Source organism: Carettochelys insculpta, chromosome 4 (genome assembly GCF_033958435.1).
Source record: "Carettochelys insculpta isolate YL-2023 chromosome 4, ASM3395843v1, whole genome shotgun sequence".
Classification (NCBI taxonomy): domain Eukaryota; kingdom Metazoa; phylum Chordata; order Testudines; family Carettochelyidae; genus Carettochelys; species Carettochelys insculpta.
The window spans coordinates 130,290,947-130,435,125 of NC_134140.1; the positions used below are offsets into that span (position 1 = coordinate 130,290,947).

At 44.4% G+C, this 144,179-nt stretch overlaps 3 protein-coding genes across 3 annotated transcripts in view; all 3 read left to right on the forward strand.

Annotated features, from left to right (window-relative positions):
- The first annotated feature begins 27,535 nt into the window (after positions 1 to 27,535).
- Positions 27,536 to 79,364, forward strand: MTHFD2L (methylenetetrahydrofolate dehydrogenase (NADP+ dependent) 2 like). The gene is made up of 8 exons (XM_074992050.1): positions 27,536 to 27,660; positions 39,017 to 39,201; positions 42,842 to 42,964; positions 49,489 to 49,641; positions 50,937 to 51,044; positions 64,525 to 64,617; positions 70,021 to 70,146; positions 79,252 to 79,364. The coding sequence occupies exons 1-8, from the start codon at positions 27,536 to 27,538 to the stop codon at positions 79,362 to 79,364; spliced, it is 1,026 nt and encodes a 341-aa protein (XP_074848151.1).
- Positions 79,365 to 83,564: 4,200 nt separating this feature from the next.
- On the forward strand, positions 83,565 to 97,624 carry EPGN (epithelial mitogen). Its single transcript, XM_074992052.1, has 5 exons — positions 83,565 to 83,601; positions 84,124 to 84,213; positions 95,797 to 95,914; positions 96,984 to 97,136; positions 97,556 to 97,624. Exons 1-5 carry the CDS (start codon positions 83,565 to 83,567, stop codon positions 97,587 to 97,589), a joined length of 432 nt encoding a protein of 143 aa, XP_074848153.1. The 3' UTR covers positions 97,590 to 97,624.
- A 42,868-nt stretch (positions 97,625 to 140,492) lies between these two features.
- Positions 140,493 to 144,179, forward strand: part of EREG (epiregulin) — a 20,254-nt gene continuing 16,567 nt past the window's right edge. Inside the window, exon 1 of the mRNA XM_074992051.1 lies at positions 140,493 to 140,658. Coding sequence (XP_074848152.1) covers positions 140,613 to 140,658 — 46 coding nt within the window. The 5' untranslated portion in view covers positions 140,493 to 140,612. The remainder of the gene's footprint in view (positions 140,659 to 144,179) is intronic.

Sequence of the window (144,179 nt, forward strand, 5' to 3'; positions counted from 1 at the left end):
AGGGACTTGGCTTTCTGGAAATCTAAGTATACTACATCTACTGGATCCCCCTTGTCTGCATGTTTGCTAACCCTTCAAAGAATTTTAATAGATTAGTAAGACATGATTTGCCTTTACAGAAACCATGTTGACTTTTGCCCAACAAATTATGGTCCTCTAGGTGTTTGACAATTTTATTCTCTACTATTGTTTCAACTAAATTTCCTGGTACTGACATTAGACTTACCAGTCTGTAATTGCCAGGGTCACCTCTAGAGCCTTTTTTAAATATTGGCATTAAGTTAGCTGTCTTCCAGTCCTTGGGTACAGAAGCTGATATAAATGATAGGTTACAAATCACAGTTAATAATTCCGCAATTTCACATTTGAGTTCTTTCATAACCCTTGGGTAAATGCCATCTGGTCCCGGTGATTTGCTACTGTTAAGTTTATCTGTTTGTTCCAAAACCTCCTCTAATGACACTTCAGTCCAGGACAGCTCCTCAGATTCATCACCCACAAAGGATGGTGCAGGTTTGGGACTCTCCCTAACATCCTCAGGCATGAAGACGGCAGCAAAGAAATCATTTAGTCTCTCTGCAATGGCTTTATTGTCCTTTATTGCTTTTTTCATATCTTGATTGTGCAGGGACCCCACTAGTTTTTTAGCAGGCTTCCTACTTCTAATGTACTTAAAAAACATTTTGCTATTCCTCTTTGAGTTTTGGGCTAGCTGTTCCACAACATCTTTTTTGGCTTTTCTTATTACATTTTTATACTTAAATTGACAGTGTTTATGTTCCTTCCTATTTACCTCACTAGGATTGGACTTCCTCTTTTTGAAAGATGCCTTTTTATCGCTCACTGCTTCTTTTACATGACTGTTAAGCCATGGTGGCTCTTTTTTAGGTCTCTTACTATGTTTTTAATTTGGGGTACACATTTAAGTTGGGCCTCTATTATGGTGTCCTTGAAAAGTTTCCATGCAGCTTGCATGGATTTTACTCTAGTCACTGTACCTTTTAATTTCTGTTTAACTAACCTCCTCGTTTTTGTGTAATTCCCCTTTTTGAAATTAAATGCCAAAGTGTTGGACTGCTGAGGTGTTCTTCCCACGGGGGCAATGTTAAATGTTATTATATCATTGCCACTATCCCAAGAGGTCCTGTAATAGTTACGTCCTGGACCAGATCTTGTGCTCCACTCAGTACTAAAACAAGCACTGACTTTTCCCTGGTGGTTTCCTCTACCAGCTGCTCCAAGAAGTAGTCATCTAAGGCATCAAGAAATTTTATCTCTGCATCTCATCCTGAGGTGACATACACTCAGCTAATATAGGGTGTTGCAGGAAAGGAGGTGTTAGTACTATGTGAAAACAATTCTGCTGTGATATAAAATGGAGCAATACGCATCTTCTCTACTTTCTGCTGGAGCTGGCCAGCACTCACTCAGGGAACCATAATCAGATGCCTGTAGCCACCCTACTGTGACTCAACAGAGCTTGAGTGGGAATGGGACTCTAGCCTGTACTTTGTGTGGTGTTTCATAAAGAGTAAACGTGACTTTGCCTTTAGGTCTTCTCAGAACTTTGTTGTATCTGTCAAAATACCAAAGAAACTTATAGCGCAAGCTATTGTCTCCATTTGTATGCAAATAAGGGAAAGGGCTCTATCTCATGTCTAGACCAGTGCTTCCCAAATTTATTTGGCCATTGGAACCCTTTTAAACTTGAAATAATTTTGTGGAACCCCTAATAATGGTCTTACATATGGAACTAAAAAAGTAGACAACAACTAAGTAAGGATAATAATAAACAAAGTCATGAGATCAACATTCAGTTTAATTGCACGTTTAAAAATAAAAATCACAGTCAATGTGTACAAAAAATAAAGCTCAAAAACATATGGGTTATATGGATAAAGCTGAATATTCTTGACATAACCTGCCCCAAAATGATACACGCTCCTTGAGAGTATGGGGCTTTATGGTGGTAAATATCAGGCAACTGCATCACTGACAGTGTGCGCAGCTCTGAGTAGTGACATCATCAGCCCCACTCTCTGGCTAAGCTGGCATTACACAGGGACATTTGTCATGGCAAAGACAAATGAAAACTGGTTTTAATAAAATTCATAAATGCATAAATGTTATTACCATTTTAAATCATAAAATGTTATTGTAATGGAATGTTCTTGCAGGCCCCTTATTTTCACTCGGTGGAATCCCAGGGTTCCACAGAACACCATTTGAGAAACACCGGTCTAGACAAATGGTTAATTTTTTCCAAATAAAATATCAGAGAGGTAGCCGTGTGAGTCTGTAGCTTCAAGAACAACAAGAAGTCTTGTGGCACCTTACAGACTAACAGATATTTTGGAGCATAAGCTTTCGTGAGCAAAGACCCGCTCCATCACATGCATGAGTGGGGGCGTGGTTTCAGAGGGGTATTCAAAGAGTGGGATTCCATTAAGAGGGAGGGCCAGAGCTGACAAGGTCTATTCAGCAAGGTGGAAATGGCCCAGTAGTAGTAGGCATCCTTCAGTCTGCATAGACTATGGATCGCGCCCTTTAAAATTTCAGTTGAGGACTTCATTTACAGCATCTATTGTGACTATGAAGACCCACACAAGAGTGACAGTCCTTTCTGCATCTCTTGCAGATGTAGTGGGTGTCTGGCAAGTCCTTATTGTGCTTTCTGTGTGCTCGCTTCTCCTCTGCTAGCTGTCTGATCTTCATCTAGCCCTTCTGAAGGCCCTTGTGTAACCCCTGCCTCCATCTGCTGCGGTCGTCTGCTAGTTCTTCCCAGTTGTCCAGCTCGATGTCTACCTCTCTGAGGTCTCTCTTGCAGACATCTTTGTAGCGCAACTGGGGGCGTCCGGGAGGTCTTTTGCCAGAGGCTAGCTCACCACACAGGATGTCTTTTGGAATCCTTCCATCATTCATCCTGTGGACATGGCCAAGCCAGCGGAGCCGACACTGCCTGAGGAGGGTGTGCATGGTTGGGATTCCAGCTTGCTCGAGGATGGTGGTGTTGGTCACTCTGTCCTTCCATGATATTCCAAGGATGTGCCTGAGGCAGCGCAAGTGGAAGACATTCAGCCTCTTTTCCTGGCGGGCATACAGGGTCCAAGTCTCGCTGCCATAAAGGAGGGTGCTGAGGGTGCAGGCTCTGTAGACTTGCATTTTGGTGTGAGTGTACAGCTTGTTGTTATTCCACACTCTCTTGCTGAGTCTGGACAGAGTTGTGGCCGCTTTTCCGATCCTCCTATTTAGTTCAGTGTCCAATGACAGGGTGTCAGTGATGGTGGACCCCAGGTAAACGAACTCATGGACGACCTCTAATGTATAGTTGTCAATGCTGATTGATGGGGATTCAGCAACATCCTGACCAAGTACGTTTGTCTTCTTTAGGCTGATGGTAAGCCCAAAGTCATTGCACGCTTTGGAAAACTGATCCAGCAGTTTTTGAAGCTGGTCTTCTGTGTGAGACACTACAGCAGCATCATCTGCGAACAGCATGTCTCTGATGAGGACTTCTCGCACCTTAGACTTAGCTTTCAGCCTTGCAAGGTTAAACAGTTTCCCATCAGATCTTGTGCGCAGCAAGATACCCTCTGTTGAAGATCCAAAGGCATGCTTCAGGAGGAGTGCGAAGAAGATCCCGAACAATGTCGGAGCAAGCACGCATCCTTGTTTGACGCCGCTCCTGATTCTGAAAGCGTGCAATAATGCGCCATCATATTGGATGGTTCCTCTCATGTCTTCGTGGAATGACTGGATCATCTTGAGTAACCGTGGAGGACAGCCTATCTTGTGGAGCAGTTTGAACAGACCATCCCTGCTGACCAAGTCAAAGGCCTTGGTCAGGTCGATGAAGGCTATGTAGAGTGGCTTTCTCTGCTCCCTGCACTTCTCCTGCAGCTGCCTTAGAGAGAAGACCATGTCAACGGTAGACCTCTCTGCGCAGAATCCGCACTGCGATTCAGGGTACACCCTCTCAGCAATCTTCTGGAGTCTGCCAAGGATGACGCGAGCGAACAGTTTACCAGTGACGCTTAGGAGGGAGATTCCACGGTAGTTGTTGCAGTCGCTTCTGTCTCCTTTGTTCTTATACAACGTTACAATGTTAGCGTCGCGCATATCCTGTGGAACCTCACCCTCTTTCCAGCACAGGCACAGTAGCTCATGTAGGGGTTCCAGGAGAGTGTCCGTGGCACATTTGATTACCTCTGGTGGTATACCATCCTGACCAGGGGCCTTTCCTGCTGCAATGCTGTCGATGGCTCTCTTCAGTTCATCCACAGTTGGTTCTTGATCCAGTTTGTCCATTACTGGTAGGAGCTCGACGGCATTGAGGGCTGTGTCAACCACAACGTTCTCGTGTGAGTACAGCTCGGAGTAGTGCTCAACCCAGAGCTCCATCTGTTTGGATTTGTCAGCAATGACTTAACCAGATTTGGATTTCAGAGGTGCCATCTTGTTCTGGGTGGGTCCTAATGCCTTCCTCATACCCTCGTACATTCCTCAGATTACCAAAGTCAGCACAGGTCTGGATGCTGCTGCATAGCTGGAGCCAGTGGTTGTTGCCACAGCACCTGGCTGTCTGCTGTACTGTTCTTCTGGCCTCTCTAAGTGCTTGCTGGGTACTCTGGCTCGGTGAGCGTTTGTACTCCAGGAGTGCAGAGCGCTTCTTTTCAATGACTGGAATCATCTCATCGGAGTTAGCTTCGAACCAGTCATTTGTGTTTCTAGCTTCAAACAAAAAAAGTTTCAAACAAAAAAAAAAAAATGGCCCAGTATCAACAGTACTTATCAAAAGAGGAAAGAACAAGTTAGATCAGACAGGGAGATGTGTGCCTTTGTCAGAGTCTAATGGGGAGCTATTAGCACCCAGAGCAGAGAAACTGCCTTTGTAAGATGTGAGCTACTCCCAGTCTTGGTTTAATCCATGGTTAATGGAGTCAAATTTGCAAAATAAATTGCACTTCAGATCCCTCTTACTGGGACCCCACTCTTTAAATACCACTCTGAAACCACCCCCCTCCACTCATGCATTTGATGAAGTGGGCCTTTGCCTACGAAAGCTTATGCTCCAAAATATTTGTTAGTCTGTAAGGTGCCACAAGACTTCTTGTTCTCAAATAAAATATGTCATTCACAGAGCAACATTAAACATACTCTGAAATTAAGCCATTACATTTCACTATTTTTTCTTGATTTTTTTATAAATATGTTGAAAGTAGCTTTTTTTTTTTTTTTTTCAGATTTCTGTTTTTCACTGGATGCCTCAGGGCCTGTAACAGGCACTATGGCCAAACCAAAGGCCATAGAATCCTTTAACTTAATTAAATGGGACAAAAGAAGCTAGTTAAACTGATCCCAGGTGTGTAATTTCCATGACAAAGCAGGTAAGGATGTTCAGCTCAATTGGAATGATCACTTGGTTTAACATACCATGGCTTTCTGATTACATAATAAGTCTATTGAGGCTATGCATATCTACTTAATTACAGAAAGCCTAGGTGCTATGACATTCCGTGCAGGAGGCTAGAGGCAAAGTGACTTTAAGCTGAAAAATGCAATAGTTTACATTAAATGTTTTGCCAGGCATGCCTTAGTGTTGTGGTGAGCACACTTTTTATGCTGGGCCCCACTTTTTGGACCTCCAATTAACTTGTGACCTCCCCCCCAATCCATGGGAGGACCACAGGAAGGGATGGGGGTGTACTCAGGAAGGGGGTGGGATGCTCAGGAGGGTATATGGGGGACTCAAGGGGTGCTCCAAAGGGGGAGCAGTGCTTAGGGCAATGCCTCAAAGGGAGGACCCTGGGGGCTCAGCTGCATCACCACCACTACCTTGTAGGTGCTGCCCTTGTGGCGCTTCTGGCCACACATATTTGTGCTGCTGTAGAGCTGGGAGGTGGTGACCACAGGCTGCACTGTGTTGAGAAGTGGCAATGACACCAGGCTGAAAACAGCCCTGCACCCCCACAGCCAGCAGCACTCACTTCACACCAGCATTTGTGGGGTGGGGTCAGGGGGCCAGTGTGACACAGGCTCTGTGGACCAATGTGGCTACCTTACCATGCTGGCAACTCACCAGCTGCTCCCACTGCTTGGCTCAGGGCCTCCGAACATTCTGATTGGCCCAGTGGGCTGGGGAGTCAGTGGAAACCATGGGGGGTGGGGAGCCAATCGCACTGCACCCCTCTTACAAATGTCACAGCCCCCACTTTGCACACCCCTGCCTTAGTGTTATTATTGTAAACTTGGCATGATCAACCTTATTTGGGTGTTGAAGTTTAATGGAAACTGGCCATCTATCTTCATTAGACACTTTGGAAATATCCCAGACTTGATGGTTACATTAATTTCAGATTGTAGCTGCCTTAAGAATTTCAGGGGTGTTCTATGGGATGCTATGCAGCTATCAAAGATGGCGTGTCTTCCGGGGATATACTGCAAAAGCCATTTGCTCAGTCTTCCCTGTTGTGCGGCCCAGGATTCAGAGCTCTGATATGCCAGTTAGGAAAATAGGTGAAGGTTCAGGCTATGGTGCCATATATTTTTAAGCTTTTTATCACTGCAGATCTGTGCTCCTCACAAATGCTAATGACTGAAATTTAATCTCAGTCTTACAACAGGGAACATATACAGTATGAGACAAATATTCCAAACAACATAGGGCCAAATTTTTAAATGCTCTGTGCATACCATGGCAGCTGTATTTTCAAAAGAGCTCTATTTCTGTTTAGATATCTAAATGGCTGTGTCTACACTAGCCCCAAACTTCGAAATCGCCACGCAAATGGCCATTTCGAAGTTTACTAATGAAGCGCTGAAATGCATATTCAGCGCTTCATTAGCATGCGGGCAGCTGCGGCACTTTGAAATTGACGCGCCTCGCTGCTGCACGGCTTGTCCCGACGGGGCTCCTTTTCGAAAGGACCCCACCTACTTCGAAGTCTCCTTATTCCCATCAGCTCATAGGAATAAGGGGACTTCGAAGTAGGCGGCGTCCTTTCGAAAAGGAGCCCCATCGGGACGAGCCGCACGGCGGCGAGGCGCATCAATTTCGAAGTGCCGCAGCCGCCCGCATGCCAATGAAGCACTGAATATGCATTTCAGTGCTTCATTAGTAAACTTCGAAATGGCCATTTGCGTGGCCATTTCGAAGTTTGGGGCTAGTGTAGACGTAGCCAATAAGGGACAGGTTCTCAGTAGGACTCAGGACCCCTTGAGACATTAATGATAAGATTTTCCAAAGAACTCAACATGAACACTTCAGAAGAATTTGTTGCTTATTTTGGAACTTAATGTAGTAATACTAACCCCAAGATTTCCAAACTCAAGCCTCAAGTTTCCAAACAAGGGCTAGAAATGTAGTTTTTAAACGCGAATGCTGACATTTCCACATAATCACTTGACCCCAGGAGTTCAAGCTTTAGGACAAAAGGCTAATGATAAAGTAATCGAAGTTGGCAATTTTTTTTTGAAGTTCAGGTCTTCTGAGTTTTGTCCCACTGCTTTCACATAAGAATATCACTCATTAAATGATAATATTTAGAACTAAGGTCTGAATCATAGAGTGTAGTAGCCAAACCTTTCCACACATAGGTTCCAATCAAGGCTAGTTTAGGGCTTGTCTACACAGGGAAATTCACTGAAATAGCTATTGCAAAATAGATATTCCAATCAATTTCCCCATGTAGAAAAGCCACAGGGATGCATTCTGATTCCCCAGTGAATTCAAGTTATCTTCACGAAGCTCTCAGCCTGAAGCAGCTGAGCTCACATTCAATATCACTCAGCTCTGAAGTATGAGCTCCAAATACTATGACTTATCTAGCTCAAAGAGACACTTCTGGACTTATAGACAGCTTATATAAAGAATACCCTCCACTAGCAAACAGAAATATGTCATTGGTATGTAGGTTCAATGAAGTTGTTGAAATGCACTAAAATGGTTTCCTAAGGCAAGTCTTAACAAAAATCATATATAATTTTAAACAATCTTGGTGGCTGAGGCAGCAAAACTGGCAGCTTCTCCTGCATTGGTCCAGACAGCAGTAGTAACTACATGGTTTTCAGCACAACACATGTATATATAATCTCGGTACTTCGAAAAGATGCCTATATGTAAAACAAGAATACTCTTATGCAATACACTGATCACAGACATGCTGGAGGGGCTCTCAGATCAAAGGGACAGCTAGGCTGATTTTTCAGACTTTCGAGTCACCTTCTCTATGGATGTTGCAAAACCATTCCAGCTAGAGATGTCTGAGCTCTGGGTATAAAAAAATACTTCTGATCTTTAAAATCTGGCATGTGTTAGACTGCAAGAAATGCAACTAGTGTTTTTTGAAACATATTCTGTGAGAGGGTATGCACATTTCTTCAAAAGATCTTTCCTTTTTGTCCCATTCATATCGACCACTACATTGTAGTTAGCTTTTTAAAAACAGGGCTCCTTGAAAGCATTACTTTTGCTATTGTAGTTGCTGAAACATATTTTCTAAGTTTAATATGCACTACATTGGTCTTGGTGCACAGTGAAACTTAAATTTTGAAGCTACAAAACTGATTTTATTTTTTCACATAGATTTTTTCCCAACTGATGTTAGAGTAGTTTAGCATAAGATGTGAACCAAGTTCCCACATCCCTTGAAAGAACCTCAATATCCTTTGTATCATGGCTTGATTATATTGTAGTGTTCCTACAATGTTAGTGAATTGACATATGGACTTATTGGTATTGTAAGGTTGTTACATTGACTTGTTTTCCTTTGCAGCTGCCACTAAAATACCGTAAAGCCTTTGTAACTAATGGCAGTGTATTAAACTACTTCTTTTTGCATCATTTCCTATTTTCAATTAAAAGAAGTATTTGTAAATTAATTGCTACTACTTGCAGGCTAGACAATTTGTTTTCAAAGCTATAAACCTATGGCTAATTACAGAGAAGATCCAATACAGGAGGTTAATACAATATTACACCTGCAAATGCTCAGATTTGTTAAGCACATAGCACTCACTCCTTGGTGAAGGGCCTCACCCTGTTATGTAGCAAACTTTCTATGTGTTTCAAGACAGGAGTGGCACTGCTGGATTTCAGGGGGACCTATGGTTAGCCTTATTGCATCAGCGAAGGTATAAGTAGAAAATCTCAGGGCTATGAGTGTGAGTGGACATTAAAAAAGGATAGCATCTTTTTTATGATGTCATCTTCACATAATAAGTAGCAAAATACCAATGTTATTCCAAAATAAGGCCAAAAAAGAGCACAAATTTATTTTAAAATAAGCATCATAGAACATAAAACAAAGAGGACAAAACAGGAAGACACTGGAGCTACTGGAGGCGACCCAAACTGACACATCTTCAGCATAAGCCAGTATATACATGCCCATCTTTGCATAGGTACAATTTTGAGCATTTTCACTGGAGCGGATAGGTAACAGAATTGACATACGCAAACCTAACCTGTCCAAAGGACAGTCTTTCAAGTGCATGTACTGGTAACAGTTTGAGCCAAAATGTTGAAAAATAGCCCTTTTTTGGTTTTGGAACTGTCACTTTGCTTCTCTGAGGCTACTATACTTAAAAAATAGTGGCTCACCGATCATTCTTAGACATATTTCTTCCTTTTTGATCATATGTTCTTTATTTTAGCTTATTTAACAGATTAGTTTGCTGTCAGGCAGTAAATTGTTGTGCAACTCTGGATTTTCATCTCCTTTCCCATAGTAAAATATTGTTTCAGGAACAGATATTCACAACCCAAGAGAAAAAAGAGCTAATGGCACCAGAAACATAAATAAGTTCTCCCATTTAATAATTGCCTCTAATTAAAAAGTTCTTAGTTCCTAACAGTTTTAGTTTCTTTCTTAAAAGTTCATATCTATACAATATTTGGGGAAAGTGTTAGCAAAAATATATAAAACATACATTTGTCATACACAGAAAGCATGCACAGGTAGCTTGGGAACCCATTTGAATACATTGCTACATCTACGTGAGAAGGATCTGTAGACAGAAGTGACTGTCAGACAGGATTTCCCAGCTAAACTTCTGTCAACAGATTGCGTCTACACATAAACGCAGATTCAAAGAGCAATCTGCTCTGTCGACACAGAGCAGCCAGACTGCCCAGCCCTCTCTCAACAGAACAGCTGACTGGAAGCTCTGCAAACAGGGCTGCTCCGTGAACTGGAAGCCTTGTCTGTCAACAAGAGGGTCCCAGAGCATCTACACAGCTGTTTTGTTGACAGGAAACTGTCGAGAAAGGTTTTATACCTGAATGCAGAGAGGTATAATGCTGCCAGCAAATGTGCTGGGTTTTGTTGACAAACTGTCAACAAAGCACATTTTACATGTAGACGCTCTGAGGGTTTTCCTGACAAAAGCCCAGTTTTGCCAGAAAAGCCCTCTTGTATAGATGTAGTCCATGGAATTATGAGGCTTTTGACTAGAAATCAATTGCTGAATATCATTAATACCTGTAGTCACTTTTGTTGGTCTAAATTTGGTGTAATTGGCAAGTATTTCTGGTCATGGTTCTAACTAATGTAATAGAGGCCATTCTTGATTGGTCCTGAGGTAATATGATAATATAGATGGTCAATAACAACCCCCATTATCAAAAGAAAGTTTATAACATAAAAAGATGTGGATCAATAACTGAAAAGAAGACTGGATACTCCTTGGCTCCTTAGTTGCCAATACTGGAAGCTAAGGAAGTGTCTATAAATGACAAACTATAAATTACTAATTCTACAAGGGATGTTTTTGAGGCTGGATACTAATGATGCAGAATATATTTTTGTTGCAACTATCTGAGTGAATATTTATTTTAAAAAAACAGTTGAATCCTTGCACGACAAGGAAACGATAGAAACTGAGGCATACATGATGCTTATAAAAATCTTTCCAGGAAAAAAAATTGATTAATTTTAAATGAATTACCATTGCATGTTAATTTTTTCCACTATTTTAAATGAAGAAAAAGTTTAAAGTATCAGAGGGGTAGCCGTGTTAGTCTGTATCCACAAAAATAATGAGAAGTACCATGGCACCTTACATACTAACAGATTTTTTGGAGTATAAGCTTTCATGGGCAAAGACCTGCTTCTTCAGACGCAGTGTAAAAGTTCCCAGTAAAGCCCTAACAAGGGGTCAAGTTCTTGGTCCGGGTGAGTTAAGTAAGGAAGCATATCAGACTGATTCTCATTCTCTTCATTGCTGTGATCAATATGTATGGATTTTCACTGTAGAACAATTAGTGAGGGTGAAATTCATCTACTGCTTTCAAAGAAGCTATTCTGGGAATGGAACTTTATTACAGAGGAATTTGCCCCTATTTTTTCTGGCTCTGCATTCACATAGTAACCAGAGAGGGAGGCCTCACTATTTCAGCTCCTTCCTTCATATTCTCCTTTCTGCCAACAGCATGGCTCTCGGTTCTAGCCATGTCAGGCTTGCCTCCCTCTGATGCTCCAAGTGCAGAAAGTGGGGTCCCGCAAAAACCTTGAAAAATACTTTGTCTGTAACTTGAATTTATAACTTTACTAGACACTAAATCTACATTTTCAAAACTGACGTGTTTTATGGCTCATTACATTTTGTGACTTACTAATTCTCATTTGTCCTATGATTCGGAGGTGTTAATTTTCAATTTCTTTTTAATAATTTTTGCAACATGTGTTAACTGTGTATACTAAGCAACCTATCTCACCCTGTATTTAGCTGTGACGCTCTGGTTACATTTTTCAGACCTAAAGAAGAGTTCTGTGAAGCATTAAAACTTGTCCCTTTCCACAGCCAAAGTTGGTCCAATTAAAGGTATTACCTCATCCACTTTGTCAATCTCTTCATGAAGGCATTCCCCACATAAAAGAACTAAGCAAAGACTCAGCAGCCTTTGTATAAAAAGCTATCTGTGATGGCTATGAGAAATGGACAATTTTGATTCTGAATTGGACAGAAGTCACTGAGATTCTTGCTAAAGAACAATAGCAGTGTCTGTATGTTAAAGAGACGGACACTTTATTGTGATAGAGCAAGACAACAACTAAGGATGGGAACAAGATAGTTGCATATGGAATGAGAACTGTTTTGAAAAATGTATTGAATTTTCAGAGATGTTTGGAACAATAAACATAGTTTCATGTAAAAACATCTGGTGCCCAAAGATTAACATGACAATTTCTGAAACACAAACAGCTTTTGATGAGTGTCACACATAGAAGTTGTCCTCTTTCTGGAAAACAGACCTTTGTAATTGTTTTCAATATTGAATGTGTTAGAGCTGATCTCTTTACAAATGAGCTGGAGACAACCTTCTTTGTGAGATAATGCTGAGGTCTTCATTCCAAGTAACCACTTTTTAAGTGAATGTTTTGGCAAAAGATACAGGATTTCTGTGATTAGATTTATCACAGCCAAACAGTTTTAGGGGAAATCTACTGCATGCTTTGCAGGAAACAAAGTCTAATTGGATAAAAAGAAAAAGGGTCTGGCTGGAGAATATGACATGAGTTTGACTTCAGCAGTATTTTAACTGTGTAACATTTGTCACAACATCTTCCTTTCATGTTGTTAATAATGCTGGTGGCATTTGTGTATCAGTACAGTAGTATGTGGATTCATTGATGTCTACTAGTTTACACTATGCCTTTTCTCTGACATTTATAGTTGAGACAACAAACTCTGCTTGCATTGCGTAACTTGAGTCCTGATGAGAGTCTTGCTTATTTGCACAATTTTAGCCTATAATTCAATCAAGTATTTAAAATAATGACATGAATATTTGCATTCATTAAAGGAAAATGATGAAAAAATTACAAAATAAAACGTATAGTCATCCATGTGGAGATTGTTTTATGTTTTGCCTGAAGTCCTTACAGAATTTTGAGTGCATAGCATTTACTCTTCTACTAACATCAAAGAGCTAAAGCACCCAATAGCAATCTCATGTTCAATTTCCTATCAGTCTGCACAGTAAGAGTAAATGGATTTGAATGAGCAAAAAATTTGGAATACTTGAACCTATTTGACTATTATACATTTGACTAACCCAAAGGAGACCAAAATATTGTGGGTTTAAGCCATATTTTCAAAGGTATTAAGCATCTAAAAGGTGGATTACACAACTAGTGGGATTATAAAAATACCTAGTTGCTTAGCACCCACATTACATTGAAGTGCTATAATCTATTATCCCAGCCAATCTAATTTAAGAAACCATAAACAACCAACCAATACATAAAAAAATTATCAGACAACATGTATGATTAAAATTTATTATTTTATCATTCCACAATCTTTGCTCCTGAGCCCTGATCATCCCATTGGGATGTAGGGATACAAATCTCTCTGATGTGAAACAGCCTTCACTCTACTGGGTGAATAGTCAAATGATATTGTGCCTATCCCTGGAGATGGAGACTGTGTATGCCCAGAGTGTCCCTCAAGCTTTTTTATACCTTCATATCCAATTAAATATGAAATGTTTCATGTTTATATTGGCCCAGTGATGCCTGTCTCCCTGTATTGGTCCAGCATATTAGAATCATCTTCTTCCATTACACATTTCTAAGCATTCACTGTTAACTGTACTGTTATGTTACTTGGTTTGTTCTTGTAATAACCTCATGGCAAGGGAAATCACAGCTTTATATCGTGTCCATGTATTATGGTACTCAGGTCCTGCCACCTCTTATAACACCCAAACCATGATGTCACTTAACATTGATTTGAAGGAATATGTTTGCTGTTGCTTTTAACTGTTTATTCTAAGCATCCAATGATTCTTGTTAAGAACACTATAGAAACTTATGTTATGGATAGACTGCAATTTTTAAGCAATCTTCAACCCAACTCATTCTAAGGCTCTATCTGAATCCACAAAGTTAGGGCTAATGTTTTATATATCATACAGAATATTTTATTTTGTATTTTTAAAGGGAGTCCTATAACTCCCATGTTAAGAAAAGAGATGGGAAAAGAAGCAGCTTTAATTTAGCTGGCAGGATCACTTTAGGCAACTAGGAAACATTTGATTTTAATGTATAAGATTAAAAATGTATATAATTTCTTGGTTAACCAATGACTAAGGGTGCAGGGAGACAGGATACCTATAAATAGTGGAAGTATGCAAAAACTAAGCTGGAGAAAAACATTTATGGCGGTACAAAGGGTATAATGGGATGATGTTTTATAAAGAAAAAATTTGAATGAATATCAGAAAAAAAACTTTCTGACACTGCACTCTATTAGGCTGGCAATAAAAATGGAAGAAACACCACCACTTGAGACTTAAAAGTAAGAGAAAAATTAAGGAATTACATTATAGGCATCATTTTGTAATAGCAGTGAGACAGACTAAATGGCTGAATATATCTAACACCTCTAGTGTTCATAAATTTGTAAAATTTTTGGGAGTAAAGGCACTTCAAAATAGCGTGGGCACTTCAAAGTGCCTGCAGCTACATGGCATGCTGGTGCTTCGAAGTTTGACACTTCGAAATTGCGGGGAGAATTAGCCTAATAAAGTGTTGCATATTCATCACAGCACTTCATTAGTATTCTCCAATCGGGCTGATTACCATGCCCCTTTCAAAGAAGTGGGCTAGTGTAGACACAGCCTGACAGGAAGTTTTTCCTAACGTCTAATCTAAACCTCTACTGCTGCAGCTTACGCCCACTTCTCCTAGTCCTATCCTCAAAAGCCAAGGAGAACAACCTTTCTCCCTCCTCCTGGTAACCCTCTTTAAGGTGCTTGAAAACCGCTATAATGTCCCCTCTAAGTCTTCTCTTTTCTAAGCTAAAAAAGCCCAGTTCTTTCAGTCTTTCCTCATAGCTCATGTTCTCCAGACCTTTAATCATTCTTGTTGCTCTTCTCTGGACCTTCTCCAATTTCTCCACATCTTTCATGAAATGTGGTGCCCAGAACTGGACACACTACTCCAACTGAGGCCTAATCAGTGCAGAGTAGAGTGGAAGAATAACCTCTTATGTCTTGCCAACGATACTCCTGTTAATGCATCCCAGAATCTTGTTTGTTTTTATTGCAACAGCATCACACTTTTGACTCATATTTAGTAAGAAATAAAACTAAATGGGAAAACAGTTCATGTATTTCTTGGATCAACATACAGATGAGAACATAACATAGGCAGAGTTTGCTGTCATATAAGAACTTGATCTGCTTCATTCACGTCATCACTTCCAGTGCTCTAATCCCCTGAACGATACTGCTGTGCCAGACACTGCTAATTCAGTAATTGCTAGAACATCATTCCCAGAAACATTGGCTCCCTGAGGATAGTAGCTGATGTTTTAGCATTAGTAGTTCTGTGACTAAAGAAAGACATCTGTAAGTAGTCAACGTAGCAGGTCTGCCAGTCTCTAAAATGTGCAGATGATTCCAATCTATCCTGTAGCCCAAGAATTTTTTCATTTCCAATTCTTGGAAAAAAAAACATGCATTTTTCACAAGACAGTTTAAAACATGCATTTTTTACAAGAGAATTTAATTCCATGAGTAGGATTTCCACAAAATGGTCAAATGAATTCCTGTTAGTGTAAACTCTGATGACACCTAAGGAAGGTCTACAGTATCCCGGAAGATTAACCAGCTCAGGGTCGATCTTCTGGTGTTCGATTTCATGCATCTAGTAGAGACGTGCATAATTGACCTCTCAGGGGTTGTAGCTGACACCTTTGTACCTCACAAGACATGAGGAGTAAGGGAGGTCGATGGGAGAAACACTCCCATTGACCTTCCCCTGTATAGACACCCAAGTTATCCAAGTACAGATATCAAAACAAAAAGCAGTCAAGTAGCACTTTAAAGACTAGCAAAATAGTTTATTAGGTGAGCTTTTGTGGGACAGACCCACTTCTTCAGACCATAGCCAGACCAGAACAGACTCAATATTTAAGGCACAGAGAACCAAAAACAGTAAGCAAGGAGGACAAATCAGAAAAAGATAATCTGGTCTGGCTATGGTCTGAAGAAGTGGGTCTGTCCCACGAAAGCTCACCTAATAAACTATTTTGCTAGTCTTTAAAGTGCTACTTGACTGCTTTTTGTTTTGATAGTGTATAGACTAGCACAGCTTCCTCTCTGTTACTATTCAAGTACAGATATGTCGATTTTAGCTACTCAGTTGCTGTAGCTAGAACTGTGTACCTGCGGTCGACTTTCTTAGCCGAGTGTAGACATAGCCTTAGTGATTAGTGGTTACAGAGACCAAGATTTTTGAAAATATGTGCCCAAAGTTTGCCACCTACATCTTGATTTAAGCTCCTAAATAGGTGGTCTGATTATGAGCTCCCCACAACTCCAATTGAATATAGTTGTTATTTCACAAATGTAGGTCTTGCAGAGGAATTTAGCATGTGTTTGCACCATCAGAGGTCCATAAGCTATGTGCATGTTATGTGGTCTCTAGCTGTCCTCACATTTAGATATATTGCCATCATCTATTAGAAAAACCTTTGTGGAAAATATAATACTAATGTTAGCAGAAAGACTTGAGGATGTAATTTCTTGTGATTAAGTTTCTGTTCTATATCATAATTGTCTTAGCTAAATCCACTATTACTGTAGTACAGTGTTTCTTAAACTGCATTCCATGGAATGCTGTTGTTCTGTGAACAACTTGCAGGTGTGCCACAATCATTTGGAAAAATAAACTCATGGTATATATTTTCTGTTATTAAAATCAGACACAATGTTACGCCTTCATGGCTATGATACCTGATTAAATTACTTCATTCTGATTTTGCTGTACATGTTGTTGTCCACTATACAAATTAAAAAGATCTGGCAAAAAAACACAACCCTGTCTAACCCCGCTTTTTATTTTCCTATAGTCACTTAGTTCGCCACCCATTCTTACAGCTGCTGTTTGATCCCAGTATATATTCCCAATTATTCTTAAATCCCTTCCATCTATGTCCAGTTCCTCTAAGATTTTTATCATTTCATCACGCTCTACCCTACTGAATGCTTTCTCAAAGTCTATAAAGCATAAATATATGTCCTTTTGTATTTCTAATGCTCTTTCTACTGATGACTGTAAGATGTAAATAGCATTGGTAGTACCTTTATCTTCTACAAAGCCACACTGTTCTTCAGAGATAATTGATTTTATCCTGTTTTGTGCCCTATTCCTGAGGATTTTCAAGAGTAGTTTGGTAATGTGGCTCATGAGGCTTATTGTCCTATGTTGCTCACATTCAGTAGCCCCTGATTTCTTAGGAAAAGCAATGAAAACTGACTTTGATAAGTCCACTGGGATATGACCTGTATTGTATATTTCATTTAAAAGCTTTGTAACTACAGCAATACCAAAGTCTTCTAATGCCTCAATCATTTCACTTGTAAAAATAGAGGGTCTTCCTGGGTTAAATATTAGTGGATACAACTTAAATAATCTTCAATATGTTGACAATACAGTTTTAATTGCAGAAAATGAAAGGGATCTTCAAGAATTAGTCAATGTATTTAATAGGGAAAGTGAGCTGAAGGGACTTACGTTAAACCTTCCAAAAATGGAATCAATGGTAATAACTAAAAGCAAAGTTATGCCCAGGTGCCACATAAGTGCGAACAGGATAGCTATACGTCAGGTGACTAAATTTAAATACTTGGGTGTTATATCACATCAGATCGTAGGCGTACGATGGAAGTTAAATGCAGAATTGCACAAGCGAAGTCTGCATTCCAGAGAATGAGGAGTATGCTCACTAACAAGTTATTATCATTAGACGTTAGGAAAAGAGTTGCGAAGTTCTATTAAGCCAATATTATTATATGGGTCTGAAGCATGGACAATGAGCAAGCAAGTTGAGAAGTCCATTGAAGCCACAGAAATGTGTTTTTTAAGGAGGATGTTGCATATTCCATGGCCAGCTGAGAGGACAAATGACTTTGTTTTGATTGAAGCACTGTGTAGATCATTGCTCGTGAGAACAAGGACAAGACAAGCAAAATTTATAGGACATGTAATAAAGAAATTAGGACTTGAACATGGGGAAATTAGATGGTAAACGGGGTAGGGGTAGGCAGCAAGAGAAATTATGGGATAGTATTACTTCCTACTTATGGTGTGGAAGCACTGTAAAAATGCTAGAAAGCACTCGGAACAGACGGGGTGGAGGGCCATGATCGCCTACACCAGTTCGCATGGCACTTAAGGAAGGAAGGAAGGTTGTTTTTGTTTTGGTATGGCAACAATTTTTGACAAAAATTTTCACAGGTGTTCTGCATAAAAAATACTATTGTTTTGTGATCCATGGTCTCAAAAAGTTTAAGAAACACTGGTCTTTAAAAATGTCACACAAACTACAGCAATTTGTGCATTTCACATTTTTTCCCTAAATACTGATGCACAGGAAATTGCATAAGAACTGTAAATATGCAATAGTGTGCACCTATAACATTTAACCAACAAAGTCTTAGAGGGGTAGCTTTGTTAGTCTGTAGCTTCACAAATTACAAGGGATCCTGTGGCACCTTAGAGTCTAACACATACATTAGGTCACGAGCTTTCACGGGTAAGATCAATTTCTTCAGAAGAAGGGGGTCTTATCCACAAAAGCTCATGATCTAATACATTTGTTATTCTCTAAGGATACGGCTACACTGTTGCTGTAACTTGAAATAACTTATGCAATTTGTGCAACACAAGTTGTGTAATGTATTTTGAGTTAACTTATTTGGAACTCAGTGCCAAAATTCAAAATAAGGGGCTATTTTGAAGTTTCCGCTACCTGTCTCACAATGAGGGGTACCAGAAACAGAATACTGTGTTTGAAATAGCGTGGTATTTCGAGTGCAGCATTTATCCCTGGGGTTGCTATTTCGGGATACAATTGTAACAACAGTGCCATAGACTAAAGTGCCACAGGAGTGCCTGTTGTTTGTTAACCAACATAGCCTCTGAACTCATGTAGCTGCTGCCATCTAGTGTTTATTTTTACCCCATGCATTATCTTCTAAAATCTGACAAGTACTTTGATTTTTGTAATTATCCCCTAACAGAAGTTGGCTTAATGTGGGGGAAGAAGGGGGAAAGAAGGTGACAGGAGAGTTGCTGTTACACCATTATACAGGATCCTGCATACTGGTAAATAAGAGATCACAATGACTGTGCAGAATGGGAACCTTTAGACCTTGCTTTGACATAACTCTTAAGACTGAAGATTCAAAAATCTGGAGATTATTTTGAGTTATATGCATTTTGAATCCACAAGATTAGTGAGTCCTTGACCTTAGCTGTGTCTACACTAGCCCCTTCCTTTGGGCAGGGGCATGGTAATGAGTGAGGTTGAAAGATGCTAATGAGGTGCTACCATGAATATGCAGTGCCTCATTAGCATAATGGCAGCTGTGGCAATTCAAAAGTGCCACTTTGGAATTGCACGCTGCCTGTGTAGATGAGGGCCTTTTGAAAGGATCCAGTCTTCGAACGCCCCTTCTTCCTAATCTAAAGCCCCTTCTTCCCAACACCAGATAGAAAGAAAGGGCTTTTGAAGACTGGGGGGTTCCTTTCGAGAGGCCCCTGTCTACACTGGCAGTGCACAATTCAAAAGCGGTGCTTTAGAACTGCTGCAGCCATTATGCTAATGAGGCACTGCATATTCATGGCAGCACCTCAGTAGCATCTTCTGACCTCACTCCTTACTATGCCCCTTCTGAAAGGAAGGGGCTAGTGTAGACACAGCTCTTGTGAGACATTGTTTAATATATCTTTAACCTGTGCTGTTTTGGTCTGTAGATGATTTCTAGCTATTCTCGCAAGCACTTCATGAAAAAGTGCACACATCTGACTGCACACGTGTGCTGCCATTTGGCGTGACAGTTGTAGACAGGTGTGCACTATTCCACACTGTGGCTATGAGTGAATTTATCATACTGAATCTGTCTTGTGGAAGAGATGCTTTCACTGCCATTGAGTTGAGGGAAGTACAGACAAATTCTAACAGCTGAGCTGGTTCCATTGTTGATTTTTTTGTTTATTTGTACATCAAGACCCTGGGAAGCAATCTATCCTTGTTCAAGTAGAGCAAATGGCGTCTAATCAAATGTGTGTCTTCAAGAGACAGTCCTCCTGGTAGGGAACATTACTCTGCCTTGTTTTCTCAGTATCCTTACATCAAGGATATTTAAGAAAATGCAGGGTACAGCTGAAAGGCCAAAAGGTAAAACTTTTTATTAATAATGGTCTATGTCCAAAGCAAATCTCAGAAAACACCTTTGGGCAGTTGTATATTAAGAGAAAAATAAACATCCGGCAGGTTGAGGACAGAAAACCAATCCACTTTCTCCAATGCTTGTCTCCTTGTCTTCTCTTGGTGGTCATTTGATAACAAGTGTCAGAGGGGTAGCTGTGCCTGCATCTAGACTATGAGTTAAAATAGAATTTAAACAACTTATCTCGACCTTATGATATTACTGTCTTCACGGTCACTAGCTTGATCTAATCTGCCTTAATATTGATAAAAATATGGATATTAAGGGATGCAGGCTAGCCATGTCTGTAATTCGAATTCATCGGTGTCCAGAGGTGTCCCATATGTATCCCACAAAGCTACGTGTTGACCTTCTTTGTATGTCCGCTTCCATCCCAGTGCAGAGGAAGAGGGTCACAACTGAATTTGATTTCTGCTCTGACCAGTGCTGCAAATATAGAGGTCGTGCACAACATAACAATTTCTTTGTCTATTACATTTCACCCCACAGGTATCAATCACATCAATACCTATCTGCATACTCTTAAGATTGTTATGTTTCTTCCTGAGATTTTATCCAAATAATTTTCATACAATACAGATATAATGTATGTTCAAAGTTGTCGGGTTTTTTTCAAAGAATCTTTCTGGCTATATAATTTTTAATTTTGTAATATTTTAGTGATTTCACTAGGACTCGCACCATTGACTTATCAGGACACAAAGTCATCCCTTCAACTCCCACCTGCTGCCACGGTGTAGCTAGGCAGTGTAAGGGTCATTCTTGCGTAATATTAATAGAAACTTCTTTCCGATTACATTTTGTCCTGAACCCATCACATCTCCTCCCTTCTGTCTGGGACAGTGCTTTGCATTATGGGATTCGGACATCAAACACCCACAAGCAACCAGGGCTAAGGCACTGTGGGATAGGTACCCAGAATGGATTGCTCATGAAATCAAAATTGGGTATGTAAATAAGGATGTAGAAACTCGATATGGAGGGTAGATTTTCTAGAATGTTTGTAGACGCTTGAATCAAAATTATAAAAATAAATTTAAGCAATCGCTTCTCATAAATACTGATTTTAACTCATAGAGTAGACACAGCCTGTGTTAGTCTGCATCTGCAAAAACAAGAAGTCCTGTGGCACCTTATAGACTAAGATTTTTGGAGCATAAGCTTTTGTGGGTATCTGCCAAACTAGGTCTTTGCCCATGAAAGCTTATGCTCCAACAATGTTGTTAGTCTGTAAAGTGCTACAGGACATTTTTTTTTTTTTTTTTTTTTTTTTTTTACAACAAGTAGAATGTTTTCATGTCACCCTCCTAATTGTGAGTCCATTGATGGCTGACCAGCTCAATTCTGAAGCTACAGGTCTTATCAAAGGGGCAGGAGACAGTGCTTATTGAAGCAGTTTGAGGCAGTTTTTTCGCTCTTTTCTCCTTCTCCACCTCTCCTTGTCTGCACTGTGGTGGAACCTCTCGAATTATGGCACTCCCTCCCAGATTACTGGTCTCCACTGGGGATGGTCCTGGGCAAGGTACTCCCAAGTGCTGACACTGATGTTGCACTTTTTCATGTGTGCCTTCAGCATGTCCTTAAATCACTTCCTCCGGCCCCCAATACTCTTCTGTCCTTTCTTCAACTTGGAAAATGGAATCTGTTTTGGGAGACCCTGATCAGACATCTGAACCATGTGACCAGTCCAACCAAATTATTGGTGAAGGATGCTTCAATGCTGATCATATTTGACTTTTCCTGGACACAAGCGTTTGTGCACCTATCCTCCCAAGAGATATCTATGATTCTCCTGAGACAGCGTTGATTATATTGTTCAAGTATCTTCAAATGACTTTGTATGTTGTCTAGGTTTCACATGTGCACAGTAGCACTGGAACAACCACTGAGTGGTATACAATGAGATTTGTCTTGGTACAGATGTTACAGTTCTCAAAGACCCTTTGTCTCAGGCGAACAAAAGCAGAGCTTGCACAGCTCAGACAATGCTGGATTTCTGCATCAATGTCAACTTGAGGGGAAAGATGACTTCCAACGTATGGGAAATGCTCCACATTTTCCAGCAGTTCTCCATTGACTTCAACAGAAGGTATATGAGATTGTCCTGCCAGCAAGGGTTGGTGCACCACCTTGTTCTTTTTGATGTTCAGTGTGAGGCCGAAATGCTCATATGCCCTGGTGAAGGTGCTTAAGTTGGTCCAAAGCTCTATGGGAGAAAGAGCAACAACCATACTGTCATCCGTGTACTGGAGCTCCACGATAGAGGTCGTGGAACTCTTGTTTTAGCCTGAAGTCTCCTGAGATTAAGAAGCTTCCCATTCATTCTATAGACAATCTTCACACCATCTGGAAGCTTGCCCTCAATGAAGAGAAGGGTCATGGTGATGAAGATACAGACCAGTGCCGGAGCAATGATGCAGCCTTGTTTGACTCCCATTTTGACCTCAAGGGTGTCACTTTGAGATCTGTTTTTGCTCAACACTGCGGCAGTCATGTAGTCGTGAAGCAGCCTCAAGATGATGATGATTTTTTGGGGGCAAATGATCATTGAGAGAATGGTCCACAGGATGTTACAATTTGACTGAGTCAAATGCTTTAGTCAGGTAAATGAAACTCATGTGTAAGGCTTGGTTTTGTTCATGACATTTTTTCTTGCAGTTGCTGGGCAGTCAAAATCATGCCAACTATTCCTTGGAATGGTTGTAAGCCACACTGGGTTTCTGGTAGAATTTCTTCTGAGTGGCATGATTTGGTTTGCAAGGATTTGAGCTGTTTTCCTTGCCACTGGCAGAAGGGACATGCTAGGATAGTTTAAACATTCTGACTTACTGCTCTTCTTGAAGAGACTTACTATCAGTGTCTCTCTGAACTCTTAAGCCATCTTCTCCCTACCCCAGATCTTGAGAATCAGGAGGTGGAGTTGTTGTGGAGCTCTGGACCACCTTTTTGGAAGACTTCAGTGGGGATTCCATCTAATCCGGCTGCCTTGTTGCACTTCATTGCTTTGATGGCATCTTGGATCTCAGTCAGGGTAGGAACTATTGCAAGATAATCCCTAGGAAGTAGCTGACGGATCTGGTCAAGGGATTCAAGGACCATTGTGCAGGGGCAGTTCAAGAGCTCATTACAGTGCTCCCTCCAGCAAGAAGCAATAGCTTCGTTGTCTTTCAAGAGTTGGATACCATCCTTTGATCTCAGGGGATTGATTACAGGGTTTCTCAGTCCATAAACAGCTTTGGTGGCATTCAAGAAACCTCATGTATTGTTGATGTCTGAGAGATGCTGGAGTTCTCATGCCTTCTCAATTCACCATTGGTTTTTCAGAGTTCTGGTTTTATGTGGGACTTCTGCCTTGATATACACTTCTCTCTTTGTTGTGCAACTAGGCCGTAAACTCTTTCCTTTGTGCCTCAATCAAGCATTGAATTTCTACATTTTTCTCATCAAACCGGGCCTGATGCTTCCTGGACTGGTAGCCAATGATTTCTCCACAAGCACCAATGATGGCATTTTTCAACTGATACCAGCATTCTACATCTTCAGGACGTACTGTGGGCAGCCTCCTTTGGAGCACTACGTGGAAATCACTTCAAGCCTTGCACATTAATCTTTTGTCAAATCAGTTTCCTCTGACTTCTCTGTTTGGTGACAATCCTAATCAACACTGTGGACTGAATAAGGCAGTGACTGGTCCAGCACTGCACATGTGAGAAGCACATCATGCTGATTCCAAGAGCGGACAATGACATAGTTTAAAAGGCACCAGTGCATTGATCAAGGATGTTGCCATAAAGTCCACCAGAGGGCAACAAAAATGATTAGGGAGTTGGAGTACATGACCTATGAGGAGAGGCTGAGGGACTTGTGCTTACTTAGTTTGCAGAAGAGAAGAGTGAGGGGTGATTTGATAGCAGCCTTCAACTTCCTGAAAGTGGGGTCTAAAGGAGATGGAGAGAGGGTCTTCTCAGTAGTGATGGATGGCAGAACAAGCAGCAACAGTCTGAAGTTACAGAGGGAGAAGTGTAGGTTGGGTATTAGGAAACCAGGAGAGTGGTGAAGCACTGGAATGCTTTACCTAGAGAGGTGGTGGAATCTCCATCCTGAGAGGTTTTTAAGTCTCAGCATGACAAAGTACTGTCTGGGATGATTTAGCCACGGCTGATCCTGCTCCAGGCATGGGACTGGACTAGACAACCTCCTTAGGTCCCTTCCAGCCCTAGGATTCTGTGGAATTTGTTCTTCTGCCAGAAAAGGGCGTTCATGATGACATGTTCGAGTTCCACACATTTCATAAAAAGGAACACTCCTTCTCTCCCAATGGTAGTTTGCCAGAGGTCCACATCTCTTTCAACGCTGGCATTGAAATTTCCCAAGATAATAATCTTGTCTTCTTTGGGAATGTCTTTCAAGACTGCATCCAAATGGGTGTAGAAATTCTCCTTCACATCATCTTTGGTGTCTAGAATTGGTGCATAAGCACTCATGACAGTTGCCTGTTGGTTTTTGGCAAGTTTTAGGCAGAGAGGCATGAGATGCACATTGATGCTAACAGAGACTTAAGATAAGATCTTTGTCAGTTAGTTCTTGATAGCAAATCCTACTTCCAGAATTCACTTTTCTTCCCTTGGGGTTCTTATCCAGAGAAATGCATACCGTCTGCTTTCTTCTCTTAGCTCTTCTTCTTCTGGTCTACACACTTTGCCTGGGCAGTTATATCAATGTTAAATTGTTGCAGCTTGTGGACAACAATTGCTGTGTGCCTTTCGGGTCACCCACTGTCTTGATTGTCCATTAGAGTCCGCATATTCCATGTCCCAAAGTTTACCATTTGACTTTTATCGCCTAGAGTTGAAGACACAGGGCACGGTTACCCAGTCGGGGGGGGGGGGGGGGGGGGGGGCTGAGATAGACAAGGTGTTGAGGGGTATTATAATTAGTAGCTGTATGTTAATGTTAACAATGGTTATGAAGTATTTGGATTCTTATACCTATCATGAGGAAAAGACTCCATTTTAAAAAAGAGGAAGGAATCTATTTTGGAATTCAGGGTCAGGGATTAAGCCAGTCGTGACTGACAGAGAGTTCCATCACCTCAGAAGGGTGCACAACTTTGCACACTGCATGGATTTGTGCCCACAGCTGTTTCACATGGCCCAGAGATTATATATACCACCTAGCCTTTCCATTTAGAGAGAAGTCCTGGCTTTTCCACCTACCAGTGTGTGCCTTCTCCATTTACTCATGTGTGGTCACTTCTACCTACTGCTCCATCTGAAAACAGGCCACCAGAGCTGCTGCATCGAGAGAGGGGACACATCATCTTCATCATCTTTGTTGGGACTTCTCCTGCCCAAGAGCTTCAAATTAGCTCACGGGTTGCAGGTTCCAAGCTTCAACTGCACATCACCCAATGCATGAAACAACAGGGCCATTTCGTGTTGGAGGCTACTACCCCACTGGTAATTATCCTGTCACATCCATGATATGGACATATCATGTTGGAAACAAAGTCTGGACACCATGTATGAAGCAAGCAGGAAGATTTATTACACACAACTGGTGGAGTGCCACACTGCCCATCAGGACTCAGTGGGGCACTGTAAAGCAATTACTTACAATTGATTATATAGAATTTCAATGGGCAGAGAGAAGCAATTGTATAGGCACTAGCAGCAAGACGAAATAAGCACAATAAACCAATAATCTAACACCTAACACAAATGAATCTGCCCATAGCTCAAATAATGTTTACCAAATACACAGATATTACTACTTAACGGTTTAATTAAACAATGCATGCATGGAATTCCAATCATGAGGTCAAGGGTGTGATGGTGATTCTTCCCAGATAGGTATGATTCAATTACGCATACCTAGGAATTTAAAGCAAAACCAGTAAAGGTAAATGGCAAGCATACTGAGTTTGTTATATTTTGGTATACATTTGTTTATATCTCTAACAGCCTGGGCTGACAACAGTAGGAGGTGTTTGGGTAGAAAGAAAGAGAGAAAATGTTCTTCTAGCTTAGTTCTGAGACCTTGAATGTAGCTGCTGCTGGTTTAAGTTATCTCTGTTTTAGACTTCAAGGCACCATTTCTGTTTGTGGCCTTGTTGAGGCCTGTAATGTACGATAAAGGGCAGAGACAGCAGATTTTCACTAACACTGACTGCCTGTGAACCATGATACATGTTAAGCCTCACACCAGACTATGACATTTAGGAATGATAAGAAAATTTTACCCTACATATCATGTGGTTTTATTTTGATCTTGCCTACTTATTTCATTTTGTTAAAACAATGCAGGGGGCTGGACTAGATGACTCCTGGAATCTCACCATCTTATTTAGCCATGCATTTCTACAATAGCAGGCCAGTGGAGTTGGACTAGTTTGGAGGAAGCTGTCCTGGCTTTGGAGGGATATGTTCCCCTGCGAGAATGAAGGAGTTTATAGACTATGCCTGAGGGGGTGGTTTTGAGCAGGTATTTTACACCTCTCTCTGATCTTTCAGTGACTTAGCATATGTCCACATACCAACAAAACACCTGCAGCAGATCTGTGTCTGACTCACGATGCCAGGCTGTACAACTGCAATGTGAAGAACAACAAGAAGTCCTGCGGCACTTCATAGACTAAGAGATATTTAGGAGGGTCTCTGCCCATGAAAACTTATGCTCCAAAATATGTGTTAGTCTATGAGGTGCCACTTGACTTCTTTTTGTTTTTGAAGATGCAGAATAACCTGGGTACCCCTCTGATAACTGCAACGTGCATATTCACCAAAGCCTGGGCTCCGGGACCCTTCCCTCCTTGCAGGGCCCCAGAGCAGAGCCAATGTTGTAGTCCCACAAGCCCGAACCCGTGGAAAGGTGTTTCACTGCAGCATAGCCAAATGCTCTAGGGAGCTCAGCTCAGTGAGGCATGGGCTGCTTATGGATGGCACAGCCAGCCTGCAGTTCCCTGCCGCAGGACATGCACACCTCACCCTCTTCAGAAGGCTATTCCCAGGGCACCCACGGGTGGGCTGGTGCGGTTAGGCCGGTGTAGGCCTAGGAGGGACTCACAGCCAGAACGGTCCTGAGGTCCATCTGCAGGCGGGCGAGGGGACATGGGGGCCCACACGCCTGTGACGACTGGCGCCAAGCCGACCTGCCCGTAGCTCCCCGAGCCTCACCTGCCTGGTGACCGGCCGCTGACACCTGCCTGACGGGGCCTCGCCATTGGAGCCCCATGGTGTGGAAAGGAGGCGGGGCCGGGCGCGCTGGATGAGGGGATGAAGAGCGGACATGGCGGCGGCGGCTGGCGTCTCCGCGCTGCGCTCGTGCCTGCTGCGTCCGCGGAGATGGCGACCCGCGCCCGCCGGCAGAGCCGGCTCCAGCAGTAGCTGCTCCTCCCCGCGGAGAGCCGCCAGGTACGGGCCCCTGCGGGGGTGGGAAGGTCGTTTCCCGCGCGCTCCCGCAGCTTGGCCCCGAGCCAGGAGACGCCGGGTGGGGAGCGGGGTTCGAGAGCGGTGGCGGTTAACGGCTGCTGAGCGTTCGACCCTAACGGCTTCTCCGCGCGCGTGCGCGATGGGGCAGCCCCAGCCCCAGCCCCAGGAGCTATGTGCCCTTCCAGTGGCTCGGGGGAGCTCTGCTGGGATGGTGGCACCCAGGGCTGGAAGCGGGGAGGCGGTTGTCCAGCCAAAGAGCACCTGGGTGGCTGGCAGAGCTTTGTGCAATGTAGCTCCTATTCTTTCTAGCCATGTGCGGAATAAATTTTGTGCAGCGCCAGTAGAAACACATACTGCTGGCTGGGGGCCCGCTGCTAATCAGCTGAGCAGCGCCTGACTTGCACCTGGGTGACTGGCCAGGCTCTCAGTTTTCAAGGGACAGCGGCTCTGGCTGTGCCCTGGGGAGAGCCGGTGCTGGTTGGCCAAGCCCCGCCGCACAAAGATCCTTCACCAGATCTGGGAAATCCTGAGATTCAGTCTGGTAATCAATGTTTTCTTTCCACCTGAATGTAAGTCTCAAGCAGTCCAATAGCATCTTAGAGATTAATAAATGTATTAGGTCATGAGCTTTCATAGGTAAGACCTGCTTCAGATACGAGTCTGTCTCTTTTCCCTTGTGGGTTCCTCTCTTCAGGCATTTTTCCCTAGTGCTTCCTCAAACTTTGCCCTGAAATAATGGGGGCTGCTTCACTCCTTCCCTCCTCCTCGTGACAGCTGAGGTTTGTGTGCACACCTCTGATGTCAGCAGATGGGGCTTTAAGCAAAACTACAAACGTTGCTGGACTCACAATAAGATCATAAAAGTTATCAGTGCCTGGCTGAGAGCTAAAATATAGGAGCGGGGCATCTATGTAAGCACCTACATTTGGCAGTTGAGCTCCCTGTTTAATCTCTGCATGTAGTCACTTCATAGGTCTATATTACAGGTGTTATACTGACATAACTACATCACTATAGCTGTGTTGGCAAAATTCCACTGTGTAGACAGCCTACAGTAAAGAAGAGGTTTTTTCTGTTAGTGTGGGAACAGTACCTCCCCAAATGATGGCTGCTAAGTCAACAAAAGCATTTTTGTTGACTTAGCTGTATCTGTAGGGAACTAGATCAGCAGAGCTACCTGAATCACTGGAGTGATTTTCCATAGCTATGTCTATCGACATTTTAAATATCAGAGGGGTAGCCGTGTTTTAAATGTAGACCAGTATTACAAGCCATTCAGACAGTTTGAATGAGGGGGAAGAGAATTACAAAATATTTATTCTGAAAATGGAGATTTTAATGGATTTATTGAAATTTAACGTAAGGGAATCCTTAATGCTCAGAAGCAGATACTGTAAAGGTGCCTTGAATAATAATTGCCTGTGCAGGAGAGGTATGTGGAGATTGATTTGTATTTTTAAAAGGTTTTTACTTGACCAAGAGCCACTTCTAGCTAGCATTTGTTCTGAGCCCAGAATTGTTTCTGTGTTAATAGCCCACAATCTAATATTTTCTCTTTGTTAAAGAGTGTTCTTTATAGAAAGACACTACAGATTGAATCTCTCATTGCTGAACCAGAGAATTTGCTGAGCCCCAGGAAGTCATTTCAGTTTTACCAACACTTCTGCTGCTTACTGGGCGCTTAGAAGACCTTGGCAGGGATGTAAATTAGAGCCAAAATAACAGCACAGAACACCACAAGCCAGGATTGGTGGCTGTAAACAAAATTCATAGAATTGTGGGAAATGGTCGGACCTATGATAAGTGGATATCCAGGTAACTAAAATCATCCCAAATCACAGATGTTTCTGGACCATACAGTGGCAGACTAGAGATGTTCAGCCTGCAGAGTATTGTAATGCTTGTTTTTCCTTTTGCATGGGATATGAGAAAAGAATTGAAAGATACTGTAGTTCAGTGCTTTGTGGTTAAGTATTATTTGTTCAAGAATGTTGTACCAAAAAGGATGAATTTTTTTTTTGTACAGAGTTTGTTGAATAGGGCACAACGATCAACAAAAAGCCATGTCAAGTCTCCCATCTTGACTGTATAATACATAATTTAACATGCTCACCTGCTGATTTGCTTACTTAATGCCTGTGTATTCTTGGTACCACAGTATGACAATTGTTTGCTGTTCTTGTGTGTGAAAGAGGGGATTTTAGCCATCCTCTTATCAGAAGACCCTTTTTAACTAAAGTGTCTGTTCCACAATAAACATTAGTAACACTGGACTGTAATACATCGTATGAAAATACTCTACCTGGAAACAATGCTGCTTGCTGTCCACTAATTCTAAAAGGAAACAGGCTGCCAGCATTACTGTGATAGTACTAAGTAAATGTCCACCCAAATATCTCTTTCATTGTTCTAGAAAATAGTAGAGACAATTGATCCAATTATTCCTGAGATGAAGGTCTGAAAACATTGCTTTTTGTGTCCATGACTCTTTGGATGTTATCCTTTTCCGGTCTTCCAAAAATAATTGCTCCTGTGATAACAAATTCAACAAATCGCATAGTTCTGAGTGCACTGATTTTTAGGGGCATTGATATGTCAAGGATTGAAAAGGATGGGATATAATGGACTGTGTGTTCCTCCTGGGATCGTAGTATTTCTATTATCTTCTGAAATTGATGCCAGGCAACTTTTATCTTTCTATTTGGTCAGCTACTGCATTTATTAAGAAGAAATATTCAGTACATGTACTGTAGTGCTGTAAATGTATACAGGCTTTCTCAGAGCTCTGTCATTCTGGTCTTGTCTAAAGGGTGGTGGAGAAATCATGGTATAAATGACATTGTGAGGCTTAAACTGATAGTTTAACCTCCCTGTGTAGAACACCTCACTCTTGCATAATAGTGTCTTTTTTGGCTTGATTTATGTTATTTGGGAAGGTCTGCATTTCTTTTGGAAAATCTGGTGCTTTTTCAAAGAACATGTGGTGAGTATATGCACAATGTGCTCTTTCGATCTGATATTGAAAGAATGCAGCTCTTCTTCCTGAAGTCCTCTTCTGCTTCTGGATCAGGAAGCTTCTTTCGAAAGAAAGAGTGTGTAGACACTTTATTGGACTTTGAAGTTGCCCAGACACTTCGAACTATCATCGGGTTAGCTGCGGCTACACTCGAGCCGGCACCTGAAAGTTTAACACTTCAGAGTTGCCTTGGGGCTGGGGGGGGGGCCAGGGCGGAATTAGCTTAATGAAGTGCTGCATATGCACCGCAGCACTTCATTAATAATCTCCTGACACCCTACTTACCATGCTCCCTTCGAAGTAGGGAGCTAGTGTATACAAAGCCTACAGGAGTTTGCCAGTCCAAATGCAAAAGTGACTCACTGACTGTTATAAGAGTCTCAGAGGGGGAGACACGTAATCCTGTTGCTTTCACAACAAGAAGCAGTTCTGTGTCACCTTAGAGACTAGCTAATGTATTAAGATCATGAGCTTTCATGGGTAAAGCCCACTTCATGTTTTATCCACAAATGCTCATGACCTAATAAATTTGTTAGTTTCTAAGGTGCCTCAGGACTACTTGTTAATATAAGAGGGTTCAGATAGTTGCCTCTGTTTATGTTGGAAATCTCTGACTAATCGCCTTTCTTCAGAAGAATAAATGTAGAGCTATCTCATGCAAAAGTAATCATCCTGTTTGAAGGTTTTTTGTAGCAGTCCATGATTGTTTTACTTTGGAGAATTAGTCTCCCAGATGGTCTCTTGAATTAGGAGATGGATTTATTTGGAATATCTTTTGTATTAGGCAGACTAATAGAAGAGAGTGTGTGTAGGTATATGTTACTATTTTTGTACATCTTTCATAGTGTACTTGTCACCATCTCTTTGTGTGTATACAGAGACATGTTTTAGCAACAATAGCAATTACATAAACTAAAAGAATGTACTCAATAAGATTCTATGGATATCTAGTGAGCAAATGGTGGAAAACCTTATCTTTTAGAAGAAAAATATAATTGACATTACTTGATCTTTGCTTTCAATATAACTGGTATTTTAAACTTAGAGTGCTGCAGATGTGAAAATACAGGCTACTATTAAAGAAAAATACACAAATATTAATATTTTAAGCAATATTAAATGGTGTTTTAATCTTTAAAGGGAAACTGTCACGTAATATTTTGAAATAATTCTTTGGATAGTAACATCCGTGTGATTAGTCATTTTTGCCCATAATACTATAGTTCTAAATAATCACTTTCAACTAGGAAGTGTTAGGTGTCTCTCTCTCTGCCCGGACAAGGCGATGTTGGGGACCCCTAATAAGATAGTCCCTCTAGTTTTGTGTCACTGCCTGCCAGTGTCTAGCATCTGGTTGACCAATTATGTTAACCAATGATGAAAAAAACCAAGGATTATGTAAACCAAACAGAAAACCCTTTATTAAGAAGTGAGGGTGTACAATGAATAGAGAGAGAGAAAGAAGCTAGACAATGACATAAACACCCTTGATCATAGCAATCCATTCCCAAATTAATATGCACATTAGTTTATATTTACCCTTCAAGGTTCCTGATGGTTGCCCAGGACCTTCCACTGTCGGACTAATTGTAAGTCCTTTGGGAGGAACTCAAGGGTGATCCCTCGATGGTGAGTAAAGTAGATGGTAAGTCGATGTCTAGTATCTGTAGTGGTGATCTCTCTGGTGGCAACAAGCGATGGTCCTTGCTGTGAGTCCTGCGGTGTTAGTCTTGATGCTGTTAGAAGCCCGCGCCACTTTGCCACTCAGATGGGTGGTCCTTGCTAAAGGCTAGATGCTGTCTTTGTATTGCCTTTGCGGCGGGAAAACTGACGTCATCAAGCCCCTGCCAGGGGGACCCCTTAGGAAGCTCCTGAGGTGACTTAGAAAAGGTGGGAAAAACCTGCTGTATCAGGATGACTCAGCAAGTTTTGGCCTTCCATTTTGGGATCCATTATAAGATAAGGGCTTCAGTTTAGAGACCTGACCATCCTCCATTTTGAGGCATATATATAATTTGGGTGTATGGATTTTCACTCCCAACAGGAGGATAAAGTTTACCTGATTACCTGTTAAGCCTCATCCTAAATGGATGAGGTTTACCAGTTACAGATAACCAGTATGGGCTAGACTTCAGCACCCTGCTTGCAGATGCGGGGCTGCCGCTGGCAAGGGCAGAGCCCTGTCTGTGGCATCCCTGTGGGGGAAGAGCAGCTAGGGGGACCACTTCTGCACAGCTAGGCTGGAGTGGCATCCCCCCTCCGTTTCCAGCTGTAGACAGGGGCTGCTCTGACCAAGCTGGAGCAACTCCAACACAGTGTGCTGGATGGGGCTGCTTTGGCCTGGCTGGAGTGCCCTAGTCTTCAGCGTGCCCAGGACCAGGCCATTGTGAGCATGGGCTGCTCTGGTTGCATTTAAATATCCCCCACCCAGGGGAGTGCTGCAGTCAGGGATGTTCTAGTTGGGCCAGAGCAGCTTCAGTCTCTGTCGCGCTGTGAGGAAGAGCGCTCCAGCTGGACCAGAGCACACCCTATCCATGAGAGGAGGGCTGCTCTCCCAACCCATTTAACTCCTGCGCTCAGCAAGCTGGCAGATATTAGCTGGAGGCTTCGAAACAAGAGTAAAACACTTGTCGTTTAGGCTTGCTGAAAAAAAAATTGCTTACAATTAGAATAATGGTGCACTGATAAAAGTACTATATAACATATTTCATTTAAAAAAAAAGCACAGTGCCATGCAGAAGTAGAATCAGACTAAAAATGGAGTGATGTTGAATTATGGATCAAGGCCGGGGAGGTTATGAGACACTGATTATGCTTATTGGTTTCTCTTTTCTTGGATACGGGCTGAGAGAAAATTGTTCCATCTACAGAATTCACCAGTGTCTGCTTCCCCCCGCTCCACTCACATCCCCTAGAATTGTTTTTAATCATTACATAGGATACTGCCTAGTAGTACTTAAAATTATTCTTAATATTAATTTTATCCTAAATTGTGTTCATTTTCACTTAATCTTTTTAGAAGGCTAACCATCTGTCGTCACTGACGATTTTAGATATTTTTATATATATCTTGAATCATCAGCAGTTTTCATGTTATGTTAGTATTTTATTGTCATGCTAAAACTTCTTCATGTCTGTGGACATGTACTCATTTGTTGTTAAGGTGGCTTTGGGCAATGGAGGTAATGGTTAAGTGTTTAGTCTAGTAGGGAATGTATGCGCTATTAGTTTTACGAGACTTTGGCTTGTCTCTATGTGCCGCTTCTTCCAGAAGTGGCACGCTAGTGAGCTATCCAGAAGATGCTAATGAGGCCTGGATGCAAATTTTCTGCACCTCACTAGCGTATCAGCACATGGTTCAGAGTCCGGAAGAAGTTTTTCTGGACTCCGAAGTACATGTGCAGATGCATGGCCTGTGGGGATCTTCCGGAAGGAAACCCTCCTTCCTGAAGACCCTTCTTCCCCAAAATGTAAAGGTCATTTCTACAAACAAATAGCAATAAGCTCTCGTTCCCCCAATAACCTTCTCTTCAATTTAGAGAGGTTTGCCTTAGATAAGAGCCTCACTACTGTTCCAGTTTACATCCTCTTAGGACTTTTCTCCTGTGTTTCTATATAAGTCATGGAAGTAATATGTGCAAAACTGGGCACAGTATTCCAGATGGGCCTTGCAGTGGTCTTCTACAATGGTATAATTTTGCTGCTTTGCTTTTGTTTGTGTATAGCTTCTGATGTAGTCTAGAATTATTTTGACATCTTGTGCATTAATGGACCAAACTGTGTCCATTTTGTATTAGTGCTAACTTAAAACTTCCTTTCATTGCCAATACATTCCAGTACTCTACCGTACGTGATATTGCTTTGCATTACAAATTTTAAGCAATATATCTCATTAGCTGTCTTATAGTTCACTCCTTTATTGTATTTGGGTCTTCTTGAAGGTTACTCTTGTGCTTAAAACGGGTCAGCCACCCTCGGCACAGGTGGGTTTTCATTGGCACATGAAGCAGGAGCTCAGCCCCCAACCTTCTTCCCTCATGCAGCCAGCAGCTTGCTCAAAGCCATGCTGCTTGTGTATTAACAAAGGACCAGCTGATGCTACCAACTACCACCTAAATGGTAAAGTGCTGCATCTTAATTTATTAATTAAGCTGTTGTATGTAGGATAGTGACTTTAAAAAGTATCACTGGCCCTTAGGTGGTACATAGAGATCAACAGGTCAAATTTCAGTACTCTGCCAAGGAAAGGTTGCTGACCCCTGGCTTAAAACATTAATGATATTTTTGTATGTCAGTGACTTCAGGAAAATGATCTGCTAGGCAGGAACAGCTCTGCATTAAGTTGTTAAAATACACTGAAAAGCTGCTTTTCTCCTGTGAGCTGTTACCATTTAAAATGATCTCTTGTTTATGCTTATACGAATTTCTTTATATTATGTTTAGGAGAACAATGAATAGGTATAGGCATATCATATCTTCTAAGAAGTGTATGGTAACTGTCAGCCACAAGGCATTGACATACATTTTTCTTGACCAAGGTCAACAAACTGTATTGAGCTGTTGACCTTTTAATTTGGCACTTCACGCTCTAAAACATATTAGTTCATACCTCCAGTAGCAGCTTGAAGGATGTTATGGAGTCCTAAATATTTTGTTTTGTGCAAAGTCAGACTTGAATGATGGCAGCTGGTGTGACTCTGGAAAGCTAAAAGTGTGCCCTTAGACATTTTAGAAGGTTACACTTTATATGTAGGACTAAGAAAGTTAGTTGATCATAATCATAATCATGCTTCAATTCTGGAAAAGTGGGATCAAGCATCTTATAGGATAAGATCTTTGTGTCATGAGTATGTGGACCACCAGTGGTAATTCTGATAATGCTGTATATAAAAACAGAACGCTAGTATCCTCCACTGTGCTGTGTTTTGGAAGAAGAGTAGATGTGTCCACTGGCACTTCATGTATCAATCTTACTTTCAGAGTTTTAAATGTTATCTGTAAAAATTCAGCGAGACTTGATTAGATATTATTTAATATGCAAAGATATATTATTCTTGTTCGTAGAAACATTAAATATATAAATTTTTGGCTTCCTTGGTTTTCCTTGAAACTTGTGAAAAGACAAGGAGTTGAAATATTTGGGAACGTATATAGCTTCAGAGGAGGTAGAGACAAAGCAGGGTCATGATCCATGTAGTATTAGAGCAGAGCTGATACGCACATTTACATGCATCAGACAGGTGAGACTGAGAATCCAAAGTCAAAGAAAACTGAGGGTACAGGCAGATGAGTTCAGTAAGAGTGTTGGATGAGGAAGATGGAATTGCACCTGAGAATGTTCTTGTCCAAGCAACCTACAGTTTGAACCTCCCTAGCCTGTCACTCTTTGGTCTGGCAACATTCGTGTTCTGGCATAATTTTAGTTAGCTGGATGTCCACTTATTGTGGGTGCGGCCAAGTTTTCCGTGGACTTAGTTTGTTTACTGCCACCAGTCCTGGCTCTGTGTTCTGTACTGTTATATAGCTCTTATTTATCCCCAGCTGTCTTCTAAAAGCCTGTAAGCAGCGGAAGTGCTGGTAATGCTGCTAGACAATGTTGACCTCCTGTGGTTCAGCAAATTCTCTGGCTTGGCACTGGACAAGTCATGAGGGTGCTGGACTAGAGAGGTTCATCCTGTACTACTTCCATTTTCAAACAGTTACCTGAGAGTTGTTGATAGAAAGCTGCAAACTCACTTTGAGACAAGGATAGAAAATCAACAGAAAGGAGTCACTAAAGCTATTAAAACAGAAATTCAATTGAGTATCAGCCGCATAAGATCAGCAGTTAAAATTAAAGATAGTTTTGATAAGACCAATAGAGAGAAGGTTAAAACTTACTCAAAAACTGCAGCCAGTGAGAAATTCAGTTGCTCACAGGCGTAGCAGTGTTTCTGTCAGACCACCTATTAAACTGTACTCCATAGTCCATTCTGTACTCCACAGTCCATTTTACTATTTTCAAGTACAATTCAAGGTATAGTTACTTAATGATCATATATTCTCTTCAGAGCGAATAAATGGTGGCAGGTTTGAGTTTGAGAATCACTGTAATTTCTGTCCCCAGAGATGTGTTAAGTTGAATTTTGGAGTTCTGGTGGGAAGTGGTTCCCTAGAGTCTGTAATTTTCCTCCCCACTGTCCCAGATCTTACACTGTCACTGTGATCTTACAGTGGCATCCTGAAAAGAGTTATAGAGTCTTTAGTTTGAAAAAAAATAGAAGCTGCATTTCTCCATATTTCTGTGTTTCTGGTGGTTTAGTTTGGCTTCCTGTGTGAGTCTAGTGAGCTCAGTTAGAAGAAGAATTAAGGTCTGTTCAGACAACAGTCCATATTAGTATGTATTGTTATGTATGTGGTAGTTCTCCGAGCTCAAAGAGGGTACATAGATAAAGTAGGGTTGTAAGTAAGAGATTGGTGTGAGGAGGGAGCAGTTGGATATTTTGTTAGGCAGTCAGATCTGGAATTCTGTATCTTAAGCAAAGATAAAAGTTATGGTTTTGGATTGTGATTCATTTATATACATAATGATGGTCTTGGACTGATTGGATCATACAAAACATCTTGCTTCAAACTGATAAATGAGTCAAGTTTTCTCATTTGATTAACAGTTTCATTGCTCTAAATATTCAGAGGCTGCATTGTCTTACAGTTTAAAAAAAATCATCTAATATCTAAAAGTTGCAGACTTTAGCTTTTCTGTGAAAAAGCAACAGGCTGGATTACAAGCACAAGACATTAAAAAGTGCCTGACCTGGATAATGTAACTGGTAACCGGCTGGCCCAGATGTGAAATGCTAGAGGAAAGAAAGTCCCTAAACAAGGAAAAGAACAAACTAAGATTTCAAGATACTAAACAGTGTGGAACTGACCTCTTTAGCATTGCTAATGCTATTGATAAGCTCAGTTTCATGATGTGACATTTTTGATGACTAATTTACTGCAAATGGCACAGTCAATTTTACATCTAAAAAGGAGTATTTCTGTTACAGTCAGAGACCGTTGAATGACACACTGGGCAAGTTTTTAATGTTGCCCTACTTATAAAATGCAGATCATATTTTCCCTGTGCACCCTTTGAAATCCAATGGGGGTTTTGGTTGTGTAAAAATGTGTGGGACTGAGACCTGAAGGTTAGGAAGTTGCTGTCCTGTCTCTCTGAAAGGCAGTATTTTACTTCAGCTTGTAAAGTGCTAGCTGTGTTCTAAGAAAGAAATTTAGTTATTTTTAAAAATGTTATTCCTAGTTGTAGAAGTCTGACCTCAAGATGTTGGGCATGTGAACAGGGTAGAGTAAAGTTGTTTTTCTAATACAGTGTTTTACAGCCCACTTACTGTGAAGCATCTGTCGACAGAAGTATTATTCCTCGGACTTTCAAGGGTTCACACTGTCGGCACACATTCAGAGTTCCGTAGAGACTCTGTCAACAGCAGGTTTTAGGTGTGTGGATGCTCCCTGAGTTATGTCAACAGAAGTCCCCTTCTGTTGACAAAACTCTGTAGTGTAGAAACAGCCTCATTGTTTAGGGAAGAGTTTAGTACAATCTTTTCCAGCTGCTCTATGGCCTATATTTACTTTTTCCTTCCTCATGTTGTTTTTGCATTATCAACATTTACCTATATCAATTTTGATAAGTGTGGTAAACAAACTGTTCATGTATGTGGAACAATACCCTGGTCAGATTTCTTTTCCCAGAGTTGCTTCATCCTATGAAATAATATCCCTTTTCACCAGCTTGTTCTCACCCAGCACCTTATCTCAAGTAGGCCCTGGGAGAGCAATGGCACTAGCTTGATTTGACAAAAGGGATTATAGTATAAATAACAGGATAGTTATAACCCTGAACTAAATATGGAACAGGGCTATCCACTACTGGGGGTGTGCAAAGGAGGGGAGTCATAGGACAGATATCACCAACAAGATTCCCTGGGACTCTGCTCTCAATCCCTTGGATTTCTGGGAGGAGAGGGGTTAACATGATAGTGTATTTAGCTCTGCATTTTAGGAAAGTGGGGTGACAGAACCACGCAGGTTGCTGAGCTGCTGTTCTATGTGTGTGGCGATTCTCTGGATTCATGATATTCTGCCTCCTTATGGTGTACAAAGCATGAACTGTATACTATCACTTATACGTCATTCAAACAATAGCCCAATATCCATTGGCTCTGAGATTGGTAAATATATAATGCAGTAGAGCTGAATATTGTAAGTGTTTTGATTATTAAATGTTTGACTTAAGATTGTAGATTTTTAACATTTGAATTTACATCTTTGCCTTTGTAGTGATGAAGCAACTATTATCTCAGGGACTCTGCTTGCTAAACAAGTCTGTAGAGAAGTCCAGAGAGATGTAGACTCATGGATGTCCCTTGGAAATAAGAGACCTCATCTCACCGTCATTTTAGTGGGAGACAACCCAGCTAGTCATACATATGTACGAAATAAGATGAAGGCAGCTGCTGCTGTAGGTATGTGATGAATAAAAACAAATGTGTGCATTTAAACACAAGATTTTCTTCTTGTTCAGAATGACCAGTATCTTAGTTTCATTTTGTATCATTTTCCTTTTTGAATACCCATGATTTATATGCTGTGGAAAATTCATAGTCATACTGCAGGAATACAGTCAAAAGGCAAACAAAGAACTATTTTCATATTATATTAACACAAGGCGGGAGCATAGTGTTGGTCTTCTGTGAAGTGATTTTCTACTTTGAATGTTTTTAATAAATTATTTTTATGGTTTCCCCAGAAACTAAGGGAAAGCATGGGGCAGGAGGGAAGCATGGCTTTTCAACTCTTTGTATGTGCTTTATGTCCATACCCTCTGTCAACACTACAGAGATCTTTTGCAAGAACTTCTTTCAAAAGAGCATATCCACACACACAAAAGTGGACAGAAAGAGTGATCTGCTCTTTTGAAAGAGAGCATCCACACAGCCCCTGCTCTTTTGAAAGAACAGACCAGGGACTGAAAATGAAGCCCGTTCTTTCAAAAGAAGGGCCCTGTAGAGTGTCAACACACATTTCCCTTTGAAAGAGGCTTTCAAAAGGGGGCACTCTTCCTGAAACGGGAAATGAAGAGTGATTTTTTGAAAGGAGCACCACATTCTTTTGATTTACTTTCCAAAGAATGCTTTTTGTGTGTAGATGCTCCATGGCTCTTTCAAAAGAGCCCCCTTCTTTCAAAAGAACTTGCTAGTGTAGGTGCAGCCTATATGTGCCTGTCCTGGAAATCAAGGTAATTAAAGGTTATTAAGTGGAAATTACTTCAGGTTTTGGTCCTTCCCACAAGATACCCCAGGATAACTTTTTTTTAAAAAAACTTATAGATAAAGTAAGAGATTGGAAAGGTAATCTGAATTAATCTTTCTCTATAACTAGTACAGCCACCTGAATTCTTAGAAATAAGTTTTGATGCCCTAGAATTTGAGGAAACTCTGCTTGTGAATTGACACCTCTCAAAAAAGTAGCTACATTTTGTAGGAAAATTTCATATCATTATAATGTCTGGCACTCATGATATTATAATGTTTAAGCCCTGGTGTCTTTTGGAATTCCGTTTGCCATTTCACTCTAGATTTAAAATAAAAGTGATTGTGTTACACCTCTGAATCCAAAAAGCGGCAGCCTCAGCCTTAAGAACAGTGTAAATAGCTCATAAATGCCGCAGTCTAGTGGCCAATCAGTAGACTACACTGCCTCACCATTACTCCACATAACTACAAGGGCAGGTCCACAATAAAGTGAAAGGTGGAATTAAGATACACTACTCCATATATGTTAATTGTGTAGCTGGAGTCAATGCGTCTTAATTCAGGCTTCTGTGCCATATCCACTGCTGGTATTCACTCACCTAATGAAGACAGGACTATGGGCACCAATGCAGATGCCTTGTGCGTTAGATTTAGCACATTGCTACCAGGCATTCTAAATTGAACTCCAGAAGATAAACTGTGGCAATGTTTATCTTCCTGGAAGTGAAGACGTAGCCTTTCTTCTGCACTATCAAAATTCTGGTAAGCTTCTACTAGCATTTCCACCTTAGAGTCTGTTTGTTTATTTGTCAGTGGGATCCACAGTGCTAATGATGCTTTAGGTCTTCAAATGTAAGTTCTAAGCATGCTCTTGTCTCATTCAATACTGAAATTCAGGCCACTATTTGTACAGGGTACCTCCCTGGTATGGCACCCTCAGTACCTGGCTGGTCCCAAACCAGGGAATCTGCCAGACAAGAGGAGGATCACTGCCAGCCCCTCTGCTGCCAGCGGGTCTGGTGCTCCACATCCGCACACTCCTGTTTGGTCAATGTCAGACCCTCCACTGGTGCTGGAGTAGTGCTCAGGGCAAAAGGCAAGCTGGCTGTAGAGAACGTCCACATGGAGCTCTGCTGCCACCTTTTCTCCTCTTCAGGGAGGGTGGAGCTGCTCAGAACTTGAGTACCACAAATGTTTGTGGTGCTCCAGAAGCTCTGGGAGGGTGGGGAAGAGTGGCTGAGTGTGGGGCCACTTTTTCCCCTCCAATCTGGGAGCATCCTTGGGGATGTTGGACTATGGAAGTCCTAACTAGAGAGGTCCAAACGGTGTGACTTACATAATGATTTGGTTGCCCAACTTTAGATACCTGTTTTGTTTTGTTTTTTTTTTTAAAATGCATCCCTTTAGCTATACAGTCTTCCTGGAATCAATCACATTTAATAGCTTCAACCAAGTGTCATATCACTGGCTAGGATTAAGTTGTCCAAATTTCCCAAGGAACACTGTTTTCAATATTCCTTAGAGTGGTCTTAGGAGGGTACATACTTAGACAAAGCACATTCTTTGGTTCAAATATCTTCCTTATAACAATAAGAAATTAGATAGAAACCACAAAGAACCTCAGAAAAATCAGTATTCATCATTCTCAAGCAAAAATAAAGTACATAAGGTCATCTAGACCTTCTTCCTGAAAAATCAAAGGGAGGAAAATGATCCGTTTCTTCCTTAACAAAGTTTTAAAAATAGGTTAAAATCACTTTTTTTTTATCTTTCAGTTAGTGTGACTACAAGAAATACGTTTACATCTTGATATAAAGAAAACTGTCATTGCTAGCACTATGGCCACGTCTACGCTAGCCCAAAACTTCGAAATGGCCATGCAAATGCCATTGGCATGTGAGCGGCCACAGCACTTCGAAATTGCCATGGCTCACTGCCACGTGGCTTGTCCAGACAGGAGTCCTTTTCGAAAAGGGCCCTGGGAACTTCGAAATCTCCTTATTCCTATCAGCTGTGGCCACCCGCATGTTAATGAGGCGCTGAATATGTATTTCAGCGCTTCATTAGTAATCTTTGAAACGGCCATTTGAATGGCCATTTTGAACTTTTGGGCTAGGGTAGACATGGCCTATATGAATTGTGGCCGGTTGCTCAGCTACAATATTTTTGTTCTACATAATAGACACGCTACTTCTCCAGAGTCAGAATTTTACCTCCTGCCTTACGTACATCAGTATTTTGATTGCAGTGAAAATTCAATAGCAATGGAAAAAGTAACTGCTTGTGTGTATTATATGTTGCAAAAATCCCCTTATAATTTTATTTATTCATTTCATAGGGAATATGGAGAACTGGGAATATAAAACAAAATTAGAATTCTATTATATTGTCTGATCAATAGAAGAATTGCTGTTTTTATATAAATCTTTCCACTATGAGCAAGATATTTTAATAACGAGGACATTAGAAGAATAAGCAATCCTACTGAATTAACACAATGGTCTAAATAGAAATCTGAGTCACTTTGATATCAATACAACTGCAGTTCTATGATGTTGCTTGACATATTATTTATTAGGATTTTGCAATCATTTATAAAATGTGCTTTAATATTGTTAGACGACTGAAACATGAATTTTTTATGATATTAGACATTAATTATGTACACATACTGTTAATATTGAACAGAAAAGGTGAGAATTTCAGAAGTGCGCATTGCTCATTGAAGACAGTCAATGGGAGCAGAGCTGGAGGAATTCTGGGCACTTCTTAAAAATGTCACCCAGAATAGCTCACCTTAGAAAAAAAATTGTACAGTGCAAATGACTTTTGGTTTTGATTTTTTACTCAGGCATTTATAGCGAGATAATATGGAAACCTCAAGACATTTCTCAGGAAGAACTTTTAGAACTGACTGCCAAATTAAACCAGGATTCAAGAGTTAATGGTATATTAGTCCAGCTACCTCTACCAGGTAAGTGATGCAATGTTCATTATGTGCTTTAAATCTGAACAGTTGTAAGAAGGAAATTGGAAACCACTTGTGTATACAAGCAGTATGCCATTGCTGTAAAAGCTCTTAAAAATTGCTGATTATAACAAGTCTGCTGTATGGTGCTTACATCTGCTATTTAATACTGATTCCTTATTTTGTCCTATATCTTCGGACTGAAACAGAGCGGATTATTCTTAGTGAAGCTTAGGCTTCTTATCAAAGGCCCAACTTTTCCTTTTAATCTGACTGAGGATAGGTGTCTGTTAATGTTCTGGAATATTGTGCATCTGTCATTTTCGCAAAGGTAGACAGGAATTATTTTTATGTCAGTCTCTTTATAAATTGGGCAGACTTTCTCCCACTCATGATGTGTGTGAGAGGTGGTGATGGTAAACTCAATGGATGGGGAAGCTGTGACATACCTGCATACAGTCCAGATTGGTGAGTAGCTATGACACTCTGCCCTGTAGCCTGAGGTGTCCTTTCCAATTCTCTGCTGTTTGACCCACCACATTGGACTGCTCACAAACAGCTTCCAGCATGTAAGTCACTTCTAACTATGTCTGAATAGTAACAAAGAGGAAGCCGTGCTAGTCTATACACCTATCAAAACAAAAAGCAGTCAAGTAGCACTTTAAAGACTAGCAAAATGGTTTATTAGGTGAGCATTCGTGAGCCCAACACATTGCCAGTTCCAGATTTGCCACCGGAATACAATCATAAGGCTGGAAGAGACTCCAAGAGCAATTTAGTCTACCAGTCTACTAAAATGTAGGATTTCTAGTGTCTCAACCAGTGTTTCCCAATTTTATTTGTTGATGGAACCTTTTTATACTCAGAAGAATTTGCAGAAACCCATTGCCAGGCTCTGTCCCCTACAGCCGCTGAACCCAGGCCCCATCTCCAGGCTTTGCCTCTCTCAGCCCCAAACCAGCCCCTGGGACTAATCCATCCATGTGCAAAATAAATTTTATAAGCACCAAGGCATGTGCTAATGTGCACCACTAATGGAAACAAAAAACCTAGCTCTAGGCATTCCACTAATGAGCTGCTTGGCATTGGAATCTGTAAAATATTGGCAACAGTGATCTGCAGCTACAAGCCAAGAACTTTTCCCTTATTACAAGATTAACAAGAAGCACCTTTGTTACTTATTGAAATTCATAATTAACTAGCCACATTTTATAACAAACAGGAATAGCCTTTATAGCATCTGAGATGGGAATGTAGCAACATGCCTCTTTCCCATGAAGTCACAGCAGTTGACACAGGGCTGTTGCATGTCACCAGCTAGAGGCATCTAACATCCCTATTTTGACATCTCCATAAATGTCCTCATTTTCAGAGGTCCCTGCACATGCATCTTGCCTTCAGTTAAAGACATTAGGTGTTCAGCACATCAGACCTTTTAAGAGAGATTTTTCAGAAGAACCAGAAGAATTTAGGCTTGCACTTATGTCCTTTAATCCTTTAGGAGCTTTTGCGGGGGAAAAGTCCAACGCTCTCTTTGAAATCTTGGCCCCTGTATACACGTGTTCGTAAATTCTAGAGGAAGTGTTAGTTTGTAGAAGACTGTTAAGCAGCAGCTCCTTAGCGTGCATTCCAGTAAGGAGGGACATTCAAAACTGGTGCCTTGCAAAATTCCTTCTACATTACACTGAGTCAGACAGGTGAAAAGAAGTTGAACCCTATCATGAATCTGTAGCCTTCCATTTTCATGAGGCTGAGGATTTAAAATAGCAGATGCCAATTAATGAGTCCATGCTTGTTTACACTTCACCACTTTTTTCATATTAAAATATCAGTGCTCTAATTGTCTGTCTTCTGTTTTTCAAAGCCACCCTGCCAAAGCCACTCTGCTCTTGTTCATGTGTCAGGCATAAAGATTCATTCTGAGTTTGAACTTTCACAGCATGGGTGGTGGGGGACACCTGGGGTCACAGGGAGGGTGGAGAAGAACACACACACACACACTCACATTGCCTACGGAGGTTGTGGGTTCTCCATCGTTGGAGATACTTAAGAGCTGATTTTATAGTCATTTTCCATGGATGATCTAGATGGTGCTTGGTCCTGCCATGAGGGCAGGAGATTGGAGTTAATGACTCCTCAAGATCCCTTCCAGTTCTAGTATTCTGTGATTCTATGCCTATTGCTTACTGAGCTAATCATAATGTTTCCTTACATTCCCTGCCTGCAGTTGGATTGTGAGCTCTGATGGGCTGGAACTGTGGTTTTGTTATACTTGTACAGTTCCTTGCAGAACTTGGTCCTGACTTGGGTTTCTGAGGTCTACTGTAATACAAATAATAATAATGCACCACAGGACTGTGAATTAGGCTAAGGCTATGTCTACACTATGAGATAATATCAATTTTAAGTCATTTAGCCTGATTTTATCAAGTGCCTGTCCTCACTGTAAATTCCATTAGCTCAATTTATGGTGCACTAAAATTGACATAATATCGTAGTAACCTGACTGGTTTAGCATTCAGTTCGAATTTCAAAGTCTGCATGAAGGGTAGTCAGGAAGTGCCATGTCTTTTAAATCAAATTCAGTAGCCTCTAGAGATGTCCCTTATGTGCCCCATGATGCCCCACTGTTCTCCTCTCTGGCCTCTTCCATCTCCACTGAGCTCAGGTGCGTAGGAAATAGGCAACAGGAAGACTGTTACAATTTGGCACCTGGAAGCCCGAGGATGCAGGGTCATGAGAGGCTGAAAAATCTTTTGATGTTAGCGCAGCTGTGGGCTCTGTGTCTACTTTCCTGCACTGCCTGGCGCCAGCCACTGGCCCCATGTACCATGTGTCAGCTGGGCTGTGGGTGCAGATTGTGCTTGTCTGATAGGACGAGAAACTTTTCAGCTTACGTGTCCTGCCCCCCCACATCCCCTCCCTACCCTCCCCGAGAGGTGCTATGCATTCTGGAACTTTCCCTCGCCTGCATCATGTGGCACCTTGTCTGTGGGTGGGGGTCATTCTTGGATGAGAAACTTCTTTACAGCCTCTTACATTTTGTCCTGACCTCCACATCCTGTCCCTTCCCTCCCTCCATCTGGACTTTCCAGCACCCAGCTGCATCCTGTGGCTTGACCCCAAGCCAGTGAAAGGACGTGCTGTGCCGTGCAGTTTGCATGCAGTGAAGGTCCTGTAGCCAGCAAAGGGAAGTCTCTCTCAGCGACTTGGATATTGCGGGGGCTGTCTGCTATTCAAGGGTCTTTTATCCACCCGGGGAAGTCTCCCTAGGTGGCCATGATTTTTGGGGGCTGGCATAGTCGGGGGAGTCTTTTGGCAATCGTGGGGAAGTCTCCCTGGGCGATCATGATTTTTGGGCAACAGAAGATAATACTTTGTTACTAGACTCGCTCTCCTCTCAGATGAAATTCTTGTATGGGCTTTATCCAAAGGCCAAGGGGCTGGCTGTAGTCAAGGGTCTTTTAGCTCCCTGGGGGAAGTCTTCCTGGGCAGTCACGATTTTTGGGGCTGGTTACAGTCAGTGGTCTTTTAGCCGCCCCGTGCCATAACTGAATTTATGAATTTTCAGTGTAGCACCGACATCTGCTTAAACAAATTCTTGTTCTAAGGGTCTTCTTTGCCGGGAGGTCTAAATCCAGAGGCAGGTGGTAGGTCCTGCCCAGGAGTGTCAGCCAGCATCCTGGGCATGGATGTAGCCCTGCTAGACCTCCTTCACCTTCACTTCCTCCATGCTGCAGTGGGGGAGGGCAGCCTCGTTCTGCCAGTGTGATGGATGTCTGGCATAAGTTTGGACACTATGGCACTTCACCTTAGGGTCTTGGAGTAGATCCTCCTCACCCCACAGGTTAAGGAGGGTGAACACCTTTCGCCCCGTCTAGGAGGGACCCGCATCTTGGTGCCCGAGGCTTAGACCTCTCCAGATGATTCCATGAGGGGCCAGAGAGTCTCAGACTCCCTCCTGGTGTGCCATGTAAAATGCTGGCTGAAAAGGAGTGGGTGCAAGGGTGTTTGCACAACAGATTGTAGCTCTGCTATTCAGGCAGACTCAGAAGTTTGTCACTACAGCGTCTGGCCTTTCAGACAAAATTATTGATCTGAGGATCTTCTTTGCCAGGAGGTCTAAATCCAGAACCGAGCCTGCAAAGATCCAGTACTTTTGCATTCTGTTTCCAAAACCTGTTGGTTTGGAAACCCGAAATCTTTTTTTTCTAACCTTTAAGCCCTTTACAACCCCTCTTCTCCCCTCAATTATGAAAAACACATCTCTTATACAGGCAAGCCAGATGCCTCCTGAGGAAAAGGGACGTTTGGTTAGAACGGCAGGGGAATAATGAAAATAAAATGTGGGAAGATGCCATCAGATACTAGTGACTGTGGGTGGGGCACTTTTTTCCCCATCCTACACCAGTGAAAATAGCCAGAATGCTACAGGGCTTAGGGAACTGTGGGATAGGTTCCCACAATATACTGCTGCAACAGTCGATTTTGGTGACTTGTGGGTGGCAACAATAAGTCGATTTTGTGGGGAGTATGTGGGATGCCCAAAATTGAATTGATAAAACCCACCGTTAATAAATTGATTTTAGTTTGTAGTGTAGACGTAGCCTACGTTTCCACCTTTAGTACCAGTCTTGATCTTTGACCCTGGACACCTCTCCATGCCTTATTTTCCTCAATCTGTAAAATGGGGATAAATAATGTATACTTCACCAGGGTCTTGGGGGTTTAATATCTATAAATTGTTATGAGATTTGAGACTGGAAAGTGGGGTGGGGCGTTAAGTAAAAAAGTTTTTATCCAATATTCTCAGCAGTTTTCAATCAGCAAAATTAATTGGCCACATGATGGCAGCGTCACATTAACTCAGGAGGACAAAGTCTGATTCACTGTGTAAGGACTGACTCTGGGAATAATTGGAGTGTGCCGACTGTTTTTTGTCTCAAAAGCAATAGCTGAGATATTAACAGATTCAAGGGTTGAGGTGAGGGTGCATTAAATATTTCTTGAGAATTTAGAATTGGTGAAAGGTGCCACATCAAAGTCTGGGGATTGGTGTCCTCTGTGCGTAATCAGAAACATTATAGTGTGTGTAATAGCTTTGCAAACTTCCCTCTGTCTTGCAGGGCCCTACCTAAAGGCCCCTACTGATCTGGAAGGATAACCTCTAAAGCTATCTCTGCACTAGAGAGCTTACAGTAGCACAGATGTATTGATGCAGCTGCTCCACTGTGGCTCAGTACCTATTACAATGTCAGAGAGCTCTCCTGTCAACAAAATTGAAACATCCTCCAAAAAGCAATGCTATCCACACCGACACTTGTGTCAGCGTGACTTATGTCATTCAGGGAGGTGGGTTATTTCTCCATGCTGTCAAGCAACGTAAGTTCTGCCTATATGGGTGCGTCTACACTAAGAACTAACAAAACAAAAAAGCAGTGAAGTAGCACTTTAAAGACTAACAAAATAATTTATTAGGTGAGCTTTCGTGGGACAGACCCACTTCTTCAGACCACAGCCGTACCAGAACAGACTCAATATTTCAGGCACAGAGAACCAAAAACGAGGTCAGCTTTTGCATACTTGGCTTAGTCTAATTCTTAACCTTCTCCCCCCCCCATATTCTTCTACTCTCTGATTTGCTCACCTTGATCATTTTTTTTTTCTGATTTGTCCTCCTAGATTAGTTTTTGGTTCTCTGTGCCTTAAATATTGAGTCTGTTCTGGCATGGCTATGGTCTGAAGAAGTGGGTCTGTCCCACGAAAGCTCACCTAATAAATTATTTTGCTAGTCTTTAAAGTGCTACTTCACTGCTTTTTGTTTTGATAGTATATAGACTAGCACGGCTCCCTCTCTGTTACTAGGAACTAACGTTGAAGTTAACTTTGAAGTTAGGCACTACATCGAAGATTCTCTGCTGGCTACTACACACGTTTTACCTTACTTTGAAATAGGGAGCCCAACTTTGAAGTCCTTACTCCATTCCTGTTTAACTTTTAACTTCGAAATAGGTTCTGTGTAGATGCTTTGATGTTATTTTTGTAGCATAGACACAGCCTATAAGTGGTAACATGTTTGATAGCCAAGAGTGCAAGGATAAGTCACTCTCCTTTCCCATTTGGGCCTTGGCTACTCTGTTTAGACTGTCAACGAGTTTTGTCATTTGGTACCATTTGTGGTGGTGATTTCAGCAATCAGTCCAAACCTGGACTGAGACCACTACCTTATTTTCACATGGACCAGTGAACGGACAGATGTATTTTAACAACTGGTCTTGTCTCTATTAGAAAAGTGTTTACGTTTATGTTAAGGAACTGATCATCATGTGGGGGTGGTTAGGAAGGAATTTGCCTCCAGATTAGGTTGGTAATTTACTTCTGATGAATAATATCTAACTTTGTGACCTCACAGACTGTTGAAACGAATAAAATACATGTGGCTTTCCTTAAAAATAAAATAACTGGTCTGGGATCACTCACTTTTATTGACTGACATGAAGGAATATAATTTTAAAATAACAATTTTCCAGATCATATAGATGAGAGAACAGTCTGCAACATTGTTGCACCTGAAAAGGATGTGGACGGTTTCCATATTATCAATGTTGGACGACTATGTCTTGATCAGCCTTCTGTAATACCTGCCACTGCTGCTGCTGTTTGGGAAATTATAAAGAGAACAGGTAGGAAATTGAATGTCTACCAAATCTTCTGGAGGAGAAAAATGAATGTTGGCAAGAAGGCATATATAATTACAAGGAAATTTATGTGATACAATACAGAAGGGTGAATTGTTTTTAAATCAAAACGATATAAACAGTCAGTTTTAATTGGCAAGTAGGAAACTTTGATTTAAATAAACTATTTAAATTATTTTATTTTATTTTTTAGTTATTTTCTAAGAAACCCACATTCTTATTAGTTGATAACCTTTAAAATATGTTGAATTGCAGCTAAATAGTCTTTTACTAACTTTGGTGCATCTTTTTGCTAACCAGGAGGAGGCCTATACCACATTTAAGTGATTTTTTTTTTTTTATTTTGACATCTATTTTTGAGATTCTTAACTTCTATATATTATATTGCAAAATGATAGATTATGCCTTTCTTATTTATTACATAATAAACAATATTTTACTTGTGATTTGTATCAAATTCTATTTACATGGAAATTACAATTCATTTAAAAATAACAAACTGAATTTCATTTTTCAAAGATAAAGCTACCTTAAATGTCCCTGATGCATAAGAAAATTTTTAAATGTAAAATGAAGTTTTTTCTGAAGTGATAAAGTAACTGTTGAAACAAAGTAAATATTGTCTATAGTTAGTGACTTAAACAGATTGCTTCCAGATTTTAGAGCTAGTAGATTACACAGGCTTTCACCAAGTCTTTATTCATAGAGGCTTTGCCTTATTCAAGAAGCTTTCCATTGTTTTCAACTCCCACTTGCTGTCTTAACTTTCAGTGAACTAGTCATTGATTTTTAACTGTTTGAGTAAATGGAAATGTGAAAAGTTTTCCTCTAAAGGGCAGAAGACGACTGCTGTTCAAAGTGTGTTTGGCACTTCAAAACTTAGCAGCAAACATGTACTGTATCATATTATTTGTTGCTGGATTGGACTGAATGGAGTAGAAATAATAAAAGAACATTTAAAGAATACAAAGATAGCTGGAACAGTATTCTGCAGATGAATAAGATATTTAGAGCCAGTAGATGTACAATAAATTGAGCACAGAGAGAATAATCAAAACAGTTAATTAAAATAGGAAACAATAGATGTATCTAAAAGAAAAATTAAAATGCTGGTTTAGAGTAGATCAACTATACAAATACTACCTTCTGACTTTGAGAGGAAATTTCAATAAGTGATCAAATTTGTTCCTTTACTGTTTCAAATGGCTGACGTGATGCTCAAATGGTGAGGTTTTCAAGGTCTTTTAGACTAGCTGAATTATTTTTTTTCCCCCCGCAAGGAATACAGACGTTTGGAAAAAATGTTGTTGTAGCTGGAAGATCCAAGAACGTAGGAATGCCTATTTCAATGCTTTTACATACGGATGGAGAACATGAAAGGCCTGGAGGTAAGTCCAAGAGTGGTATTACTTGCTTTAATAACATAGTGAGTGAAAATAGCCAAAATAAGGGATAGGGGAAGAGGGCAGAGAAAATGAAACAGTTCATCCCTAGTACCATCACTTTATTTTTAGAATCCTACTTAAACAATCTTTTCTGTGTTCCTAATATGTTTGGATTAATGAAGTTTCCTTCTAGTTTCCATGCAGAAGACGCAATGCTCATAATCTTATGAAAATGTTTGTTCTTCAAAAATCTCTAGCTTAATTGATTAAACTCAGGAGGTTGATTGTTTAGATAAGAATCTGAATTTTTAGATATGTATCCAGATTCAGCCTGAATGCTGCACTTTTTAGGTTCACCAATCCCTACTTAAAATAAACACGTTAGACATTTTTTTTCACAGGCTGGAAAGCCTCCTTGCTTGGGCATGAACCTTACCCCTGTTCAGTCTTAGATGCTTCCAACAGTCATCTTGGGTGGTAAGCAGGGGTGTCTTGACATTTGCCAAGCACTCCTATTTTTGATTTTCCACCTTTACATGGATTTTGCTCAAGGTAGGAATCCTTTGTGTTCAGTTTAAGCTTTTCTCACCTTCAGTGGAAAAGTACAAGGACCAAGATAGAGGTCTCAGCATCTCGTTGCCTAAATGCATGTCCATGTGAGGACTCTGAGAGCCTCTTACAGACAGGTCCATAGGAAAAGCAAACCCATTTACAGATTATTACGCTTATCCACAAGTCATCGACTTTCTGAAATATCCTTTGTCCCTCATTCAGTATATATTAGTTAAACAGATTTATATTTCATATTTTTAACTTCAAATACAGGAATAACATATGCACACAAATAGAATATGCACATTCATCAGATTACAACTTTTCAAATGATACCTTACATGAGATTTTGCATATAGCTTTTTCCAGCTGTGTATTCAGTCATAAACATATTTGAAATGCACTGTAAAACTCCGACTTAAAATGTTTATCCATGTCCATAGTTAGGAACTTACTCAAAGGTTGCTAAGAAACACAAATCTCAAAGCTCACACTCAGTGAGACAAACAATCCATAATCCAAACTCTCCTTCTCTTCCCACCTGCCTTGTCTGTTCAGGACTAATCACAACATTTCATTGTTGTGAACAAGCTCAGCAGCAAAAATTTCATCTTGATTTCAAAGCTGTGTGACAAATGCAGTTTTTCTCATGCACATAATTACACTAACAGTCCAATTTAAGTCCATATAAAGACCTTAATATGGACTTCATCTTACTGAGTGATATTAATTTACACAACTGATTAGGGTCAGATCCTGAAAGGGTCTGAGCATCTCTTGAATTCCTGCTGCTACCACTGGTTTTAGAATCAGGCACTCCCCTTTTGCCTCCATAAACCTAAGAGCTAAGGCCCTAGTTCAAGAAAGTAGTTACACATGTTCTTAACTTTTAACCACATAAATAGTTCCACTGACTTCAAAAAAGGATGAGATTTTAATTTAAATTAATGGGAAAATGCATCCAAAATAAATCAACTTTGTTTGCTCCAGTATAGTTTTAAAACTGATAATTTTCAGCATATTAAAATAGTTTCTCTTGTCAGTTCTGCTACCTCATGTAGGGGGAGGATGCACTTCAGACCCCTTTCAATCTCTTAACTTGCACCTCTGTGGGGAGAAGTTTAACTACTTTCACCCTTCTCTGGGTGAAAACACGTGGTCTGACTATTCTTCAGTCCCTTGCTTACTAACCATGTTAACCTAAAACATCCAACTACGTTTGACAGCTGTAAATTGGTTTCCTCTGGGAGCCGTTAACAAACAGCTGATTAAAGTGACTCAAAAATATTTTTTACAAAAGAAAACATTGCTTATTCAGTGAAATGTACAGAGCTTTCACAACAAAGGATAACAAAAATGTATATGAATAGTTCTTTACCTAACTGTAATCTTTCCTTGCAAGCTTTTGTTAGTTCCTTTCTGCCTGACTCTCTCCATCTCTGGGTTGAGGGAGAGAGCTGGTTTGCTGCAAGTTTCTGTGTTGCTTTCTTTGTGCGTCTCTGTCAGTCTTCAGCCTCCCACCCGCAGACAGCTGCTGACACCCAACTTCTTAAGCCACCATCTTTAAGGTTTTTGCATCCCCCATGATCCTAGGTATGGTCTGGGGAGAGTGAACTTGCCAGACTAGCTGGATTCTGGCCCAATGTTATTTCCCAATCGATAGCTTCCTCATTGCTTCCCCAGTACCTTATTTTTGTCATAGTTTCATTTCCTGTTAATTTCCCGCTAACAGCATCATTCGATATAGTTCTGTGGAGCCAGGCAGGATGATAACCCAGAGGTAAATTGAGGTATATATGATAGGTATACAAAAATAACACAGCTATATCCCTCATTCTCTAAACTTGTTTTTCTTAACTTTTCATTGTTTTAAATTATTGATATGTATAGCTGTATTGCACTATACTGTATTATTTTAAGTTGTACCAATCAACATTTATATATGAAAAACAAAGTATCTTTTCAACCCAATACCTTTAATGATAATTCTCAACCTGGATGCCATAGTTCAGTTTGGCTACTTCTACACTGCAGCCCTATTCTGAAATAAGCTATTCCGAAACAGTTATTTCAAAATCGGGCTGCTTCGCATAAAAAATGTATTTTGAAATAGCACTTAGCTAAAGTGTGTTTCAGAATAGTACTTAGGTATTTTGAAATACATAGTCTGCACGCACAACGCCTATTGCAAAATAGGTGCTGTTAAGACAGGGAATAGCACTTATTTTGAAAGTGCTATTCCACATTTTAACAGGGCCTATTTTGAAGTAGTTATTTCGAAGTAGGTGGTGTTCCTCCTGCAGTGAGGTTTGCCAGTTTTGAAATAACACACACACTATTATGAATTTATTTCAAAACAGTGGTTGTGTAGTGTAGGCAACAGGTTATTTCAAAATAACAGCTGTTATCTCGAAATAACTTGGCTATGTGGCCTTTGTTCCCCACCACCCTGAAAAATCAAGGAAAAGAAGTGGTGTTAATAGAAATACTGATGGTTCCTTAGTTATAGCAGAATTGATTCGCCACTACAATTGCAGTTTAAAAAAAAAAAAACAACAAATGCTGTTTAATTTTAAGTAAGATCAACACTATGTTGCAATAGTGTGATATCTTAGAACTGAAGAAGTGTCATTTATAAATTAAGTAAACATGGGTGTTACTTAATTTCAGTCATGTTTAATTGGAGTGTAGCAAAATGTGTTATTAATATAATGAAATGTTGAAAGCTTCTTGCTAATCATATAGTTTTTCCCGTGAAGCCTCTGTGGGAAAGTTAGCGTTTGGAACTTCTCTGTATGTTTATGTAGTAATTATACTTAGTGAAAAGCTTTGGGCTCAATCCTGTTCTCATGAAAATCAATGGGACTTTTTTGCCATTCATTGTGCTGGAAGAAGAATTAGTTCTCTAGTACTGTTAATTCTGAGGTTTAATGAAGCAGGATTAACTTTCCAAGTTGCTGTCTGCAGTGCAGATCTAATTAGAGCAGTGAAATTTGGTGAGCAAAAACACTGCAGTTTTCTGTCTTCTACCATCCAAGACTCATAAGAATTAGTGATGTCAGACTCCTTCTGATTGCAAAACAAAAAGTAATTGCTACGGAATTTAGTTAGCGACCTGTTTCACAGCTTAGATATTCGGGTCAGTTATATACGTCAGTTTCCCTCACCTCTCTCTAGGATTTGCCTCTCTTCTCCCTATTAGAATTGATAATATTAAATGAATCAGTTCTTCCAGTGTGGGTTTTTTTTGTAGCAGCTGCCATCGGAGTTTATTTTTTTAGCCTGCCACCTGAGCATCCAGTTTCTAACTACTGCTGTCATTTGGGTTACATGAATTGCTAGTTACACAAAAACATAATTTAAAAAACTGCACAGTTACATCCATAACTAATGTTAAACCTTTTTCTTTAAATGAGGACATTCATTACTTTCTGATGCGTAATACAATGAAATACTCACTTTGGTTAATTTTTACAGACAGAAAGTTCTTAAACTCTGTCCTTTGCTGTTGTATTCATTGCACCACCATTGGCAACAGAAGCAGCTGATCAATGTCAACTTCATACAAGAACTTTTTCAGAGTATTTCAGATATCTTCTCCATATTCCTTTCAGAGAAATCATGACGAAATTTTCCTTTGACTCTTGCAAAGTGATGTAACCGCAAAGTAAAAAACTTCTAAAGAAACCTTTAACATTGCATCAGTGGGGTAGCTGAGTTAGTCTGTATCTTCAAAACCAACAAGAAGTCCTGTGGCACCTTACAGACTAACAGATATTTTGGAGCATAAGCTTTCGTCAGCTAAGACCCGCTTCTTCAGATGCATAAGTGGGGGCTTCAGAGGAGGATTAAATATATGGGCTTATGAAGAGGTCAGAGTACTAGTCAACTCTGGCCCTTCTCTTGACAAGGTCTGTTCAGTCACAGCGGATGTGGCCCATTATCAGCAGTTAATGTGGAGTTGTGAACATCAAGAGAGGAGAAATCAGGTTAATTCAGTCAGAGAAGATGTGGCCCATTATCAGTAGCTAATGTGGAGGTGTGACCATCCAGAGCGGAGAAACTGTAATTGTAATTCCTGAGAGCAGGAAGATAGAAAATTCAATGAAGATTCCCGTAGAAACTATTGTTAGTTTGAAATCTCAAATTTAGCAGTTGGAATACATTTTTAAATACCCTTTCCTGGTTTTAATCTATAAATAGGAGTGAATATACTATATGTGGTGAAATCATAAAATGGTATAAATTGTTTATAAAAGTATTTTGTTTCCTGGTTACATTTAGGGTTATAATTTGTATCAAAATGTTTGAACCTCCCACGTAAACCAGCTGCCTCTTACCATTTGCCTTCTAAAAGGCAAGATACTATTCAGAACTCTTCTTTCATTCTGACCCCCACTTACATGAAAAATCAAAAACCTCACAGTCCTGCCCTAAGACCGTCCACACCAGTGATGCCCCACTCAACATACAACAACCTGTTGTTAGGGAGCATATGGAATGCAACTGCAGTTGCATCTACACTACAGCTCCATTTCGAAAGGATTGCTATCAAAAATAAATGTTGAAAGATGGCCTTTCAAAAGGGAGCGTCGACACAGGGAAACGGGGAACAAAGGTGCCACCTGCCTTTTCAAATGGCCCCCACTGCATTTTCAAAAGAGGGCATCCAACCATCCCAGGGTACCCTTTTGAAAGTACAGGGGCAGGAAACGTCGCAGGCAGGGTTGCATGGCAGACAAGCCCTTCCGAGGCTGCTGCCTGCCATTCCTTTAAAGGCCCCCTCCTCGAGCTTCAGCCTGCACACATTGCGAGCCAGTTACCTGTCCCCAGGCACACAGACCACGAGTGAGCAGAGGAGGCACCCTGGGCCCCCATGGACCTCAAGCAGATCCCCCTCCATCAAGGCTGTGGCCGGCGCACTGGCTGCAATCCTGGCTGCTGTCCACCAGTGGCTCCGGGTGGCCACCCTGGTAGCCACCTTCCTGGAGGCCGTCCTCAGGGCACGATGCCCCCTCCCAGGCCCCTGGGTCATTAACTGCTTGTGGGTGTGGCGCCCACCAGGGACGGGAGCAGAGACAGGTAGGCATGCCACAACCTACCCCATATTCATGAGTGCGTTCCCCCCACCACACCCTACAGGCTGTCTGGGCCATCAACAAGGTCCTCCTGCAGCAGCTGATCCACGTCGGGACTGGACAACGCCATATGGGGTTTTGAGGACTTGGGCTTCTTGAACTACTTTGGGGTGCTGGATGACATAAACATGTGAATCGAAAGGGCTACCACTTTGTGGTCCTGCAGGCACTCATCGACACCAACAGTCGCTTCCAGGACATCTGCGTGGGCTGGTCCAGCTGCGCCCACCATGCCAGGGTGTTCCAGAACTCGGAGCTGGGCTGCCAGATGGCCGAGGGGACCTTCATCCCCTGGCGGGAGCTCCCTATTGGGGATACAATGAGGCTACCCTGCATCGTGGCAGACATGGCCTATCCCCTGCAGGCCTTGCTGATTAGGCCATATACGGGACACACACAGCCTAGCTAGAACATTTTTAATGAGTGGCTGAACCGGGTCCACAGTACCATCCAGCAGACATTCAGGCGCTTGAAGGGGCAGTTCAGATGCTTTCTCACCAGGCTGGAGATGAGTCTCCATAGTGTCTCAGCAGTGGTTGGGGCCTGCTGCACCCTGTACAACCTCGTGGAGGCTAAACAAGTTGCGCTCACAGGGGTTGGCCGCCAAGGTGGTGTGCAGGTATGAGCAGCCCCATGCCTCTAGGCCCAGCAGGATGGGGTGTGAGTACAGGAGTTTCTGCACCAGGCCTTTGAGCGGGGGGCCACGGTGAAACCCCCAAATGCACACACCCTGTACAAACAGCCCACCACCACCCCCATGTGCACACACCCCCACCGACATCCCCATACATGAAGAGGGGACATGGGGTTAATCACACCAATAGACTGTTTATTTGCACTTTAAACCTGTCTGTGCCTCTGCCAACTCCAGAGAACTATATACAGGTGGGCGGGGGAACAGCTAATGAAAGACTGAGGGGAGCTATATACAGGGGCATAGCAGCCCTGGGTGGGTGCACTGTGAGCCCCAGGAGGGCTTTACCCCTCAATGGGTTTTGATGGCCAGGATCCCCATTGCCTGCACCCCATCTCTCCCCCTCCCATGTCCAGGGGCCCTGTTGGGGCTGGGCCGGGGCCAGCGGCATGGGGTGGTAAGGATGCGACTGGGGTGAGGCCCCCCATGGCCTTTCTGGGGGTCAGCACAGGTGGAGCAGGGGGTGTGTCCTCCTCTTGACCAGCAACATGTGGACCAGCTGCAGGAGGCTGGCCGGGGGGACCAGGGCAGCGAGGTCAGGCTCATGGGGGTGGGGTGGGGGGGTACTGCAGGGGGTGAGTGGATTGGGATGGGGAGATGGGAGGTGGTGTAGACGGTGGGGCGGGAGGGGAGAGTGTGGGAGTGGCTCGCGATAGGGTGGTAGCTGGGGCCAGATGACCAACTATGGCCTGGGTCAGGGCATCCAGGTTGGCCGCCACCTGGTCCCAGGCCTGCTGCTCCATGGCGAGCCGCTCCCATAGGACACCCGTGAGGTCCCACAGGGCTACAGTGTGGGCTGCGTTCCCCTCTGCTGCTGCTGCCGCCTCCTTCTCCCCCCCCCCCACCCCGACCCTTGTGGTGCTGGTGGATGGCCCAGCAGTGGCAGCCCTGCACTGCACTGCACTGCACTGCACTGCACTGTCCCCAGCTGGGGTCTGGGCTGCTTCCTCTCACCCTTGGTGGTTGGGCTCCCTGAGCCCAACACAGGGCTGGTCTGGCTGCTGAAGATGTGGGGACAGAAGAGGAGAGAGGAACAGGCCATTAGTCCCAAGTGCTGTGCCCTGCAAACCTCACCCTCCCCTCTCCTTTCATCCTCTCTCCATCCCAGGGACCCTGCGGGGACTGCATCCCAGGGTTCCCCATATGGGTGCCATGAGGGTGAGCTCCCCTCTGCCCCCACCTCCCATCTCCTGTCTCTCCACAACCAGGCAGCCTGTGGTGCTGTCATGGCCGTGTGGTGCTGAGTGTTGTGCACTGGTCCTCCGAGGCTGGGGGAGCAGGGCCGTCCAGCCTTCATGTGCACCGGGGCCAATAGCCATGTGGGTGGGCTACGGCCACCCTGGGCAGGATCAGACATCTCCTCCCATGCCCTGGGGTGACCAGCATGTATGGCATGTGCCTGAGTTCTTGGAGGGACCCCAGCCGAGGCACTGTCGGAGGGGGCCTGGCTGGACGGGCTGGACAGGACGTCAACTGATGAGTGCCCCCTCACTTGAGCCCTCATCATCGCTGATAGTCTGGAGTAGCATGACTGTCCACAGGCACCTGGTGCCAGCCGCTGGTTCTGGGCGGTTCTCTCCCTCTGTCCCTGTCTCAGGCTCCAGCTCAGTGTTGGGGTCCACTGTGTCAAGGACCCTGACCAGGTGTCCCGCCTCTTTGCACCAAAGGAAGCAGTCCAGCTCCTTATAGTAGGGCATCTGGTAGGTGCTGCCCCTGACTGCCTGGTTGCATTCTGGGCCCTGCAATATCCCTGGTGGAGCTCCGTGACTTTGGTCCTCACCTGTTCCAGGGTGTGGGTGGGGTGACCCTGCCTGATGAGGCTCTCGGAGAGGCTCTTGAATGCTGCAGTGTTGCGGTGTCTGACCGCCATCTGGTGCAGGACCTTCTCGTCTTCCCAGAGGGCGAGGAGGTCCCGGAGCTCAGCCTCTGTCCAGAAGGGGGCCTGGTGCTTCGGGGCCTGGCAGGGGTCTGAGTTGCTGGCCATGGAGCTGGGGAGCATGGTGGGCTGGCTGGAGCGTCTTGGGTGCCAGTGGACTGAGCAGCAGCGTGGGTTCCCGGTTGCCTGCATGCTCTCAGCTTCCTATCTGGGGGTTTATGGGAGCCTGCTTCTTTAAACGTGGCCGGATGCCAGGGCCATAGAGCTTCACTTGTGCTATGAGTGGCGCTGCCAGCTGGTCGGTGCCATGGATGACTCCCTCTTTCGAAATAGCCAGCTGCGGTGCATCTATGCTTGCTCTCTTTCGAAATAGTCTTTCAAAAGAGGGAGCTCTTCGCACCATGGGAACGGAGGACCAACTTTGATGGAATGGTCCCATTCTTTCAAAGTTAATTTTGAAAGACTGCGGAGTGTGTGTAGATGCTCTGCAGGGAATTTCAAAAGAAGGCCATCTTTTGACCTCCATTTCGAATGTACTTGCTAGTGGAGATGCAGCCTGCATGTGTGGTTTGAGGTCAGGGTGATTGGTGATGATGAGTGAGAGGAAAAGAAGGAAAGCTTGACTTCCAGATCTCATGGAGAGTTTGGAGGTCATAACACTAAATCAAGTCCCATTATATATTTCTCTTGAGTGCTTCTTTCTCTGACAACAGTGATTCCTCTACCAATAAGGGGCAAAGATCAAAAGTAAGTAAAAGTGGGCACTCAGACCCCTCAGTTTCTTCTAAGAATAAGATATCTGCCCTCCAAAATCTTCCAAACAAAACCCACAGACCATCAAAAAACATTTTAAAAGTCTTTTCTCTTCCTCCTAGGAATCCAGTGAGTACAATATGTACAAATGCTCAAACACTGAGTCTTTGAGGAAGGTTAAACAGGATGGTATCAGTAATCTGATTAAATTATTTTCTAGGTATTTACAGTCTTCGTTTAAAGCTGAAAAAAGTTAGGGACATAGGGGGAATCTTTATAGATGCTGAGAGGAAATACGGAAGTCGTCTAGCTGTATCCATTCTGGATTAGTTTGTATCAGAGGCTTACTTGATAAGGAATCTGGCCTATCTAAGAGTTTTGATAAATTGCTACACATTCTTTACAAACATATCTTAATTACGGGTCTCTTTCCCTGTGTTAGAGTCAATTGTAAAGATGTGTTTCTAGAAATCCTTCTGTCCTGCAGATGGCAACACCTCCCTATCGGATCCTTCTGACAGGAAAGTTGCCAGTGGCTTCAAAAAAGAAATTTTATTCTTTAGAAGCTTGGCTACAATCCTAATTACGTTTGCAGGCTGGTGGAGTGACTCAACAGGAGCACACACCAAAACTTAGTCAGCGAAGTCTTTTCCACCAGATTTATTATTGAGCCTTAGATAACGATATATAAAATATTATTTTAACCAAACCACAAAATAAACAGAAAGCTCCTTACTTTGATATTCATATGAATCTCAGGATAACTGCTGTGGATGTGAAGCCTGGTCTTCAGTCCAGCTCCTAGCCCTTTTTCTTAAGGAATTACATAAGGACAAATCCTTAGAATCATAGAATCACAGAGCTGGAAGCGACCTCGAGAGGTCATTGAGTCCTGCCCCCTGTTTCAAGCAGGATCAGCCACAACCAAGTCATCCCAGCCATGACTGTGTCAACCTGGGACTTAAAAAAACTCTAGGGATCCTTCATCATAAACTCTAGGGAAGGTCTGTAATGTTCATCCTTTAAAAACTGATTACGTTTTTAGCCTACTCTTGACTTTCAGCTATACATCTGTTTCTTGTCACTCAGGGTCTGTATTTCCCTAAGGGAATGGGAACTGGTAACATCAGTTTGTAATTGCTGATCATAGTCACTTCCTTCTCTGTCTTTGTCCCATTTGATCTCCCCATAATACCAAGAAAGAGTGAACACCTACAGCTCTGCGTCTCTGGTATTGCGATTTTAGCATGGATTTAGCACTCAAGCCTTTTCTTCACAGTTCAACTGAAGTTTAAGGATACCAAGCAATGATGTAAAATTCCTAAACTTCTTTTGCTCTTTACAAAAAGTTTTAGAACTGTTGCAGGGGAGCGGGAAGGGAGGGCAGCTCAGCTGGGGCATAATTTATGCTTCTAGGAGTTGTATTACACATTCCAATAGCTCGATAGCATTATCAATTCCTGTACTTGGTAATGTAGAATGATTAGTACCAGCATAAAGCTTTTTCATTCAGGATAGCATCTACACCTCAGGCTGTTTTCCAGAATCTAAGCTGTGCTGGCAATATGAGTTCTTTCGGTGCTCTCTCCAGACATCCCAGTAGTTATGGATCAATGCAGACAGTTTATATGAATGAACATGGAAATCCATAGAGCTAGTTTCCTAAGAGAAGATCTGGTTCCTCAGCAATTTGAGTGGGAAAATATTCATTATAAAAGTGGCTCATCTCAAATAAGCATCTCAGAATACAACGAGATCAGCTGAAATATCAGTTCACTAACGTGAGAGATTCTTGTAGAAGATAAACTTTTGTCATCTGAACATCTGAATTGCTCCCTCATGAAATCATTCAGTGTCATCAGTAATCAGTAGTTGAAAGATATTGCAGCAGATTTGCCAAACAGCATCTTCTTTCTGTTTTGTGTATTCTTTTCATTTATTCACTCCTAGGATGCTAAGGGAGAAGAATTTAGCTTTAAGTAAACGCAAGGCCTACCATTTCCCTATATGCTTCTTGATGACAATAATTTGGGGTGCTGCTATCACAGCAGATCTCTTACTTAGGAGATTCTAGAAGAATGGTCCATGTCATGATCAGAATCCACTGCAGCCTGGCTCTTCGTCCTTGGAGACAGAAGTTGATTATGGAAACCAACTGCCTTCCCTTTGACTCTTAAACATTATTTCTGTTTATTTCCTGTCACCTAGAATTGTGTTTCAGCCAGACAGCCAGTTTTTCTCCCTCAGGGAATGCACCAACAAAGAATCTAAGTGCTGAGCAGTTAGATCAGATCTGTATGCTGATGTCCAGAGGGTACTTTTTAGGGGATTCACCTTTTCCAGTTTCTAGGAATCTATGCTTGTTTCCTTTAGGCTTATTTGGTTTTGTTTTTTCCTTGTTTGTTTTTAACTTTGATTATGGATAGGCTTTAAGAGTGCTTTTTTTCTAGGGAAAAAAAAGGGTGCTGGAATTCAAGTCTGATGATTCCACATAGGGGTTAGGGTATTAAATTTTAATGCCCCGGTCCCCACATTGCTGTGGGGCAGCGGGGGCTCCTGCCCCAATCCCCGTTCTGCTGCAGGACCAATAAGGGCTCCTGCCCAGGATGGCAGAGGCTCCTGCCTGGGTCCCCACGCTGTTGCGGAACCAGCAAGTCTTCCTGCCCCAGTCTGTGCTCTGCTGTGGGACCAGCAGGGGCTCCTGCCCCGGTCACCATACTGCTGCAGAACTGGCAGTGAAAATTTTTCTGCTGTTCTACCAGAAAAAAGGTGCCGGAACTCCATTCCTGTGTGTTCTGCAAGAAAAAAAGCCCTGGGCATTAGCAGATAGGTGGGTTTTGCAACAGCTTTTTAAACTCTGTGTAAACTCTTCAGGTCCACTGATTCAATGAAGCTATTCCCACACTCTGGGTGTCTCCCTGCTGCCAATTACTGTAGTGTTCATGATTCATTTCTCTTGTGGGAGAGCACATACAGTACAGGCAAATACTGGAAGAGGGAGTGACCTTTACATTAGGGTGGATGCATGAAGGGTGGATTAGGCAGGAGAGCAAGGAATCGAGCAAGGGCACAATTTGAAGGTATAAGAAGACAAGTGTGTCAATGAGACAAGGTGCAGAATTGGTCAATAATAAATGTTCCTGAGGCATCAGAGCAGGTGGCACAGACTGAAATAGTGAAAACTGTAATATGAAATTTAAAATAAGACACTGTAGCCAGGGACCTGAGGTGGATGGAGGGTGAAAAACATGGCGTGTAACAGGCTCAGGGTATGCAGAGAAGATAGCAAAGTGAAAGAGAGTTGGCCTTTGCTCATTGTTCCCTTCACGGACTTCCCAGTTATCTCCTCCCTGCTTTTGGAAGACAGTCAGGAAGCTTGTTTAAGAGCAAATAACAGGAGATAGTGGAACAAGGCTTTTCTGCAGCTGCAATGAAAGAAAAGCAGAAATGGAGATCTAGCTCAAGAGTAGCACAAGGCTGTCTCGTCCAACACTCTGACACACACAATTCCATTAATATGGATACCAAAAAGTAGAAAGGAAAATGTCTCCCAAATCTGCTTTTCTTTCACTGCAGCTGCAAAAAAGCCCTGTTCCATTATCTCCTGTTATCTGTGTGGTAGGCTTCCATATTGTTGTCAGAACTCTCAGTAATCCCCATGCAATCCATGCTAGAACAACGGCAGAGCCATGGATGTCCCTTTCTATATGGTGAACCATTTTCAGACCTGAAGGGAAATATCAACAAAAATGAATGTTGCTGCTATTAGTTAATTACCATTGATTTTCCTTTTGTATAGTCAAACCTCTCCAAAACAAACATTAGAAACTAAACTGACCTGCAGGAAATGCAGAGATGTGGAGGTAACTCTGCTCTTTCCTCAGGTTATAGAGATAGGGAAGTCCCTCAGAATTTGTGCCATAAAGAGGCGTATAGTAGGCACAGAAAGCAATGAATGACCAAACAGAGATGAGGAGAAAATTATAAACATAATCCCTTTATATCTAGTGTTCTCGGTTGCGATAAATGAAAGGGTCTTATAAAGTTATCTTCATACCACATTTAGTAGGATAGATACATGAGGCCAGATTCATTCCTACCTAATGCCATGAAGCTCACTGAGGCTAAGCAAGGAAAGAATTTAGTTCACTCTGTTCAAAAACATAACACGTAACCCTGTGCAATTGTTTAAGCCTGATAGTGATGTGGTTGCTCTTTTTTGTTGATGTGAGCAGACAAGCAGTGGCATTCTGCATATGCTGAAAAAGGTATCAGTTCATAAAGAGAGAGAGAGAGAGAGTGTGTGTGTGTGTGTGTGTGTGTGTGTGTGTGTGTGTGTGTGTGTGTGTGTGTGTGTGTGTGTGTGTAAGTAAGTAAAATGACTTATCAGGCCATAAGGCAGGAATTTATTATTAATGAATACTTTTTTGGAATTTTATGAATAACAATTGCAAATATTGTACATTACAGGTGATGCTACAGTGACAATTACTCACAGATACACTCCAAAAGAGCAGCTGAAGATCCATACCCAGCTAGCTGACATTATAATAGTAGCTGCAGGTAAAACTAAACGTCCTTAATATTACAGTGGCAAATGTTGAAAATTCACAAAGTGCTCCGTTTCTACAGCTGTGGCTTTGATATCTGTTTTAAATGTGTTACCTAAGTGGGTTATGATCGTGCTTGCTGAGGGTGCTTCAGTAGGTCTGATTGTTCTGAGTAAAGGAAGAGATTTGGCCTTTAGTTTTCGGCCTTCATATCTGAGGACTCATAAACTAGTTTCTCATCACAAATGACACCTTTCTCTTAAGGAAACTTAAGAGTGAACTCAGAAGTGGAAACTAGTCAGTGCACAGCTTACATGGGTATAATTATATAAACTGCACCATTTTCTGTAAAAATGGTGAGTCATCTGGCTTCTGACAGTATCGTTTCCTTAACAGCTAGAGGCCATGTTTGGATAACAATAGGATCTTTCTTTTGCTATTAGAATTAAGGACGGCCTTGGCAAATTAAATGGCGTTGTTTTGATATTATGTATTATGCATAGTTGTTGCATAAAGAGGTAAATTGAAGAATGGGCTGTAGAAAGAATGGAGTTTCTATAATTAGTAACTGGGAAGTTCAGTGGTTTGATATTACTGAAGATACAGAGATCGAAATATTTGCATTTTGATTTGGCTTTATTATACAAGTAATCAGCTCTGTATGTCAGATGTTTTGTTTTAATCATATTTTTAATATACATCCTAAACAGTTTGGTCAATGTATGTGTAATTCTTCTGCTTTTTTTTCATGATGTTACCATTTTGCTTCCCTCTTCTCTCCTCCATACTCTAAACCACAGGTTGTGCTAACTGCCTTCCAGATGAATAGGGAAAGTATGACTTACTCTGACACTTACGATTGCTGTTTCGATGTAGAATGAGATGCTACTTTCCCTCACAGGCTAAATGTACTTCCTTCTTCACATGCCAGTTTAGGAGTAAGAAAATGAGCTTCGGCCTTGAGTTTATATCTCGCACGTGATAATTTCTAGACTGTGCACTTAACCAGAATTCACAAATTAAAAATAATAATGAATATTGAATCCATTTTCCTTAGATTGTCTGTATAGATAAAAACTACTCAGTAGGTCATCAGAACTTACCATCAGGATTGAACTACAGCTTCTAAACAGCGTTTGTTGCTGGCCATGCATGCAATTAAACTGTATTCAGTATCGATTCAGCGGTACCTGTTCTTTACACTTTTTCTTCATGTTGCCTGTTGGAGGAACATGATCTATTGCTCCTTACACAATATGAGGTATAGCTGGAATGATGAAAAAACCTTGGGCTGGGTTGTGCAAAGTACAGAAAGCCCTGCATTGGGTGTGGCACGGAGTTGCACAGCCCTGGTGGAAGCTCAGGGAGAGAGCACACCTCCGGAAGGTATTATCCCTTTAAGTTTCCCGGAGTTCACAGGAGCTACGTAGACTCCACCTTTCTCTGGGATGGTGCAAGATTCTCACTGATGTGCCTGGCTTGCTCTGCTGCTAGGACAAAGGGAGTTCAGGGCATGAACCTACTTCTTCCCCACCCCTTTTGTGGTGGGACTGCAGCTGTGACAGGCCTGTATATGGGAAGTGCCAGCAGGAGAACCTGTGGAAAGGCCATTTGCAGGTGGCCCCTGGTTTGATATCTTTTCCACAAAATAACACTGTTCATGTTGCCATACTCTATCTTCAGTTTAGTTGTTAGTTTTGGAAGCCTGCACTTTTTCAAGCCAGTTGCTTATTTATTTCCATGGGTGTTCTTATTTCTGATATCTTGCAGAGAAGGGCTCTGTCTAAATTCTGCTTTTTTTTTATGAATGACTTAGCACAGCAATTTCTAGCTCTTGTCCCCTGTTGCCCCTCCTTTACTTAAGCTACATTGATGACATCTTTATCATTTGCACCCACAGTAAAGAGACTCTGGAAGAATTCCACAGAGATCTTTAACAACCTGCATCCTACCATCAATCTCAGCCTTGAATATTCCACACAAGAAATACATTTCCTGGATACTACAGTACAAATCACTGATGACCACATCGACACCACCCTCTACCGGAAACCCACTGACTACTACACTTACCTACCTACCTCCAGCTTCCATCCAGCACACCCACATGATACATCGTTTATCGTCAAGCCCTTAGATATAATCGCATTTGCTTTGATCCTACTGACAGGGGCTGAAAACTACAAGACCTCTACCAAGCATTCATAAAACTTAATTACCCAGCGGAAGAAGTAAACAAAAAAAACAAAAAAAAACAAATTGACAGGTGAATACCCAAAAACCAGCTACTTCAAGATAGGCCCCAAAAGATCAATAACAGAACACCACTTGTCATCACCTGTAGCCCCCAACTCAAACCCCTGCAAGGCATCATTAACAACCTACAACCTATTTTGGACCATGATGCTACACTCCAAAAAGCCCTAGGTGACAGGCCTGCCCTTTCCTATAGACAATCTCCTAACCTAAAAAAGATTCTAACCAGAAATCACGCATTACACCACAGTAGTACTAATCCTGGAACGTTTCCTTGCAACAAACCCTGCTGCTGACTTTATCCACATATTTATTCTGGGGATACCATCACTGGACCTAACCATGTTAGTTACAAAAGCAAAGGCACATTCTTGTGCACTTCCGGCAACATTATATATGCCATTATATGCCAACAATGCCCTGCCACTAAGTACATTGGACAGACCTGGCAAATAAATGGACACAGAGCAAACATCGAGAAATTCAATACACATAAGCTCGTCAGTGAACACTTCAACGGAGTGGGCCATTCTGTTAAAGACCTGAGAGTGTGTGTCGTGGAGCAAAAAGAATTTAAAAACAGATTAGAGTGAGAAATTTTGTGAGTTGGAATTCATATTCAAATTCAACACATTAACACATGGTGTGAACAGAGACATCAATTACCTCATGCATTACTAGGACTGCTTCCCTTCCTTTGATGCTCATAATTATCTCGGGCAACAACTAACATCCCCCAACCCCTCATCCCCCTCCTATGTGTTTGATTTGTCAGGTTTTTATTGCAATTTTATTTATTTATTTATTTATTTATTTATTGGTCCTCTCTACTTATAAATAAAGCAGTAGAAATGTAGCACTTTAAAGACTAACAAAATGATTTATTTGGTGATGAGCTTTCATGGGACAGACCCGCTTCATCAGATGAAGCGGGTCTGTCCCACAAAAGCTCATCACTGAATAAATCATTTTGGTAGTCTTTAAAGTGCTACAATTCTGCCACTTTGTTTTGTTGGAGTACAGACTAACACGGCCCCCTTTCTGTTGTACGTATAAATGTCAGTCTGTAATGGAAATGAGATTGATCTGATGAAGTGGGTTTGTCCCACGAAAGCTCATCACCAAATAAATCATTTTGTTAGTCTTTAAAGTGCTACATTTCTACCCTAGAGCTAACTGCTGTGTGCCTCTTAACATACTTTTCACTTGATTTATCTGGGACGCTGCTGCTCAGGTGGGGAAAGCCGCTTCTCTCCTAATAACAATAACAAAAGCAAGGCATTGCAGCAGCCTCCTTGGTGCTTCCAGGACAGCAGGAGTGCCAGGATTTGTTTTGCCACTGTCTGAAGGCCTGGGACCACAATGGAATTTCTCACCTGGATTTTGCCATCCTTAGTTTTGCTGTGCCCCCAGCAGCACAAGTGTATCAGGTAAGGGGAATGGTCCAGGGTTTTTACTTGTGTTATCTGCCTTTGCCAAGAACACTCTGAGTCCATGAGCTGCTGCAGATCTCTATGCCCTACTTTTGTTATTAGGAGAGAAGCGGCTTTCCCCAGCTCAGCAGCAACTTCCTGGGTTAATCAAGTGAGAAGTACTTTACCATTCCTGCTACGTGAAGTTGAGCTCAGTTTGAAGCAATGGGGTGTTGCTCAGCAGCAGTAGCCCCCACAATCTTTCCAGTGCCCGAGAGACATGCAGGCAGGGCGAGGTGGGGGACAGGGTCAGCCCTCCTCGGCTCCTGGGCTACACCCTCTGCCTTGCTTCATATCAAGGCAAGCAGAAGCGACATGCCAACACTGCTGCTCCAGCGTGCCATCCCCATTCGTGGCTGCTTTTCAGAGGCTTCTTCCAAGCAGAGCTTCTTCTGTGCAAAGCTGGTTGCCGAAAATAATCCCCGAAATTACAGATTGGATCCTAGCAAGCCCCGGAGGAGGCAAACTACAAATGCTTCCCCCCGCCCCCCCGGGCTCGACTCACGTTAATATGAAAACTCGTAAACTGAGTCCATGTAAAGCGAGGGTCTGCTATATTAACATGACCATATTACTAAAGAGTGGCAGAGTCAGACGTGAGCAAAGGTGTCCCCATAACTCATGAAGCAAGTGGCTTCTTATTTTAAAGATGGGTTGTCTTCTCATTTAAAAAGTGGGACATTCCATAATGTGTTTTTATTAGTGATGCCTGGTTGAAGATGTATGCTTAGCATGTAAGTTGAATTTGAGTTTCTCAACTGCTAATGGGCTTCATATCCTGGTAGACTGCACTGCTATAGTACAGCTAGAAGTTGATGAAGGTACATATTACTGAGATCTGCATCCAACAGATCGGAATGCAATCTTCTAACTAGCCATAGGAAGCAGAATAATTCATTAGTGTTACAGAGGACATACTCTGGATATGCTTATTATCAGCAAGGAATCCAAGAGCAAACTTAAAATGTGAACTGACTAACCTGTGTGTGTGTGTGTGTGTGTGTGTGTGTGTTCAGCAAGAGGAAATTGTTTCATAGGTGCAAACTTCTCTGTGTTTACTTCCGCCAGCAGCACAACCTCCACTTGCTCAGGTTCAACCTCAAGCAGTTGCTCATTCATGAGCTAATCTCACTCAAGAGCTGGGTGAGCTTGGTGGTGGTGGTGGTGGTGGTGGTGTCATATGTAGTGAAAGCTAGAATATCTTGAGTCCACAATGTCTTGCTAGATCTTGTAGTAGCTGCATGTAAATGTCAAAGAATTACAAAAGGTTATCTGCTTTTAGAGATAACTGTGTTAGTCTGCATTCTATCAAAACAATTATTTTGTTAATCTTTAAAGTGCTACATGATAGCTTGTTTGTTTTGCTTTTCGAAAAGTAAAATTTGTATTAGCAATGTTTTGTATGTTTTGCACATTATTTAGGTAAATGGCTCTAATGCCAAATACGTAGCAATTAAATATATGAGAAATCAAAGAATCCAGAGATGTGCTGTAGAAACACGATATAACCTAACTGAAATTATTTACTCAGTTTAGACACAGTAGGTTGACATCAGCTTTGTTTCTGACCCCCATAGTGACCAAGAAGCTGAAAAAATAAACCACTTTCCTGCCTTTTCTATAATGAGGAGCAGAAGATGTCTTTCTGTATCTGGATGTGTTAATACAATATTTCTTCATGATTTCAGGTATCCCAAAGTTGATTACAGCTGATATGGTTAAAGAAGGTGCAGCTGTAATTGATGTAGGCATCAACCATCTCCATGACCCTCTGACAGGGAAAACCAAATTAGTAGGGGATGTGGACTTCGAAGGTAAGAACTGAATAAGTTGGATTTAAGGTGTCTGATTATTTGAAATTTGTCAAATCAAATCTTTTCTCCTCATCTGAAGAAGCATATTGAAGAAGTGACTAGTTGCTTCTAAACTTAATAGGTACTTTTATTAAAGAGGCAAAGTATGTTTTCAAAGGAGACTGGTAAGCGTAATTATAAAATGCATGTCAGCACTGATGACAGGTGCAGGGGAAGCTGTGAAATCACCTGCTCCCCAAGTTTCCCAGCTCCCTTTCAGCATCTTGTGTCAATGACCACTGAAGTCCAGTTTACACTACTGCAGGCCATTGATCTAAGTTATACAACTTCAATTACACGAATAACATAGCTGAAGTCAACATACTTAGATCTACTCATCACATTGTCTTCACTGCGGTAAGTCAATGGTAGATGCTGTCCTGTATAATCCACATGTGGTTTTTGTTTAGGTAGAGTATCTGAGCTGATGGGAGAGTTCTTGGTGGTCAGTTTAACATGTCTGTACTAGATGTGAAAAATCAACCCTTTCTGGATCTACCAAGGCTCATTGATCCAGCAGGTGGTGTAGACATTACCTATGAGAGCTGTTTCCAGACCTCAATAGGTTTAGGGACTCCAATTGTGTATGGTATGAACTAGAGTATCACTGGTCAAGCTGCTGTTATCAAGGCTATTTCTGCAGTAGCACTGGCATCTTGTATTTTAAAATGATGATGATTTTGCTTAAGTAATTTTCCGCATGCTAAGACTTGTTACATTGAAATCATTTGATCCTGAAAATATAGGTGCAAATGATCTTAGATCACAAGTGACAATGTGAGCACTGATCTCGTTTTAGTTTCCTTTTTTGTGCAATGCATTGCCAAACATCTGCACAATAGGTCTTCATTGACAGTGTCTGCTCAAGAGAAGCTCTAGACTGGAATAGCAGGATCATTACAGTTCAAAATTTAAAGTTTTTATTGGCAGAGCTACATGTGGGAAGCTTGCACCTAACATTTTGAAGTCCCTCATTTTGATATGCATGGCGTTCATTCACATTTTTTAAATAGTCGAAGCAATACAGGCTCCAAATCCAGCCACACAAATGTATTCAAATTTTTTTTAAAAACTACATAAACTAGATAAAATCCTTCATGCTTCACTCACGCAAAATGATCTATCAAAACAAAAAAGCAGCCAAGGAGCACTTTAAAGACTAACAAAATAATTTATTAAGTGAGCTTTCGTGGGACAGACCCACCACATCTTCAGACCATAGCCATACCAGAACAGAAGAAGTGGGTCTGTCCCACAAAAGCTCACCTAATAAATTATTTTGTTAATCTTTAAAGTGCTACTTGACTGCTTTTTTGTTTTGATAGTATATAGACTACCACGGCTTTCTCTCTGTTACTATTCATAGTGATCTATCAAAGTCAATGAAATTGTTCTCATGAGTAGAGCAACAGGCTTGATCCTAGATATATTTAAGACATGGGCATTTGTATAATGGCTTGTTTAAAATAGCAAAATACAGGCAATTGTTATGAAAATGCTATTGTAATATTGCTCTCTTCACTTTCTGCTTTGTACAGTAGTAAGTAAAGGATAGTAAAATGATACAAGAACTGTTACATAGTTTGTTTGTTTTTTTTCAGAACAACAAAATGCAAAGGAGTATTCCACAAATTGCTAATACAGGCAAATTGTTTCCTTGTATAAACGCATTTTAAATTTGTGTGCTGCTTTCCTCTTGACTTCTTGAAAGATTTGCCTGACACACTTAATATAATATAAAGCTATAGCCGGATGGCCAGGTCGTGCTTCAGTTTATGTGTATGCAGACAGATGGCTGTGCTGTGTGTGTCTTGACAAGTTCCGCTGTGGGTTGTTCCCCAGGATTTTACCTGGGGTGAGGGAAGATCCCAGAAGGAGGGAGGAACTTGTTAAAGTTGGGTTATGCCACTGAAGTTACAGGTAGTGCTTAGCTGCACATTGCCATAGGGAGATTGTTTTGTTTTGATTAATGATTTGGTGAAACTTTCACCGATACTAGTGAGCCAGCAACAATCTGATGCATATAGACTGTAAAGTAAAACATTTACTTGTAAATTATTAGCAGTTAAGAATAGAGCAAACCATTCTATCAAGTCAAAAAGCAGTCAAGTAGCACTTTAAAGACTAGCAAAATGGTTTATTAGGTGAGCTTTCGTGGGACAGACCCACTTCTTCAGACCATAGCCAGACCAGAACAGACTCAATATTTAAGGCACAGAGAACCAAAAACAGTAGGCAAGGAGGACAAATCAGAAAAAGATAATCAAGGTGAGCAAATCAGAGAGTGGAGGGGTGGGGGGGGAAGGTCAAGAATTAGACTGAGCCATACTTGTCCTCCTTGCTTACTGTTTTTGGTTCTCTGTGCCTTAAATATTGAGTCTGTTCTGGTCTGGCTATGGTCTGAAGAAGTGGGTCTGTCCCACGAATGCTCACCTAATAAACCATTTTGCTGGTCTTTAAAGTGCTACTTGACTGCTTTTTGTTTTGATGGTGTATAGACTAGCACAGCTTCCTCTTTGTTACCATTCTATCAAGTGTGATTATCATATCGTATATTCTATCTGAGTTATTAAATATTTGCATTTCATTTAACGTACTTAAGTTACGTGTGCTTTAACAGATAGTATCCTGAATTGAGTAAAGTATCATGCTGAGATTAAATTAAGGATTCCCTGAATTATAATTGTTTAATATAGAAATCTGACCACTTGGCTGAATGCATATTTATACACATCAGATTTTTTTTTAACGTTAAGTGTTCAATGTTTTGAACAGCCAGCAGCAATATGCAGTTACAATTTAGAGTCGTCATGCTTCATCCTGCCACCCTAGGTGATCTCAGCAGTTCCCTACTATTAATCTGCCCTTTCTGTAGAAAAATATGCACTGAAGTTTAAAGCAGGACATTAACTGTCATTTGCTAATACAAATTTATATTTCCTTTATAAGAAAAATGTATAAATGTGACTTGGATTAATCAAGCAGTATGCTTTTTGGTCACATGTGGTGTTAATGCCCTTTAATGATAGAGTAGAAACTTCAGTTGCCGTATCACAATAAACATCTTAGATTCCCTGCTCTGAAAATACTGAAAGATGCTATTTTAAAGTAAAATAAGCTTTTAATGCTTTAAAAGTACACAGTGGGGCAAACTCCCACCTTTGATGGATGGAGTTCAAGATGGCTCTCTAGCGCTGGTTTTGAATGCTTTACAAAGTTTTACTTTATGGTTCTCATAAAGTTTCTCTATGCTCAATGAAACTACAGTAAAACAAATCTTTCAAGCTTCAAATCTGAGCAGAGATAAGTATCAGGATGAGGTGGGTGTTCATATATCTCCCTGGACTATAAGGAAAAACAGATGTCTGATGGAACTCAAAGGAAGCAAACATTTGAATGGTAATAGGGAATAGCTGTGCAACAAATAAAATATTGTATGATTAGCTTGTGGCACAGAGTGCCATTAAAGTAAATAGCTTAGTAAATTTCAAAAGACTAATGTGCATTTTGGGGCTGCTATGCTGCACTCTATCATGTACCAGGTGTTTCGGGTACATGAATTCATGTCAAAGGGGCTAATCACTGTTTGAATTTTTACGTATTCCCCCTTTTTAGTCCTGGGAGAAGTTTTCAAAACCACCTAAGGGGCTTCCACTGGCTGTTAGTGAAACATGGGCTCCTATAGTTCCTAGAGCAGCCAGCCCTCAGTGCTACTCAGATTGCAGCCCTTCCTCCCTCTCCACGCCCCTGCCCAAGCCGTACAACCCAGCACTGCTGTAGCACTTCAAAGTTGAGGTTCCTTCCTTCTTCCAGAGTCCATGGTATCATAGACTTGGCAGGAAGGCTGCAGCAGAGCCTGCATATGTCAATAAGCATTTTGTATCAGATAGTAAATTCAATGGTTGCAACAGTTTTTTTGAAGTACCTGTAACATATTTTCTATGCAAAACATCTAGAGTTACAGACAATGCAGAGATACACATCATAGCTCCATGAGGGACTCTGTTCTAGGCTGTTTTTAGCTGGTACAAGTACAGTGCCAATGTGAAATCAGGCCTGACTCTTTCCATCCAGATTATGTCTTTAACTGCTGTTGACTCTGAACTAAATTTAATCCTAGTATAAACAGCTGTTATCCATTGCCATCAGTGTGTGTGCAAATGCTCACTTTGGCTCTGTACTCTTACTACAACCCAAACCTAATAAATCCATTGTTATAGTCAGTCATTCCTCAAACTCACTCAAGTGGTCCTGGTGTGTTTTGGATTGGCCACTTTGGACCAAAAGAAAACGCCACTTTTGAAGGCAGTCAGAGCTGCAAGCACTCTGAACTTCTTTGGGAGCGAAGGCCTGATTTTTCGGAACACACTTCTGTTGGTCTAGCTCTGTAGCATGAGGTGTAACCCAGACAGGGTTGGGCTGGCAACATCCCTATACTGACAAAACTGCTCTTTTGCCATTATAGATTATTAGCCCTCCCCTTTTACCCACACTCCTTTACTCCCAAACCAACTAAGATAAAAGCTCCGCATTGCCAATATAAGCTGACTTCCAACTAGGAGCAATTTGCCAGGCTGGTATACCAGTGCAGCCAGACCAGCAAAGCACTCTTTGTGTAAACATCAAAACAAAAAAGCAGTCACGTAGCACTTTCAAGACTAACAAAATATGTATTAGGTGATGAGCTTTTGTGGGACAGACCCACTTCTTCTCTCAAAAGCTCATCACCTAACAAATTATTTTGTTAGTCTTGAAAGTACTACATGACTGCTTTTCTGTTTTGATAGAACACAGACTAACACGGCAACCTCTGTGTCACTGTTCAACTTGTGTAAATGTGTCCTACATGTCTGAATGAGGGCATTCAACATTAGTGGATATTTTGAAAATCTGGACATTATCTGCAAGCAGCTCTTTCATGTGGATTGAGGTGCTTGGCTGTGGAGCATCCTATACACTGCAGGTCAGGTTGAGCCTATGTGTTTGCTCTGTCAGAGCAAAGTATGCTCAATACATGAGATTACATGTTGACCTAAACATACACAAATCTGTAACCTCCTCCTACAAACCAGAACTTCCTTTCCACCCATGGGAGGAGTAGAGTTAATATGGGGCAAACAATGAATGATTCTTCCCAGTTACTTCACAGGACACCTACATATCGTGGTGCTAGACACTGCAGAAATAGCTGGCTAGCTAGATCAGAGAAGATAGACGAATGCCAGCCCATAAAAGCTGTTCTGACTTTCACCTATGTAAATCAGAAGTTGTTCCATTAGGAACAATGGAGTTCCACTGGTGTGGAACACCTGTACAAAAATGGTGAATCAGCCTAGATGTTCTCATAGGGAAAGAAATAGTACTGTGTGTGAAATATTTAATAAAAAATACATTTTAAATTAATGAGAATTTGGAGCCAATAACATGCTAAATATAATGTTTGTGCCAAGGTGCTATTGTGACTATTGTACATAGATCGAGATGTGTCTTTTAGCTACAAAAGTTGCAGACTGCTCCTTGAGACACTTCCCATACATGTGCAGTTCAAAGACTGAAGCTATATTTGTATCTGGCTGTTGCTCACAAGAGTGAATCTAGTTGGTTACCATAAAAGCACTGTCATGTACTCTTAGTTTGCGTGTTTAATCCTCTAAGATATCTGAACTCTTTAACTCTAAAGGAACCTAGCAGATGAAGTCTGTTTCCAAAGTAGGGGATCCTGTTTTTCAAGGAAAGCTCTAGAGAAGCTGCAAAATGACAACTCATTCACCCTTAGGCACTTAATTAGAATACTGGCATTTTCCAGATGGCCAAATAAATGCTCAGGGCACTGTGTGTTACAAGACTCTCCTTGCAGTTAAAGCAGATCCTGGAGATGATAATATTATGTCCCCTAAAAGTGAAGGTGAGACAAAGTAATAGACAACGTAACATCGCATTTGCTGATGTTTGGTTTGTCCTATCCAAACACCATCTCAGAAACTGTACATTGACTTGTGCTTCACAGTCAACCCAAACTTACATTAGAACTTCCAGGGCTAAATTTTCAGATCTGGGCACCACAGTTTGTCTGCAGTAAACAGATCCCACACATCCACATTTACCCCACCAGAGAGGGATTTATTTACCAAGCTGCCATCGCTCTTCGCAAGGACAGACTTATTTTTAGATGGCTTTACTTAGGCCAAGTCTACACTGGCACTTTGCAGTGCCTTTGCTTTCTGGCCTAGATGCATGAAAAAAACCCTCATACCCCCAGCCTAGTGCAACAGGTCACAGAGCTGTAAAGCACCAATGTGAACCAGGCTGCGGTGCTGGGAGCTGTGCACGTTTAGCTACTCCCCATGTATAGGAGGGTCATACAGTGCACTGAGAGAGCTGTCTCTCAGTGCTTGTGCCATGGCCACGCTTTCAATTTAAAGCACAGTTGTTCATTTTAAAAATGCGGCCTGGGGGTTGCCCTTTGCAAACTGCCCCCGTGTAGCTACTTACGTAAAGCAGTGTAACAATAAACCTTTAACCCATTCTGCAGGGTAATGTTATTGACATACAAACAGTGTATCAATAGGAACTGCCCATAATCTGGAAAAATCAGGATCACATATGCTTAGCCCTAACAGGGGCACCAGGACTGCAGATAATTAATACTATGCATGATCTTCATTGTTAAGCTTTCTACAGGAAAAAACAGTTTTCAAGTTAGAGGTTGTATCTCTTTGTAAATAAGATGGTATACATTGTATTCTAAATAGTGCCACAGGGAAATCCATGAAATACTATCATTTAGAAACAAATTGGTTTCCATTTGAGATACATCCTGTTTTTAATTAATATTCTCTTTCTCCCCAAAACAGGATAACCGTTTTGCTATGTCCTAAGATTGCTTCAGGTGTGGGTAGAGTTCCATTCACTGATTATGACATTGATTGGGAGATTATGACATCGATTGGGAGAGTGCAACATGTAACCCACACACTTGGTGGGTGTGATTCACCATCCCATGTAGTGGCACTTAGCCCACTTACAGAGAGAGAGAATGAGTGTCCTAAACAGCCATAATCAATAGCCAGCTGGCTTTTAGCTGAGGCACTGAGCTCCAGAGGTTCCAGTTTTGGATCCACACATACCAAATGAAATCAATAAATGATTATAAGTAGTAAAATTATAAACGAAGTAAAGAAAGGGAAAATGATGTGTCCAACAATTTTAAGTGACTCATTTCATCAAATTCGTTCTTCTTGTATAATGTAACTATCAAAAAAAAAAAACCCACATTGCACTTTGTTTACCTTTTGAAAAGCTTTTAACAGTTCTGGTGGCATCAATCAATTGAATAATGAAAATCCACTATTAATTACCACTATTAGACTTTATCTCATTAAGGGCCTGATTTGGAGCTACTGAAATCAATGGGAACTTTGTTGGTTATGTCGGCATCTCATCCAAACCACAAAAAACATAGGTTGAGCCTCTCTAATCTGGAACTCTCTCATCTAGAAACATCCATAATCCAGCATGATTTTAGTTAGCAAGATGACACTTATTATGGGTGTAGCTAAGTTTCCCATGGTCCCATAAAGTTTGTTTCCAGCAACCAGTCCTGGCTCTCAGTGTTCTGTGCTGTTATTTAGTGCTAATTTACTCCTAAATGTCTTCAAAGAGCCCAGTAAGAAGTGGAAGGTTTGATAGTGCCCTAGACAATATTAACCTTCAGTGGTCTGGCAAATTCTCTTGTTCGGAACCAGTCATGTCCCAAGGGTACCAGATGAGAGGTTCAGTCTATAGTGTGGTGATGTATCTTCATCTGTAATTAGCTGTTTGTTGCATTAAAACTAGAAAATTAATATTTCGTCAGACTAATAGCAACCCTTCATTTCCTCCCTCACAGTGGCTCTTCTTCCAAGAGGTTAACAACTGAGCACCAGATGTATTTAAATTTAATTTTATTCCTCATATTTTAGCTGCCTAATTTTGTAGCCCTTAATCTCCATGGATGTCATGTAATGTTTAATTTGAAAATAATGGTGCAATTTTAGCCCATTATTGACTTTAGTGGGATAGTCTCATTCACCTCAAAGGTGAACATGGTCAAATTACTTAAGAGCCAGCACTGTCACTTCTGAAGCTGGGAGTGGGGGGATGAAGATGTACAACCTGAAAAAAAATAACAAGCTCTACCGCATTCTGGACAGTTGTGCGCAGAAGTAGACATGCCATAAAGAATGATGAGAATTAGCACATAATTTATTGACTTGTGTCATTTGATGAGTTTCAGAAAGTTAAGTGAATCCCTTATAAATGGTGAACTTGGAGTCCCATTTGCTAACCTTATGCATAATATGTAAGTAGCACATTGTGTCAAGAAATTTCATCTCCCCGTGCCAACAGGTTAACGCAACACTGTTGTCCATTTCACCTGTATACTTAAAGGCGGTTTTTAAATGTCCTGGATGCTGACAATTGTGTTTCTCATGAATAATGAAAGAAGTCTCAACTCAGTGTAAAGTTTCAAGGCTTCTGACTGGGCTGTTGGTGTAGTTTTCAGCAGTTTCTTTGACTTGAAACTTCACTGGGACTCTAAACAGGCATATGGGTCCTGTCTGCACACATAGTCTCCTCTGCAGAAACTGATCATGTAACACTGATAACCTCATGAGAATTTATTACTTGAGCCACTGGATATGTTCAGCCCCAAGTTTGTCCTTTTGTTCTTATCCCAGATCTCTAAGCCATGTTAGCCAGTAAATTCCTCTCTTTTTACTCCTCCCTTTCTGTTTTTGGGCACTAAGTATTCTGGCCACAGGCTAGAGTGGAGTGGGGTTGAACACAGAGGGCTCAATCATCAGCTGCAGCCCTGCTGTTTGTTCCTTTTCAAAACTGTGGTGGTGGAAGTCCAGCTGTTACTCCATCCCCCAGACACAGGTTTGAAATTCCCAGTGTTTCTTGAGGTGTGCTACTGATTTCCGGCTGATGACACAATAAATATCATGGCTTTTGAAAATGTATTGTTTGGAAATATTTTACAGTAGTATCTTTTTTTTTTTTCTGTTTTTCTGTTTATATTAGAGGTAAAGAAGAAAGCTGGCTTTATCACTCCTGTCCCTGGAGGAGTAGGACCTATGACTGTTGCCATGCTGTTGAAAAACACGCTCATTACTGCTAAAAAACTCATTTACTAGCAACCTACCACTACACTATAAAATGAGTCCAAGTCATTCTATTTATTGGTGCACAAAGTGTTTATTTTTACTACAAAGATATTTATTTCTACATTGTATTTATTTTTTCATGTAAAATATTATGACTCTGCTTTACAAAGTATTACAATACCTTATGTTACCTCCTGCAGCTGAATTGTGAGTAAAACAAAGCACAGTGACAGCTTTCACATGTGTATTGTTGTGTGGGTCAATCTTATTTATAAAGGGAAATAAAAGGATTCACAGTAAAATCTTCAGAAGCATCTAATTCCTCGTTTCAAAAGTGACTTAATCTGTTAGGACCCTAATCATCATTGAAAGTTAATGAAGTTTATGCCTCTAAGTGCTTTTTGAAAATTGAATTTAGGCTCCCAGCTTATTTACAGACTCTTGAAAATTTTATTCTAAATCTTGAATTCCATGCAAATCAAGTTTTGCGTGCACAAGGAATGCAAGATTCAGACCTAAGATTCAGCTGCATGCCAGTCATGCAGAAATCATAAAGGGCTCACGTTTGCCATTTTTAATATTAAAATAAACTTATGCACAAAAGACCAAATTCTGACCTTCTGTATGTACCCAAAAATAAGAGGGAGCTATGTGCCCTGGAATGGAAATCAGAATCTGTCTCCTTCAAAATCTGGGCTTTGTTAGATAACTACATTGATACACATGTGGTGTGATGTGTTTCATGTTGATCATGCTCACTGTTTGATGTGCCATGATCCTACAATGTGACCCTGCCTGGATCACTAGTCTTAACAGGATCAGGACTGGGATAATAAGTGTGTAGAAAAACCTACTATGGAAATGTCACTGGTAACATAAAGAGGAGAAGAAGATTCTCCAGAATGAAATAGCTGTATTAAAACTATGAACCTACATTCCCCCCTCCCTCCTGAGATCAGTTTATGTTCTTAATCTCTGCCCAATCCTAGTCCCATGGAAGTTTCATTATTAACTTCAGTGACCACAGTCACTTACAGAAGAGTGATACTGAAGAGTAACTAAACAGAAGAGTGATACTGAGAAGAGGACACTATTGCTATAAAATAAAAGATAAACTTGGGAAAACAGGGAATATTTATCTGCATGCAAAGAAGGAAGAAATGCTGATACTCACTTACTCATTCAATGGGAGAGGGAGTTTGCTCTAAAGATAGATTAAAGCAGCATTTCTCAAACTAATGTGACCATGGAACACTTTTGGGCTTGGAAGATATGGATGAAATACATACATGCTGGTTGGGTAAGGGGCAGTGCAGGGTCTCATACCAAAAAATTACCGCATGTACAGTTCAAAAGTTGATTTTAAAGAGTTAGGGGTTTTCAGATGTCTTTTTTTTTTTACCAAGAACAAAAAATAACTGAGAAAATCATCTGAATGAACAACTAATGTCCTTCTGATAGGAGGACAGTTAGCAACCCTACAATTAAGTATAAAAATTAAAAAAGGATGATGTCCTTCCTTAAAGCTTAAAAACATTTTTAGGAAAAAGAAATGCAAAACAAATTAGACATGGAAAAATATTTTTAAATTTTGTGTTTTTATAAATTTTGTTAGTTTTACAGAAAACTACTGGAAAATAAATATAACATTTGACTGTATTTTAATGGGAAGAGTGTGTTTACATCTTTCAATCACAATCCACTTAATATTAGGAACGATGCTGGAGTGTTGGCTGCTCATATCAGGTGCTGCATCACTTGATTTCTGTGAACACGACTCATGCTAAAACAATCCGAACGACTTTGATTGTTTTTGCACGAGTCACATAATGATGCTATTATGATTGTGTTATAAATATTAATATCCCTACAATCTAAATACTATTCAAATACCTTAGTATTTTTGATACACACATAATTTAATATTTTAGAAGGAAAAACATCATTAGCGTCAACATTTTTTCATGGAACATCTATTCACATCGCAGGGAACACCAGTGTTCCACGGAACACAGTTTGGGAAACACTGGATTAGAGTAAACGAATTGTAAAAATTCAAAATGGGAGTGTAAGTAAGTACAAATAATAAGCCATTCTGATGATGATTATTGTCCATATTATTAATACAGAGTGCCCACTCCAGCTCCCACTAAAGTCAGTGGGAGTCAGGATGGGATATTGTTTACATGAACCTCAGTTTGATAGTTTTGATTATTTACACTGATGTTTGCCAGTAGTTTGTAGAATATGTAAATGAAAAAAGCCCAAATAAAATGCTGAATATTTCTTCAATTAAAAATGTGCTTTCTAAATAAAAAGTTGGAAAATTACATTTGTACTGATTTTTTACAGCAGTTTTTTTCTGTTTTGTTTTTAAATGCGAAATGCCTGATATTTGCTTTAAAGGTACACAAAATACAAAAAAAAAGGAAAGCATATATACGTCGTCTAACATTTTTCTATGTATTTAGAAAAATTAATGGGTGCCAAAATAGTATAAACCAATTAAACAAAATTGGTCTGCCAAACGAAGAGAATAAAATACTAATATTTATAATGTGGTTTAACAGGGAGAACATTTGAAGTCTCAGAATAAACAGTGTCAACAACCATGTACAAGTAAAGCCCCAGTCCTGCAGACAATAAAGCTTTGTTGACATTAGCACTTTTGTGTGCAAAACTTTTGTCAGTTACGGGTGTGAAAAAACATACCCCAGACTGACACAGGTTTCTCCAAGTGCATCTCTTGTCAGCCTAGCTATCACTGCTCATTGGGGGTGGTTTAATTATTCTGGCAGGAGGCCTCTATCCTGTACCACTGTTAAGTGTAGGTATAGCCTTAGGCATATGCTTAAATTTAAACACACACATAAGTGTTTGGAGGATCAGGAAAAATCCTATTGAATCTACTGGTAATGAAGAAGCCATCTTGTGGGTACTAGTATAGTTAAGTTTCTATTGGAAGGGTGCATGGATAAGTGGGTGGACGGATAGATATAGAAAACAAAGCTTGCTTGGCTCAGCTGTCCTCGTGAGTTGGGATTTATTATCCAGGGTTACACACCCAGATAGAGAACAAAACTTGCACCCCACATATGTGCATGTGTGCAGTGACTGAAAAACTGGAGAAGGTAAAAACCTACTGACTATAATGGATTCCCAGGAGTGTGAATTAGAATTGGCAAAACTAGCATGCATTTCTCTCCTGACAAGCAATGTTCCTGGATCTAGTCCCATGCATTGCTGAGAGGAGCACAACACAGGTGAATAACCTGAGACAGTGAGACATGTTAAGGATGTACCACAATATATTTACATGGTGAAATGTTAATCCCTCACACTCACTCTGTTATGGAAGTGGCTGTTAATATTTTGTGAAGATAACATTGTGCAAGAGAAGCAATGGGACTAATTAAAAATATAAATGCTTTGCTGGATCTGGGCCCACTGTATTTTAAACCATACATCTGATTAAATTAGTGACCCTGGCAAGGACTAGTCAATTGTAAATCCTAACAGAAATGCAATTGATGTACCATCTTCTAGATGTCTTATCCATCTTAGGTACTTACATGGTTCCTAGTGCCCTTTTGGCCTGAGCTGCCTTATATGCAGCCAGTGGTGGGGTGGTCTCCCATTGTTTCAGCTATCACTAAACAAAAGGATATTTCATTGCTTCCTTATTTAGCTTGCATGAGAGGTGACTAGCACTCCCGTTATCTTCAGAGAGATTGACGACTTCAGTATGTTCAGACAGCGCCTTACCGACTGGCACGTCCATCCTGTCCAGTAGTAGTACAAGACCTGCCTCCATAATGCAAGCCATGTAGAAATTATCTCATATTTTTGAATTGTACATATATTTCTTTTCATTGACTTCCACTTCACTGCACCTTTTTACATTGCTTTGACAGATCCCAAGTTTCTCCATAAAATAATGTCCTTGCATGCACAATGATGCCTACAGGTAATAGGAAACTGATGTTTCAAAAAGAAAAACCCAAACAGATTGCTAGATAATGGCAGTTTCCTAAATGAAAGTGTGGTTGCCTTGAGGCTTAGGTTGTTGCCAGGTGCACTTTTTGTTTTTTTTGTTTTTTTTTTGTAAGAGCAGCTGGTGACGCTTCATAGTATATAAGTGCAAGCAAGACGCAGGTTCACAGGTAAGCAGAGCAACCCAGCCGTCTGGAAAGAAGAGAAGCGAACACTGTTAATCTGCTTCTGCTAGACATGGCATTTGGAATGCTAATATATATTTTGCTAAAAGGTAGGTTTACTGGGTTTTTTATTGGCGTCTTGTAGAGATGGGTTTGTACTTATTCATTTGTTTTCAGTTCACTTGTATTTTCTGAAATGAGGCGGGTCTAAAAACCTCAAAGGAATCCAGAAACGTAAGTTAGTTTTAGTAGTTTCTGACTTCACTCAATTTCTGGATAGCTACAATTAGATTCCCTTTAAAATTATTCTAAATGTATCTGTCAGTAGATAAATTTTATACACCCTGTTATAGTAAGCTGTATTGTATCCAATGTAAAGTAATTATTGTGGGATTTATAGCAGCATTGATATGTACTCTGAGACTGTAGAAACACTAGTTTTATCTGTTCCCCATAGTCATCATTAAATTGTGACAAAAGCAATTCAAAGAGGCAAAAACATAATAAAAATATCCTCATTCTTTAAGTTCATTAATTCAGAAGCCCATTTAATGGATGTAAATGTAAAGAAGAAATAAGCTTCCTGCAGAAGTGCTGTCCTATTAAAATCAATATGTGTTTCCATTATACAGCGATGGTAGCACTGGGTGAAGAGACAGCTATTACTGTTTCATCGCTAACGCCAGATTTACGGAATAGTTGGGCCAAAAACACCACGCAAGGTATTTCTTCTCTGCTCTGTAGTGTTTCATATCAGCTTTTGTAGTCTGATTTACTATTGATGGTCTATCAGCAGCTATTTCTTAAATCACAATTGTCATACCTGCTAAGTGTGGGAGGGATAACTCTGTCGTTTGAGTATTGGTTTGCTAACCCTGGGGTTGTGAGTTCATTCCTTGAGGGAGCCATTTAGTGATCAGGGCAAACAGGTTAAAAAGGGTGGGGGAAGGAGGGTGCTTGGTCCTGCCAGGAGGGGACTTGACTCAATGACCTCTCCTGGCCCCTTCCATCTCTGTGCAATGTGTATCTCCCTGTATGTCAAGTGAGATTAAAACTTCTCACTCCCAGCCCTCTTATTAGATAGCTTCTTTATTTGTTGTAATATGGTTTTGATTGCCAAAACCTTTGCAGCTACTGCTGATGGTATCCTTTTGTTCTTGTTTCTGTTCAATGTGCATCTGCTTGAAAGGCTGCAAAGAACTCAGCACACTATTTGTGAAGTCATCCCCCACTTCCCCCACCCATGGATTCTGCAGTCTTGATACTAACCTAGTAATTAGCAATGTAATTACTTGTTAGGGAAATGAGGAATCTTGAACTCAGGTCCTGGCAGATAAATAAAGGAGGAATGGATTTTGAAATATTCTGTTTTAAGATGAATTTGCCTTTAATTTTTAACTCTACATATGCATTCTATTGATACTTAGTCATCTAAACAGTTCTAAGTAGGTTTTTGCTCCATTTGTGAGCTTTCTTCTTCCCCCATCATCCACAGCAAATCAAAATACTGATTCTGCTGACTGCAGAAAGTAGCATTGAAAGGCAGTCATAGTACTTTTTGGCCTGCTTTGTAAGTGCAGTACTTTTTCTGTATCAGTGTAGATGGAGCCTGTGATCTGGCTTAGAGTGTGTCTCTGTGATGTGTCTGTTCTTCCAGCGTTGGATATAGAAGAAAAAATGGTTCTCTTTCATTTCACATCCCTATAGATATTTATGTTGTGATCCACTGAGTAGTCTTGCTGTGTAAAATACTGTTATGATGTATTATAGACCACATTTTTATAAATTCACTTGCATGAGCAAACCCATGTGTGCAACTGTGCTGACCTCAATGTGCTCTTACTGTCATTATGGATATAAAATGGATATTTGCAGCCAGCAAGACATTGGCTCTCACGATTGCTCACGAATGCAGGCATGCAATTGCATGTTTGGTTTTGTAGGTATAAGTGGTCCTCTGCTTTTAAAAAATGCAACCCTTTAAGAGTTAGAAGACTGGGTTTAGGGGTGGAAGGAAGTGTTCTAGGCAGAACAAAGTCATTAAGTACCAATGTAAAAAAGCTGATAATCAAAGCATGTTAATAACAAACCCATAGGAAATTAATTAGTTCCCAAGCAAATGCCTGATGGGAAATGGCACTGTCCTGAGGGTTTGTGGCTCCACAACAGGGGGCTGCGTGAGGGAAATGGCAGGTATCTGGCCAATGAAAGGCAAATGTGATCTGATTCCCATCCTGTCAACCAAGAACCTTCCTTCTTCCCTAGTCCACATGTCCTATGAAGTCATTATCCACTGCAAAGAGTAGCAGGAGATGGGTCACCTTGAAAGGCAAGGTCAGTGAGAAGAAAGAAACAACATGGGAGAGAGAGGTGGCTGAACTGGGAGGGAATATGAAGGCTTTTTTATTCTGCTTGAGGGGAACATCTACCAGTGTTCGGTAGGAAGGAATAGCGGGGGGGGCGGGGTAGGAAGGATCTTGTTTTACTCAGAGTGGAATGAGCAGGTGAGAACTTAGGGAGAGCTAGAAGATCTAAATGGATGGACTCATTTTCGGCATCTCAGTGCCAGTAGCTGCGGTTGAATATAGAGGTGTTGACTTTGAGTTCCTAGGAGGTGCTTGACCCCCTCCCAGGCACCCACTACTGAAGTCAGGTGAGTTCTTTGATGCATTTATCAGCAATGGTGGGGATGCTGAGTATCTCATCTTCTCAGAAATGGGACTATGTATTGACGTTAACTCAGAAGACACAATGAGTCTCTAATGGATGCCATTTTTATTAAGGCCATTGCCGCCTGGAGCTAAAGCTGATCATTTGTAGTTTATTTACACAAAGATAGTGTTGCCAGCACTCAGGCTGGTTGTGTGTGCCCGCACAGGTACATACATATGTGCATGTGGACTCACAATGTGTGTGCGCTGGTACATATGGCAACTGTTACACTTCGCACTTAGTTTTTTCTTTTGTAGCAGCACTATAAAGTGTTTCACTTTTTGTCGTGACCAATCCCTTCAATCATCCATTATTTTGCTTTCATGTCAGATGGGGTCAGAGTCATCTCTTGGTATGACTCAACATGTGGCAGACATCCATTTGTATTCTTATACTGCATATTTTCTTCTTCCCATGGTTTAAAGGGCAAACAAGCATTAAGATCTGGCTATTAGGTGAGGGCTTTCATGGGTACATCATAAACTGCTTAGCATTATGTGCTCTTTACACAGTGTATCCAGTGTCCAGGTGGATAATCTGAAAATTAAATTAATAGATTAGTCTCAGTACTGGGTTAGGAAAAAAAAAAGTGTGTCTCTGTTTCAGATTTTATAATTCGTTTGAATGTCATTACTCTTTAATTGTTTTACAGTATTTAATGCTTTTAATTTTTGTGTCTTGGTTTGAGATCTGAGCTTGCAGCCCTTGTTAGACAAAATGCTGACCTTCGACAGCAAGGGCTGCATGTCTGCCTGTGTGCAGAGCTGTCCTATCCATCAGCTTTTTGGGGCTCCAAGGCAACCGCTGCAGCCATCCCATGGACTGGAGGGAGGCGCGATTGCCTGGCTCTGAGGGCCAGATGTGGCGGAGACAACGGGGGTCGTCTCCCCTCCCTCTCATACTCATCATGTGGACAGTGTGTTCAGCAACCTGCTCCATCCTGCTGTGCCACATCACACTGCCCTCCTGACCCGCTGCGCGTCACTTCTCCGCAGGGGCAGGAAGTGAAGCAGCTCTCCAGTTCCTGCCATCTGCGGAGAAGTGAGGCCAGCAGGGCGACGCAATGGGTTCTGCGGCACAGAGGAAGCTGTGTTGGGCCCCACTCCTGGGGCACTGGGTGGAGGTGTTGCCCAAGAGTTGTCCCCTCCAACCCTTCAGGATAGCCATGTGTGTGTGAAGAATTACTGGAGGACTGGGCCCCCTTGCTTACAAGAGTCTCACTCCTGTTCTAAATGTGTGTCAATAACAATATGATGTCTGATCAAGCTAATTTGTACTTTGTCGTCTCTAAAAATGGAATGCTGCCACCTTCTGGCAACTCACAGTGATACTTGCGTACAAAATCAGGAATTTTTTTACTTTTTAAATGCAGAGCAAAAATATTAGTTTTATTCTTCTACCAGATATTGTGCTTTTTCCAATGTGGCTTAGTAAATCTTAAGGATAAGTTTTAATTCATTTTAACCATTGTGCCATGGCTTTAAGTGAACTGTTTAGCAGAACAATCCTTCCTCCCTGGTGTGACAGGATTGGATCATGAAGTTTTCCTTGGGATTGTCACAGTATGCTGGTCATGCCATTGAGCCTGCCAGTCTGTCCTCTGGGGGCTCACTACCCTGTCCTGCTGGGCCAGAAGTTCTGGTCTCCCCCATCCAAGATGCAGAGGTAACACCCTCCTGCTGCAGAGCAACACCAGTGCTGAACTAGCTCAGCTCTGAGGGGGCTCAGCTATAAGGCCATTCACAGCATGCATGAACATAGCACAAAAGAGGATATACATCTTGTAGAGCTGGGGCCTTGGGAGGTCACTGAATCCAGTTGCCTGCCCTCTTGGCAGGATTAAACACCCTCCTTTTTTTTTTTTTGACCTTTTTTTCTAGGTCCCTAATGGCCCCCTTGAGGATTGAGCTCACAACCCTAGGTTTAGCAGGCTAATGCTCAAGCCACTGAGCTATCCTTCCTCTGCCACCCCCAAAAAACACACACCTTATTATGAACATGATTTGAACCTGCACAGGGAAACGCTATTGGATTTCAGGTCCACCACCTTAACCACTTGGCCATCACAGCTGGCTGTCAACCCCCAAAAAACCCCCAAAAATAAATCTATCTTATTTCTTATTCTGTATAAAAGTTTTACCCAGGTGAGCTTATACATTCACCCTCTTTATCAATGAAAAAGGGATATGCACAGTGGTAGCTTTCCCCTCTCTCCTCCCCAGCCTGTGTAACAATTATTTGCATTAGGCTTACTACTAAACAAAAGTGGTTTTGTTAGGTGTAAAAAATGGGATTTAAGTGATCGCAAGTGAAACCAGACAGATCAAAGTAAGTTTATTTGCTAAAACAAATAAAATGCCAAATAAGCCTAATGCACTAAAGCTGCGTCTACACGTGCACGCTACTTCGAAGTAGCGGCAGTAACTTCGAAATAGCGCCCGTCACGTGTACACGTGTTGGGCGCTATTTCGAAGTTGAAATCGACGTTAGGCGGCGAGACGTCGAAGTCGCTAACCCCATGAGGGGATGGGAATAGCGCCCTACTTCGACGTTCAACATCGAAGTAGGGACGTGTAGACGATCCGCGTCCCGCAACATCGAAATAGCGGGGTCCTCCATGGCGGCCATCAGCTGGGGGGTTGAGAGATACTCTTTCTCCAGCCCTTGCGGGGCTCTGTGGTCACCGTGGGCAGCAGCCCTTAGCCCAGGGCTTCTGGCTGCTGCTGCTGCAGCTGGGGGTCCGTGCTGCATATACAGGGTCTGCAACTAGTTGTTGGCTCTGTGTATCTTGCAGTGTTTAATGAAAGTGTGTCTGGGAGGGGCCCTTTAAGGGAGCGACTTGCTGTTGAGTCCGCCCCGTGACCCTGTCTGCAGCTGTGCCTGGCTCCCTTATTTCGATGTGTGCTACTTTGGCGTGTAGACGTTCCCTCGCTGCGCCTATTTCGATGTTGGGCTGAGCAACGTCGAAGTTGAACATCGACGTTGCTGGCCCTGGAGGACGTGTAGACGTTATTCATAGAAATAGACTATTTCGATGTTGGCTGCACGTGTAGACGTAGCCTAAGAGAAATTGTTTCGAAGCATATTCCTCACCTGTTGTCTGGATTTCAGGTAAAATGCTCAAGGCAGAGTTCATTTTTCTCTCTGGCATGTGACTTTTTATTCTAATTTTAAGGTACAGAGTCAAATTCTTGGCCAACGTAAGTCACTGACTTTAGTGGTTAGCGGCAGAGAAATTTCCCTTCCTCATCTAAAAAAGTTCATTTTAAAGCAGGTGGGTTCTTCCCACTCCAAGAACATTTCCTGAAGGGAAGGAATAAACCACATACTTATTTCAAGAACAAATGTATATAGGTCCTTTCATCCTCTAAATGCCACAGCAATTCCCAAAGCAGGGCCCTGATTCTGCGACTCAAGTTTAGCTGTATTGTTTTCTCTCTGTCTGCAGCAGCAATTTACAGCCCTGTGGATGCTCCATTGGGAGATGAAGTTGATGATATCAGAAATTTAACTGATGTAGTTTCGTTTGCAGAGAATGTAGAAGTCCTATACCTCTGAGTGCGGAAGACATTAAATAGCAGGAAACAGATTCTTAGTTACAGCTCCGAGCCTCTTTAGCCAGCCAAAAACACTCTGTGGCTTTTCCAGAGTCACTCTGTTCTCTAGGTTTGCCACATTTTCCAGTCGCTGGCAATTGGACTTTTTTCTTCCCCTTCTCTGCCTCTACCTTCAAGGTCCAAACCCCCATCACTTGCTCCTCTCTCTTCCTCTCATGTTGGCAATTGTCTCCATGCCCCACTTTGCCCAGCTGGGCCCCTACTGTTCGAGGGCTGGGATCATCACCATCATCCTCACCATCAACAGCGATGGCCTCAGTGCCCATTGGTGTCTGATGCCTCTCTCACTATTTCCTTCCATCTTTCCCTGTCCAATGCAGTGTGGCTTAGTCTCTGTAGACTAGCTCCACACCAATCTACTGTGTCATCTACTCATTCTCTGTGGGGTCTGCCTCTGCTATTCGAGCTGTCCATTACGCTGAATACAGCAGTCCCTCAAGTTATGTGAAGGTTGCATTCCCACACACCCTCACATAACTTGAATTTCACAAAAGTCAGGGGCAGAGAGGCAGCTTCTTTCCCCAGCGGAATGCACGTTGTACAGCCAGGGAAGCAGCTGGAACACCTGGAGCTCCTTTTGAAAGATAAGTCCTCGGTTGGAGAGGGCTGTTGGGTAGGGTTAAGTCTGGCAGTGGATTGGGGCCATGGGGGGTGGAGGGTAGAGGGGGTAAGCTTGGGGTGGGTTAGGGCTGGAGGGGGGTGGGGGTGGAGTTGAGCTGGGGCCGTGCTGCCCTGCAGGGCAGGGGGAGTTGAGCCAGAGCCAGGTGAGCCGGAGCCTGGCACGGGGGGGTGGGGAGGTGAATTGAGGCCCCAGGGGTGGGTGGGTAGATTCTGAGTTGCACTTAAATCACAGTGACACATTTTGAGGAATTTCTGTAATAAATTGCCTAGGGAAGTTGTGGAATCTCCATTTCTGGAGATATTTAAGAACAGGTTAGATAAATGTCTGTCAGGGATGGTCTAGAGAGTACTTGGTCCTGCCATAAGGGCAGGGGGCTGGACTTGATGACCTCTCAAGGTCCCTTCCAGTTCTAGTATTCTATGAATTACTGCACCAGAGTCTCAACTTTTTGCTTGTCATTCATTCTGCAGATATGCCCAAATAGCTGTAGCTTCAATTATATATCCTTCTGCAGTAGGTTCTCTTTCAGCTGCATCTTCCTTTGTGATTCCTCATTGGTGAACATCTGCATCCATCCTATTCTCAGGATCTTTCCATAACTCTAGAATGCTAATATCCTTCTCTTCAAATCTTTCATCATTACCCATGTCTCACATCCATACAATATGCTGCTAACACACGTTTTCAAGATTCTTAGCTTCATTCCTAAGCTAATCACTTAGCTTTTCCGGGTCTTATCCATTGCCTTCAAACTCACTCTTGCTTTCACTACTCTGGTTGCTATTTCTTTCTTACAGTCTAGATCAGACGTCATGTTGCTCCCTGGACACATGAACTTCTCTGCATTCTCTAGTTTGATCCTGTCTACACTAATCTTCCTTCCTATTTTCTTACCTTCAAATACCATTGTCTTTGTTTTATTGATGTTCATAATCAGTCTGTACTGCTTCCCTTCCTCATTTACCACCTGCACTGTTCTCGCTAGCTTCTCTTCATCTTCTTAATGATAACTATGTCATCAGTGAACCTCAAGTTGTTAATTCTCATCCCATGCACTGATATCCCTTCTACCTCTTCCTTGATCTTGTCCATCACTGTCTCTAGCTGCGTGATGACGACACTCGGTGATATTGGATCCCCGTGTCTGGTACCTGTACTCCTTCTAATCCAACTTTCCAACTCTCTAAACATTCTCACCACTGCCTCCGCATTGTCACTGATATCCTTGAGTAACTATGTCAGTCTGATATCCATTCTGTACAACATCAACACCACCCAAGTTGCTTTATGATCTATACTGTCAAATGCCTTCTAAAATTGACAAAGCAATCATAGATCATTCTATTGTTGAGCTTTCTCAGCTATCAATCTTAGTGCCAATATCTGCTGTCTGGTACTTCTACCTTTCTTGAATCTCACTTGCTCATCCACTAGATGTTCCTCTATCTGCGATCATCCTTCCATCAGTATCAGCAGCAGCACTTTGCCTAGATGACTTGTTAGGGCAATCATTCTGTAGTTCTTGCCCTCCAACGCGCTTCCTTTCTTATCTATTGTAATTAGCATGGATCTTGTCCATTCCTCAGGTGCCTTCCCTTCTTTCCATGCTATATTACATACTCAGTGTATTTCCTGAATCATACTTTCACCACCATATTTGATCAACTCTTCCGTGATCTTATCATATCATTTCCAAGGCTCTTGTTCTGTAGTCGTTTAACTGCTCTCTCTACTTCCTCCTTCAAAATATCAGTCTTGCTCTCAATGCTTGGCAGTGATATCTCTTTCAGTTCTTTGATCAGTCTCTCTGAGACACTCAGGTCCAACTCTGATTTGTACAAACCAGTGCAATATCTCACCTATTGCTGCACAACCTTCTCCTTGTTCATGAGCACGTCTTTGTTCTCATCTTTGATCACCATCTGCTTCGGCTGCCACTTCTGATTAATATTCCTGATCATCTTATACATCTCCTGGGCCTAATACTCACTGTAATACCTCTCCATATCTTCACACTGCTCCTCCAATCATTTTGCCTTAACCATTATGGCCACTTTCCACACCTTGTTGCATTTCACTCTATATTGCTATTCCACCCTCTCGGAAACTTCCCTTCTGATCTTCAGTCCTCTCTTTTCTTGGACCAACTTCAGCATCTCCTGCGTAATCCACTTCTCTTTTTCTGGAACAGTTTGATCAATTGCCCTCTCTATCGCCAAGGCTATCCCTCTGACTATCTTATCTATGTCTTCCTCTGTGCCCGCTTTCCTGATCTGTTCTTCAAGTACTGATGTTGAACATTTTCACTTTGAATCTCGCTACCATCATTCTTTCCCTCCCCGGTTTGTATCCTAAGAATGCTCCTCTAGGTCTTTTATTAAGAAGGAATCCAACCTCTGCCTCATGTTTCATTTTATTCTTTGACCAAATGACTTCACAACTGCACATCTTTCCTGGTGCCATCCAGTGCATCTGTGCCAATCCAAGTATATTGCATCGGTATCTCTCCATCTCCTTCCAAAGCAGCTCTAATTTTCCAGTCGCCCTCAGTTTTCGGACATTCTACATTCCAATTGACAGCATATGTGTTCGCTGTAATTTTCTTTCAGTAGCCAACTTATCAACCCAACCCCGATCGCTCGACTGATGTTGTGGACCTTGTTTATCCTGGCAACATCCAAGCCAGCATCTTTTATCAGTTAGTCATACTGGCATCCGATTTCATTCAGATTGTAGTTTAATGGTGAGCCCATCTCACTCATCTGACCAGCCCTCCTTTATCCAGGTTTGGGTCTGGCATAGAACCCCTAGAGACTTCATAGCAGAGCCGGGCTGGGTGGGAGCTGCTAACCCCTGACAATAAGCCTCTCTGCAGGTAGGAGGCAGCCCCAGCTGACCTAACGCTGGTGCAAATTAATTGATGACTCAGTGCCTCATCTTTCCCTGAGGTATCTGGTCTTTTAGTGTCCCGTTGGTACTTCTGACTGGACAGTGACAGGTCACCTTTTGAACTGGAGTTTCTAGTGTAAACTGAGCACCTAGCAACTGTAAATGGCAGCCAGGCACAGAAGCCAAAATCAGGGTTGTCCAGATAAAACCTGGAAGGGTGATTGGATGGCAACTCTACTGTACCCTCCAGCTACTGCCTGGCTTTCTTTTTATCTCCTCCTGCCTCTCTGTGTCCCACCTGTTCTCTCTCGGGCAAACTCTTCTCCACTCACTCAGTCCAAACTCCTGGGCAGATTCACAATCTCCTTTTGTCTTAGGTTCAGGGGTGATGCTGGAGGGGATTTTAACTAACCCATCATTGTGGTGATGTTAATTCACAGGGTTAGTTGACATCCAATCTCAAAGACGTACTCGACTGATGCAGTCACCAGGATCTCTCTGCATAACAGTATCTTGGATGGCAGTGGGACTATTCCCTTGGGAAGATGCTGCTCAGCTTGAGTAATGGGGACAGAATCACTGTAGTCATCACTGATGTGCAGACATAAATGGTTTACAATATGTTAGCATGGAGGATCCGTCTAGACTTGTTTTGAATCAGATGAGAAGAGGGAAGAGCTCCAGGTAGAATGGAATTTGGTCAGTAAAATGGGGTTAATAATGTTACTCTTGAGAAATATACCATCATGGGATTAGCAGTGATCACAAATGGTCAGGGCTTATATCTGTGACAGCACCTCTGAGGATGTAAAGTGCATGAACACTCTGTTGGAGCCTTGTTTCAGTACATAGTCAGTGGGAAGCTTTCTGCTTGCCGAAGGAACAAGATCAGACTTTGGTTACTTTGAAGCAGGACTGTTGTCGTCCTTCATGGTTTTGCTTTTCTTGCCGTCAAGAATGAAAACCAGTGTTGTCAAATATTCAGGTCAGAACTCACTCAACTATGTCTAAAACAGGAATTCCCAACCTATGGGTTGGGATCCAAACGTGGGTCGGGATTAGATTTGTTAAGGGTCACCAGCAGCTCGGACCTGCATGTGGCTCTTAAAGGAGACATTTGCAGTTCCTTAATGCTGCCACATCCAGCAGCTGTCTCTACCAATAGAGAAGTAATTGTGCGTTACAAAGGCAGCTTCTCCACCTTTGCTATTCATAGTCATCCCAGGCAAGCCACTTAATACACTCTTGAAGTAAGTCATTTTCACTCCCCTCCATCCTTTCCCCTTTTTGCCCCCCCACTTCTGTTCTGTGTAGCTGATTTGTCAGATTTCATTTTTTTGTTTGTATCTCCCTCCAGCCTCTGACTGTGACCCTCCCAACCACTGAGTGTGACTCCCCAAACCTCCAATGCACCCAGCCCCTGAGTGTGACCCTCCCGAGCCCCTCCAGCCTCTGAGTGTGGAGTTTAAGCTGGGGTGGCACAGGGGAAAGCAGTTTGGGGACGAGGGTCTTTCCCCCACCACCACAACTCAGATCAATCATAATAATAAAATAATTAACTATAATAAATGTAGTGCTATTATTTTATTATTAATGCATTTTCCCTTTTTCTATGACGCAACTACTATGAACATATAAACATGAGGGGCGCCATTTTATATTCTTGCCTCAGGCGCAAAATTAGCTAGTTACAGCTCTGCTCCCCATCCCCCCCATTTTTGAATTGCCTTGGGTCACCAAGTCTGAATGTCAAAATGGGTCCTTGTCTGGAAAAGGTTGGGAACTGCTGGTCTAAACCAATCCCCTGAAATAACAAGTATTGTTTGGCTGCTATATCCAATTGGCAACTTCTTCAGTCAGAAGGCTTGTTAAACAAATACTTCCTGCAACTGGCAAGCTTTTGCTCTGACCCATAACCGTTGGCCCTTGACTCTGTTCTATCCACAGTCCTGAAGAATGGTCCTGATTTGTGCCATTTATTTAAAAGCATTCACTGTTAGTGTTGGGAACAAACTCAGGGCAAGCTGCCTTGAAGCAATGGTGTTTTGTCCTTTTGATTAAAAATTAATCTCAGCAAGCCAGATTCAGAAGCAATGACTGACAGCAAGATAAATTACAACTCCCTGTACCTGCTAATCTCCTTGTGCCCCTTTCTTATTGGCCTGCAGGCTGCCTTATGCCGACAGTAACTTGGAATGAATCTAACCTATTCTTTAAACTGCTGCACATTTATTATGACGAAATCATTTGTAAAGAAAATTGGTATTTGAAAAAATGCCATGCTAAGGTGTGTAGTGTCTTTGCCGTGTTTTAATCAGTGACATTTACAGTGCATTAAACAGGCATGCAGTGGGGTGTTTGTCTTGTGAATGACTGCACTTTTAAAAATGACATGATTTAGGTTTTCAAACAATTTTATTTCTTCAAATGTAACTTTTCCTCCTCTGCTACATCTTTCCCAATAGACTACACAGAGGAACCTATTGCTCTGAAGCTTTTGCAATCCTGTCATGAGGAGCACAGTAGTTATTGTATTAATGGCCTCTGTGCTTTTCATAATGAACTCAAGAAACCCATATGCAGGTAAATAAATTATGTGTTTAACCACATTCTTGGAGATGAAGACAAGTCTCTCGATATTTTTCTATGTATGTTACACATAACGATATTATCCTGATATGTAATCTGCTGTCTATGTGGGCATCAGTTTAACACCTGAACAGTTCTACTGAATCCAATGGGACCTGTGCACATGCTTTAATTTAGGCACCTTGCAAATTCAGGTTCTCTGTTAGCAAGACAATGGACTGTGACAACTCCCTACTCAGGGGAATTAAGGCTTACTTGAGAAGGCAAAAGCAGAAGATGACATGCTCGGAAGCTGCTTTTGACATATTCTGATGTCAGAACTGCAGCACCGAGCTAAAATCTGAAGCTGGAGTAAAGGTTGAACCTCTCTCATCCAGCACACTTGAGAACTGACCAGTGCCAGACGAGAGAATTTGCTGGCCCATGGGAGGTCGATATTGTCTAGCACATGACCTATACTTTCTCATCTTACTGGGATCTTAGAAGAACTTTGGGGTAAATTGCAGCTAAATAACAGCACAGAAGACTGAGAGTCAGGACGAGTGGCTGGAAACAAATGTTATCGGACCACAGGAAACTTGGCCACACCCATGATAAGGGATCCTCTGGCTAACTAAAATCATGCTGGATTATGGATGTTGCCAGACTAGAGAATTCCAGATTAGAGAGGGTTAACCTGTATTAAATTTCCATCTGTGCCCATTTTTTGACTGGGCTCTGGGTAGAAGCCACAACGGAGTCATCTGTGGCTTTCTGAGTCTGGCTGCGGTTCTGCACCAAATCTAGTTCTGACACACTTCAGGGTTTCTTAAAATTACTATTGGCTACCTAGGGGCCCAATGATTAATACAACCTCTAGGTGTCACCAGAATGCAGTTTTCTCTTACTGCACCCTTTCTTGGGGAATTCTCAGCAGGAGGGATCCAGCAGCTTTCTGACTGCAGAACAGAATCTGCCCACACCAGTTTAGTTTCTTTCTTTGTTGAATCAAATGTAATAAGTAGCTTACAGCGTCAAGTTAAGATTTGCTGAATACTCCTGTGAATTTCTTTTTCCCTTTTAGGTGCCTGACAGGTTACAATGGAGAAAGATGTGAACACTTGACATTAAATTCGTACATACTTTATTCTTATGAATACTATATTGCAGTGGGAATTGGTGCTGGAATGGTACTGAGCGGGATCATTGCTGTAATCTATTGCTATGTAAGAAAAAGGTATGGAAAATAGCCTCTTCTGGGGCATGAAAATTAAAAGGATTTCTAAACTGTTCAGAATACCTTGAAGCATGTGCATTCTTCCGACAAGGATTTAAATGAAATATGGTCCTTTTGCATTATGTTTATCTGAATAATTTGACACTTTTGGGGGACAGTTGTATAATGGGTAAAGCAGAGGGCACAGGGATCTGTCCCTGATCTGTCATTCACTTATTGTGTGAACTTAAACAAGTCCCTAAACTGCTCTCTGCCACTATTTCTCCATCGGTAACATAAAATTATTTGGAAGCTGCCCACCAGCCCTGATTTCCTGGGGACTACTTCCATGACTAACCCAAGTATGATTTGGGTCTATTTCTGTCATTACAGTTCTATCATTGTGTGTTTAAATTTATATAATTGGTTATCCATTTTAGATGCAGGAAGTTGAAATCGCCTTACAAAGTCTGAACCCAGGAGACAAAACTGTGACGATCCAGCACAAGACACTTACTGATTTGCCTGTGAATTGGAGGAGGGTCGGAGCTGAACGAACTACCGCTGCCAACAAAATACAAGCAGGTGCCACACCTGGACTGATAATATAAGACAATGGGAATCAGAAATCTGGCACATAACTGGAATGCCTGCAGATCTGACTGGCTTCCTTCATTTTGGTGACAGCCTCTGTAGCTTTTATAAAGGTTGTTGGGGAACTTATAGGAGTGGATTGCAACGGCTGAGGATCCTTTTCCCTGTTGTTTGACTGCAGTTCCTTTGTGGGTGGAGATCTGACTTCTTTTAGCTGCTTTTGGTAACTTCAGGCCTGGATTGCTCAACAGGGAAGGATGTTCTGTATGGAGGAAAATGAAGATATGTCTCACAATGTGCTAAGGCAAATAATGGAGTTCACACTCTGCCAAAGCCAGGTCGTCAGTCTAGCCCACTTCTGGTTTCCCAGGAGCCTATAGAATGGGCCTGGACTGACATGATTACTTTGGGTCTGCTAAGTGGGTTAAATGTAATTTGTGTTTCTTTGCCACAATGGACAAAGGCAGAAAAGGCTTTGGACTGGGAAATAAATGACTCAAAAGAGATATAATTGAACCTAAGAAGACTAAAAGGCAGATGAGTTTGGAAAATAATACTGAGGGTGCAAAGGGCTCCTGATCTTTGACAAGAGTAGAGCTCAAATACATCTTCTTTTTTTTTCCAAATGGACTCTGAAAGTGTTCATGCTGGCCCGCTTTGATCTTCCAGAACACACAGAGCAACTCCCCACATTCCCAGACTTGTCAGTCAGACATCATCTTACCCCATGATATACACTGCTGGACAAAAGGAACAAGACTGTAGCTGCTATGGACACTGCAATTTTGTTATAAAGACTCATTAACATGGTACTATCCAACTGGCTCCATTCTTCTTTAATGGTATATCACCATTAAAACAAGAATGAAATGGATAAAGGAAATTTGCTCAGCTTTATCCTACCATGCTACTATTATGTGCTTTCTTTTTCTCCCCCACAAGATGTCTTCAGATGAGGAGATTTGTTCTTGGGCTAATGAAATAAAATAGTTTCAGAGGACAATGGCTCTTAGAAGCTACAAAGTCTTCCATCTGTGAGTTTTTGGAATACTCGTACTGACCATTGCTCAGAAGGGTTTTCATTTCAGATGCTGGTCATTGTGGATCCATATTTCAGCTTCATTTAGACACCCGTGGGGTAAAAAGGGCATTCAAGCGTCTAAATGTGTAAGGGCTGATTTATGGACATTATTTGTCTTTTGATAATCTGCCTTTCTTGGGATCTGTAGTCGCTTTTTCCAAGTGATGTGTGTCATCTTTTATTTATATAATGTGTAATAGTATGAGCCAAAATGCTTGCAACAAACTATGTAAGAAAGGATCCAGTTAAAGTGGAAATGTGGACTTAGATCAAAATGCACTATTGTGACGTGCTAATATAGGAGGAATATAATGACAAGGAGTTGATTTTTGGTGCATCACCATCCATTTCCGCTAGGTTTCAAAGGCTACAGCTACGCTGTGAGAAAAGTTTGAATTTATTAGTATCGATTTTTGTAAGACTGGATTTAATAAATTTGAATTTGAGTATCCTCACCTCCTCCTTGCAATCAGCAAACATCGACTGTTGCAGCAGTGCATTGTGGGAACCTATCCCACAGTTCCCTCATCCCCATAGCATTTTGGGCATTTTCGCTGGTATTTGACATCATCTTCCCTCATTGCATTGCCCTCATTCCCCTCCCATGGTAAGCAAACATCCATTTTTCCAGGCAGAAGGAAGGAAAAGCAGAGCATCAACAAAGATCACCAAATTAACAGAAATCTTTCTTCTATAATTGAATTGCTTTTTAAAACTGTAGCTTTAACTGAATTATCAAGGATTTTATCAAAATCAGCAGGTGTGTCTCTTCTCAACTCTCCCTCCACTGATTGACCCCGTCCCTTGATTGCACCCGATCCCTCAAAATAACACAGGGACGATGAAAAGCATGAAGAAAGAGTTGATAGTGAAGTTTTTGAAACACGAGAGTTGCTGAGGGGAGCGTATTTGCCTTTCCCATCCGTTAAACAGCTTCTGTGCACGGTCTGTGTTCTCAACTGGCCCTTCACCCACTCTGCCCTGTGCAAAGGGGTCCAAAGTTAGAAGAGGGTAGAAAAGGCTAGGAAAAGGTTTGTCTTCCCTCTTCACTACACAGACATTGCCAACACAGGGGATGGAGCTCAGGAAATGTCATCGCCATTGTGGGGTGGTTTGGTATTTGGGAGGTTGAATGGCCAATTGACATGGTCCCCGAAAATCTTTTTTGGCTTTGGGTTGTGGAGTCTGTGACTTGAATCACCTTGACCCATTCCCCTGGGCAGCAGCCAGGCCCTGCAATTCATAGACTTCTCCCTCATGGCAGCTAGCCCCTGGGTCCTTGTTGGAGTAGGGTAGGTGGGGGGCTGGCGGGGGGCAGTTGAGGTAGTCCTGCCAGGTGGCTGCAAGCCCCCACAATTCATAGCCAGTGGCAGAAGGTCCCTGAAAATCTTGGACACTGGGGGAAACTTCCCCACCAGTGGCAGCTAGCCCCCCAGCTCCTTGTTGGGGCAGAGACATGGGGGGGGCGTTCAGTGGGGGGCCAGTTGAAGTAGTGCCCCCAGGTGGCTGCAAGCCCCTTAAAATTTTAGCCACTGGGGGAAGTGTGCCCCTGCCACCCAGCAGCTGCAAGCCTCCGAAAATCTTTCCCTCCCTTGGAGCCCTAACCACCTGCAAGTCAAGATATGGTACTGCCTGGCACCATGGTCAGCAGTGAATGGCAGGCATGTCCTTTTATGGGGTTGAGGGCTACTCATACAATGTGGTGGCTGTGTGGGGGGAAAGACCCCAATTGTGTTGCGCTTGGGGAGAATGCTCTGGGAGGGGTGCACACAAATGTAAGCCACTGAAAAAGTTTCTCGGCCTCTTATGCAAGCACGACCCCCACAACAGCTTTCCTACCATGTGGTGCAACGGGGCAGCCGCTGGCGCCAGGTAGTGCAGAAAAAAATACCAAGTGTAGAGATAGAACTGTTAACTCTGTGGTGGGGCTTTTTGTAATGGGTAGATGCACTCCCAGCACTAATAACAAAGGAAGAAAGATATTTCTCAGCCTCTCATACAAACATGAGCCTGCAGCCACAGGCTTCCTGGTCCCAATTTGAAATTCACGGTCTTCCTGTTACCTAATTCCTGTGTCCCTGGAGAGCAGCAGCCAGAGTGGAGCATTGTGGAGCATTGCGGGTCACATATGGGACACCCCTGGAGGTTAAGAAATTTGATTTTAAGACATGGCACTTCCACACTGGCTTTATTTGAACTTTTAAATTCAAACTTGACGCTACACCCAGCAGGTTCCGAAGATGATATGATATCAATATTCATCATCATCAACAACCATTGGCTCAGCACCCACTGGTGTCTGATGCCTCCTTCACCATTTTCTTCCATCTTTCCCTGTCCAATACAGAGTGACTTAATTTCTGTAGACTAGCGCTGCACCAATCTACCATATCATCTACCCATTCTCTGTGGGGCCTGCCTCTCCTTTTCGAACCATCCATTATGCTGAATTCCAGGGTCTTGATTTTTGTTCACCATTCATTTTGCAAATATGCCCAAACATCAGTAACTGATATCAATATTAGTGCTCCCTAATGGTGATTACGGTGAAGACAGTCGTGGTAATACCGAGCTAACAGCCTTAATTTCGAATTTAGCTTGTCGTGTAGACATAGCCAAAGAGAACATTCCTTCAGATAGATTGGTTTGATATTTCCACATATCTGTTTTGCCAGTCTTCTTTTTCTCAAGATCAACCTCATTAAACTCTCCAGCTGTTAATCATCTTAAATTATCTTTACTTTTTTCTTCTATACCTTGAGGGCAATTTCAGCTCTGACAATTGTTCCACTCGGAGTAAGTTTATCGGCTTGAATCACCTTACTTTGGCTCTCTACGTTTGTAGAGAAAGCAAAATTTGGCTCAGAACAATGAAGTCATTTGGGCAGATACTGCGTGTAGGCTTCTGTTTTGAAACTTATGATCAGGCCTGAGACAATGGCTTGGACATTTTCTCACCAATCCTGTTTTCTCCCATGGTAGCTACGTCTACACGGGGATGCTACATTGAAATAGCTGTATTTCGATGTAGTGAAATCAAAATAAGCTATTTCGATGAATAGCGTCTACATGTCCTCCAGGGCTGGTGCCGTCGACGTTCAACGTCGACGTTGGGCAGCACTACATCGAAGTAGGCGCTGCAGGGGAGTGTCTACACGCCAAAGCAGCCCACATCGAAATAAGGGTGCCAGGAACAGCTGCAGTCAGGGTCACAGGGCGGACTAGCACTTCCGGGGCAATAGCAAACTGCTCCCTTAAAGGGCCCCTCCCAGACACACTCAGCCTGCACAGCACGCGGTCTGCAGAGCCACAGGCACGCACACCCGTCGAAGCAGCATGGACCCCCAGCAGCAGCAGCAGCAGCAGCCAGAGGCTGACACACCCACCCCTGGAGGACCAGTGGCTGCCCTGCTCAGTGGCATGCAGGAGGCAGCTGACCATCTTTTATTTGAGGAAGATGAGCTGCCCCCAGGGGATGAAGAAGCAGCCCCAGACCTTGCTGCCCTCCCAGCCCCCGCCCGCCGCACACGCTGCTGGCTGTGGAGATACCCCACAAGCACGGACTGGTGGGAGCGGCTGGTGCTCGGCGAGTGGGACAACGACCGCTGGCTCCAGAACTTTTGCATGAGCCGGCAGACATTCCTGGAGCTCTGCCAGCGGCTCACCCCTGCCTTACGGCACCAGGACACCTCCATGCGACGTGCCCTCACTGTCAAGAAACGGGTCGGCATCACTGTCTGGAAGCTGGCCGCTCCAGACAGCTACCGATCCGTAGGGCAGCAGTTCGACATGGGCAAAGCCACCGTCGGGGCTGTCCTCATGGAGGTAAGAGGACCCGGGGGAGCCTCGGGGGGGAAGGAGGCCTGGGGGGAGCCCGGGGGGGGAAGCCCTCGGGGGAGCCCGAGGGTGGAGGGCCAGACACACCCTGCACACCCCTCACTGGTGCTCTCTCATGTCCTTCCCCTGCAGGTCGTCTGCGCAATCAATGCCCTGCTCCTCCACAGGCTCATGCGGCTTGGGGACCCGGATGCTGCCATCACGGGGTTTGCCAGCCTGGGCTTCCCAAATTGCTTTGGGGCTCTGGATGGGACCCATAGCCCCATCCGTGCCCCGGAGCACAGCGGAGGACGCTTCCTCAATAGGAAGGGATACCATTCCGTGGTCCTCCAGGCCTTGGTGGACAGCCGGGGTTGCTTCCTGGACATGTACATTGGCTGGCCTGGCAGCACCCGCGACGCCCAGGTGTTCAGAAATTCGGGCCTGTGCCGCCGGCTGGAGGCGGGGACCTACATCCCCCAGCGGGAGATCCCTGTGGGGGACACCACCATGCACCTCTGCGTTGTCACAGATGTGGCATACCCCCTCCGGCCCTGGCTCATGCACCCCTACATGGGCCATGTCACAGCCAGCTAGGAGCGGTTCAACACACGCTTGAACCATGCGCGCCAGGTGGTCGAGCGCACTTTCGGCTGCCTCAAAGGGTGCTGGAGGTGTCTCCTCACCCGCCTGGATGCAGGCCTCTCCAACATCCCCCAGGTTGTGGGCACGTGCAGCGCACTCCACAACCTGGTGGAGAGCAAGGGAGAGGCCTTCTTCCAGGGCTGGGCTGTGGAGGCTGGCAGGGCCAACGTCCAGCCACCCGCTGCCCCCAGTCGCCAGGTTGACCCTGAGGGGATCCGGGTCTAGGAGGCCTTGCAGGCCCATTTTGACCAGGCTGCGGGGTGAACGCTGGCAGGGCCAGCTGCAGGCGAGCCACCCACTGCACGCCCCCCATTCTCCACAACACTCCCTGCCCCCACGCCCACACCACAGAGCACCTGAGAGCACACACACCCCCACACTTTTCTTTGAAATAAATGGAAATGTTGTTTCAAACAAAACAGTGCAACCTCTTATTATTAACACAGAAGAAAAGGGGGGAACTATTTACATGGGGGGGCAGCTACTAAAACAAGGGTCCAACAAAAACTATTTACAAATGGGGGATATGTACAAAGGAGGCGGGGCCACGTCCTCAGCCCTGCACTCTAATGTCCAGCACCCGGTATTGGGGGCGCGACCCTCATCTCATCCGGAGCCCTGGTCGAGGCTGGGTGGGGGCCGGGAGAACCGGCAAGTATGGCCGGCCGGTGTCCGCAGGCCCATGGTCCCCCTCGGCGGCAGGCCCCAGGGTGGCAGACGGTGGAGGGACGGCAGGTGGAGCGGCGGGCGGAGTGGCGGGTGGGCCAGGTGTTGTGCTATATGCTCGAAGGTGCGCATGAAGGCCCCCCAAACCTCCTGGCGCCAGGCCAGCGCTCGCTCCTGGAGCTCAAGCCACCGCTCCTCTACCAGCAGGCACTGCTCCGACACCTCCAGCTGACACCGGAGGGTCGCGAGCAGCTGGGGGTCCGTGGCTGTCTGCGGGTGGCTCCTCTGTCAGCCTCGTCCTGGGGCTGGTCGGTGCTCCGCCGAGGGGCTGGCCTGCTGGGATGGCCCTGGTGGGCTCTCCGGGACGACGGACACCTCGCCAGCGCTCTCCGGTCCGTCTGATGGTGCAGCTGCGGAACACGGGGGAAGAAGAGTGGAGACAGCCATTAGTGTGGGCCCTGACCTGTGGCCCTTGTCCCCACACCCCTCCGCTGCTGGTTCCCCATCCCCGTCCCCCGGAGATGCTGCTGCTGATGATGATGGGTGCCCCCCCCCACGGGGACCCTAGGTTCCACTCCCCCCATCCCCAGGGATGGGGCATGGCGCTGTCCTGCTGGGGGGCAGGGGCTGATGCACTCTTCTGAGGGACATGCCACTGCTGTCCTTGGGGCCATGGTCATCTGGGCATGTGGAGGGCCCTGGTCATGTCTCTTGTCCCTGCCCCTTAACCCTGGGGGTGTGCACTGGGGGGGTACATACCTGACGGTCCGCTCCCACAGTCGGGGGACACGCATTGGGCGGATGCCCTGCTGGAGCTGCGGGACAGGAGGGCGATGTGGAGCCCCCCATTGCTGGAGGACTCCCCCTCCTCCTCCTCCTCCTCCTCCGGCATCCCAGGGGTGGGCTCCTGGGGGGGCCCCTGGGGTGCGGGGCTTGCCTCCAGGGCGGACTCTGTCTCCGGGGCCTGCTGGGGCTCCTCGGCCGAGGTGTCAAGAGTGGCCGGGGGGGAGGAGGTGTGCCAGGGGCCCAGGATGGCCCTGAGCTCTCTGTAAAAGGGGCAAGTGGCAGGGGCAGCCCCAGATTGGCCGGCCACATCCCAGGCCTGGGCGTAACTCTGCCGCAGCTCCTTAAACTTACTCCTGACGTGGTCAGGAGTGCGGGCAGGGTGACCCCGGGCAGCCAGGCCCTCGGCCAGCCGAGCGAACACATCTGCGTTCCGCCTCTTGCTCCCCATTACCTGGAGCACCTCCTCCTCACCCCAGAGCCCCAGCAGGTCCTGGATCTCGGCCTCCATCCAGGAGGGGCCCCGCTGCCTCTTCCCCCGCTGGCTGGCAGGCTGGGAGCCCTGGGTCCCCTTGTGGGGGGTGCCCTGTGGGCGCTTGGGGGCTGGCTGGATGCCATGGGGTGCAGGGTGGTGGGTTGGGGATGCTGAGGATGTGCAGGCTGTGCACGTGGCTGTGCTGCTGCCTGCACGCGCTCTCAGCTTCCTGCACAGGAAATAAGGGGACGGGGAGCTTTAAGGGGCTGCTGCACGTGGCAACCATAGAGCTCAGCGGCTGGAGAGAGCGTCTCTCAACCCCTCAGCTGACGGCCGCCATGGCGGACCCCGCTATTTCGATGTTGCGGGATGCGGATCGTCTACACGTGCCCTACTTCGACGTTCAGTGTCGAAGTAGGGCGCTATTCCCATCTCCTGCTGGGGATAGCGACTTTGACGTCTCGCTGCCTTACATCGATTTCAACTTCAAAATAGCGCTCGCCACGTGTAGACATGGCAGGCGCTATTTCGAAGTTGGCGTGGCTACTTCAAAGTAGCCAGCTCGTGTAGACGTGGCTAATAGCTGTTTTCAACTGCCTAAAAGGGTGATACAAGCAGGAGGGAGAAAAATTGTTCTCCTTGACTTCTGATGATAGTATAAGAAGCAATGGGCATAATTTGTTGCAAGAGAGGTTTAGGTAAGACATTAGGAAAAACTATTTGTCAGGATGGTTAAACAACTGAATAAATTGCCTTGGGAAGTTGTGAAATCCCCATTACTGGAGATGTTTATCTAACCCGCTCTTAAATATCCATCAGGGATGATCTAGGTTGTGCCTGGTCCTGCTGTGAAGGCAGGGGCCTGGACTTGATGACCTCTTGGTCCCTTCTAGTTCTAGTATTCTATGATTCTAGGAAACCATTCCAGGGAGTTGTCATGACACACTGCAAGATGTATCAAAATTATCACTTCACTGGTCTAGCGAAATAACCTGAAGTCTGGATTCAACCACTTCTACACTCCTTGAATAGAATCCTACTCTCTAAGTAGCCTCACCCAGTTCAAGGGCTACACCCACAAAAAGAAGCTACATGGAAGGGGTTTGGGTTGCTGGTGTGGCCCCTAAAAAGTAAGCATGAAAAAGTTGTGAAGAAAATAAAACAGGGCGGTATTCTGTTCCGTTTCACAAATCCGGCTCTTGACAAAGAAACATGCTCAGGTTAGCATTACCCAGAGGTACAGTAGTACATATACAGCATGCTATGTCCTGCAAAGCCGATATGAATCTGACAGCCATGAACTTCATCCATCTCCTGTGTTTGCAGCATCTTTTTTCTGTAGTTGTGCTTGTCTCTTTGGTCACATCCCACGCCCAACATGTTACTGTCCTTGCTGAGATCAAGGAGACACCTGTAAAGGTCCTTGTTCAGTAAGTTTAGGTAAATGATTTGGAAAAACCCAGGATTAAAAAGGGATGTCTCATTACGAGTTTAGTTTAAATAGTCATTGATTACCATACCAGTAATAAAATCTTGTCCAATGACTACTTTCTGGACCTGATGCTACTCTCTCCGAACTCTGTGGGAGCAAGGCCTGTTAGAATGAATCCTTATTAATTCAGGGGAGCTGGAACATTCCCTGACTCATGGGGAGGAGGCTGCCCTCTCTGGATTAGCAGCATGGTTGAACTCTGAGTGCATTCTGCAGAAGAGTCATAGCAGAATGAAAATTATGGTAGCACCTAGCTGCCCCAGTCAAGACTCAGATCCCCCAAAGCATAACCATTTAAAGGGAGACCAGCCCATCCACAAAGAGCTTACGGTCTCTGTATACAAGACAGACAAACATTGGGAGGAAAAACAGAAGCACAGAGAAGTAAAGTGACCAGGGCTGGACAATGACTGAACTAGGAAGAGAATCCAGGACTTCTGCTGCCCAGTCAAGGGCCCTGTCTGCTGACCCTACTGCCAGTGTTGAGGCTTTGCAGGAGAGATTAGTGTAAGGACTTTAAAAATAAATCGGGACCTGCATCCTCTGGTCACCAAAGTTGCTGCTTACCCACCTGAACATTGTGGAGGTCTTGGCAGGACAAACAGGATTTTGCAGTGTCCAGTGACAGCATTTCTTTAAAATCATCCAGAACAAAATTCTTGTCATAGTTGCTTCCTCCTTGGGACTACAAGTTGACAAACACAGTCTGAAGAAGTGGGTCTGTCCCAGGAAAGCTCATCACCTAATGAAGTATTTTGTTAGTCTTTCGAAGTGCTACAGGACTGCTTTTTTGTTACAGAAAGGTTGTCAAATGGCAGGTATTCAGAGTATGAGTATGAAAAGCATCAAGGTGCCTGTGATTTATCCCCTCTTGTCCTTTCAGTTCATTTCACTCCACCCCTTCCTCTCCCCCTCACTTGCTCTGCCCATACCCCGCAAAGCATTACAGTCCCAATCCTGCTATCACTTCCACATGGACCCACCAAAGTTCCCATGGTGAGACAGGGGCCCTGCTGGTTTAGGCTGTGTAACTCATTCATTGCTTTTGGTGGATAAGATTCTCAAACACAAGTCAGAATAAAGGCTGTTTCAAATGCCCATCCTTCAGAAGAATTACGGATGGGTTTAAATGTGGCTCGCTGCTCCAGATTCCAGAAAGGGTTTCAACCTGAGGTTTTTGTTTGCGCCATTATAGAAATTAGGCAATCAGTGGAATTCACATGTGGATTCAGAGTTGAATTCCTAACCTACACGAAGTTCAGAGATGTCCAGATCTGAAGATTTGCTTCAGGCCGATACTTACATGCTGCAGTTCACAAAAATTTTTGCAGTGAAGACTTTGTGATAAATCTGTCTGATGAATGTCCTGCAACAGATTGTGGTTTACTAATACTTATTACTCACATCTATTCAGCTTTTCCCCATTTCTTTTGCCCAGTGGGTGAACTGCAGATAGTTCACTGTGCATATTTACCTCTTGATTTTTGAAGGTCAAGCCACTTGTCTTAGTCATGGCTAGTCAGAAAAGTCAAATAGTATTTTCTCTTCCCTGGTTAGATGAGCATCTAAGCACTTCCAGCACAAGTACTGAGATGGGTCACTGAAATTTGATTTCTGCAAACATTCTTCAAAACTGAGAGGTTTGTGGGTCACAAAACAGGGGGACATATTTCACGCTGTGTTTTTAAAGAAGATCTGAATTTCTATGTTAGTATCAGAATGGTTTGCCATCGATCTTAGTTTTTTGTATTAGCTGCTGAGACAGGCAGGGGTATTGTAGAGCTAACGTCTCTGTACTGAACATTTTTCTAAAATATATATTCTAGTCCAAATACAAATGAATTCAGGGAAGTCTGATGCCTTGTGTTATACAAGAGATTAGACTATAAAATGGGAATTATTGGCTTTGAGTTCATAACCTAATAACAGGTAAACTTGCAGCCTATTATCAAATGCAATTTTTGACTTCCTCAAACACTTGAACACACACACAACTCCCTTTTTTGCCCAGAAATATCTGACTCTCTCTGGGGGATTTTTTCTTTTTCTTTTCTCTTCTTTCCTAGCTCAAACAAAAGAGAAGCAAAATGATTTTAAAGTTCCAAACCTGTTCACCTTTCAGTGCCTTCTCCCTTTTTTAAAAAACAGTGTCTACCTTCCCTTGGTGATAAGTACCACCCAGTTTTTGGCGTTGAAATGTCCTATGTAACTCAATCCTGAATACTGGAAGCGTGTAATTACATGCCTAAAGCTAAGCATGTGTTTAAATCCTACATAATTCAGTTGGGGTTAAGGATGTACTTAAATGAAGCATGTACCTAAATGCTTTACTGAACACCCATTTAAAATCAATGGGAGTCTTTCCATTAAGTTTAATGAGGGTTGAATTGGGCCAGGATGCAGTGTCAGAGGGCAGAGTTTAGTGCTTAAAGACTGAAATACTTTGTGAGTGCTGAGCAAAGCTCAGTAGCTATTAATACTGAAAGTTGCTATTAATATCAATAGATGAAAGGTTCAGTAATTGCACTCCTCGTGGGTAAAGAGGCAGTATTATGCCTTTGAAATGCACTGATGATAATACATCAAGAGGCCAGGGAAGGCTGCCTTGCCACCCTGTCCAACACACAAAAACAGCCATCCCGAGTGGAGTGCAGCAAGGATCACAGATCTGCCTAAAAATCCCCCCTCTGGAGTGGCTGCCACTGCTGGCTGGGCTAGCTGCCCAGCCTTTCCACTTCCCAGGGCTGGAACCAAATTACCATTGGCCCCTGGATAGGGAGTCCTGTACCTTTTTCCTTTGCAGTGTGTGGTGTTGCAGAAAAGTAACTTGTGCTTGTTTCTAAAAGAACTAGAAATCCACCCCAATCAGTCCTATTCAAGGATGCTGTGGAAAGATGAATGCAGGTTGAAAACAGAAAAATATAGCATCCGAGGCCGGGCACATTAAGAGGAGGGATGACTCTGCTCTCTAGAAGCGTATGACTGGCCCTGGCAAAGCCAATTATGTTATGACGGAGTATTTAAATTGAGCTACCTAGAGATAAAGTGTATTTGTCTCTCATGGTTATTGCACGACAATAATGATCTGGGTGTTATTGAACTCTGATATGGACCAGTAGAGGACTTGGCTATGACACACCTTCCTGGGACCCTCCCAGGGATTACGAGTGCAAAATTTAATGGTAGCTAGGCAACAAACAGATGGGTGAGAGGACTGAACAGGTAGATATTGCAGGCAGCTTTAGGTAGCAGGGAGGATCCACGTGTGTGAATGGGTCCTTATTTTGTCAGCATGGTCATGCTCACAGAACATGCACTAGCCAGACAGCGTGTGAGGCTGGGTGAGCAGGGGCAAGCTAAGCCTTCGGTGGAAGATGGGAGGGCTGTTATCCATAAACCCCAAGCTAGGGCCTCTGGATGGGACGTACATTTGGCTGACATCTTTGTGAATTTCTGGGGTTTGCATGTGTGTTTGAGGGCAGCTATTGGCAGAGCTGTCCCAAGGGTGGGGGTGGGCTGGGGTAACCCCCACCAGACCCCAGGCCTGGGGCCTAAGGCATCCCTCCCTGTGTCACAGGCTCCACCCAGCTCCTGATCTGCTCCCTTCCCCCTCCAGGAAACAGGGCATAGGGGTTACATGGGGTGAATGGTCCAGCAGCAGAAGTTGCCTCCCCGCCCCGCGCTCACCTCCACCCTCCCAGCCCGCTGCACCTCATTTCTCTGCAGGTGGCAGGAACCTCTGTGGAGCAGCGAGGTGCAGAGGGCCGGGAAGGCAGTGTGGAAAAGCAGGGCATAGCAGGCTGCCACGCCCGCTGCCCAGGTGGGGAGCGCGGGTGGAAGGGAGGTGACCTCTGCTGGCTTTGCCATCCAGCCCTCGCCCTCCGGTAACTTCCCAACCCTAGGATGGTTGCAGCAGCTGCTGTGGGGCCTGCGGCAGCTGCACCCATTCATCCTATGGGCGTGGGACAGCTCTGGCTTTGAGGACGCACCATCCTGGCATCAGAAGGCAAAGACCTTGTCTGCATTTGTGTCCTTCCGAACCTTTCCAGTCTTGGCAGGCCCTGCCTGTGATGTTAGCTGAAGGAGTGCTAGCATGCAATGCATTTCACCACCCGGACACACAGACCTGCTCTGAGCTGGCTGCTGTGACTCAGTGCTTTCAACAGCTGCATCCTGGCTGCTCTGACCATGCTACCGCCAGAGCTACGGGGCAAGCATCTGAAAACTTTTGGTATAGACACAGCAGTCAGGGAGAGAGGCTGCTGCTCCCGGCAAACAAACAGGTGTTGTAACTGGAGCTGGCAAAAGGGATGTGGCTCTGTGAGGTTCTGAAGCCTTTTCTCTGGCTTTGGCTGGGCGAACAGGACTGGTGTGTGCATCAACCAGGATCCTCTGAGGTACGTCGGCATCGTTCCACCACGATCACAACAGCTATGCTGAGCTGTCCCCAGGCAGGATCTGGCCCACTGTGAATACTACAGACCAAGAAGTATCCAGGGTTTCTGTGCCACTCATTTCCCTCTCACCATGGAAAAACCCCTCAGTCTAAAGTCCCAGCTTCTTATCTGCCAGGCAGGCAGGATGGTATTTGTTTACCACAGGCCTGATCCTTCTGTTAAAATCCTTAGGCAGCAATACGGGCAAAATCTGTGAGGTGTAATGGCTGCCACTGGTGCAGGGGTGGCTGTTAAAATCTTCACAGTTATGGTTGCCATTCATAACTATTACCATCATATGGGCAGTCATGTTTCTAAGGCAAAATTGTAAAGGTTTGAAAGACATGAGGCGAGACTGATCAAACTGGAACTTTTCAGCTTGGAAAATAGATAACTAAGCGGAGGATATGATAGAAGCCTATAAAATCATGTCCGGTGTAGAGAAAGTAAACAAGGAAGTGTTATTCACTCCTCATAACACAAGAACTAAAAGGCACCTAATGAAATAAGTGGCCACAAATTGGACCTCCCTGCTCCATACACCCACTATCACTGCCACTTCTGGTGAATGCAGGGGTGGTCCTACTCCTCCCCCAGAGCAGCAGAACAAGGCTTTACCCCACCCTGCTCTCTGGCTGCACTGCTGCAGGGGAAAGGTGGGACCATCCCCGCACTCACCAGAAGCAGTGGATGGGGGCGGAGCAAGGGCAGAGGGGGCGGGGCTTGGAAAAGAGCAGGGGGGCTGAAGGGGACCTGTGGCTGGTGCCCCCCACAGAGCCTGCACCCCTCAGTGTAGGGTTTGTTTGTGGAGGTGTGATCACAAAAGCACAAGCTGAGGAAAGACAAGTTAGATTTGGTTTGACTTCCCACTCATACCAGCAGTTACCCACTGACTGCCGTTCGCTTCTTCCGCTCACCATTTGGATATGACCTGGGCACTTTGTTGTGCATATATCACTGGTGAACACAGGCTAAAATGGGATTGCTCCTGCTCATGGCTGCTACTGAATAAGAGCTCTGTGGAGGCCCGAAAGCGGGTCACTTTCGCTAGCAGAAGTAAGCTCAGTAAAAGAGATTTTTACCTCATCAACTTTATATCTCCAACATCCAGCTACGATAACACTGCAAACTGTAAAAACACCTGAGTCACAGCTGAGCAGCCTACCTAACCTTCATCACAAGCCTCCCTCCCTCAGGCATTGGCATGGACCAGCATGCAGAAAGCACAGCCATAATGAAAATAGGATGTCTAAAGAAGCTGAAAACGGTAAATTGTTTCTCACCTGACCCTCTTTCCCTGGCCCATTAGGACTTTGCTTGATTTTTTTTTTTCATCACGCGCTTGTTACTCTTACACACCGGCATTTCTGAAAGCACGTCAGCAGAATGGTTCTCTTCCCTCAGGCTCGTTGATAAAACCTGTGGATTTTTTTCCTCCGTCTCTATCTGCTTTTCCATCAAGATTAGAGCCACAAAAATGTTCTCTGTTGAGGCTACGGGTCAGATGCTTGTGTGGGAACCAGCAAATTCTATCAGCTTCCTCCAGCTTCATTCCGAAGGGTGAGAGTGAATCAGATTGGGAGCCATGGAGCTCAATGGCCCCGGCACAAGGAAATGCACTGGATCCACCGAAGGCAGATGTCTCTTTGCACAGGGCAATTTAGTGGATCCTCTTCCTCTCTGATGAGGATATGCAGTGGGACTGGCACGCTGCAGACATCCGCCTTGCCCTGATTCTGACCGTTGCATGCCTTCAGCAGAGTCATGCCACCGTAGAATGACAGCAGAAAATCTCTTCAGTGTTGGGAGGAAGGCCTGCACAGGCCATATACTTACAGCTTCACCCTTCAGTGACCCCCTTGCCAGTTTCCACTGGCTGTGACTCCCACTCTGCTAACTGTAGCAGAAGGAAGCAAATGACCTCATGCTAAGTGATAGCCTCAGAGCAACTGCCCTTTCACTCTTCCATGAGTCAGGGTTTGTATTCAGCGCAGGTAAGCTGAAACATGGACGCCCATGGATAAGGCATGTGGCTAAGGCTTTATTCTGAGCTTTGCTTTTCTTTAAACCATGTGTTTGTGGAATTTGGCCATGTAAGAATCTAACTTTGCTTAGGATTTTTTTTTAAATAAACTGTACATGAGTCTGCGATTTGTGCAAGCTCTCAACACTGGCCTAATTCTGCCCTCCTGAAGGCAATCATAGAATTCCTGTTGATTTCACAGGGAACAGGAAAAGGCCAGTGTGAAGTGCTTTTTGAAATCCCAGCCTAATTCTGAGGAAAAAAATAAATCACAGAGCCATAAGATTAGCAGGAGTCTTCGGAGGTCATCTAGGCGACGACTCCACTACAGTTATTTCGAAACGACTATTTTGAGATATCTTATTTTGAAACAACACAGCTACATACAAAATGCATTTCAAAATAGCACCCAATCACTTTGCAACAGTATTGCTGGGTACATAGCGCTATTTTGAAATAGTGCCACTGGGCGCCATTATGGCTTATTTCGAAATAGCGCTATTCCATACCTTATTAGCACCTATTTTGAAATAGCAATTTGGAAATGGGCATTATTCCTCTTGCAATGAGGGTTACCGATTTCCAAATGATGCATCTGCTATTTTGAATTTATTTTCAAATCGCACCCGTGTAGCGTAGACGCTAGCAAAGTTATTTCGCAATAACGGCTGTTCTCTTGAACTAACTCTGTAGTGGGGCCGGAGTCCCACGCCAATCCACCTGCACTGGTGGCAGGACGTGGTGTTATCTAGACCACCCCTTGGAAGTGTTTGCCTAACCTGCTCTTTCATAGCGCCAACCGTGAAGATTCCACAGGCTCCCGAGATACTTTATTCCCATGCTTAACCACTGCGACAGTTAGACGGGTTTTCCTGATGTACAACCCAATCTGCCAGTGCTGCAGTTTAACCCCATTGCTCTGAGGTTAAGAAGGACAACTGAGTTCCCTCCTCTTTGTAAAATTCTTGAATCATGTCCCTTCTCAGTCTCTTCCAAATTAAACGAACCAAATGCTTTCAATCTTCCCTCACAGGTCACTTTTTCAAACCTTTAATCATTTTTGCTGCTCATCTCTGGAGATTCTCCACTTTGTCCACGTTTCCTGCAATGTGATGCAGAAAATTGGACGCAATACTGCAGTAACATGGAGTGGATCACAGCTGGCTTGCAAAATTCTTGTTTCCATGTCCCTGGATAATGGTGTGTGGATTTTTTTTTCAATAGTGTTACACTGTCGACTCATTTTGCTGGTGGTCTACTGTAACTCCTTGATCCCTTTCCACAGACCTCCTTTGGAGGCGTTCATTCCCCATTTTGTCTGTGTGCAACTGATTGTTCCTCCCTAACTGGAGAACTTTGCATTTCTCCTTAATGAATTTCATCCTATTTACCTGAGACCATTTCTCCAGTTTGTCCAGATCATTTTTATATTTAACCCTCTCCTCCAAAGCACTTGCAACCCCTCCAAGCTTGGTATTGTTTGCAGACTTTATAAATGCACTCTCCATGTCATTATCCTTAGGCTTTATGGGATTTATTATTTATATTTTATTTACTATTTATTTATTGTGTATTATATTTATAATATGATTTAGACACTGCTATTAAACTCGTGTGCCCGGTGGCTGAAAGGAAGGGAACAATTTTTTTGAGATGTGATGTTATAAACTTCAGCAACACATGAATGCAATATTTTACAACCAAACTTTAACCAGACATGTGGAACTATCGGTCGGTGGGCCAGGTGCAGCCCATGGTTTGCTTTCATCCAGCTCATGAGGTTTGGGGCTCACCACTTCCCTCAGGGTGCAAACTGGCATGGAAGAGGCCAAACCTCATGAGCCCAATCCAAGAAGGCTTGGCCCAGATCCAGTTTACAGGCCCTACCTGGCTGAGGGGTGGAAGCAACTCCTGTTTTCTTCAGGCAACTGCCCCTGGTGTTCCTATTGGCTGAATTGTGGCAAATGAGACAAGTGGGGAGGGGGGCGGGGGGGTTCCCTGCAGTGCACAGAGCAGTGCAGAGCCCTCCCCAGAGCTGTGCCAGATAGGTGCCCCCATACCCTGCACCTTTTCTAAGCCCTGCACCCCCACCTCACCCCAGCACACTCCCTAAGAACCCTACACCCCAGCTCCCTTCTGTACCCTAGATCCCACCCATGCACCCACCCAGACCCCTGCACCCCCCACACCCATGCTGCAACCCTCCCTCCTCATCCCCAGCCTGCTCCTGTACCCTATGTCCCACTATTTCAGAAAACCAGATTAGGGAAAAAACGTTATTTGGCCACGTTAAAAAATAATTCTTACCATTGTTAAATGGAATGTTCCAGCCCCTTCATGCTTTGGAGCAGGGACTTAAATGTGGCAAAGGGGCTGCCTTTCCCACAGGAATACGGTCTCTCTACGTCTCTCTCCTTATTTAGTCAGTTTACAGCCAGATCTCCAGCTGGGATAGCTCCAGTGACGGCAGTCCAGCTATGCCTATTACAGCTACTGATGCTATGGCTTGCCCCCTTCCCTCACATGTCTGTCCCTCCAATGGAACTCTACAAGTTCTTCCTCATCCCAGTATCCTCCATGAAAGGAAACCATATTGCCGCCCATCTATCAAAGGCTATGCCAACACGAGATGCGTCTGTCGACAGAAGTGACTAGCAGAAGAGACGTTCCAACAAAACTTGTGGTGACAGATTGCGTCTACACATAAAAGCGCATGGATCTTTCGATCCACTCTGTTGACAAAAGAGGCCCCCCGGAGCATCTACCGGGCTTTTTTTTTTGTGAACAGTTTGTGTCAACAAAATGCATTTTGTGTATAGATGCTCCGAGTTTTGTCATTAAAACCCCAGTTTGGCTACCAAACCCTCTAGTGTAGACACGGCCAAAGTGCTTGCAGTTTCCATTTTCAAGTGGATGGAACAATGATAAAAGGGGGGTCCAAAATCCTTATGTATCTCGAGTGGTTTAATAGGTAATCTTAATCCCATTGACCCATTGGCTCTTACTAAGCCTATTTATCACATAGGAGTAGAGAATGATGCCATCCTTTAAGCAGTAACTTGTTTCAGTAACACAGGGGTAGTCATGTTAGTCTGAATCTTAACAAAATAAAAAAGCAGTCCTGTAGCACCTTAAAGACTAACAAAATAATCAGGTGATGAGCTTTCGTGGGGCAGACCCACCTCTTCAGCTCTGGAGATAGTGCTGTGCTGGAAATAGCGCTGAAAGTGAATGGTCATGCCGATTCTTAGGTTGATTGTAATTGGTTTTTCACTTTCAGTCCTTTGGGTACAATGTCCATCTTTTTACACTTGGAGAATAATTGTCATGCCAATTCACTTTCAGCACTATTTCCACCATAGCACCATCTCCAGAGCTGAAGAAGTGGTTCTGTCCCATGAAAGCTCATCACCTAATAATTATTTTGTTAGCCTTTAACGTGCTACAGGACTGCTTTCTGTTTTATTTCAGTAAGCCTAAAAAAGACAGTGCTATCATACTTGCGTATCGTTCTAGGCTCTGAAGCAATACACCTGTATGGTATAGGAACTGATCCAAGGGAAAACCATCGAGAGGGATAATAAAAAGGCACTCTGATCAATTTCTGATGCTGCGCCTGTGTGATTTCTGCTATGCCCAATGACTTGGAGTGTTATGGGTTCCTGATGTGCAACTGCATAGTATAAAGTGCTAAGATGCATTATAATATGTGGAGAGACACATCTCAGAGCTGGAAGATCATTGAGTCCAGTCCACCCCCTTCTATTTGCCCCAGGACCCTAAATGGCCCCTTCCAGGATTGACTTCACAACCCTGGGTTTAGCAGGCCAATACTCAAACCACTGAGCTCTCCCTCGCCTCACAACTGGAGTCCAATATGTCTATTTTAATATGAATTCCTCAGCCTAGCTTTAATGGGCTTCCCATTTCGGAGGCAGAATGATGCAAGCACATATTTGCAGCTCATACACAATGGATCCAGCAGTTATATAAAGTATGACAGCCAAATGGTCAAGTGAGGACTCTTACGACTGTAACTCTTCTGAGGGGCAGGCCCATCTTTTCTTTATATGTTCTTTACAACACCTAGCAAGGCAGAACCCTGAACTTGGGATCCCTAGGCGCTGCTGCAGTTCATCTACACTGACTAATAGAGGTGTACTAGCAAATTTACCCAGCGTGCCTCATGTGTGTAAGTCAAGTAAAGGTTTCCTGCTGCCTTTTCTGGAAATGGTTTTTGTAAATGACTAAGTTTGGAAAGTGGAGGAAGGAAGTCTGTATTACTAAACGCCTGAGAGTAATCCATTGAGTTCCCCTGTGTTCCTCATTCTTGTTTGCTTGAAGTGTTGGTACAGGGTTTGGTGGTGGGGGGATCGTGGGAGTGGAGACATCACATCAGGGGTTTTGGTTTGTGGGGGCTCTCTTAGGGGCAGAGGTGCACGGGCTGGAGGACCCAGGGCAGTGGGGTCTGTAAGGGCAAGGGGACCAGCCAAAGGATAGGGGTGGCAGGCTGGGGGCTTAGGGCAGAGGGCCGGGAGGTCTCAGGGCCTTACTGGGGGTGGCCCCAGTGGCGAAGGTGGAGCTGGTCCATGGGGAGTCAGGGCTGTGCAGCTCAGCCCTGGCATCTCCTCGGGGCTGGGGGACGAGGTGTCTGTGCCATAGCTCCCGGCACCAGCATCTCTGGGGAAGAGGCCTGAGCAAAGCTGGCTTCTGCAGCTGCAGCCTTTGCTCCTGGGGACTCCTTGGTGGGGGGGGCTCTATTTTCCCCTGAAGTGGGGGCAAAGCAGCGGCAGGACTGGAGGCTACAGTGTGGATCCTCTAGCAGGCAGGCGTAGCGCTGTGCTTAATGACCACCCCCCGCCCCACTGCAACCCTGTGCAAGAAGTTGCCAGGTAAGGCCCCGGCTCCGGAGCAGACTTTCCTGGCCTACAGCCCGGCGCTGCACACCTCCAGATCAGCCCAGCGTGAGCTTTGGTGCCTGCTCTCAGAAACGGTCCAGGCGTCCCTCTAACTACTGTAATGGGGACATACGTCTACGGTCTGGGAAGATGCCGGACAGCCCCGTGCCACGGCGGCACTGAGCGGAAAGGCTGGCCGAGCCCGGCAGGCCAAATCAGGCTCTGGCAGCCCTGCGGGAAGCCTGTGCCCTTGTGAGAGGCTGGGTAGTGGGCCCGGACTGCAATGCCTTTGTGTAGCTACTGCTGCGGGCGTTGCAAAGGGGAAGCTGCTGCAAGCTGAGGCAATGGCTGCAAGAGGTTGTGAGGCGCTAATTGCTGTGGTGACAGGGGCCAGGCAGCCATCAGCCTCAGCTCCCCCATGGTACTGTTCAGCCAAGTCACTCAGGCTGGTGCTGGCCATTCAGCTGACACTGTAACAGTATAAGCAATACGGTTTCTCTAGCCATATCGAGAAGCCTAAAGCTCATCTGCAGCCAGATTAAAGAGCAGCCACCAGTAACTCTGAAGCTACAAGTCGCAGACTCATGTTCCATCTACATTTCAGTACAATCTCTGTCTGGTTTGCAAGTGCTCCCATCTCCTGTCTAATTAATTTTGTTAGGTGTAAATCAGTTAAGGTCGTGGGTTAGAATTGGTCAGGTAATTCTGTTACACCAGGTTATGATTGGTTAGTAAAATTGTACTAAAATAATCAGGCAAGGTATAGTTAAGCAGGACTCAAGTTTCACTGCTTAAACTGGGGTCCAAGAAAGAGGAAGCAGATGAACAGACCATCAAGCAGGAAGGAGAGGAAAGAACATCAAGCAAGACAGATGGAAGAAGGAACACCGTAAGGAGGACTCACTCCCCGAGACCCTGAGGTGCAGCAACCAGAATCCAGAGAGTGACTTTGTCTGGCCCAACAGTGGAAGTCTGCCCGCCTGCCTTATCAGCATAGGTGAGCGTGATACTGTGTGCTTAGCACGTATTCTGCTTTTTCGGTAATTGTGAATAAATAGAGAATAAGAATATTCCTGTGTAAGGCTTTTCCAGTGGCACAGACCCTGCATACCTGCAGGGAATTACGCCCTGAGCCCTAGGAACTGGGTAAAGGTGGGAGTTTAAATTAACAGGGTCACACCTTGAGCCCTACGGACTGGGAAAAGGTGTGTATCTCCCTGAGTGTGGAACGGATGAGACATTTGTGCGGGTAACAACACCCGCAGCCCCCGGCTCCTGTTCTGCCTTCGCACCAGCCCTGTGGTGAGGGAATGCTGGGGGCAGTTAGTGCAGTGGGGTTCATGTTTTTTGGGCTGTGTTTCCCACTTCCCAGATAACGTCGTCTACCATGTACCCCAGCTGAGATCAGCTCATAAGAGACGTACGATTGGCTTGCTGAGGCTGATGCTGTGACGCTAAGAAGCGCATACCCCAATGAGAAGGGCTGTACAGAAGGGGGACAGAGCCTGGGGTCTAGCGCAACCTCCCCCAGTACCCCAGGTGTGGGACTGAGATATCCCCCTCCCCCTCTGCAGACCCCACCCTGGCCTCCCTCACTCTGCCCCCACCTTGTCCCCTTGGACCAACAAACCAACTGAGCAGCTGATTACCTGGCGCAGGGCCTGGCAGTGGGGAGCAGGAGCAGGGGGTCCCCTCCCTTCACACCCCCCACACTCACCACACAGATGCTGTGAGTGGCAGCCTGATCCCCTTCACTGTGCTGCACCCTCCCAGCCTGCTAAGCCCTGCTCCTCCGCACCCTGGCCCAGGGAATCTTTCCCCTCCTATCCATGGGACAGCTGGGATGGCTGCCGCAGGGCCCCTAAAGCACAGGGTGGGGGGGGCAGCCACCCTGCCTCAGCCTAGGGACAGGACGGCTCTGCTGATGAGAGCTCAGACCAATGGTCAGCCAGCCTGAAATCTCCCATCCTGACTCCGTCCTCCCTCCTGGTACCCTGAAACCCCTCTCACGTTACCCTCCACCCTTGGCACTGCAGGCAACTGTTGGCAGGGGCTGGCAGCTCCTGGCTTGCTCTCTCACATCACTTCCAGCACCGCCTTCACCACACAGCGGGGGAGTTTCCGAGTGCTCCGAATTGCACCGGGCGGGTTTAGGTTAATGTTTGCCTTGGGAGCTTTCACAACACTCAGGTTTTTGGCAAGAGCAGTAAAGCAAACTGCTCCCTCCCTCCCTCAGCACACAATGTACAGTGCACTGTGTCTGCCCCAGGGGCGCCTGGGCCGGAGAGGCTAAATCCAGCAGCTCCTGGGTGGCTGGGGCGAAACGCTGGAGCCTTCCTGCCAACACCCAGGGCAGCTTGCCGCTCCGGCTCCTCCGACCCCATTCTCCCATTGTTGTGGGATTCCCAAACAGCCGAGCTTTCTGAGCTGGCAGGCCGCACTCCTTCCGTTGGGTTGTGGGTCCCTGCAGTGTGTGGTTAAGCCTTGATTTCCTTTCTTCCGTGAGCTTGCGTCAGTCCAGGAACCTTGTTTGAACAGAGAGGTTTGTTAATCTTTCGCTCTGGCTTGCAAGGGGAAAAGCAAGTAACCTGTGTGTCTCACATACCTCCCGTTGCTGCCCGAGGGGGTTGGGGTTATGCCAGCCCTTGGCTCGTGCTGCACTGAAGTGGGTGAGATGGTACTGTTTCCTCCTGCCGCTCCTGAGCAGTTAGCTGGAAACGCATCCTGTCCCAGCCTGTGGTGCACAAGACAATGCACAACCCTGTCTCTGGAGCTGAGGCAGTGCCTGCACAAAGCCTTGGCTCTGGCCAGGCTTTCGCTGATGTTTTACAAAAGCAAGAGACACTCACCCCCCTTTAATAATGAATACCAATCGGTTGCCTTGGGCTGGGCAGGTCAGCGGTGATACAAGCTGAGGCAAGAGCCTGGACCTCGCTGCTGTCTATGGTAGCTCCTCTGGAAGCAGAGACCTGCTGGAAAGACTCTACACCAGGCCCCTGGTCTCATCCTCCATCCTGAGAGGGATGGAGAGGGTGTGGCCAGAGCACGCCGGATGTTCTCAGATGCCCACAGGACCCCCAGACAGCCAGATTGGAAGCTAGGGTCTCCCTGAGGGTGCTCTGGCTCGCACAAGGAGGCAAGCATGGTCTGAGTTATTCTGCAAACACCAGGGTGCTCCAAGGCTGAGGCACACACACAAAGGAAACGGGGGTGGGGAGGGTACTAAGCCCCTACCAGCCACCGCTGGTCCATAAGCTGTTTGATAGCTGCGTGGAGGTGCTCAGGGGAGGGCAGAGAGTGGCAAGAGCCAGGTGGCAAGGGGCCTCGAGGGAGGGGGAACGAAAGGGGGACCACTAGGGAATGGTCGAGGTGGGAAGAGGCGGAGTGCGGGTCAGACCTCAGGCAGGGTAGAGTGCAGGTGGAGCCTCAAGGTGGAGCAGAGGTGGAGGACCCGCTGGGGAACATAAAACCCAGCACTGTGGCTGTGTGAACATAGGAAGCCAACTCTGCTCACCTTCCATGTGACTTAGCCAGCCAAAAACAGGTCCCTCTGACCCCTTCCACACGCCCTCCATTCTGAAAGTGACAACATTTTGCCAGTCGGACCCTTCAGCTGTTCACCCAGCTCTAGTATCCAGGGCAGCCCGACGCACGCAGCACCTGCTGCCGTGTTTTAGAAGCCCTGGAGTGAAAGTATCCCCAAGGAACAGGGCCGGTACTGAAGCTCTCACCTTTGCCCCTGGAAGGCTGCGTTCCCAAAGGGCTTTACTTCAAGGAGAGCTGCCAGGCTCTCATTTTGGGTGCACGCACTGTCCAGGATCATAGAATCATAGAATACTAGGACTGGAAGGGGCCTCGAGAGGCCATCGAGTCCAGCCCCCTGCCCCAATGGAAGGACCAAGTACTGTCTAAACCATCCCTGACAGACACTTATCTAACCTGTTCTTGAATATCTCCAGCAATGGAGATTCCACAATCTCCCTTGGCAATTTATTCCAGTGTTTGACCACCCTGACAGTTAGGAACTTTTTCCTAATGTCCAACCTAAACCTCCCTTGCTGCAGTTTAAGCCCGTTGCTTCTTGTTCTACCCTCAGAGGCCAAGAAGAACAAGTTTTCTCCCTTCTCCTTATGACACCCTTTTAGATACTTGAAAACCACTATCATGTCCCCCCTCAATCTTCTCTTTTCCAAACTGAACAAGCCCAATTCTTTCAGCCTTTCTTCATAGGTCACGTTCTCTAGACCTTTAATCGTTCTTGTTGCTCTTCTCTGGACCCTCTCTAATTTCTCCACATCTTTCTTGAACTGCGGTGCCCAGAACCGGACAAAATACTCCAGCTGAAGCCTAACCAGCGCAGAGTAGAGTGGAAGAATGACTTCTCGTGTCTTGTTCACAATACACCTGTTAATGCATCCCAGAATCATGTTTGCTTTTTTTGCAACAGCCTCACACTGTTGACTCATATTTAGCTTGTGGTCCACTATAACCCCTAGATCCCTTTCTGCTGCAGTCATTCCTAGACAGTCTCTTCCCACTCTGTTTGTGTGAAATTGATTGCTCCTTCCCAAGTGGAGCACTTTGCATTTGTCCCTATTAAACTTCATCCTGTTTACCTCAGACCATTTCTCCAATTTATCCAGGTCATTTTGAATTATGACTGGTGAATGCTCTGAAAAAACACACTTCATTCCAGGGGTGTGGAGGGGAGGGGAGCAGAGAAAGACAGGTCGATGATCCCCACCAGTAAAGAACTAGGTGGGTGGCAGATACCTCCAGAGGCCTTACACTTCCTAGGGCCTTAAGTAGCACTGCCCTATGCCACAGCTCTGATTCAGGTTTCAGCAACAGGCCGTCTTTCCCTTCTCACACAATTCAGTTTGATTCAGATCAGCCAGCCAGCCTCCAGATCTGACTTCCAGAACTCTACTGGGGGGTGGAGTCTGAGGCCTGTGTGACTCCAGTCCCAGCCCAGTCTAGTCACAGGATGGACATGCTCAAGCCCCAGATTCATGTCAGAAGGTCTAGATAGGGGCCCAAGGATGCATTAACATGTGTGTGAGCTCCAGGTCCTGCAAGCATAAACCCAGCTGTACAATGCAGAGCAGACACTTACATGTGGGCGTGGGAACCCTGTGGCCACACACCTGGGGCCTGTAGACCTGGGTTAACAATGCTGTGTTGACAGACCCTAGGTCTGAGTTCCAAATCAAGCCATTCGCCTTGGGGATAGAAACAGGAATTAGGCAGGACCAGTTCCCCAGGCCCATCCTATCTAAGATCAAAAGCATACGCCCTAGGGCCCAGCGCAGCCAGGAAGAAGGCTCTGTCTGTCTAGGTACTTACATGGGCCCATCATGACAGCGTTGTGAGTGGCTCGGGCAGCTGTGGTGCAGAGCTGTGGCAAACACAGTGACTACAGGTAGCTGAGAGGAAGGACTGGAGAAGCAATGGGAAGCACCATGGGGAGCTGTAGGAGCAGCCCTTGGAGGGACGAGATGTTATGGCAAGCTTAAGCAGGTGAGTAGCTGACTGCGGGGGAGGAAAGGAAAGTGGCCAGCTGCTGGGAGCTGGCCCAGACAGACGCCAAAGGCTGCTGCAGGCCACCGGTGGAGCTGGTAGGACCAGCAGTCTCATTGGCACAGCGTATGAAGTGGTGAGTGGAAACAAAAGGAAGGCCTTTGCCGAGGTGGGGAGCGGCCAGCTCAGAGCCTCCAAAGCTGAGTGGTAACTGCCAAAAATCCAGGCTGACTCTGCTCTGTTTTAGTTATTCATACACTCAGTAGCAGCGAGATGAGATGGCTGAGGGAGTAGCTTTTATTGGACCAACACCAGGAATTCCATCCTGAAGAAACATTTCACCTCATTTGTCAGGAGGCCCTGTTGCATCATGGGTAGCCTTACCTGGCCACAAGGAAGCTGTGGGCCATCTGTGAGGGGGCACTGCTGCAGGGGAACTGGCAGCCACGTGAGAGACCCCCTGGCTTTTTCCCAGGGGCTGCTGGCAACGCCACAAGCCAAGGACAGCACACACAGTGCACAGTCAACCTGTGGAACTCCTTGCCACAGGAAGCTGTGAAGTCTGGGACAACAACAGGGTTTAAAAAAGAGCTGGATAAATTCATGGAGGTCAGGTCTATTACTGGCTATTGGCCAGGATGGGTAAGGAATGGTGTCTCTCACCTCTGTTTGTCAGAAGCTGGAGATGGATGGCAGGAGAGAGATTGCTTAATCGTTACCTGTTCAGTCCACTCCCTCTGGTGCACCTGATGTTGGCAGACAGGATACTGGGCTGGATGGACCTTTGGTCTGACCCAGCGTGGCCATTCTTATATTCTAACCTGCCTGCTGCCTTGCTGGCTGCACACACCCAATCCCCAGTGCCAGCCTGCAGCTTGGAGAACACATCACAATTCGCATCCCAGCGGGCTCTGTGCAGCATGCCCAGCCGGCGCCCTGACGGCTCTTTAAACAGCGCACCTGGTCAGTTTTTGCCAATGTGGCACACAGGGGCTCACCCCCTTACTGTCACCTCTGGCAAATTCTTAAAGGGCAATGAGTTAACAGGAATTCACCTTCACATACACATTGAAGAGAACCTTTAATATCTCCACGGCAGGTCTGAGGACAAGGTGTACTAAAATTAACTCAGCACAAGCAGGATGCCAAGTGTTCTCTGTAGGAGATGGTCAGAAATTAACTACACCTGTGCAAACCCTTGATGAATGAGGGCAACAGTATTAGATTATTGGGGGTAATTAATAAAGCCAGAAGTTATCGTCCCCAGCTAACTAATAAAGTCATTATTTATAATCCCCTGCAACGCTGCACAGGCTTGCTGACTCACAGGAGACGTAACCTTTCCAATTCACGAATTAAAACAGTGAAACATGTAAACCTGAAGGCAGATGTCATTATTAGCAATGACTGTGCAATGTTGCCGGGGAATGCTCAGTCAACAGAGGCAAGAAACTAATGTAATCTATTCTGATGCTGCAGATTCACAGCTGGTGAGATTTCCAACAGGATGTTTACAATTAGTGAACATCCTGTTTACAAAAACTACTGAAACAGTAGAAACCCATTCCCCAAAAAGCCCCAGAAAGGATGCTGCCAATGTTTGTAAGACAGATGCATACCGTAATCAAATGATGCCCTAGTTAGGATAACCAAAAGAATGTTGCAATTTGTGCTGCATTACATAAGAATGATGTGCAAGACGAATGGAAGCAGCTTTTCTGAAAGCTCATTTGTAAGTGCATTAAACCTCCGTGCCTTTAAAACAATGTGTTTGTCAGGATAAGACATAAGTGTTGTACACTGAGGCCTGAACACCAGCAATTTGTGGTGCGCTAGCTGGTACTTCTCAGACGGGAACAGTGCAAGGTATAAGTAGAGGATGTGATAGGAGATGAGGTGGGTATGAGAGAGAAGCCCTCAGTTACAAAGTGTTCCAGGGAACTAAAAGATTAGCATGTCCCTGGTTTACTCCTGCTAATCTATCATACTAAATCCAAGGGTTTTGTTTTGATTTTGAACTGAGGCTGTGCATGTGTGTCTCAAGCAGGGCAAATAAACATGGGTGTGGAGCTGGACCATTGTATGGAGGTGAGACATGGGTGAGAACGAAACACTCAAAGAAGGATATTGGCATTCGAGAAGAGTTGTTATAGAAAGATCCTGAGAGTAGGATGGATGCAGAAGGTCACCAATGAGAATTACAGAGGAAGATACAGCTGAAAGAGAACTTTCTGAAGAAGGTTATACGAGGGAAGTTACAGCTATTCAGGCACAGCTTCAGAATAAAGATATGCATGAATAGCTGTAACTTGGCATAATGGATGGTTCGAATATTTGGCATACTGGATGGTTCGAATAGGAAAGGCTGACCTCAAAGAGAATGGGTAGATGATACAGTAGATTGGTGCAGAGCTAGTCTAGAGAAACGAAGCCACCCCGCACTGGGCATGGAAAGATGGGAGGAAATAATGTGGGAGGCATCGGACACCAATGGGCATTGAGCTCATGGTTGCTGATGATGATGGAGTTGGACCAGGCTATATTGGAATCAAGTCATAGAACTGGAAAGGACTTCAAAAGGCCACTGAGTCCAATCCCCTGCACATCCCTGAGAGATGCTTATGTAACCTGCCCTTAGGTACTTGAAAGCTGTTATGAAATACATGTGAGGCCCTGATAAGTGTTGAGCGCACCACCCCTGGTTTACAAGGCCAGTGCTCTCACCACTGAGCTACTCCTCCTCAGCGTCGATTGTCTGGGCTTTGATTTCATACAAGTAGTTTGGACGTGCGAAATGGAGCTCTCCGGAAGCACAGTCAACCCCTATATTCCTCACAAAACGCGAGGAGTAAGGAAGGTCGAAGGGAGAAACTCTCCCATTGACCTTCCCTTGCACAGACAAGTTAGCTCAGCAGAGATACATTGATTGTCAACTGTCTATGTCTAGTATAGAGCTAGCCTCAGACACCTGCACAGAACTCCTGTTGAAGTAAAAGGCTGCTCAGTGGGAGAAGCTCTGGCCTAACACCTTTGACCTATTTCCTCTCTCCTGGAAGCTGGCAGCAGCCCAGCCTGCAATGGATGGGAGACAGGAGACGTGTGCTTCATGGAGCTGGTTTCCATGTGTGAGGAAGCAGGCTGTGGCCTTGCTGGCTTCCCAGGTCCCAAGGTTTTATGTGGCCCTTTCTACGAGGGCATGGTTAGGGCCCGGCCAGAGCCAGACAGGGTGATGCCTTCTCTCCAGACTTCAGCCTAGCAACTGTACCTCTGATGAGGCTAGACGCCACAGGCTGGCTGGGGATGACAAATGCTTCTGTTGCTCTCTGAGTACAACTGTAGACTGAGGTGCCGGTTACCATGGGCCTCCTGGGAGCTGGTGACACTGACAGAAGTACCTGCTGGCATTGTGACATCTGTGATGAAGAGGACACATGGATTTAGACGCTTTCTAGGGCAGGGACTCCTCTTCACCTGTGCGTGACAATGCCTCACCCAAATGGGCCCAAGCCTAATTGAGGCCTTTGGATGCTACCGAAATGGAAATGATTACTGGTAATTATAACATGAGGAGTATCCCATAATGCTCCTGGATGGGGGAATTCCACTAGTTGGTTGTCTGCTCCAGTGCTGAGCTCCTAGTTACTAGGCAAAACAAATACAATAGGCACAGACATTTCATTTCCTGGTAATGCATGCGTTGACTTAGCTGTCGGGACCCTAGAGTTTCAGGTGAATGGTGTATATTCCTCCACCTGTCATTACATAGTCAGAGTTTCCATGATGTCCAGCTGAGATTCGGCTGCTCATGTGAGGTTGGACAGCCAAAGAAAAAGCACATAAGCTACCAAACAACAAGACGTCCTGTGGCACCTTATAGATTGACATATTTTGGAGCATAAGCTTTCGTGGGCAAAGACCCACTTTGTCAGATGAATAAGTCAAAGTTTACCCTACCTGGAGACAAGATGTGAGGGTTATGGCTAGCTGAGGAAGGGACACAAAAATTGTACCCACCACCAGAGCTTTCAACAGACCAGTATACATCAAAGACCAGATGCTGTATGATAGGCTGCTGTCCCAGTTCAAGTGTTATGGTTTCCCAGGGACGCTTGCCTCAGTCAAATTAGCCAGGTTCCACCTAGGGTGCACAAAAGGGAAGCCCAGCCAGCGTGTCCCTGGACAAAGTAGGTGTGGGGCCCAGCTCCACGCCCCGGAAGGGGCAGGGCCCAGGGTGGAATGGATGGGGCCAAGGGCTTTCAGCCCTTAGCACCACCCAGCCTGCGGCACTGGGCCCCCCAACTCTGTCACAGCCACAGCCCTTCAAAAGGACCTGGAGGCAACTGCTCCCTGTGCCCATTCCTGCTGGCAGGCCAGAGCCCTGCTCTTTGTAAAATGTGCACTATTTAGTTCCCTCAATAATGCGGGAGCAGTACAGGGCTGGGCCCAGGAAGGGAGGGTCTCAAAAGAGTCTGTGGTCTTTGAAATTTCTAAACTTTCCTGCTCCTTCCCCGGATTCCCTCACCCGCTTCAGTCCGGAGTGAGGAGACAGTGAGGTGTTCCTTGCAGGTCCCTCACCATTGTCAGCAACACAGGTAGGTCACCGTGTGCAGAGTGATGCACATTGGGAAACATAACCCCCCACTTCATGTGTAAAAAGATGGGGTCTGTTGCTGCTCAAAAATGAGAGCATGGAGTCAAACTTCAGTTCTTTACTCTAACAGAGCTGTTCTGCAGAAATGAACAAAGTGCTGTCAAGAGAGCTCAGCATGTGTTATCCAGGCCTCAGTTTATGTGACAGAAGATATCCCCTCAAATGCTTCTGAGGCCAAAGCCCTGGTTCGAGTTGGGTACAGGTGTAACTGCCCAGAGGTAGACTTGAACCTGGAACCTAATGCAGGTGCCCCTATAGCTTGAGCTAAAGGCCAGCTAGCTCACAGCTTAGGCTGTAGAGGACACTTAGTCTTTCTCTGTGACGTGGTCTAGGTACCATTACGTAGGACAGCGGACCACCCATAGGTGTGTGGCTTACACAGGCTCAGGTTCTTATCTGCCTCTCTGGGCTGGCAGACTGGTAGGCTACCTTACAGAACATCATCAACGCACCAGTCATCTCTGTCAACCTCCAAGCCAGCTGTTTGGCTCCCAAACAAAGAAGAGGAACCCAAGGCAAGTGAGGACAGCCACTCCCAGGGATGTCAGCTGTGCTGAAGGCCAGACAATACAAACTGCCAGTTCCACCAAGTGAAGATTCTTATAGTCATCATGGACCCTTCCAGCAGCCCCACTGATATCATTTCACTCGGCTGAGGACAGTGCCCTGCTTGGGGTTGTACTTCCCTTCACAACACTGCAAGAATGCTGTTGTTCATCTAAGGCAATGATTTTATTTGCTCATTGTTAAAAATAAAATGTGTGTCCTTCGTTAGACAGGGACTGCAAAAATGACAGGAGCAAGCCTACTGAAGCACTGATTGTAGGCACCACGGAGGGATGGAGTCTCTCTACAGGAAAAAAACCCAAATGGATGATAGGATGGACCCCATGGCAGTCTGTGGCAAAGGTCCCACTGATTTCACTGATGCAGGACCAGACCCAAGGGTTATACTGGCTGTTAGTCAGGAATTTGCTGGCTGCACCCAAGCTGCATACAGTATCTCTGTTCATGCTATAGAACAGTCAGAATATTTGCAAATGACTCTGTCTTCCTGGACAGGTTAAAATGCATCTTTCTTGAGAGCATGATCTGAAGCCCTCGGAGGTCAATCGAAAGGATTTTCCCGGACTTTGGGTCAGGCCCCATGTTTGCACATCACATTTCCTTGAAAGGTACTCATAAACTGGAAAGAGCTTAGAGAAAAGTAAGAAAAACCAGGGGTGGGAGGTGGGAAACCTGCAAGTGGGAAGGATTAATTTCTGCGGAACAGCTCAGCGGCAGTAGTTTGTAATCTTGAGACCAGACAGACCAACCACAGAAACAGGCACAAAGAGGGGGAACGATTTGCCTAGCAGATCAGTGACAGACTTGAGTGTAGGTTGCAGGTTCCGATTCCCATTCTAGCGCTCTATCCACAAGATTACACTGCCTCTCACCTCCGGGACGGAGAGGAATAATACAGGGTGGGACACAGAGCTACAACTAAGATAGAGCAACTACAAGGTGGGTTCATAACTGGTTGGATATTCGTTCTCTGTAGCTATCAATGGTTCATGGTCATGCTGGAAGGGCAGAACAAGCTGGGTTCCACTGGAGTTTGTTTTGGGATTGGTTCCATTCAATACTTTCAGGAACGGTTTAGATAATGAAAGAGAGAGAGTACACTTACAAAGTCTGTGGATGATACCAGACTGGGAGGGGTCATTGGTGCTTGGGAGGTTAGGCTTAGAATTCAAAATGATCTGGACAAACTGGAGAATTGGTCTGAGGTAACTAGGATGAAATTCAACAAAGACAAATGGAAATATACTCCACTTTAGAAAGAAAAAAATCTCTTCCGCACATACAAAATGGGAAATGGCTGTTGAGGAAGCAGAACTGCAGAAAGGGATCTAGGGGTCACAGTGGACCACAAGCTAAATTTGAGTCAAAAGTGTGAGGCTGTTGCAAAAAAGCTAACTTCCTTCTGGGATGTGTTAACAGTAGTGTTGTGAGCAAGACATGAGAAGCATTTCTTCCGCTCTCCTCTGTACTGATTAACCCTCAGTCAGTCTGGTGGCCACATTTCAGGAAAAATGTGGATAATTAATTGAAAAAAGTCCTGAGAAGAGCAACAGAAATGATTAAAGATCTAGGAAACACGACTCAGGAGGGAAGACTGAAAGAACTGGGTTTGGTTAGTCTGAAAAAGAGAAGACTGAATGGGGACATAAACAAAGTTCCCTCTAACTTTTTCCACCTATGTGAAGAATAAATTTTGCTAGGCACATCAACACATCTGTGGATATGAACCGCTGGTAGGTTTCCAGCTCTGAGCGGCTGTCAGGGGCACTCTGCTAATGAGCTGGGCGGCACCTGAATCTCTCCTGGGTGGCCACCCAAATGCTTAGCTTCCAGGGAACAGTGGCCACAAGGACACAACAGTTTTGAAATGCCTAAAAGGGTGCTACTGTGAGAAGGGACCAAAAATTCCTCTCCTGAACATCTGAGGATAGAACAAGAAGCAACGGGCTTCAGCTGCAGCAAGGGAGGGTTAAGATGGTTAAGCCCTGGAATAAATTGCCTAGGGAGGCTGTGGAATCTCCATCACTGGAGATTTTTAAGAGCAAATGAGTCAAACACCTGTCAAGGATGGTCTCAATGGTGTTGGGTTCTGCCATGAGGGCAGGGGACAGGACTTGATGACCTCTTGAGGTTCCTTCCAGTTCTACAATCCTCTGAATGGAATTAAATTAAGACGGACCGAATTCCAAGAGAAGCTTCCTATCTGCGACTGGGCTGCAGAACAGTCTCCCAAGGGAAAAGGGTGGAGATTTGTAAAAACTGGGTAGCACAGTGCTTTAGAAAACATCCTGTCCGGAGCACTCTAGCATAACCAGGCTGATGCAATAAGCCTTTTATGTCTGCGAGCCTGCCAATGGGGGCAAGGGAAGGATAGCTGCTCGGGGGCCTGGCAATTTAAAAGGGCCCAGGGCTCCTGGGTATTGCCACCACCTCAGTGCAATGGCAGAGGCCAAGCTCTTGGCCTTTTAAATTGGTGCCGCTGCCCTGGGCAATGAACAGCTGGTGGGTTTGACGGCCTGGCTGAGGGAAGCTAGGGCTCAGCCCCATCCCTTCTGCCTGAGGCCCTGACTGCTCTGGGGGCCCAGAGCCACCCCTAATATTGGACCTTTTGTCACACTTCGAACTCTCTTGGTTCACAGCAAACCATCCACTTAAGAACAATGGGCCAACCCAGGTACATATCTATCAACTTCAAGTCAACCAACTTTCAGCTGGGACAAATTTGATTTAATGTTGAATAGTAACAGAGAGGGAGCCGTGCTTGTCTATATTCTGTCAAAATAAAAAGCAGCCAAGTAGCACTTTAAAGACTAGCAAAATAATTTATTAGGTGAGCTTTCGTGGGACAGACCCACTTCTTCAGACCATAGCCAGACCAGAACAGACTCAGTATTTAAGACACAGAGAACCAAAAACAGTCATCAAGGAGGACAAATCAGAAAAAAATGATCAAGGTGAGCGAATCAGAGAGTGGAGGGGTGCGGGGAGAAGGTCAGGAATTAGATTAAGCCAAATATGCAAACGAGCCCCAATAGTGACTCACAAAATTCCCATCCCGGCACATTAGCACGTGGTTTGAACTGGGACGGGAATTTTCTGAGTCACTACAGGGGCTCGTCTGCATACTTGGCTTAATCTAATTCTTGACCTTCCCCACCCCCACCCCTCCACTCTCTGATTTGCTCACCTTGATCATTTTTTTCTGATTTGTCCTCCTTGATGACTGTTTTTGGTTCTCTGTACCTTAAATACTGAGTCTGTTCTGGTCTGGCTCTGGTCTGAAGAAGTGGGTCTGTCCCACGAAAGCTCATCACCTAATAAATTATTTTGCTAGTCTTTAAAGTGCTACGGGACTGCTTTTTGTTTTGATTTAATGTGTTGCATCCATCCTTCCTCCGCAGAAAAACAGTTCTCTCTTTCCATCCCACATAATTATTCCTTCTTAGAATATATATATATGGAGATACACATCCCATGGAGCTGGAAGGGACCTCAAGAGGTCATTGAGTCCATCAGTCCTTCTTTTTCCCCTCCCCTTCTCACCACAGACACCTAAGTAGCCCCCTCAAGGATCAAACTCACAACCCTGCATTTAGTAGGGTAATGCTCAAACCACTGAGCTTCTTATAGAATACATAATAGATTAACATATGTGGGCATAATGCTCACGTACACTAAAACCCATTTACACTACTTACGCATAATAACAATTTCCTGTAATTCAAATGAAAGCACACTCATCTGATATTGTGCACGCACACAGAGAGACAGAGCAGTTTGGAAAATGCCAATTATTTTTTCATGAATTGACAAAAACCATTCCTTTATTAGATAAGTTTCCCAAAAATATATTCAGTTTTTCAAAAAACAAACAAGCAAACACAAACCCAATAGCGAACAAAAAAATGAATGATATTGAGCTTCTGAAAAAAACTTATTTGGTTTATGGTCTGGAGAATGTTGACCAACATGAAAATATTCTGCTAAAATTTTTATTTGGTTGACAAGCCTTTAATGGAAAAAATCAGTAAAGAAAAATTAAATAAAAAAAGAATTCAACCAGCTCTAATATAAATTCCACATCTAAATCTGTAGCTGAGGACTACTTTTTTTTACTTTGTATATGTTACAAATTTCCAAACTTTCCCTGTGTTCTGTTGCAACAGGTTAGACTTTATGGTTGCGTAATTCCAATGAAAGGGCTTTCAGTTAAATTATGGGAAATTATTTTGTCAGTATTGAATATTGCACTTCTCTCAGGACCCATTTACTGTGTGGAGGTGATGGGATTTTACAAAGAGGGTGGAAAACAAATAAAATGGACATGTAACTGGATACAACACTCAATCTTATCCAGATTTTCCTCCTTAAGAAACAGATTCAATTCCCTTCAAACATTGCAGGAGCCTTTCCTTTTACTTTAAAAATGTTGGATTGGGAATGGAAATCTTTGACATTTTTGAGCTCTTGTAATTACGTATTTCACATTGACTTCAATGGGAGTTTTGCCTGGTTAAGAAATAAAGGGTCAGGTCTAAAGTAACCACATTATGTAAGCATTAAGTACAATTAAAATATACAAGTCAATGATATATCCCATGATGGATGCAGTTCTTAGAAAGTCCAGACACAGAAGCTGCCTCTGCATGTGCACAAAACATCGAAATAAGTGGCCTTTTTCCGAAAGAGCAGGAGGAGCGTCCACGCGTGTAAACCCGTCTTTCGAAAGAAATCGAATGAACGGGGTGCAGACTTCAAAATCCGACCCCCAATCCCGTGTCAGGAAGATCGCTCCCTTTCGAAATACGAAATCGAAAAAGTACACGTGAAGACGCTCCACAGTCCACTCTTTCGAAATACGGGTCCACCATGGCACTGGTGAGCTGGAGCGTGGGGCCGCTCCAGCTGGCAGCAGCAGGGCTCTATGGTCCGTGCGTTCGGCTGCCTTAAAGCCACATGCACGCAGGAAACCCGTGGCAGGAAGCTGAAAGCGTGCTAGGAGCAGCCTGCGCACGTGCTCCAGCCCCACGCACCAACATCAGCATGGCCAGCAACCAGCCCCCCCGTGACCCCCACGGCCCCACCTCCGAGCCCCCACAGGGCTACCAGGGGGAAAAAAAAGGGCCCCCTCCTGGGTGGAAATGGAGCTGTGGAACCTCCTCGGCCTGTGGAAGGATGAGGAGGTCCTGCACCACATGGGGTGAAGCAGCGCAATGTCGCAGCCTTCGGCCGCCTGGCACAGGGCCTCCACACCAAGGGCCACCAGGAGCGTACCATGGAGCAGGTACGCTCCAAGGTTAAGGAGCTGTGCCAGGGATATGCCCAGGCCAGGGACCAGGCCAGACACTCTGGGGCAGCTCCAGCAACATGCCTCAAGAGAGCTCCCCACCCCCAGCGTTCCTGGACCCCCCCGTGAGGAGCTGCAGCCGGAAGAGGAGGAGGAGCAGCCCGGACCAGGGACCCAGGAGGGTGAGGGGACCACCGAGTGGTGGAGGGAGGAGGGGGACCTCACCATTGTCATCCCCTCCCGCTCCTCCAGCCGGGCGACGGGGAGCCGGACATCCCTGGACGTCACTGAGGGACCCTCTGGTACGTCCAGGGAGGGGCAGACACCTGCGGCACAGGGTGGGGGCGACGCAACAGAACCGCACACAGGCCAGCCCCCACATGGGATGCAGCACCCCACGATGGCACACCAGCGATGTCCAGCACCCGCCCTCAGTGGACAGCGCCGCAAGCTGCACAGGGGTGGTGGCCAGTCAGTGCCGGAAGGCGCCTGGAGCCCGTGCGCCCCCACTGAGCCCGCACCCTCCGCCCACACCGAGCCTGCCCTCTCCACCCCCACCAGGCCCACTCGCCGGCAATACTTGCCGGTGCTACCAGCACCCTCCGCTCCCCGCCGGGGACCCTGCATCTGCGGGGGCAGGGGCTCCAAGGGCCGACGGGGCTCACAGCCCACCACCCCGCCCTAGAATGAGCTCCTCACCGCCCTCCAAGTTAGGTTCCCCCCTCTACTTAGTTACCAACACAACCAGTTATATAAACATTTCTTTATTGTTCACCACTCCACGCTGTGCTCCTCAGGGGGATGGTGGGTGGTGGATGTGTGGGTGCGATGCTGGTGGGGATGGGGGTGGCGGGGACGGTGGGTGGCGGATGTGCATGGGATGTGGGTATGCATGCTGGTCAGAGGTGGCCATCGGCAAAGGCCTGCCTGTGGGCCTCCCCGATGCGGTGGCCATCCTGATGGGCCTGGCGGATGGGGGTGGCGCCCGGCTGCTCATAGCTGGCACCGGCCAGAGGCCCCCCCCCCTCGGGGACATAGGCATCCCCCTTTCCCTCCACAATGTTGTGGAGGACGCAACAGGTGCCCACCACCTGGGGCACGTTGAGGACCCCAACCTCCAGCCGCGTGAGGAGGTACCTCTACTCCCCCTTTAGGCACCAGAAGGCCCATTCCACCCCTTTGCGGGCATGGTTGAGGCGCTCATTGAATGTCTCCTGGCTGGGGTCGAGGTGTCCCGTCTACAGCCTCATGACCCACAGCTGCAGGGGATACGCTGCATCTCCCACCATGCAGAGCACCATGGTGACGTCCTCCGCCATGGGGATCTCCCGCTGGGGGATGAAGGTGCCGGCCCCCATGCGCCGGCAGAGGCCAGAGTTCCGGAAGACCCGGGCATCATGGGTGCGGCCGGCCCAGCACACGTAGAGGTCGGTGAACCAGCCCCTCGTGTCCACCAGGGCCTGGAGCACCACCGACTGGTCGCCCTTCTGGTTGATGTACTGGCCGGCGCTGTGTGGCAGGGCGCGGATGGGGATGTGTGCACCACCCAAAGCGCTGATGCAGTGTGGGAAGCCCAGGTCCTGGAAGCCGGCAACGGTGTTGTCCAGATCACCCAGGCGGACAACCTCATGGAGCAGCATCACGTTGATGGCCCTGACGACTTGCAGAGGGGGAAGGGGGACACATGCTCCAATGCGGGTGTGGCGGCCGTCTCCCCCAGCCTCGGGCCCATTCTGTCCCCCTTCCCATCTGGCCCCTGCCCTGTCCAGCCCCCTGCCCCCCACCCTTTCAGCCCCTGCCCCATCTGGCCACTTGCAGCGGAGGGTTCCCCTTGCCCCAGCCCCACCTCACCTCCATAAGTACAGCCCTGAGGGTAGCCTTGCCCACCCCGAACTACTGTCCCACGGAGTGGTAGGGGTCCGGGGTGGCCACCTTCCAGATGGCAATCACGACCCATTCCTCCAGGGTGCGGGCTGGCCGCATGCAGGTGTCCTGGTGCCGGAGTGCGGGGGCGAGCCAGTGGCAGATCTCGTCAAAGGTCTGCCTCGACGTGCGGAAGTTCCACAGCCACCTTTCCTCACCCCACTCCCCTAGCACCACGCGCTCCCACCAGTCAGTGCTGCTGGGATGGGTCCAGAGAAGTCGGGGCACCGCAGTGCCCCGGGGAGGAGCCCTGCAGCCCCGGGGGACCGCCCAGCCACCCAATGAGATCAGGTGCGGCTGCGGTGATGGTGGACAGCACTACCAGTAGGGCGTCCATGATAAGGGCGTCCTCCTGCAGGAGGTGTTGCTGGGACTCCATGGTGGGCACGAGTGGGCTCTGCCGGGCTGGGACAGGCTGGGCAGCACTCGGCTCATGCGGAAGGGAAGGTGGAGAGAGAGGCCCTTTAAAGGAGGCGGCCGGCTGCGGCTCCGGAAGGGCGTCGGCTATGGGACCCCGTCCGCAGCGTTTCCTGAGTCCCTTCTTTCGAAAGAGGGCTTGGAGCCGTGTGGACACTCTCTTTCGAAAGACCAGGGCGGCACTTCAAAAAAGCGGATCGAAGTGTCCATCTGAAAAATGGCGGTGGGGGGCTCCCTTTCGACGGCCGCTATTTCGACTGCCGAACTTTGAGTTTCGCCCTTCCAAAAGGGCGCTCACGTGTAGACACAGCTAGAGTGACCATTGACCATATATTCAGCTATCTCGACTCCATTAATCCCCCTACAGGACATCACCGTGAAAGAAAACTTTCTCTGCCTTGTGTAAAATCCCTGGGACCCAGGTAAAAATTGAATCTCATTGTTGTGTTTTCTCTTTATAAGCTAGAGAGGGCATTTCTCCATTGCCGCCAAATCCTCCAGGATGTCAATGATAAATAAACCAATAAAAAAACCCTCTCTAAAGGCGGGCCCAGACCTTTGGCTTTTTCATGGATAGGCAGCTGTTGAGCTGTCTGAGAGGCGCAGTGGCCGAAGTTAAAAACAAATAACTACAGTCGAGAGCTCCAGGGTAGAATCACACACAGATATGATCAAACACAGTTTTGGGTCAATATACTTTTGAACATGAGTTTTGAGCCAATGGAGTTTTGAACATGGGTTTCTGTTAAAGAGGGATGGTTAATAATTCAATTTTCTGTTACTGAAAGCACCTGGCAACAATCAGTTTATTGTAATCATAAAACATGTCATACATCCTGATTGAAATGGAGAGGAAGGAAAATAAGCCATAGTACATCTCTTTTACATATTCTTTGCATATTTGTAGACAGTATGATAACTGACCCCATCAATAGACATCACAAGAGAATATTGCTACCCTAACCTGTAGAATTCAAGAGGTTCAACTGGAGCAAATTGCTGTAGCTCCAATACTGTCTTCAGTGGAATCATGTCAATTTATACTAGCTGAAGCTCTAACCCAGTGGGTGAAGTACACCCTCTCAGATCAGCTGTGCTACCCTACTCATATTGAATAGTGCCTTGCTACAAACACAAACTTAGTGATTCCAGAGAGTGAGCTGAGTTAGTCTGTACCTTCAAAAACAACATGAAGTCCTGTGGCACCTTATAGACTAACAGATATTTTGGAGCATAAGCTTTCTTGGGCAAAGACCCGCTTTGCCAGATGCATCTGACAAAGTGGGTCTTTGCTCACGAAAGCTTATGCTCCAAAATATCTGTTAGTCTATAAGGTGTCACAGGACTTGTTTTTGTGATTTCCGTGAGCCTGCTCACTTAGTAAGCTACTATTCATCATGAGCAGGGATGGCACAAGCTAAAAATCTACATCAACTGACACATGGAAATTTAGTTTGTAGAAGACTGTTGGGAAGTACATTCAAAGAGGCAAACTCCATTTCTCCCAGTAACATTTGTAGAGAGCACAGTGTAAGAGAAGTGGCAGCTAGGATGAGTGATGAGAAATTAGACACCACAAGACAAAGAAGTGTACAAGAACACTAAACAAAGATGTTTATATGGCCATTGTTTTGCTTACATGAGAATTTGAAAGAGGAAATTCCAGGAAATTGGTTGGATCGTGTCAGATTTAAATACTACTTGGGACCAATACAAGGCTGTACTTAAATGCTCTCCTAGCAACCATAAACCATTATGAGAGTGTAAGAGAAAGAGATTAATTATAAGGCTATAAGTCAGTAGAAGTGGTGTGGTGATACAGCTTTCAGGCAACTTCAAAAATTCCTTTCTGAACAAATGGTTTTGTAATCATTCTAAGCTCTCCTTTTACCCATGGCACTTCCTGTGGAGGCATACAAAATAACACACTTAATTAAGCAGATCAGCCCTTAGAAAGAAGAAACAGTGAGGCGGGATCAGAAAAGTTATCATCTACTGACAGCAAAGCAAAAGTTTGAGCTTATTGGGATAAGTGATCATCCTAATGCTGGGGGAAGGGAAGAGGAGAAATCACATGGAGAAATTATTGTTGTCCTGTTAGTATGTGAAGCACCTGTCAGTAACCAACCACTTTTGCCTAATTTCAGCATTCTTACACTTCCTTGAAACTTGTCTACATAGGACAGTAATTCTTAAGTAAGGCTTGGAGTTAGTTTCAAGTGCTATAGATATTCTAGAATAATGCCCTGTGTAGATGCCCTTATTGTGGAGTAAGTGTACAAATAGAGAGTCATTCCTGGAGAGTTTTTGCAGAATAACTTATCCAAAAATATCTAGTTTCGTCAATTTCCCTGTGTAAACAGTTTGTTCAAAAATGGAGAAATCCCATCACAGTTTTTTAATCCATCTGCTATTAAATTTCATGCACTGTTACTTCTTAAACTCTGTCACATAAGATGTTCTGGATGAAGGAAAACAGTGTTTCCTCCTGCACTCTTAAGGGGAGTATTGGAAAGCAAACCAGAGCAAGTTGGCTCTGCTATTAGATGAAAACTTTGCACCAGTTTGAAAGGAGAATGAAGGCTCCATTGATTTGGATGGTTCAAGGGAATGGTAACAGAATACATACTCTTCTACTGTACACATGAAATGAACTGAAGGTCTCAGGGGTATTTAGTGGACATCCAGCACGAAAACCTCACAACCAGTATTAACACGAATGATCACCATTGCCGGCAGACTGTAAAAGGCTGGAGGGGGATGAGAATGAGCCCTTCAGGTCAAGGTTAGACACAAGGGTGAGGTAACCCGGCATCCCTGTTGCCTGTGCTCTAATTTAATGGAGCAATTCAGACTCCTGATCTTAGATTTCATGGCAGCTGGATGCTGTAGTGCCCTGATGGGGAACATAAGAGATTAGATAGACCAGAGATTAGATGAGACAGCTGCCAATCCAGCAAGGAGCCCTCATTCTTTTCAAAGCCATTCAAGGCTTGCTCTTGGCAGCACAACAGCCAAACAGCTCCTCCTACACATGATAGAGAAAGAGAATGATCAGCCATTGGTCCAGCTTGCCAGAATGAGGTCTCATGCCACTAAACTCATGGTAGGTAAATTTAGAACAAATAAAAGGAAACCCTCCTGGCAGCGTTCAGTCAGCCACTGGAATTTACTGCTGCAGGAAGCTGCAGAGTCCTATGGTGGAGCTGGAGTTCATTAACAGGCTGGATAATCTTTAGACCAATAATAACATTTAAAATAATGCTTGCTAAGAATAAGGACAAGCAAACCACATGCTTCAGGACCGCAGATGACAAGGGTCAGGAAGGAATTCTTTGTCCACCACCCAAGTACAGTACAAAGCTGATCAATGGGTGAGGTGCATTGTGGGAGGTTTGGGCTCCTCTCTGCAGTAGCAGATGTAGGTCACAGCTGCAAGTGACCTGATGGTGTAGAATAAACAATGAAACAGATCCAATGTTTCCACCGTAGTCAGAGCTGTACTTTGTAAGGGAAAAGGCGCTGCAGCTCATGCCGCTGGGTGCCACAGCTCAAGCACTACTTTTACTCTCCGATCTGATGCAGGGGCCAGGGATGCAGAGGCTATGAACTGCCAAGTTTGGAGGTGCTACTCAGCCCTGACAGGAGGAAAGCCAGGGCTGTGCTGACCCTTGGGAAGACCAAGGACAGACTCAGCCCTTTCCTGGCTGGGCTGTGAAGCCAGAGCGATTCCATGGCAGCCCCTCTCTGCAGGTCTCCAGAGAGACAGGCCCACCCTTGGCCCAGAAGGTGTCCTGCTCTCCCCGGGGCAAATCCAGACCCAGTCCATTGCGGGAGGGGGCGGCGGGGGGCCTACTCCAGCTCTAACCATTGGCCCTTGCGTCCTTCCATGTGTCCTTCCCTTCCGGCCCTGAGGCGGGCAGCAGGGTCTCCCCGCCTGCCCAGAGCCCGGGTCTGCTCGGCCGGCTGCGCCTCGGCCGGCCGGCAGGGGGCGGGCGAGGGAAGCCGCGGGCGCCGGGGGATTCCCGGCCGCTCCCAGGGGCAATGCCCCGCGGCGCCGGGAGTGGGCGGCCTGCCCCGGCCTCCGCGGGGTTTCGTCACCCGGGAAGCCGCGGCGCAGCGCCCGCGGTTCAGCCTCCAGCCCGGCAGGGTATAAAGGGGCGCGGCTGCGAGCTGCCCGCCTGTGTCCGCCTGTGTCACCTCCCGCCCGGAGCCCGAGCGACATGGAGCCCCGCTGCCCACGGGTGCGGAGCGCGCTGCTGTGCCTGGGTAAGCGCCTCGCCCCTCTCCCCCGCGGGGCTCACGCGTGTCCCGCTGTCCCGCGTGGAGCGGGGCGCAGCACGAGGGCTCCCTCCCTGCGCGCAGCCCCTGTCCCCGCCCGTCCCCCAGCGCGCACCTGCTCCTGGCTCCCGCTCCTCCGCGGCTGCTGCTGGGGCTGCGCCCCGGCGATGACATCGGGCTCAGGGCCGGTTTTGCTCGCGGAACGGCTCCCGGGGCACCAGGGGGCGTCGCGTGGCGCGGGGGGTCCCCACGTTGTGCCGATCCCGATCCGGGAAGAAACAAGTCGGCCCCGTGGTGTCAGTGCCTGGGGGCGACATAGCGGGAGCCCGGGCTCCCAGGGCCTTAGAGAGAGGGGGTGGATGGGGAACCCCTTTGCTGGCCCCACGGGGGGCACGCAGCAGCTTCTCTTTCACAGGCGCAGAGGTTGGGTCACTCAAAGACTTTCCCTCCCATCTCATCTCTGTGTATGGGCATCTCTGGAAAGCAAAACTCCTCCTGATCTCCGAGATTGCTGCGCCGCCCCCGGGGCGGTGGGATCCTGCCCCTCGGAAAAGAGCCTGGTGTCTTTAATCGGGCAAGCTGAGTGGCTTCCCCGGGCTGCCTGGAGAGCGGGGGCTTGGCTTCTCCGAGTAAAATGGTGCCTCGCTTCCCTGACCTCCAGGGGCTTTGCTTTGTCAGCGTGGGGCTGTTAGGTAACAAAGTCCCTGTGCCTTTGAAAGTGCAGCCACGTCTAGGGAGCCGAGGCAGTGCATTTCTAGAGCCTGGAGCGGTGTTGCTGGAGCACCAGCATGCGCCTGGACTCAGCGTTGCCTATCATTTTTGCTTCTCCGTATGTGGAATAAATTTTATGCACCAAGGTATGTGCACCACTTCTAGAAACACATGCTGCCAGCTGTGGGTTCTCAACTCATCAGCTAGGCGGCATTTGACTCTGTCCTGGGTGGCCACCCAAGTGCTTAGTTTACAGGGAATGTTGCTTGCGCCGCACCTTGATTGTAGAGGTGACCCGTAATTATTGCTGGAAGGTGACCAAGTACGAGCATGGCTCAGATTTGGTGCAAGGGAGATCAGAATCAGGCCCAGCTGGGCCCAAAGGGCATGAAAATGCCACGCATTGCTCTGTAATTCCAAAGTCCAGTTTAATGTCTGCAATGGGTGGTTAACTGAGACATTAAATAAGAGAATTCCATCGTTACCATCCACCTCGGCTTTTGAGCCTTCGCAAAGGTGCTTAGCCACTTGATTGAAGCACTTGAAAGGTCTGGACTGTAATTATGTGCCAAGCCTATTTCAGCATGAGCTCATCAGTTTCTGTATTCCACCTTTACCTCTATGGCACTTTACATTCCAGCCATTATACAACCATTTCATTTGCCAACGTGTTACAAATAAGCCTCGGCCTTTGTCGTCTGGGCATGGACTGTTTCCAGCACAAGGATGACCTGGAACCGTGTCATGCAAATGTTTGTGAGCTTGTTTCCCTTGTGGCATGTGTCAGACTATGATTTGCCCCACTCTTACTTAGAGGGCTGGATAGCAATATGCCACATTATACTGTGTTGACCAGCACATTGCTGTACAAATGTCCCTGTTGATGCCTGCGGAAGTAGGATGCTACTTACTCACTGAGAGTCCACAGAATATTTCAGCCTAACCTAAGGAAGCGCAAATGTTTCTCTCTGATAGCAGGGACAACCACCACTGTGGGCCCTAAGGCAAAGTGGGATAGCAGCAGTTTGGAGTTGAGTTGGTCAGTGCATAAAAGAGTGTGTGTGTGTGTGTGTGTGTGTTGCTCAACAGACAAAGGAATTGCATAATCTTTGGAGCAAGTATGTAATATGTTGTCTGGGATATTTGTGTAGACCAGTCTTTGAGACCGAAGGTTAGATTATTCTGCGTAAATTCACCCTGTGGTCTTTTTTTAGCATGTGGGGTAGCTAGAACAAGTCATCAGCACCAAACTGTGCCTAGCCACAGACGATGTGGAAGTTGGGAACAATGGGTAGGTATGACAAACTGCAGAAATGGTGCTTGCTGTTGGTTAGGTGCTGGTCATGTATCTGAGCAGGGAATATCTGGAAACTCTCTGGGTTCCTAACATCTGGATCCAAATTTTTATATATATTTAAAAAAAAAAAAAAAAAGAAAAGCCCTAAGTAAAAGAGAACCTGATAATGATGTGCTCCTGACCAGTGCTAAATGATCTCCCTTAGCCAACTCCCATGCAGAGGTCTAAAAGTGAGGTAAGGGTCACCCTCCCCCCCAAAAAAAATAATTTCACATTCTTCACAGTACCCTGAGGTGCCACGTTATCCAGCTGTCTGCAGTGACCTGTGCCTGAAGGTGTTAACTTCAGGCTAGATTGGCATAAACCCCAAATTGGTTGTGGACTCTGTACATAGATTTCACCAAGCCAACTATGAAGTGCAAACTCCTCAGCAACATAACAGCTTTAACATGGAGTCACTGACTCTCCCAGTAGCCACTCCAATTTATCTTGCCATCCAGGCAAGCTTGTCTTTTTGACAGATGTTCCTTCAGACCAATAACCTCCTAAATAATCTGGTTAAGCCCCGTCACTTACCCCAGTTGAGTTGTACTCCAATCTCAAACCACATCCAAGGCTTGTAGCCGGACCTGTAAAAATGAGTGACAGCTTTATTAACTAGGGCAGCGTTTCACAAACTGTGTTCCATGGAACACTGGTGTTCTGTGCGATGTGAAGTGGTGTTCCAAGAAAAAAAATCAATCCTCGTGATATTTTCCTTTCTAAAATATTAAATTTATTGTCTAATAGTTTTCTGAAAAAAATTTTACAAAAACATAGTATCTAAAATATTTTTCCTTACCAAATTTGTTTTGCATGTTTTTTTTCCATAAAAATATTTTAAGACTTAAGGAAGGATGGTCCTTTTCTTTGAACATTATTGTCCTTTCTATCTTTGTACAAAGGAACCACACTAACTAGCCTTCTTTTGGTGGTTATATTGATGTTTTGGTTTTTGGGTTTGTAATTCATTTTTATACTCCATTATAGAGTTGCTATCCTCCTCCTATCAGAAGGGCATTAGTTCAGATGACTTTTCTCTTGTTCTTTTTTGGTTTTTGAAATAAGACATCTAAACTTTTTTTAATAGTAACCTGTGAGCATTACATGTGGCAGTTTTTCAGTATGAAACCCTCCACACACCCCGACCAGCCTGTGTATGTTGTGTCAATATATTCCAAGCCCGGAAGTGTTCCATGCCCAAATTAGTTGGGGAAATGCTGAACTAGGGAAAAGAAATGTTGTTGTTTACAAGGTTAAAACACCATAAATATACATACAAATGAGAGAGCTTAGATTTTGAAAGCTGCAATGATGTGCAAGTTTTATGCATGTCTTCTAGGGCTAACTCAAATGAAACATCTGGGAACCGCCTGCTTATGCTTAGAAATCTGGACCTCCCAGAAGTCAAGCAGCATCAGATAATACTTCCTTCTTGACAGGGATTTTTATTCCTTTCCCC

Excerpts from the sequence above, each read along its gene's own strand:
- MTHFD2L (XM_074992050.1), top strand. The coding sequence starts at position 27,536 with ATGGCGGCGGCGGCTGGCGTCTCCGCGCTGCGCTCGTGCCTGCTGCGT. Across the intron at positions 27,661-39,016 it reads TCCCCGCGGAGAGCCGCCAG|TGATGAAGCAACTATTATCT; the intron begins GTACGGGCCCCT and ends TTGCCTTTGTAG. Across the intron at positions 64,618-70,020 it reads CATTATAATAGTAGCTGCAG|GTATCCCAAAGTTGATTACA; the intron begins GTAAAACTAAAC and ends TCATGATTTCAG.
- EPGN (XM_074992052.1), top strand. The coding sequence starts at position 83,565 with ATGGCATTTGGAATGCTAATATATATTTTGCTAAAAG. Across the intron at positions 84,214-95,796 it reads GGCCAAAAACACCACGCAAG|ACTACACAGAGGAACCTATT; the intron begins GTATTTCTTCTC and ends CTTTCCCAATAG. Across the intron at positions 95,915-96,983 it reads CTCAAGAAACCCATATGCAG|GTGCCTGACAGGTTACAATG; the intron begins GTAAATAAATTA and ends TTTCCCTTTTAG.